Source organism: Marmota monax, unplaced genomic scaffold (genome assembly GCF_021218885.2).
Source record: "Marmota monax isolate L192 unplaced genomic scaffold, Marmota_monax_Labrador192_F-V1.1 WCK01_AAM20220418_F8-fsc00729, whole genome shotgun sequence".
In the NCBI taxonomy this organism is placed as follows: domain Eukaryota; kingdom Metazoa; phylum Chordata; class Mammalia; order Rodentia; family Sciuridae; genus Marmota; species Marmota monax.
In genome coordinates this window covers 67,946-176,625 of record NW_026693654.1, presented here as the reverse complement: position 1 = coordinate 176,625, position 108,680 = coordinate 67,946, and the positions used below count along the sequence as shown (strand labels likewise).

At 37.3% G+C, this 108,680-nt stretch overlaps 3 protein-coding genes and 1 pseudogene across 21 annotated transcripts; 3 read left to right on the top strand and 1 right to left on the bottom strand.

Moving 5' to 3' along the window:
* Positions 1 to 7,315: 7,315 nt before the first annotated feature.
* Positions 7,316 to 74,650, top strand: LOC124103256 (terminal uridylyltransferase 7). Of its 15 annotated transcripts, none has more exons than XR_009228265.1 (22): positions 7,316 to 7,466; positions 8,596 to 9,146; positions 14,829 to 15,010; positions 15,720 to 15,836; positions 16,337 to 16,514; positions 18,693 to 18,781; positions 20,372 to 20,423; positions 21,647 to 21,716; positions 22,529 to 22,655; positions 24,472 to 24,591; positions 29,446 to 29,595; positions 32,401 to 32,581; positions 33,957 to 35,062; positions 35,664 to 35,814; positions 37,145 to 37,231; positions 37,781 to 37,881; positions 39,942 to 39,999; positions 43,318 to 43,421; positions 44,322 to 44,411; positions 44,817 to 45,040; positions 49,079 to 49,146; positions 50,234 to 50,451. XR_009228265.1 is itself a non-coding variant. In XM_058584089.1 (21 exons), exons 2-21 carry the CDS (start codon positions 8,627 to 8,629, stop codon positions 74,633 to 74,635), a joined length of 3,576 nt encoding a protein of 1,191 aa, XP_058440072.1. In that variant the 5' UTR covers positions 7,316 to 7,466; positions 8,596 to 8,626; the 3' UTR covers positions 74,636 to 74,650. The 15 variants fall into 15 exon arrangements, 11 of the variants coding, with proteins under 11 accessions (XP_058440072.1, XP_058440074.1, XP_058440071.1 ...); XR_009228264.1 differs by adding an exon at positions 45,437 to 45,540 and having other exon boundaries at positions 49,079 to 50,451; XR_009228263.1 differs by having other exon boundaries at positions 44,817 to 45,540; positions 49,079 to 50,451.
* Positions 57,946 to 65,501, bottom strand: LOC124103258 (NBAS subunit of NRZ tethering complex). Its single transcript, XM_046459768.2, has 3 exons — positions 65,324 to 65,501; positions 59,101 to 59,286; positions 57,946 to 58,197 (listed from the first exon to the last, which is right to left on the bottom strand). The coding sequence occupies exons 1-3, from the start codon at positions 65,372 to 65,374 to the stop codon at positions 57,961 to 57,963; spliced, it is 474 nt and encodes a 157-aa protein (XP_046315724.2). The 5' UTR covers positions 65,375 to 65,501; the 3' UTR covers positions 57,946 to 57,960.
* On the top strand, positions 59,509 to 64,101 carry LOC131424758 (uncharacterized; annotated as a pseudogene).
* A 3,633-nt stretch (positions 74,651 to 78,283) lies between the features above and the next one.
* Positions 78,284 to 91,488, top strand: LOC124103254 (spermatogenesis-associated protein 31D3). 5 transcript variants are annotated; one of them, XM_058584098.1, is made up of 6 exons: positions 81,983 to 86,531; positions 88,889 to 88,942; positions 89,679 to 89,718; positions 89,826 to 89,961; positions 90,323 to 90,383; positions 90,649 to 91,488. In XM_058584098.1, the coding sequence occupies exons 4-6, from the start codon at positions 89,931 to 89,933 to the stop codon at positions 91,484 to 91,486; spliced, it is 930 nt and encodes a 309-aa protein (XP_058440081.1). In that variant the 5' UTR covers positions 81,983 to 86,531; positions 88,889 to 88,942; positions 89,679 to 89,718; positions 89,826 to 89,930; the 3' UTR covers positions 91,487 to 91,488. The 5 variants fall into 5 exon arrangements, with proteins under 5 accessions (XP_058440078.1, XP_046315714.1, XP_058440081.1 ...); XM_058584097.1 differs by having other exon boundaries at positions 89,803 to 89,961; XM_058584095.1 differs by lacking the exons at positions 81,983 to 86,531; positions 89,826 to 89,961 and adding an exon at positions 78,284 to 78,451.
* The last annotated feature ends 17,192 nt before the right edge of the window (positions 91,489 to 108,680 follow it).

Genomic DNA, 108,680 nt, shown 5'->3' with positions numbered 1-108,680 from the left:
AGATAAACAAATAAAATAAAGGCATGCTGTCCATCTAAAACTATAAAAAAAATTTAAAAAACTAAATGCATAAGGAAATTGGTAGGATAAACAACTGCACTCAGAAATAAAAAATAAATAAATAAAAGTAGAAATTAAAGCCAATCCCAAGTTTTGCTGGCAACCTCCGCAAAGGGATCTTCAAGAATGCCCAAAGAAAAGGATGGAAAGGGCCTCTTCTATTGACCATCAATATGCCTAGTGTAAGAAAATGGTGTGAAAGGTGACTTGGGGTACAGTTGACCATTGGGGAACTCAAAGTTGGTGGCATTATAATAAAGATAAGGGAGACAGGTCAGGCTCAAAAATATCCCGTGCTCCAACCCCTTGAATCCAACCTAGAAGAAAAAGATTAAGGTACAGTTTTTCTATATGCCAAATTGTCTGGTCCTCTCCTGGGATAAAATTTGTTGAGTAATTACATGCACATATAATATTCATAAAGATTATTTCAAAATATGAATTTAAGAGAGGGTCTGAAACTAGAAAAGAAATGTAAGAAAGTTATAGGTATGGAAATATATTTTAGTCTTAGAAGGTAAAAGAAATTTCTGGATGATGAAGTATTTTATCTGATAAAGTAATATTCTTGCGCTAATGACCAAGATGAAAGAGAGGACAAAACTAAGGATGTAAACAAGTGTAGAATGGCTAAATAAGTTGCAGAAGGTTTGTGAAGGTACATCTGAAAAAGTTTGTGTGATTAAATTGGCTGTAATTAGCATAGTCAAAGTTATTCAAATTTTAATGCAATGATATGAAGCAAAGTCTAGAACATTTATCTGCTCTTTTAAAGTCTTTTAAATGATTACTTCATAACTAGTTAAATAAGCAACTTCTATTTTAGGTTACTACAATATAGTTGACACCCTGAATACATGTTACCAGAGATAAGTATACATCTGAGAATTGTGTTTGCCTGAGCCTGGTCTAAGTGTTACGTAAGTTCATAAAATGAAAGTTTATGTAGGTTTACTAGCAAGGTAACTAATAAATGTTCTTTTATACTTTGTATCTGACATAGAAGGGCCACAATGCCATTTGAAGACCTGGCTTATATCTATTTGCTTTGACTAAGCCTATTCCTGATTATTAATAGTTTCCTAAATATATGAGACTTAAGGCTATTCTTTGATTTTTGCTAGTATGAAGACTCATGATTATTGTTACCATATACAATGTGGACTCTAAATTTTACTTTTAAGTTAAACTTAGTTAATATAGGGACATCTATGCAATTGTAATGCTAACCATTACTAGCTTCTTTGAATAGTAAATGAGTTTATGTTCTTCAAATATATAAGCCATCTAAATGTAAGCTTAGAAGAGCAATTTACCAGGTTGGTGTTCTCTAAACTAAAATTATCTGTAGCAATAATCACCCTCAGGTTTATATAGAAATAACAAATTTGGTTGGTATTTACTTATGTCAGTTAATGTTTTGTAACTGGATAAAAGTAACCCATTGTCAATAAATTACATATAAAATTTTGTGGTACTCTTTACACTGGGATGGAAATTTAAATGTACTTTTGGAAGATAATAAGGAGAGCCTGATTTGTTCAAAGGTTGACAATGTGGAACATGAAAACATTTTGTCACTTTTTCCACAAAAAGAAAGTTAAGAACTCTCTTAGCCTTTTTTCTTTGATTCATGTTTCAGATGTGATGTTGTATTATGCTAACTGCTATTCAGACAGACTCAGGAAACAATTCATGAGAACTTTGTAAAATGATACTTTTTTAAAAAAGAAAGGCAAAGATCAGATCAGCTTCAGGAATAAACACTTTGTCAAGAGTCCAGCCTCACCTAAGTTAAGGCTTGGCTCTTGTCCTTCTCCATGTTAGAAGAGTTCCAAAGTAAGCTAAAATTAAGCTTAAAGTTGTGTTCAAAAGACTTATTTTGTTGTTGTTGTAAAGATTACTATGATCTCAAAATAAACAAGGGATGTGATACTTAAGTAAAAGTTTGGGCAAACTGTAAAAGTGATTTAGGCTTGTAAAAGAGTTAAGAAAAAAACAAAACTTGTATGTAATTGAGTTGATAGATATATGGATCTTTCTAGAAGCTATAGGATACCAAAGATAGTCTAGTGTTCATTTTGTATTTTCCTTATAAAAGTATATAACTATTGCCTATTAATATTTTACAGAAGTTCTACTTCGAACAGAACAACCGTAATGAATTTAAGACAATAAGTTATCACCTAAAGAACAGACAGATTGCAATGCTGCTTTTCAGTACTAATACCTCAATTAAATGATAGGGTGACTGTAAAAGTATAACCCATATTTTCCACTTTTAATACTGGTGAAACTGGCCTGCTGGATGTTCAAAACCAAAAAGTTGGGAGACCCAAGTCAAGGAAGTAAAAGGGCCAAGGAAAAAGCAGCCAATTTTCTGGCCCTTGCTCTCTCAAATCAGCAAGGAGCCAGAGAATGACAGAACCCCTCTAAGGACCCTGCAACTTCAAGGAGTCACCCAGCCTCCTCATCAGGGGGATCAAGGAGATACTAGAGAACAGGAAGCCAGCCAATCAGTGCACATTCTGCAAAGAACAGGGTCATTGAAGAGGGAAATATCCTGATACAGTCAGCAAGACTTTGACCCATCCTAGCAGATAACACAATTGGTACAGGAAGGCTAAAAGAGGAAAGAGACTTCTCATACTATGTCCCCAAGAATGATTGCTAAGGAATCCTGAGATCACTGACTCTAAGAGAAGATATGAACAAAGTGAATTTTGACCAACTTGGTCTTAAACACCTGGCAGGAGAGTATGACTGAAGTATGACTATATGTGGACATTTAAAAAGAAAGACAGCCAGGCATGGTGCCACATGCCTGTAATCCTAGCAGCTTGGGAGGCTGAGACAGGAGGATCATAATTTCAAAGCTAGCCTCAGCAATTTGGCAAGGCCCTAGGCAACTTAGTGAGACCCTGCCTCAAAATAAAAAATAAAGGGCTGGAGATATGTCTCAATAGTTAAGAGCCTCTGGGTTTAATCCCTGGTTCCTAAATGCATAAATGGAAAGATAATTTTTTTAATGTAACTTAAGATGTACACTTCTGTCAACGCTACCAAAAGTAAGTAAAGCTGGAAGCTATAAAGGAAGGGTTCTTGTGTGGGAATGCCTAATAATAATGATCACGAAAGACTCAAAAGTCACAAGTATATCCTGAGTCAATTTGAGCCTGATCTCATAGACCTACAAATCTTCTTAACCTTCTACATAGATAAACTTGATCTGTTTTTCATTGACATGATTATGAGTTACTTGTTTATGGTTTTCAGAGACTGGCAGAAATACTAATTGTTTTTGTGTTAATTGCTCACCCAAACATAATACTTTGAAGTCTTTATTATTGTCCTAGCATGATCCTTGTCCTATGTAAACTTTGTCCAGTCACTTACCAACTGCCACCATGGACCTCTGGTCTGCCCTGATGCTGAATATATACACTTAACTGTCCCACCTGATAGAGAACAAGAACTTCAGGTCACTTCCCCCAAATTCACACAGAAAGTAGCTCAGAGATGTCACTGCCATAAAAAGGGAATTGTAGAAAGTAACAGTAAGGGCCAGGCAAGGTGGCACAGGCCTATAATCCCAGCATCTCAGGAGGCCAGACAGGAGGATCATGAGTTCAAAGAAGCTAGCATCAGCAATGGCGAGGTGCTAAGCATTTCAGTGAGATCCTATCACTAAATAAAATACAAAATAAGGAAATGTAACAGTGGTTCATTTTATGCTCTGCCACTGCAACTTTTTTTTTTTTTCCCATGATAGGTAAATATTTAATCTTTAAAAAAAAAAACAAAAAACTGTTAGCTTATTTTCCTAAGTGGTTGCACCATTTCATGATTGCAACTTATTTTTAAAAGGAACATGTTTCTTCCCCTTTCTCAGTCACTTCTCCTCCCTAATCTCTTCCCAACCCTAATCTTGGGAAGGCAGGGAGGGGCACAGGATGGGACAGGATTATCTTTCTTCCACTTCTGCAGTTATCTGTCCTTGAGCACACACCCACCACTGGAACAAAGTAATTCAGACTTGCCGATGGCACCAAAAAATACAAGAAATGACTCTCTCTCAAATTAACAAGTGAATTACACATGGAAAGTAGCCTTTGATTCAGTTCTTTAAAAATCCCTGTTCCCCTAGATGGGCAGAACCACAGCCTCTGGGACAGGAGTCCTGATATTTCTCCTTTGCTTGCAAAGCAATCAAAATGTTTTCCTTTTTCTCAAAACTGTGTCCTTTTTATTGAACTGGCATTGGGGATAATGATCATGCTTTTGGTAACAACAGTATCGCTACCTCCCAACCAGAGAACAACCTCTGTCCCCACATTTCTACTATAAATTGTTGAAAATATTTGTAGAACAAAAAGCTATCATTCTGAGAAACTCAATCCTCCTTTCAATGACATCAAAGAAAATTCCAAACTTTTCAACTAGATTTAAGGATTTCCACTGACCAATTTAAATTACTCTTACAGTATAAAAGGTCACAAGAAAGTAACTCTACTGCCAGTGTTTCAATTAGTATTATATCCTCAAGATGAATCTTAAAGTCAGCTAATTTATAATATGAGAAGTTACACTTTGGACAAAGCATTGAAGAAAATGCAAATATGAACTATTCTAAATCCTTAAAAAGATGTTTGCTATTTTGGTTCCCTAGAGTTCAGAAATCAAGATGGACTTACCTAAACCAATTCTTTCAAATAGGAAGTACTAACCTGACTGGTAATGCTATTTTCCCATAATAAATACAATCATGTATCGCCCACACTCCCTTCCTACTCTATGCTAAATGCTACTGCCTGCTGGTCAAAAAGATTATTAGTTTTATTCCCATGAATTTTCAAAACCAAAACATTTTTTTTGGGGGGGGGGGGTTGATTTGTTTTGTTTTTTGGTACTAGGGATTAAACTCAGGGGCATTCAATCAATGAGCTGTATCCCCAGCCCTATTTTGTATTTTATTTAGAGACAGGGTCTCATTGAATTGTTTACTGCCTCGCTTTTGCTGATGCTGGCTTTGAACTTGTCATCCTCCAGCCTCAGCCTCCTGAGCTGCTGGGATTACAAGTGTGTGCCACCATGCAGTCCCAAAACATCTAAATAAAGAATTACAGCAAAGTTGTAGGAATGTGCCTAAAATCACCATAGTATAGTCACCTAGTTAAGAACAGACATCTCAGGATAATCTGAGTTTGGATTCCAGTTGTGCTATTTACTTCATTCACCATTAAGTGCTAATTTCCCCATCTTTACTTATTATTTATACAGAGGAAAGCAAAAATAATCAGAGACCAGATCTCAATGGAAAGCAAGCTTTCTTTATTAAGCAACAGAATGGCACATTTTTTTCAGAAGAAAAAATGGCAAATGATTATAGGAGGGGTCTAATTTTTTTTTTACAGGATTTGAGTAAGTTTTGATTCATAAAAATGAGATTTGAAAGCCAAGGTGGCATAGGTCTGTAATCCCAGCAGCTTGGGAGGATGAGATAGGAGGATCACAGGTTCAAAGTCAGCTCAACAATTTAGCTAGACCTTAAGCAACTCAGTTAGATCATGTCTCTAAATAATACACAAAATAGGGCTGAAGATGTGGCTCAGTGATCGAATGCCCCCGAGTTCAATCCCTAGTATCCACCCCCCTCCAAAAAATAAGATTTGAATAATTTGTTGCTGGGAAAGGGTGAATGAATGTCCAGAGCTCAGAGATCATCCCCCAAACAAACTGTCCTCCTTTCTCCTTGACGGTTATATTTCATATCCTTCACACTCTACCCCAACTATATCCTCTGCCCTTTTTGACAGGTCTTGCTAAATTGTTGAGGCTGGCCTCCAATTTGATCCTCTTGCCTCAGCCTCCAATGTTTCTGGGATTACAGGCATGCCCCACCCCACTCAGCAGTTTCCCCATCTTTAAAGTGGGAATAATGATATTTTCTTAATGCAGTTGTTGTGAGGATGATTAAATGAGTTAATATTTGTAAAGCTCTCAAAGATGTCTGGCAATAACCAATATTTTACTGATTTAGACTCTTGCCTCAACAGAATCTCATGGGTTTAAATTTAAAAGCTCTAGAAAAATGGACAAATAAGCTGTCCTATTTTCCCAGCACTCCCTAATTCTATTAATTTTGATTTTTTTTTAAACACTCAGAACATCCCAGGTAGCAAGGAGGATAATACCAATTTTTTTTTTTTTTTGGGGGGGGGAGGCAACCCTTAGTTGTTTGCTAGTTCAAGGTGTACATTCTTCAGTTCAAAAATCTGAATTTGAACTAACCCTGAGGCAGAGGCCTGTGAATCACAGCCGTTCAGGAGGCCAAAGCAGGAGGATCGCTGGCTGGGCCATTTAGCAGAATTGGGTCAAAAAAAAAAAAATTGCTGGGTATGTAGCTCAACAGTGGTATGCGTCCCTGGGTTCAACCAGTATCAAAAAAAAAAAAATAGTTTGAATTTGACCCTCTCTGATCATCCTTTCCCATCACACATACTTTTCAAAACGACTTTTAATAGGTGTATAATTGTACAGAATAGTGGGTTTCACTGTGGAATATTCATACATAGATATAACTTGATCACTTTCACTCTCTAAAAATGACTTTTCTTAAAAGTAAACCATTCCCGGCTATCTTTCTTTTTAAATGTCCACATATGGTCGTGCTTTGGCCATACTCTCCTGCCAAGTTCGTCAAAATTCACTTTGTTCTTATCTTCTCTTAGGGTCACAACCTTAGGAAAGAGCAGAGCATTCCCCTGGGGCACATTAAACTGTGGGTGAACATTAGATGCTTAAACTGACCTTTCTACCAGGTCGGCAATTAAGACCTCACGGAAACGTTAAGTCACTCTGAATTATCAGGAAAACAGGAATAGAAAGAAGCTGGCTCAATTTCCCCCAGAAGCCACTGAGTAGCATCCAGGGGCAAAGCTGAGTCCCCCAGTGCCGACTCCCCTCAGATCGCAGGAGACTGGGCTCCCCTTGCTTCCCCCACCCTACCCCGAGCTTTTAGCGCCCACAATCAAGAGGGGAACCCGGGGAGCCCCGGGCACTGCTCACCGGAGAAGGCCCTGCCCGCGCGCCGGGGTAGAGGGCGAACCACCCGCGGGCACCGAGGGGCGTAACCGGGCTGGGCCTTGACAACCCATACCCGGGGGCAGAGCGCTGTGGCGACGGTGGGCGGCCCGGCAGCGGGGCGACGGCGGGCGGGGCGGAGGGCGGCCCTCCGGGCGCGGCGCGCGTTTCCGGCGTGCGCGGCGGAGCGCCGGGGCGGGGGCACAGCCGGCCCCCAATCGCGCACAATGAGACAGCGCTGAGCGCCGGAAGTGGGACCGAAGGAAAACTCGGAGAGGGAGCCCAGCCGGGACAGGAAGAGGCGGGGGACCGCGGCGGAGGTGGTGAGTGCTCTGGGGCGCCTTCTCCCTGTGTCCCTCCTAGACTCGCCCCCTGGCTGGGTCTCCCGTGGGTTCCTTAGTCTCCAAAGTAGAGGTCGGGCCTGGCCCCATAGGTACGTTGGCTCCATCCTGAGGCGGCCTCCTAGTCCAGTTTCGGTGTCTAGGGATCCTCCAGGCCGGCTAGAACTGAGGTCTCGGGTTCGAGTCCGCCTTTTCACTTTGTGTCAGACTCTGCGAGGGTGGGAGAAGGGATTTGGGTCGAGACACTCGGCCCCGGCCCCCTGGCGGCTGGGGGGACCCCGGAATCCCATCGAAGTGGCGGGTCACTTCCTGCTTCCTGGTCCCCACGGTGGCTTCGTGGCCGGGACTGCGGGTACGCCTCCTACTTTTTCATCTCGGACGGTCAGGGGTGGAAACTGAGGCAGACCGGGGTGGGGCAGTCAAGACAAGAATCGAAAAGGTGTGGCATTCTTTAGAGAATTGCTGTTAGTGACAAAACCAAACTTGTTTAGTATTGAAGAATGAGAAATAGGACGGTTCTCTGGAGTTGTCCTTTGGTCAGAAACCCAGTCCCTTTCATTAGTCCGGAGCCCAGCCCCTCTTGTAGCCCGAGAGATCAAAGCCGGTCTGTTCTGAAATGTGATGAAGCAACTAGAGTGGAGTTGAGAGGAAATGTAGTCTGTTTACATAAAGTTTTGGTTACTTTGTGTAACACTTTAAAGTAATTGCCAACTTAAAAAAATAGACTTTCAGGAGTTCTGTAGCAGTATTGGCTTGGGATGAGGTTTGCTTTTGAAGTTTTCTTTGAAGAGAGGCGCTTTTGTATATAAGTAAAGCTTACCAATGTGATATAACGTTTTACTATAATAGTTTTCCGGATAAGAGGAGCTTTTCTTATTCACAGATTTAGTCTTCACAAAAAATACTAGGTACGAATCCCATGATTGTAGGACTATGTCTCCTAACTTCTAGTGCAATGCACTGATTATTAGGAATGTGATAGAAATTTAATTAAAAGAAAAAAAGGAAAGGTTTCTTACACACTTTTGGGCATCAATATGATATGGCATTTTGTGTACTTGGTATCATATCTTGTTGTATTTAATTGTTTTCCCGAAATGCCTTCTTTCAGGTGCAAAGAAAGAAAATTGAAGTCAAAGACCATGGGAGATGCAGCAAAACCTTATATTGTGAAGCGCAGTAAAGATCGAGGACCTGTTGATGATGATGATTTCAGAAGGGGTCACCCCCAACAAGATTATTTAATAATGGATGATTATGCTAAAGGCCATAGCAGTGAAATGGAAAAAGGCCTTCCGAAAAAAAAGCTAACTCCTGGGAACTATGGGAATACCGCGAGAAAAGGATCATACGCTGTTTCCAGCAATCCATATGCATTTAAAAACCCAATTTACAGTCAGCCCACTTGGATGAATGACAACCACAAAGATCAGAATAAGAGGTGGCTATCTGATGAACTTACTGGTAATTCAGACAATTGGAGAGAGTTTAAACCTGGACCTAGAATTCCTATCATAAGCAGACCAAGGAAAGATGCCTTTCAAGAAAGTGAAGATGGTTACAGGTGGCAAGATGGAAGAGGCTGCAGAACTGTAAGAAGACTGTTTCATAAAGACCTAACAAGCCTAGAGGCCATGTCAGAAATGGAAGCAGGAAGTCCTGGTAATGTGTTCCAACTTGTAAGGTTATAGCCCAAAGTCAACAGTGTCTTATTCTTTTTCATCCAAATAAGTTTTATTTTCAGCAGTGAATTTCCAATTTTTCATAGTATATGTTTTCAGAAGTGTTAATTTATTTAATGTGATTATTTTAAGGTTTATAATCATGACATTTGGGCACCTCTAACACATTTCATATATTGGTCCTTTCAAAAGTTTACCTCACTGGGGGTGTAGCACATGCCTGCTAATTCCAGCAACTTGGTAGACTAAGGTAGGAGGATTGCAGGTTCAAGGTTACCTTTAGCAACTTGGCTCTCTCAAAATAGAAAAAATTTAAAAAAAGGGCTGAGGATGTAGCTCAGCGGTGAAACACCTCTAGGTTCAATCCCCCATACTAAAAAAAAATTTTACCTCAAGGCTTATTTTACTTTAGTGAACATATTTTCATACAGTAAAAAATATGTTTTTTATAGAAGGAGGGTATCATATCCCCCTAGGGACCATAGCATAATTTCTAAGTGGTATTATGTATTTTTAAAATTATGTTTATAATTTTGTATTTAGGGCTGGAATTGTGGCTCAGAGCTAGAGTGCTCGCCTAGCACGTGCGAGGCCCTGGGTTCGATCCTCACCACCACATAAAAATAAATGAAGATATTGTGTCCAACTACAACTAAAAAATTTTTAAAAAATTGTATTTAAATAATGAACATGTCCATTATATAAGTGACAGTATAAAAGTAAAACAAAAAAGATTCAATGTGAAAACACAATATAGACTGAATATATTGCCTGCCAAAAGAAGGATTTGTCTTTTGGGTGAAGTATCAATCTCCAGAGGAGAACAACCCATGGTTTTTGTTTTTCAAGAGCTGTCAGGTGCAGTTAGTTGCATGCATCTGTAGTCCCAGCCCTGAGGAGACGGAGGATCACTTGAACCTAAGAATTGGAGGCCAGTCTGGGAATTCAGCAAGTCACCATCTGGGGGGAACTAGGGGTATAGCTCAGTGGTAGAACACTTACCTAGCTTGTGCAAGGCCATGGAGGGGTAGGGGTGAGAGGGTAAGCATGGCAACAGAGATTGGGAAACATGAGTTTAGAAAGTCAGAATACAGAAAAAAGCTTTGCTGTTTGTTTTCAGTAAATAACAACCCATTTCTAAGTGCCTTCACATGCTTGATAATAATTACCCCAGAGTGATTATTTATACTTTTTTCTGAAAGGTTCAAGGTAGATAATGTCCATGTAGCAATGATTTCTATAATCAGGAAGGTTATTTTTATCTAATGGATATATTCACTGAGGTGAGGGGAAGTCATAAATTGGATGGGAAAAATGAAACATAGTATTTAAAAATGGGCTTTTATGTTTATTGGCTGAAAGTCTTTTGTAGTGACCATGTAGAATGAATTGTAAACTGTCCAAATCAAATTTTTTTTAAACTTTTTTTTTTTTTTAATTTAAATGTATTCAGGCAAATGTGGGTACTTTTCTAAGTCTCCAGATGCCTCTTTCTTCATGTTGTCTCAGTAGCCAGTTCATATATGTGTTACTTGCAAGGCACTTGAATTTGGGACTCATGCATATAGAATGCTTAAAAAGGAAAAGCTCTTTTTTTTTTTTAAATCATTAGACAGTCTTAGTACAAAGTGAAAATCTCAAGCACTTGTTAATATTAAATGGGGGAAAAGGAAAAAGGAAAGTTAAAATTAATGCTAACATCAAGGAGCAGAGACAGAATGCAAGATTATAAAAGAATTAAAATAATAGGTAGAGGTAATACCTTAGCGTTACATGTCGTTAAGCCTGAAAAGAACTTGAAGGAATTTTCTGATGGAGCACTGTTATGATACAACAAAGGTGGAATCACAGTTTTACAAATTAGGCAGTTGCAGTTTGGAGAGTTTAAATTTATCCACACTTGTTTATTCAAAGTGGTAGATGAGGAAGTAGAACAGTAGTGGGGACTCCGTCGCCCTGGCCATTAAGTAATTCTCACTAGACCCAGAATCCAAATAGGGAAACTGAACATTTATTGATAATTTCTGGGCTTCTAGTTTTTGTTTTTCTTTTTTATATTGTATATTTGTATTTATGTATTGCAGTGTCCATGTGGAATGTGGACATTAAATTTAATTATCAATGCTTGTCTTTTATAAAAGAAAAAGTTGAAAAGCATTTAAAAATGAAGGTTTACAGATCAAAAATTTGCAGCTAGACAATACAAGGTGCCATTTGGAGACCCAAAAAGTAGTTCATGTATTCTTATTTGGTGTTAGGAATAACTAAGGAAGTTGTTCAAATTGAATAACTGTTATTCAGTTTAATATCTAAACTTTGCTCTTCATTTAAAGGATCCTAAAAAGGATCTCATTAAAGGGATCAAAATGTCCTTAAATCAAAATGTGTCTTAATAGAAGGATCTTATTGAAACTGTGAGAAAATATAATGAAAATAATGTTACTTTTTTTTAATACCATCTTTTCTGTTTATCAGTTTACATTACTGTTTCTACCTCATCTCTTAAATGTCCTAGGTTGCAATTTAACATATTTGGGAAAATGCCATTAATTATTTTAGCTGGAAAACATCCACTCAGATACACATGTCCTTTGTGAATGGGCTAATGGACCATATTCAAATAAAATCTGGGAAAATTCAAATACTAAATATAGAGATCTCTTATTACAATAAATTTGGAATGAGCTAGATGGTCTTCCTCCATTATGGGAATTTTTTAGCAATACCCAGTTATACCTTCTAAGAATCCCTCCAATGAGATTTTGACAGTTTATACCTGCAGGCCTGTGAGATTTAGTTCAGGAGGTTATACTGCTATCAGTTTCTAGTCTGTTCTAGATGTGAGTCTGTATGTGCCTCAAAGAGATTTTGTAGTAATTTTTATTTTTTCTGTTTCAAGATGAAAGGCCGAATTTCAGGATCCATCCATATTTTAATCTGTATTTCAAATCCCTTTCCTTTGACTTTGTCCCGTATCCTTGAACAGATTATTAATTCTCTTGGACTGGCATTGTCCCCATCTGTACAATGGGGAAAATATTAATATCCGTGTCAGGATTACTGTAGGGATTAAACGAGAGCAGCACACAGAAAATGCTTGCTTTACATCTGCCACATAATAAAATAGTAATGGTAGCTACTGTTATCGTCATCTGGCAGAATTTCTGTAGCCATGCTACAGATAAAAGTAATTGGAGTTAATCATGGTCTTTGGTGAGAGATGTCAATCCTTAGAAAATGACAGCAAATAGTTATATGGGAAAGCTTTTGTCAACAAGAGAAAGGAAGTTAATGAAGGAACTTGGTTACATATCAATTACTGTTGTGAATATGAGACTTTTCTAAAAAGGTGTTGCACATGTTGAAACTCTTTTTTGAGTATTTGCCTAAGTAAGAAGTTTCTGTCATGTTCTGAACACTGAAGTCAAATGTATTTATTTAGAAAAAGATACTAATAAAATAAATAAAGATTAAACTAATAATAATTAAATGAGAATGAACACATTTTTAAGTTAAGGGATGGTCATCTCAAAAATTTATTAAGACAATAAGTACTACTGGCTTTAAAAGTTTGTGATAATTGGGGGAAGAAGTATTGAGGTAGCCTGATGATTTCCTAGTCAAATACTATTAATCTTTTGATGTTTTATTTGCTCAGTCTTTTTTTTTTTTTTTTTTTTTTAAGAATTAAGCCCAGGAGATCGCCAGCACCACCAAAAAAAGAAAAAGAATTGAACCCAGGGTCACTTTACCACTGAGCTGCATCCCCAACCCATTTATTGGTTGATTGATTGACAGGGTTTCACAGAGTTGCTAAGGCTGGCCTTGAACTTGGGATCCCCCTGTCTTAGCCTCCCAAATTGCTGGGATTTTAGGCATGAGCCATAGTGCCCTGCTGCTCAGTCCATTTTGATTTTTTTAAGTGCATTTTTCCCTAATATTGTTTAGTTTTTAAAAAACTTTCACTTATTATAGAAGCTTTTTGTCAAATTTCATTACATTCATCTCATGTGTATTGAGCATATTGCTTACTATTTGTGTGTTAGAGTTCTTAGCTATAGTTTTGTGTGTTTTTCCATGCTGTGGATTGAACCCATGGCCTCATGCATACTAGGCAGGTGCTGTACCACTGAGCTACATTCCCCAGCCTCAAAATAGCCTTTTTGAAAACTGGAGGTCCTATACTTCCATTGACACTGAATTTTTTTACAATTAGTTAATTCATTGTAATTTGCTCACTAGTAATGAGTTAATGAGTTCTGAAAAATTGAGAGGAATTTGCCTCATGCTGGGCAGTAGGTTTATATTTCCAAAAAGTAATTTGTATTAAACCATTGCACATGATTCCATCCACTTAACAGAATTTTAATTTGGAAAACAAATTTTAGTCATATTATTAATAACTTTATTTTTCTCAACTTATTGTTAGAAGTCACAGATGTACTTAAAACAGTGTTTATGGTTCAGTCTCACCACCATCTTCTCTTTCACAGGTTGAAAGTTGTAAACTTAAAAAAAAAGAACTGATTCATTTATTCTAGAAATTATAGAAGTAACAGCAGGAGTTTATAAGCAGATAAATTTTTGCTTAGAAAAAAGCCTTTATTTTAACTACCAATTGTTTTTTCCTTTGATATGCTAGGTGTGCAGGTGGCTCAAAAAATCTAAAATGAAAGTAAAAATAAAATGGGAAATGGTGCCCTCAGCAGATGAAATTTTATATTTCTTCCCATTTCTGGTAGACCCCAATTTTATGTCTTGAAAGGCTTAATTTACAACTAAATGATTTTTTTTTCACTGCTCATAAGGATTTCTGAATTCTTGAGAAGTATACAATAGTGTCCACTTCACACTATTAAGATTGGTCACTTAAAAAATAAAAGCAAACGTGGGAAGTTTTCATTACTACAGATGTAGTAACAAGTATAATAAAATATTAGGTATAATGTAGATTATATATGTTAGTATATTAGAAAATTCTAATATGGAATATATTAGAATTACATATATACTTGCCATCAGAGGATAATTTTTACTCTTGATTTAGAATGCTCAGCAGCATATCGGGAAGAAAGAAAATCAAATTGTATTATCAAAGCAGAATTCTTTCCTTTTTTTTTTGGTGCCAGGGATTGAACTGAGCGGCACTCAACCACTAAGCCACATCCCCAGCCCTATTTTGTATTTTATTTAGAGACAGGGTCTCACTGAGTTGCTTAGCACCTTGATAAGTTGCTGAGGCTGGCTTTGAACTCACAATCTTCCTGCATCAGCCTCCAGAGCCGAGCCATTGGGATTACAGGCGTGTGCCACTATGCCTGGATAAATTTTTTTTTTCCTTCTTGTTTCTTCTTTTTATTGTTAGTGCACTTAATTAATAGTAAGGTTTGTTTTGACATATTCATAAAAACATATGACAGTTTTCTTCATTCCAGCAGAATTCCTTTGAAGTTATGGTATTTCTGTGGATTGGTATATCACAGATGATGTGCTTAGTGATTATTCAAACATTTTGTCCATGGAGATCCACCTTTCCCTTTGCTCTGTGTTCAGATGTGATTTATTCTGTCATGCCATTTAATTAATAAATAGGTAAATTCTGCTTTTTATCCAGAAGAGGTATAATTCAATATTGCCAATAATATTTTTCCCCTAACTTAAGAAAACAAGAAGCAGCGGTCCAGACCCAGGAAACCAAGGAGGACTAGAAATGAGGAAAATGAACAGGATGGAGAGTTGGAAGGCCCTGTGATTGACGAGTCTGTGCTTTCGACAAAGGAGCTACTGGGCTTACAGCAGGCTGAGGAGCGTTTGAGGAGAGACTGCATTGACAGACTAAAAAGGGTAACAGCTATGAGCATGTATTTGCTAATAAAAATCCTTGTTCTGGTTTAAACTGTGTTAGTAATTGGAAATACCAGCTTTGATGAATTCGGAACCCTACTTTTTTAAAGTTAAAATAACAAGTGTTTATTTTTAACAGGCATATTATTCTGAAAATATACTAATGAACTTGCTATACCATGAAACCTCCTCCCTTAAATCTCTCCTTCCTCAGCCCCATCCTGTAAGAAATACTTTAGGATCAGGCTTCTCCTCTAATCACTTCCTAACTTCTCTAGGTAGTCTTCTTTTGTCCTGAGGAATCTTTTGGGATAATTATTGTACCCTGTTGTGGCACTTTGCATTGTCAAAAAGTTCCCCTTGTAATTCAGTGATTTTATTTCCTTCTGGGGGTTAAAACTTTTTTTCACATGTTCTGAAGTCCTAGGACCTGCCCATCATACAAATAAGCCTACCTCCCTTTTGAGGTATACTACTTGGATTATCAGTATTTAAGTATTACACATTGAAAAGTATATTCATTATGAGGCAATAGAATTCCAAATAGTTGCAATTGTACTTAATTAAAAATTACTATTAAGATAGTGATAAAGCAAGACAGTAACATAGTGTCGGTTTTTAAACTGAAGGGGAAATCATTTTTCTGGCTTATTTTTTTTCCCCTGGATGTTTGGAGATATACCTTTTGATTAATCTGTTTAAATTATAGCGACCACGAAACTGCCCTACAGCAAAATACACCTGCAAACTCTGTGATGTTTTAATTGAATCCATTGCATTTGCTCATAAGCATATCAAAGAGAAGAGGCACAAGAAAAACATTAAGGTAAGTTTTATGTGACCCAAACTGTTGTTTTTACCTATCAGTTGTCATTGTCATTTTTCTTCTCCTTAAAGCTATGAATATTAATAACTTTAATTAACTTCTTGAAATTGTTTTAACCAAAATACTTTTAATTAATCAGATGTGTTTTCTGGGCAGTCTTTTGAATTTCCTTAAGTATAAAATCAGGGTATAGGAAATCACAGTTAGGACCTATATGTGTCCTTATGACAGTAATAAAAAAAATAATCAGACTGTCATTACTGGTTTTAATGCTCTTTTCTTACACTTTCTCCTTGTTCCTGCTTACTCTCTATTGTCACTGATCCAAATTATATGCATAAAGTGTGTATATGTTTGTTACAATAAAGACAAACACAGCTAAGATGAAAAGGAGGGCTAAAAACAGATTCCTGAAAATTCTATAGGGTGTTGTCTCAGTGAAACATAAAAGGTAAAACCTATGTATGAGCCATTTTTAATTTGAACATTGATCCTAAAAGGAGAAGCAGGAGGAAGAGTTGCTCACTACGTTACCCCCGCCAACACCCTCCCAGATAAATGCAATTGGCATTGCCATTGACAAAGTGGTACAGGAGTTTGGCTTACACAATGAGAATTTGGAACAGAGGCTAGAAATCAAATGTATCATGGAAAATGTGTTCCAGCACAAGTTACCAGGTATTTTCTAGATTTCTTTTTTCTACTTAGCTACTTAAAAGTAACTCGTTCATATTTCAAGTAATTTTCACCTCATAAAATTCATTTGTTATGTACTGAAGCTTTTTTCCTTAGTGAGTATGTTTGTTGTTGTTGTGTTTGGTTGTTATTTCTCCTGGCTTCTCCAAAGGTAACAGACTTTAAACATTCATTGCCACTGTGAACCTGTTTTCATTATAAATATTATTCTCTTATAAAATTCAATATGGTTAATTGCCCTATATTGGGGCACTGTGGGACTCTTGTATGTATTTGTTTACCTTTCCATCTGAATTGACAGAATACTTTTTAATTAAAATAGCTGGGCACAATGGTGCAAATAATCCCAGCAGCTCAGTAGGCTGAGTCAGGAGGATCTAAAAGAGCTTTGAAAAACTAGTTTATAAATAATTTTATAATGGGTTTTGTGTGCTGTTCAGTTGATATTTTGAAATTATATCTATTTTTATTTTAATTTTTTGAGACAGAGGTCTCACTGTGTCACCCAAGCTCACCTTGAACTCCTGGACTCAAATGATCCTCTTGCCTCGGCCTCCTGAGTAGCTGGAACTACGGGCACACACCACTGACTTGCATTATTTTTCATGTAGACTTTAGTGCAAAATAGGGGAGGGAATACAATGTTTGGAGTAAACTGCTTATAAAAATTTAAGGCTGGGTATGGTAAATGCTTGACACTGCAGCTGCTAGTCTTGATAGGAACAACCCTTGCCAATGAAAGGTCATTGGCCTTCCTATTTAGATAAATGATTGGAATAGCTTAATCATCCTCAATTTTGCCATAAATAAGAATTATCTGTGGAGTCATGGACAATTACTTTTAGAAAATTTCACAAGTGATTCTGATTCACAGGGCTAGACTCATTATTTATGTATATATCACCTTATAATTCTTTAAACTATTTGTTCCTGGAGATCATGCAAGTATTTATAACATGTATACATGGATACATATACATATAATTTTTACAAGAATAGGAGGGAAGTTCAACTCATTTCAATACATAGGTATTTCCCAAATAGTAAATTTTAATTTCACTGATTTTTGCTATGAAATTCCATGTAAAATTAAACTTTTTTATAGAAAACTCCTATTTATCAATTTTTGCAGAACTGGGGGATTAAACCTAGGGGATTAAACCATGTGCTAGGCAAGTGCTCTACCACTGATCTACATTCCCAGCTCTATCTATCTATCTATCTATTTATTTATTTTGAGGCAGGATATTATTAAGTTGCTCACACTGGCCTCCTTATCCTCCTGTGTCAACCTCCTGAGTCACTGGGATTGTAGACATGGACTATCACACCTGATTTGTTAATAGAAAACTCTTGAAGCCAGGTATGATGGTTCACAACTGTAGTCCCAGCACTTAGGAGGCTAAGGCAGGAGTTTGAGTCCAAACTGGACAACATAGTAAGTCCCCATCTGAAGAAAAAAATATGCATCTTAAACCCCAAAGAAATCATTTGAATTGGCAAACTTGAAGGAAGAAAATGTCCTCTTGATAAGAATGGGTAATATTTTGGCAAAAATAGTAAAATATTGAAAATAAATTCCATAAATACATATGGAAGATACACATGTTAACACTTATATCCTCCTCTGAAAAGGAAATGTATACTGCCTAGCATATTAAGATATCGGTTATATTGTAATTATTTTGCAAGTTTTTCTCAAGGGATTGCATTATATCAAATACTTTTTGTTTGTGAGTAATTTGTATTATAAAATAAGTAACAAAAAATATTTGCATTAGCTCTTGACTATACTATAAAGTTTATAAGTGTAAAATAGACATCCCTTTTCAGCTTTCTTATTTTGAAAATTATTGCCAATAGTTTTCTACACAAAATGCAAGAGTGATAAAATAAAAATTTTTATTTAAAGTGTTTTGCAACTGACTTGAGATCAATAGTCATTAAACCAAACCAGTCATTGCTGTCTTCCCTGTTACATAAAATTAAGGGATGAGCAAATAGCCACCTATTCCTGTCCTTTGTTGGTGACATACATTACAGTTTTGCTTTTGTATGTAGTTTTAATTGATGGTTCATTTCTGAAATAGCAGTGTTTTGTTACAACTTTTTGAGAAATTTTACTCTATTTATGCCTTCTATGTATTTATTTATTTGTAGATTGTTCTCTAAGATTATATGGGTCTTCCTGTAGCAGATTGGGTTTCAAAAATTCGGATGTAAACATTGACATTCAATTTCCAGCCATTGTAAGTACAAAATGAAATGTTGAAATTTTCAGTGGTATGGAAATTCTTTCTTTCAAATTGTCTTTATTTCAAATTGAACTGTGTGTGAATATATTTTAGATACGTAAAGATACTTTAATGGTGACACCTATTTTCTTAAAAGTTCCATTTTTATGTCTTGCCTGTTTTCAGCTTCAGGTTCAGAGAATTCTTATGCTCCATAGATTTTCAATCTTGTTTATTTTACACTACAGATCTTTCATACTTACTTGTAACACTGGTTTTCTAACCATGTGAATCTTATGGGGATATTTAGGTTTCTGTTAGCTTGGAAAGCTTAAATTCTTGGTAAAATCAACTTTCCATTAATAGGAAAAGAATTCAGGTTTTAAACAGTGTAGATTTTTAAACATTTATGATCTGAAAGCTTAATGAGCCTCCGAATTTCCTATTTTTATATATCAATTTTGTTAAAATATTGTTTTTTTTTTTTTGAACAACCACACCCAGCCTCGATTTCTGGGTTAAATGTAATTCAAAAAGACATTGACAGTCAGAATTTTAAAACTGGAAGGAACTTAAGTAGATTATCTGCTTACCCACTTCGTCATTCTCATAGGTCAGTTTGCAGAAGGTGTATCCTACTTTGGTTACTCATTAAAAGTATAGACTCTGAGATTCCACCCCCAGATATTCTATTTTATAGCCTCTTGTTCCTTGCTCTGAGTAATGTAGTTACTTAGTCAGCTAACCAGTGGATTTTGCTCTTCTTTTAATCTTAAATTCTGATCAGTGAAATTACTAACCATAGCAGTTATTTTGTTCTGACATCATTCATTCATTCATTTAACAAATATTCACTAAATACCTGTTGTATGGCAGGTACTATACTCGATTCTAAAGGAAAAAACAAATGCAGTTTCTCTTTCACAGAACACATATCTAGTTAAGGAGATAAGTAGTTACTTATATTATTAATTATAATGAGAGTTGTGCAGAAAAATAGGGTTCAATAACAGAAAACAGGAACTGTGAAGAGATGCCACAGTCATGGAGGCCTCATTGAAGAGGGAACATTTAAGCTGAACTCTGATTAGGATGGAAGGTAGGCTGAAGCCCCATATGCAGGATCTCATAGGCCATGGTAAGAATTTTACTTTGATCTACAGTCAGTGAAAAGTCATTGATACGTTTTAAGAATCCAGTTCATGATTTTTAATGGTTTTGATTCCACTGTGGAACAAGATTTAGAGTTGGAACCAGTAAGCTATCTGTTGTAATAGTCTTACAGAGTGAGAGGAAATGTCATTAGTAGTGTAACAACTTCCAGCTACCACTTTGAGATTTTCTAAAAAGCTAATTACCTCAAGAATTAATTAACCACAAATTAAATGTATAGTAGGTCTCTTGCCCACACTCATCCTCATTTGGTTTTCATCTGTCTTTCTGTCTTTGACGTACATAGACACTGCATAATGATTAGTTCTTTATTCTGGTACCAATGTTCATTTCTAATTTGGGAAACAATATTGGGAACTTTAGACTGTGTATTTTATCGTGAAGCAAAATTATTTAGGGATTATTTCATGTATTCATTCATTTATTTCCTAGATGTCTCAGCCAGATGTCCTCTTAATTGTTCAAGAATGTTTAAAGAACAGTGGTAAGGTCAAATGCTTTGTACACTTTGCTCTTAATATTTTCTTTTCTCTATAAATTTTATATAACTTATTACTCAAACTCTGAAAATAGAAACTCATGCTTTTAAAGTTTTTTTTTCTTTTGCTTTTTTGTTACATTATAATTCTACATAATAGTGGAATTCATTACGCCTTATTTGTACAGGCACATAACATAATTTGATTAATTTCATTCCCCAGTAACTTTCCTTTCCCTCCCTTCCTCTCTCCCTCTTAAAATTATTGATAAGTGTAATATCCAAAGCAAAAAAATTAAAGCAAATGGCCATGATTTATTAACTAGCTAGCATTCTAGTAGTAGTTCTATGTCTCAAAGCTTTTAGCTTGCTGATGACATCACTATAAAGATTAAATGAGGGCTTGGGCTGTAGCTCAGTGGCAGAGCACTTCCTACCATGTGTGAGGCACTGAGTTTGATCCTTAGCAGTACATAAAAATAATATACATAAAGGTGTTCTGTCCATCTACAACTACAAGAAAAATTTTTTAAAGCTTAAATGAGTCTTAGAGTGTGACGAAGAAATGCAAAATATGCATAATTTAGTCTTGAGAGTAAAATTAAAGAATAATATACTGTATCCAGTGGTTCAAATTAATGTTTTATAAAGGTGCAGTAAGTGTGGCCCAATCCTGATTAATGAATTCATAAATAGTTGTTCCCATGTAAGTTTATCCGTTGCCTTTTCCAATATACTATCCAACTTAGAGCTTTATGACTTTTTTTGCTTTCATAACCTCACTAATTTTCCCTTGAAGTAGTCATCCCCTGTCCTTTTTGTTTTGATTGAATAAAGCATTTAAATATTTTTTTATTTTAGTCAATACATATTTTGACACTGAAGATTTCAGTAGCCTTTGTATCAATGTTGTTTTTAAATCATATGTCTATATTTCTAATTAGGTTACCCTCATAATATTTAAATATTGTGATCCACTGGCGTAGTTACTTTTAATTAAACATAAGCTTTATAAAATAATGATTTTAAATTAATGTGATTACTTGATTCTTGAATATAACATTTTTTTTCTTTTTTCAAATCCCTTCAGAATTTTATTTAGTAGTTGTCTTTCAAAATGGCTGAATAGATAAGCCACACATGGTACTTGGGTCCTTGTACTTTATCTCATTTTGCTTGTAACAAAGCTTTAATTAACCTACTTAACATGTGTTTTCTTCTTTCCTCAGACTCCTTTATTGATGTTGACGCAGATTTCCATGCAAGGGTACCGGTGGTAGTATGCAGAGAAAAGCAAAGGTCTCTGTTTCTTTAAGCTGATCATTAGGTATCAGCTTGCCAAAAGCACAAGGACTTTGCTAAATCTTAATTCCAACTTTGAAGTTATAAGCTATACCTTATATGGTTATCTCATGTTTCTTACTAGCATTCTGTCTATACTTTGGCATTTGATGCAAGAGAGGGAAAGAAATCTTATTTTAAAAAGAGTAAAATTACCTAGAGGGAAAAATTATAAGGAAGCATTTGACCCATTTTAACTAAGTAAAAAAACAACCTTATCAAATGGTTACTTGCTTTAATCACTTTTTACTTGCCATCCTTTTTACCAGCATTTGTGGCAGTGCTGAATAGCTGTTAATGTGACCTCCCCTGTATAGGTCTCCCTCCATCTGGAAACATAACTATCACTACCATGAATGGGTGGCTTATAAGCAATAATGACTCTTCACCAACAGATTCCTTAACTCTTGTAAAAACACCATTTGAAAAAATGAGACAAGTCATGCTCCCATTTGAAATATTTCATAATATTTTCCTTATTTGCATGTTCCCCCCCAAAATAATTTTAGCATATTAAAACAGAGTTCTTCTGAAAATATAGTTTGTTCAATAAGTAACTGTCGTGTCTTTTTTTTTTTTTTTTTTTTTTTAATTCAGTATTTTTAAATGACCTATGAAGATGTAGGGAGTTTTAGGGGTTTTTTTTTCCATTTTTTAAAAAAGTTATTATCAGTGTAAATTAGCTACTGGTGTAAAAATGTACTGATACCTATGTAACACACCTTTTTCTCTTTCTTTTTCATTCCCAACTTCACCGGCACACCCACCAGTGGTCTTCTTTGTAAAGTGAGTGCAGGAAATGAAAATGCTTGTCTGACAACAAAGCACTTAACTGCACTCGGAAAACTAGAACCAAAGCTGGTTCCTTTGGTGATTGCATTTAGGTACTGGGCAAAGGTAAGTTAGACTTCATTAAATGCATGTGTGTATTCTGTGAACTTAACTGCGCTTTAATTTTTACTGGGTTCATTTAACCTTAAATGTTTAGAAAAATACCTATAGACATCAAAAGAGAAAGTATCTGAATATTGGAATAGAAACACTATACAGAAGGAAAATTTAAGGTTTCTGTTTCATTACAACAGTATTGCTTAAAAGATCAAAATGACTTATAATGCTTATTAGAAGTCAGATTTGGGTCAAATCCCAAAGGATGTAGTCAAAGAATTTACAATCTTAACTAGTTTCCCAGGGTAATACTTAGGCACTGTAAAGTTTTAGAAAATAATTCTCATAACCATTTTCAAGAAGAAATCCAAGGATTACATAAAGAAATGAAAAATACTATATCTGGTCTTGCCTATATCTACAATGTTTTAAATACATTCTCCCAGTTGATATGCTGTAATAATCATTAGAGCACTTAATATTCCCCCATAGTATAAGGTCAGATCATAATGATAAAATTGATATTCTATAAGGTGCCTTATATAAAGAAAAGCAAAAATCTTACTGATTGAGGTATAACAGTGATAAGAGATAGTTCCAATTTCTTGGATCCAGGATCAACACAGGATACCCCACTCTTGCTGGATGAATTAATAATTACAATATGCTCCTCTTTGAAAACTCTCTTCTGCTTCATCACTATGTAGGCCATGCTCTTTTAGGTGTTATTTTAATTAGTACTGATGGGTTTGCCAACATTCTCTCCCCAAATTGCCTTTGTGACCAAAGCATGCATTTGCAGGACTGTAAAAGTTGAGAGGACCCTTAAGCTAAGCAAAATCAGTTGGAACTGAACGATCATTTGTATTTCATTAACATGTGTCTTAACTAAGTGAGTGGATTTATTGTAGATGTCAAAAAAATGAAACAGTAAATAGTATTTTAGGGCCTTCCATGAGTAAGTTAACAAGATTAAATATTTGAAATTGAAACTCTTTCAAAACCACAGTATGTGGTTACTGCAAAGGAATAGGAAGTTGTCTATTTGTATCACTTTGCTGGGGGGGAGGGATTGTTGTTGCTTTGTTTTTTGGTTTGTTTGTGGAGTTGGTGATCAAATCTTGAGCCTTATACATGCTGGACAAGTGCTTTACCACTGAGCTATACCCCTGCCCTTTATTGTGCTGCTTTATTCAGAATAATCACTATATATCATATAATATATGTGTATTAGTCAGGGTTCCCTAGAGGAACAGAATCAGCAGGAAGTATAATTACAAAAAGAGAATTTCTCAGGCGACCAAAAGCTAGATAGTCCACAGTGGTCATCTACAGGCAGAGAGCTGGAAGAACCAGCAACTGCTCAGTCCAAGGAGCTGAAGCCCCAGAACAAGTGCTATCCCAAGCTGAGACTGAAGGCTTCTGGAGAATCACTGACAGAATCCACTTTGGAAGAGTGAAAAAGTGAGAGCCCCATATCATCAATCACGGCTGCAGTCAAGAACTCGATCATGAAAAATCAAGCTTGTATCTGCTGTTGCTGTCATGTTCTTCCATCTTTTATTTCATCCAAACCATCATTTTATTGTATGGTGCTGCCCTCACTTAGGGAGGGTCTCCATTTTATTTGGCTGTTCCACATGCCAGTTATTCCTAGACACACTGTCATCAACACACCTTCTGGTTTCTCTTAATCCAATCAAGTTGACAATTCTAATTAACCATTACAATATGGGAATGGGTTGCAGGTTTTAGGCCAAGTTATTTAAATCACAAATTGATGCAAAAAAAAAAAAATGCAAATTCTCTTTTCTCTCACTTATAGCTTTGCAGTATAGATCGCCCTGAGGAAGGAGGCCTGCCACCTTACGTGTTTGCCCTTATGGCCATTTATTTTCTTCAACAGAGGAAAGAACCTCTTCTGCCAGTTTATCTAGGCTCATGGGTATGAAACTTTTTTGCTTATATATCCGATTGATTGATTATAGATCTACAATTCCTTATGCATAATTTCAAAATTTAAAAAGCTAACCAGAAGTAAAATAGATTTGTTTGTTTTACTGGTATTCACATCTTTCATTGCTGAAATGTTAATATGATTACAAGATGCCGATCTATACCTTGCTAGGGGTATTACTACATTTTTAGCCTATAAATCTTAGTTTTTGAAACACCTGTGGACCTGAAGATTTCAAACAAGAGACTTTGAATCTATGTTAAGTTTATCTTTTGACACATTCTTTGGGTACAGCACTCTAATTCGATACTTAAACTTATATATCATCTTCAGACAGTATATGAAGCATTTGTCTCTCTGAAATGGACTTCAATTCATGTACGTATACATGAATGAATGAATGAATGAATGAATGAATATGAATTTTTGCTATGTTGCCTAGGCTAACCTCAAAATCCTAGGCTCAAATGACCCTCTTGGCTTAGCTTCCTGAGTAACTGAGTCTACATGCATATACTACCATGACCAGTGTAGCTTACTTTCTATTTCTGGTTTTTTGCTTCTCTTTATATCCCATGACCTGTAAAACAATAAAAGCATCAAGATTACTAACTATACAAGATGCAGAGCTTATAGTCAACTCTTCAATAATATTTTGGTTTTATCTTTAAGGTGAATTAGACTTTAATAATGTAATCTGGAGGGGCTGGAGTGGTGGCTCAGTGGTAGAGTGCTTGCCTAGCATGTGTAAGGCACTAGATTCAATTCTCAGTGCCGCATATAAATAAATAAAATAAAAAGCTCCACTGACAACTAAAAAATATTTTTAAAAAACAATAATAATGTAATCTGGATAAATTAAAGTTGAGGAGGCTGAGGCAGGAGAATGATGAGTTAAAGACTACCCTAGACAACTTAGCAAGACCTGAAAAAAATTAAAGTTGAGTTTATTTGAACCACTATGGAAATTTGTCTAGAGGTTTCTCAAAAGACTAGTAATGGAACCACAGTGTGACTAGCTATACCACTCTTTAGTACTTATCCTAGAGAATTGAAGTCATTATACTATAGTAATACATGCACACTCATGTCTATAGCAGCACAATTTATATTTGCCCAAACTACTGAACCAGCCTAAGTGTCCATCAGCAGATGAATAGATAAAGAAAATGTGGTATTTATACACAATGGCATTTTATTCCACCATAAGGATAAATAAAATTTGTCATTTGCTGGATATGAATGGAACGTGAGAACATTATATTAAGCAAAATAAACCAAACTCAGAAGGTCAAGGGTTGTATGTGATCTCTCATGTGTGGAAGCTAGAGAGGAAAAAGGAAAAGAAAAGTGGGGGTAAGGAAGTCGTATGAAAATCAAAGGGAAATCAGAGTAGAGGAAAGGGACCAGGGGGTGGGAAGGGGAAATACTAAAGAATGACATTAGCCAAATTACGTTGTTATATTATATGCGTGTGCAAATACATAACAACAAATCCCAGTTATATACAACTATAATGCACCAATAAAAAAATGTAGAAAAAAACCATAAAAAACAATTGAGTTGATTTGTTTAATAAGTCTAATAAGAAGCCACTGAAAGGTCAAAATTATGCTATTGCTTCTGGAACCATTTTTAATCTCTACATGTTTATCTTGGTATATTCTTATGTGTGTAGGTATTTTATAGAAAGCCTTATTTACTGAAAAGCTTACTTTTACACATTGAATATTTTCACTGCTTTTTGTCTTACTTAATAGCACACAGTCTTCTCTTGAAGAAGATGTTCAGTTGGCCATGGTATCACATGCCTGTAATCCTAGCAACTCAGGAGGATAAGGCAGGAAAATCACAAGTTGGAGGCCAGCCTGGGCAATTTAAATCCTTTCTCATAATTTAAAAAATAAATAAATAAAAGGGCTAAGGATCTTGCTCAGTGGTAAAGTGTCCCTGGGTTCAATCCCTAGTACTCCCCCCCCCCACACACACACACAAAGTATGTTCTAGAGTGGTAGTTCTTATCTGTAGGCATATTTGTGTGTGTGTGTGTGTGTGTGTGTGTGTGATTTTAGACATTTTTTTCTTTATATTTAATAAACAGAATTAAGTGGAGACTTTGTCTAGCAGGCTTCAGTAATAAAAAACTGAAGTAGAATAAACTACTTGCAAACTTTATCCTGACACAAGGGATTAAAGTATGCTCTATATCTTAGTTGTCTAATGGTAACTCTTTGTAGCTATGACACTGAGAAGAAAGGATTCAGGGCTACCAAGAGGGTATCTCCGCCAGATTACTCTCCTTCCAAAAAGAACAAGAGAACAAAGTCATCCACACCCTAGAAGGAATTTGGTAAACTGTTTGAAGTTTTCCTTTCATCTTGTCCCAAGAGAGAGTGGAGTTTAGGATGGGACCAAAACAGTTGGACCCAAAAGGGCCTGGAAATAAATTGGATATTTGGCTTTGCACATAAATGTCTTACTGAGTAAGAGCTGCCTTTTCATGTGTACTGATCCTCTCTAAATAATCATTTGTCAGTGATGTGAGGATGTAGGACAAAAGCTGTTTCTCTTCCTTAAGAGTAGTATGAATACTTTATTCCAAGGCCAATGTATAATTTCCTTTGCAGTGAAACTGGAAACTCTCTGAAGCAACTCTGAATTTATTTTGATTGTATCATTTAACTTTTTTCCCAAGACTTAATGACAAAAACAGATACATGATGATCAAACACTGGGTTGACTCTATGGATCAAATAATCTACTTAATGAACCAAAAAATCTACTTAATGAACCAAAATGATCTGCAGGTTATAAACTATACAGGCATTGGTTTAGTGGCTGCTGCCAGAAGCTTAATCAAGAAAAGTAAATAAAGCAAATGAGGGGGAAAGGAATTAATATTATTCTTACCAGATATTTCACCTACATCACTTCTGCAGAAACTCCTTCAAGGTCCTCACAATTAAAGTACTTATGTACACTAGTCATTGTACCAGGCCTTGAAGAGAATATAAAAATGAACAAGACTAAATTCTCTTATCAGGAAATTTAGTATATTGTGCCCCTGTGCTCTGATTTATCTTTCTTGAGGTTTTTAGCCTCTCTGCCCAGTTGTACTCAGATCTCTTCCACCTTGGCTAGGATAATCTCCAAATCTTTTACTCCCAGTCAGATTTCCCATTGTATTGTTATTAGATCTTGATACAATTGAAGTTAATCATAATGGGCATTGAATTAAGAGTGAAAAGCAGGAAGATACTAGAAAAAAAATTAGTAGAGCAGAGTCTAAATAAGATGTGGAAGTTGAGCCATATAATTGACTGATAGCAGGAAGAGTATTCCAGGCAGAGGGAAGAGCAGATGTTAGTTCCAAATCAGAAGGATAGACTATGGTTCTGAGAAACAGCCAAGAGCCAGATTACATAGACCCTGGAAGGACTGAATTTTCTCTGAAATAAGAAGGAAACCACAATGAGCAGAAGAGTGTGACACGATGTCTTATGTTTCAGAGGGATCACTCTTTGGGGTAGAAATAAATTTGGAAAACCTTATCCTTACCTCATCTCACAATTTATTATGTTCACTAACCTGTTTATTATGTAATGAGTCCATTATATAATTAAAAAAAGACCTGTTCAACTCTGTTAATATTTCTCAGAACTTTGGAGCCCAGACCATTTTCTTTTGCATTCATTAATACCACATTAAACTGTATTTTGAAACCTTTGGGCTTAACTAGAATTTAAAATATTGGAAATAGTTTCCAGCCAGGCACAATGGCCTATGCCTGTAATCCTACCTACTAGGTAGGCAAAGACTTGTGGATTGCAAGTTCAGGCCAGGCTAGGCAACTTAGGGATACTGTATCTCAAAAGAAAAACAAAAAGATCGATAATACCGTTCAGTGGTAGAAATCCCCTGGGTTCAATTCCTAGTACTATGAAAAAAGAAAAATTCTAATTAGGAGAATTTAGTTTTTATAATTATATCTCTACAATACTGATAATGACAGTTTCTTGGATTTATTGAGTATTTCTACATGCGGCATATATATCAGAGCTGTCCCATGAAGGAAGTTCTAGTGCTATCCCATTTTACTAGAAATTGAGACCTAAAGAGAGTAGGTGCCTGGAGGATCCAAGATTTGGGACCACTGAGTTTTACTCCAAAACTCATGGCTTTAGTCACTATGCCCTGTTGCCTTCTCAGAAATTTTGTTGTTGTAACTTTTCGGTTTGGTTTTGTTTTGTTTTACAGTGCTGGGGATTGAACCAAAGGCTTTGCTATGGAAGTGCTTTACCACCAAAGTACATCCTCAATTCAGAATATTTACTAAAGAATTATAAAGGGTTGAAGGTGTAGTTAGTGGTAGAGCAAAAATTTGCCATTTCTTTTGCAAATCAGAATCATCAGAATCTTCTTTTTTACTTTGATTGCAGATTTTGTTGTTGTTGGGTTTTGTTTTGTTTCATTTTTTGGTGCTGGACATTGAATCCAGGGTTGCTTAAACACTAAGCAACATCTCCAGCCCTTTTTAATTTTTATTTTGAGACAAGGTCTCACTAAGTTGCCTAGGACCTTGCTAAGTTGCTGAGGCTGGCTTACAATCCTCCTGCCTCAGCCTCCCTAAATGGCTGGGATTACAGGCATGTACCACAGAACCCAGCTAAAAATATTTTTAAATTTATGTTTATCTTAAAAATATTCCACAAACAATATCTTTTATATTTTCAGTGAACTTGGAATATATTAACTTTTTTCATTTCTTCAAACATATTAAATGCTCAAATCAATACAAAAATGGTTTCTACCTTATAATAATAGATGTCTACTTTTTCCTAGATTGAAGGATTCTCATTAAACAAACTTACGAACTTCAACCTTAAAGACGTTGAGAAAGATTTTGTGGTCTGGGAATACACTGATAATGTTGGGGATACAAACACAGCAAAAGAAGAGTCACCAAAAGAAAGGCCAATTAAAAGGGGGCAGGTCTGTTCTCTTATTTCTAATTTTACTGTTGATTTTTATTTTAGTTATCAATTGTGGTGTTTATGAGTTAGTCAGTTTTCCTGTTTTTCCTTAACTGTCTTAAGTATTTCATGGTTATTTCATTTCCTAATCTGTTTAGTCCATTGAATAATCAACATGAAAGATTTTTAAAAATTATGAAAAGATTTTTAAAAGTAATGTGGAAAGATTTTAAAAAATTGATCATTAAATTTATTTATATGGTTTATTCTTTGTACAGAGGCCTTGGAAAAATACTGAGAATTCAAAGAAAAATCCCTGTGTATCTTCAAAAGAGTTAGGTCTTAAATTGTATTTAAGGTTTAAATCTATGGAATGTTAACTTCAAAGGACTGAAATAACAGTAAATAAGCATATGATTTAATGTACTGGTCCCATACTATTGGAAATGCATAAAAAAATCTATGTGTAAAGAATTACCATTAGAGTTTCCAACAAAAAAAAAAATTTGTGCACAGATTATACAGGTCGCACTATTCTGTCCCAAATTGGTGAATGGTCCTAGATCCCAATGACAGTAATATTCATGAAATAATTCTGATGCCAAAAATCTAATCCCATCTCTATACAAATAAGTCATATCATTCCTCCAGTCTGTAGTTTACTTGTTCCTAAAATGAAGAGATAGTGGTGAATCATAGAGTTTCCGGTTGTGTTTCCTAGAATTCTTAAGCATTGGAGCAGGAAGGAGGAGATGCCACCCCAGCCTTGCTGGCACCAGAACAGCACCACTTTTGTCTGTTTTCTACTGGGGGTTCCAGTGTGGATAAGAGCACAGGCTGTGGAGCCAGATATACAAATATTCTCAGTTCTCCCACTTATATGTCCTTGGCAAGTTACTTAATTTTTCCATGCCCCAGTTTCCTCCCTGTAAATGAGGATAATATTAGTACCCTCTCATAGGGTCATTGATTTATAGAATGCTTAACTCAGTGCCAAGCATGTGGTAAGCACTCAGGAAATGTTACCTACACTATTCTTACTTTATTCAAAAAAGGAATGTTCCCTACTTCTAAACAATTTTATTGACGATAATCTAGATATTTTAAAGTTCCATGTTAAAGTGTTTTCAAGTCATTTCAGTGAGATGCTTAAAAATCCTTTGTAAAGCTGAAAAAGGCTGTGGATGAGAGGTGAAATTTAATAAAGCTTTCAATTTCTGGGGGTTTCCTTTGTGTCCTCAATTCTAGTATTTGGGACCCAGACAACTTCCAGTATCTATCAGTTCTGCCTTATAAGTCTACCTACCAGATGACTTTATCTTACTCTAAGACCCTTTGTGGTTGAGATTTATCCATGAATAAACTACTATACCACTTGTTTTAAAGTCTGATTTAGTAAAGTGTGATTGGAGACAAATTTGTATACTTAAGGAAAGAATTTTTTCAGTGTGAATTATAAGACTAATGTGAAGAAAAAGCTATTTCTGTAAGTCCATTTAATGCTTTTCTTTTATATTTTTATGTTCTTTGGAGAGGTTAGTCATGCTGCCACATCTGAAATTAAGTGAGCTCTAGACTTTGTAGAAGTTGCATATGCTGTGGTGAGAAAAACAATGTATTGGGGTCAGAACAAGTTCTCACGCCACTTACAAGCAGTGCAACCTTCTGACAAGTCACGAAAACTTTTGGGGCTTCAGTTCCTTTTAACATGTGGACTTCTTCACTAGATTACCTTTAAGAGCATCTTACTGTTGTGACATTGTTTCAGTGATATATGAATTTCTTGTACTTAAAGACTACCTGAGTGAAAAAATACAGAAAGCAACCAAGTCTGCCAGATGCTTTCCCTTGTTTCTGATTTAATCCTCATAACTATCCTGTGTTATAGGTGGTATCATCCCTACTCTGCAGATAATGATAGCGACCATTTTTTGAACACTGTGTGCCAGGCACTGTGCTAAGCACTTTACAGACACTATCTCACTCAGTCCTCCCAAGAACCCAATGAGGTGGGTACTATTATCCCCATTTGTCAGATGAGGAAACCAAGTCTTAGGTTATAGACATTGACCAGGATCATACACGGCTAGTACTTGGCAGAGTTTGGATTTCAAACTAAGGTTGTTCCAATTCCAAAGCCAGTTCACTTAACCATTGTGCAATACTGCTAGTCTGAGAGTGAAAACACTAAATTACAGAGCAATCAAGAGCTATGAAATGGCAGAATCACTGTTTGGGCCCTTTTTTTCCCCCCCTATTCTGAGTTCTGTGTATTTCCCAAAAGATTATAGGAAGTATGTTATTTGAACTTGTCAAGTCAGTGACTGTAGAACTAGTATCAATTTCTATTATAGTTATTTGACTTTAATTGCCACTGGCAGATTTAGTGTACTTATGTAGCATATCAGGGCAATGAGAGTATTGGTTTTCTTTTTCTCTGTCTTTAGCTACTATACATTTCCATGTATCCATATAAAGGTGCCCTCCAGCAGCAGTAACAGGTGAAGGTCCATGCTGAGAGTATTAGCAAACTGTGCAAGGTCCTATCCACCTGTTATTAAAATTTCAAAATTCGGTGCTGTCTGGTTAAATAAAATTGGTCCTGTCTGTTCCATGGTACTGACTAGATTTTAACCTACCCAAATGTCAGGGATGCAGTGAAGTTTTGCTATTTTCCCACATACAAAGTGATTTGTCTAGATGTCAAATTTCTATCTTTGCTCAGATTTTCCAGGTTTTTTAATTTGATGCTCAAATGATCTTTAATTTTTCAGATTAAGCCAACACCCGAAGTAACCAATATATTTCTCTTTGATATTAATAGGTATCATTAATATTTGATACAAAACACCAGCCTTCAGTACCAGTTGGGCAGCTCTGGGTGGAACTGCTGCGATTCTATGCTTTAGAATTTAATTTGGCTGATTTAGTGATCAGTATCCGTGTCAAAGAATCAATATCTCGAGAATCAAAGGATTGGCCCAAAAAGCGCATTGCCATTGAAGGTATCTCAAAATGTTTATTCTTTTTTTATTTTATTATTTTTTTTAAGGTACCAGTCTAACAGCATGCTTTTATTTCAGTCTCTTTTCATCTCCTACTTGTAAGGTAGGCCTGACCTCAAAGGTGAACTAAATAATTAGGATCTTGCATGTGTTACAGTGAGTCATCTAAAAGGATCAAAAGGTTTATCCTGAGTTTTTGAAGAACTATAATGAAATATCTTAATTTTTAAGCAACTTGAATAATGGTTAGCTGAGTTCTTGCTTTCTTTGTGAATTGCTTAACAACTTAAATGCTTAATGTTTTTTTCCCAGTGATCTGAGTTTCCCTTTCCTGCTGTTCTCACTTCTGGATTTTTAAATTCAGTCCTTTCATGGGTTATTGTTAATATTGTTTAGTTTTGCAGAGATGAGAAAAATACTTTTTCTTGTGAAGACTGACATTCTTAGTTGGATAACTCTCCAGTAAAGGGAACAGATAATTATTTTTTAAAGTAGTAATCAGTAACTTACTCATTAAAAACACATTTTTAGTGAAGGCTTCTTTAACTGAAGTCACTATATGAAAGACACACTGATGTGCCCTGTAGATGTCATTAAATGGACTATCTCTTCTCAGCTTTGCAAAGTCAGGAGGTTGAAACCCCTCTAGAAATCTTAATTCTCCTCCTTTAATAATTTACAGAATTTCCTAAATGGAATTCTCTTATTTTTGCTTGATTTTTTTTTCAAGCTTTATGTTGCATAAGAGGGTTTTTTGCAATTTGCATAAATTCTGTGTGCAGTCATGGGGATCTCACATTTTTAAACCCTCCCCTGCAGTTTCTCTGGCTCAGCTCTTCTGGCCAATTGCCTAACCTGCTGGAGTTCTAGGGGAGGAGAAAAGATTGAGAGAAGTGGTGTCTCCTCCTGGTGCCTCCCTCTCGCCCCTGAAATTCAGTCCAGCCAATTCAGTGATGGGGCTTCCCAGGGCAGAAGAGTGGAGGTAAGCTCGACAAACCACAGGGCTTGGCTGAGTGGGGAGGCAGAGCACTCAGCAGCAAAGCCTATAGGGAAGACCTGACTTCCTGAGGGCACGATAAACACACGAATGACATCTTTCCTACCACCGCAGTCACGGCAGAATAGGGAAGGGGTACTGGTTCTGTACAGGATGGGTTCTCTTAGCAGAACAGATGTTTCAGAAAACATTGCTTTTTGTTCTTATACTGTATCTTCTTATTCTCTACCTGCATTTTTTCTTTTTTTAAGCATATAAGATATAAACTTCACTGTTGTTTATTTGTTATCTATTTTTATTTGCAACGGGCTAATTTTTAGAGCACAAAATAGAAATATATTAAGTGGTATATTTGTTTTTTCATTGTTATTGTTACAGATCCCTACTCTGTTAAAAGAAATGTGGCAAGGACCCTAAATAATCAACCTGTGTTTGAATATATACTTCACTGTTTAAGAACGACATATAAATATTTTGCTCTTCCACACAAACTTGCAAAATCCAGCCTTCCAAAGCCTCTGAGCACAGTTACGTGTATTTCAGAACATTTTAAAGAAGTAATAAATCATGATCCAGATGTGCAAACAAAAGACGATAAGCTCAACAATTCAGTTTTGGCTCAAGGCCCTGGTGCTACTACCATTTCAACTGAAAATGCTTGCAAGGCACAGCCACTTTCTCTTAAAGAGACTGCTGAAAGCTGTGGAAGCCCACCAGCTGAGGAAATTGGAAATGTACACATCAGGAAATGCACACATTTAGGAAACTCTGGCTGTATCCAGGCAGAAGTCAATTGTGATAATTATGAGGATATTAAAGTACACCATCAAGAAACAGGAAGTAAAGATGAGAAAGAGAAAATCAGAAAGAAGGGAAAGCATCCTTTGACTGCTGATGACCCCAGTATAAGCAGTAATGAGTGTGGAGAACTTACAATTGGCAGCAGCCCATGTAATTATGAGACAGATAGCATTTTGAATTTAGAAGGCCTCCAAAATCCTACAGCCAAAGTGTGTGATGGATTTGCTACTTTTGATGACAAGATTGATCTTGATGAAGAAAGTGTAGAAGGTACTGATGAGCTAGAAGACTCTTTAAACCACTTTGTCCCTTTAGTCCAGTGTCAAACATCTGAAATCATTCACTTTGATGAAGAAGAGGAGGAAGATGAAGAGGAGGAGGAAGAACCCAGGCTCACCATTAACCAAAGGGAAGATGAGGATGGCATTGCTAATGAAGATGAGCTGGACAATACCTATACTGGATCAGGTGATGAAGATGCTCTTTCTGAAGAGGATGATGAATTAGTTCAGCCGGCTAAATATGAAGACTTGAAAGAATGTGAAAAAAATGTAGATGGCGCCCTACTTACGGAACTTAATAAAATAAATCTTAAAGAAGAAAATATATGTGAGGAAAATTCACCAGTGGACCAGTCTGATTTCTTCTATGAATTTAGTAAACTTATCTTCACCAAAGGCAAGGTAATCAGGAGACTTTAAACAATTAAACACCAGGAGACTTTAAACAATTTTAATACATGTAATTTCAATTTTCATACACAAGAACATAATTCTCCATGTTTTGGGTGTGGTTAAGAAGTTTTGCCTTTGTCCTAATACAGCCACTTGATTCACTTCCTTCCACTTTACATTCCTTCCAATCAGATTTGTAGGAATCTGCGTAGGAGGAATGGAAAGCTGATAGTAACTATCCTTTTCTCCTGATGACATCATAAGGATGCTTCTCTCTCAGATCTTTTAATGGCTTCATTTCTTTGGAAAGTGAAGAGTAGGCTTTGTACTTCAAAAATAAAAAAGATCCAGGCATGTAATCTCAGCCACTCAAGGGGCTGAGGCAGGAGGGATCGTAAGTTCAAAGCCAGCCTCAGCAACTTAGCAAGGACCTAACCAGCTTAACGAGACTATGTCTCAAAATGAAAAGTAAAAAGGGCCGGGGATGTTACTCAGTGGTTAAGTGCTCCTAGGTTCAATCTGCAAGCCAAAAAAAAAAAAAAAAATTCTAAATCCCATTATTTGGCAAATAAAGTTTTCAGTGTTATTTTGCTTTGCCATATTCCTACAGTCTCCCACAGTTGTGTGCAGCTTGTGCAAACGAGAGGGTCATCTAAAGAAGGACTGTCCTGAAGACTTCAAAAGAATCCAGCTGGAACCTTTGCCACCACTAACACCCAAGTTTTCAAATATCTTAGATCAAGTTTGTTTCCAGTGTTACAGTAAGTTATTCACATTTCTTTTCATTTGTCAGAAAAGTAAATTGACTTGTTGTTGTTGTTGTTGTAGTTGTTACTGGAAATTGAACCCAGGGGTGCTTTACCACTGAGCCATATTCCTGGTCCTTTTTATTTTTTCTATTGAGACCCTTGCTAAATTAAGGGTCACTCTTAAGTTGTTGAGGCTGGCTTTGAATTTGAGATCCTCTTGCTTCAGTGTGACATGCAGGTCCCATTTGGGACACACAATAAGTAATCATTAAAGAAAGAAGGAAGGAATATCTTTTTAAGTTGTTTGTTTTTTCTGTTTTATTTGTGCTGCAGATTGAACCCAGGGCCTTCCACGTGCTTAACTCATGCTTTATCACTGAACTACTTAATCTTAAGACTTTTTAAGTCTTAAGATTAAAATACTATATTAGCTTTTCCAACTAATAGATTACATTCCTTGAAATGTTTTCCTAGATGCATTTTTCATGACCAGAAGTATTCTCTCACAAAGGAATAACTGTACATATTGCCCCCTCCCTTGGGGAGCAGTAAATCTTCTTTAGAGATTTGCAAGGCATGATAAAAGCAGTGTTTAAAAGCAATGTTGTAGCAAAGAAACTTGATTTTATATCTTTAATCCAACAGCTCCAAAATTTGAGCACAGAATTATTCTTAGTTAACATTAATTCATAGTGCACACAACATGACAGCCCTTTAAGGAAGAGTAGAGTTTGGGGGAGCATTGGTATAGAGAGGTTTCAAGTCCTACAATGAGAAAATTTTGCAATAGAGACATTTTACTGCTTAGAATGGAGAACTTAATGCTTCATATTGCTACATCTTGAGGTGTCCATCTATGCTGAAAAATAATTTTTTAAAAACTTTTGAGGTATTATCAAAAGCCTTCTCAAATTCCTAGACTCAAGTGATCCTCCCACCTCAGCTTTCTGAGTAACAGGCACTACGGTGTGCACCATCATGCCTGGCTGCCAGGGATTTAAAAATGAAAACAAAAACTTTTTGGTGGTTTAAATCTATAAAAGAAAACTAGGTTCTCTTTAGGAAAAAATATGGACATGCTCACAAATTTTTGGATTCACTCTTTGAGGTCTCTGTAAAACCCAGGTACAGAGCCTGTCTAAATTAGTTTTCATTTTAAGAGTAGTTCTTTCTAATAGACTCTTCTGTTAAAGAAACAAAAGATTATTTTACATTACAAATGTTATCTGGGCAAAGGCACAAAAATTAGGGTGTTTTCTTTAAACCTTTGAAGTCTTACTTTCAGCTTTTTCAAAAAAAAGTCATCAGTCTTTTTCTCAATGTGTCTATTTATTTTAAACAGAGGATTTTTCTCCAACTGTTTTAGAAGATCAGGCTCGTGAACATATCCGGCAAAACTTAGAAAGTTTCATAAAACAGGACTTTCCAGGTAAATGATATATATTTTTTAATCCTTAAAAAAGGTAATGTGACCTTCCTTTCAAAAGAGTACATGTATTACGAGCATACTAATTTTGAGAATAACATCTTGCAGTGATTGTGGGTTCGGAGTTTCAGTTGCTTTGTGATATACCTAGGATGGTCTTTGGTGCACCAAATCCTGGTTTACGAACAGAAAAGAAAGTACAGTGCAGAATTTATTCTAATAGATACCACAAGTGAATTTCACTTAATATTACATTTGTAATCAGAGTTCACACCTCTAAAATATGCATTTATTTAGAAAGGAGTGATACATTATTAAATGTGTTGAAATGATCTCCATTTTGTTTGAAATGTCACCTAGTAATCTTTCATGATATATACAGCTTGTATATTAAAGTAAACTTGGAAAAAATAAATAAATAGTTAATAAAAAAATTATTATGAGATAGGATAGTTAACACCTGGGTATATTTGATTCATGAGAGGGTCATTTTGGTCAAAATATTAAATGTACTCAGGTAATTAGTTATTACTTTTCATATATCCCTAACAGGAACTAAATTGAGCTTGTTTGGCTCCTCCAAAAATGGATTTGGTTTTAAGCAGAGTGACCTTGACGTCTGCATGACAATTAACGGACATGAAACTGCTGAGGTACAGTGACCACATAAAACTTGCATTTGCTCTGGCAGTGTGATTTGAACTATCTTGACTGATGGTACAGCTTGGTACTTTCCAAATTTATCAAGGCATGCCATATGGAGTGTGCCATTTGGCACACCCTCTAGCCAAATACATTAAGCTTAGAGGTGAATATGAAGAATAGATTGCCTTGTACATTCAACTTTTAGTATGAAGTAGATTTGAAAGTGACCACTGGGAATTCTGCAAAGCCAAACCAGCTTTCCTGGTGTTCCATTAGCCTGGCTACTAGACTGACCTGGATATGCATATCCATACGTTATCTATAAGGTTTTTATTTTGTTTTTGTTTTAAATCAGGCAGGCAGTGTGGTATAAATGATGAGTGCTACCTTTATAGTACAAAGACCTGGATTTGAGACAACTTGGTTTTTTCAGTACCTAAACATGTGGTCTTTGGTCGATAGCTATAAAATGGAAATAATAACTTCTGTCTCTTGCTTTAGGAGATCATAGTGCATATCAGCTTGGTTTTTATATGTCAGGAGATAGCAAATTTTGGCCTATGGGCTGAATTCAGCTCACAGCCTGTTTTTGTAAATAAAGTTGTATTAGAACAGAGCCACACCCATTCATTTATGTATTGTCTATTTAGTTGGTTTGTGTGTGTGTGTGTGTGTGGTGCTGGGAATCGAACCCAGTGGCTCAGTGCCTCACGCATGCTAAGTAAGCTCTCTACCGTTGAGCCATAACCCCCAGCCCTATGTTTTGTGTATGTCTGATTCTCTACATGACTGGGAGTTTAGTACTTATAACACATGCTTATGTGGCTCGCAAAGCAGAACAAATTTGTCAGCCCCTGATGTATACAGGAAGGCACTTATATAAAAATTATATAAATTCTGAGATGTGCTGAGTTCCTATTCGTTTTTGTTTGTTTGTTTTGTTTATTTCTGTTTTTATTATTTTTATTTTTGATTAGTGGTGCTGAGGGACTTGAACATGCTAAATAAGGGCTCTTACCTCTTACCTACACCCCATGTCCCTATTTTTTAAATTTGTAACAGTAGTCCAAAGGCTCTATATCCAGAAGAGTGCTGCTACTGTTCTCAAGTGCTTTCTTTGCCTTGAAGATATAACAGATTTGGAAAAATGGACAAAAATGATCTGCCCAGAATTTGGTGAATAAAATGAATAAGCAAGATTAGGTCTTCCGTATGGCACAACCCTATTATACAACCTCAAGATTAATTAATTAATTAATTTTTTTTTAAGAGAGAGAATTTATTAATATTTATTTTTTTTTAGTTTTCGGTGGACACAACATCTTTAGTTTATTTGTATGTGGTGCTGAGGATTGAACCCAGCACCCCGCGCATGCCAGGCGAGCGCGCTACCGCTTGAGCCACATCCCCAGCCCGAGATTAATTTTTTTTAACCTAGTATATAAACTAATTTTGAAGGCATTTCTAAAGTGAAATTCCAAATATGTTCTGGAATGTGTACAGTCATCAAAAGGGCTTACATTGATAGGGACTGTGAATGTGTTTTTAAGTATGAATTATTAGAAATATCATTCTTATTTGCTATATTACCTTAATTTTCTGCATTATAATTTTGGCTCTTCCAGTGGGGAAATAATGTGAGCTTAATCACTATCCACAGCAAGTCATCAACTCTTAAACTATAATTAAGATTTTACCTGTAATTAATAAGATGAGGCATAGAAGCCCCTTCTTATATACTCTGGCACATAGGGTACTTCTGAGAGAGGTAATTACATAGCAAAAAAATGAAAGTCCTCATCCATGGTTCAGAGACGTTTCAAGAAGCTCTCAGTCCATGGCTTCCTGACTGATTTTAACCTTTTTTGCACCTTCAAAAGCAATTAGAACATAGGATGTGTGGCAGTTTTTGCATATTTAGAATATTTCCTATGGATACTGACTGATTCTCAACTAAAAGTGAAAAACATATAATGAGTTTCATTATATCTGAAGACAGTGGATACTATAAACAGTATAGTAACCTGTCTTCCAATTTTGATTAATTTTTGTGTCATCTTTGTTGCAGGGGTTGGACTGTGTAAGAACTATTGAAGAATTGGCAAGAGTCCTTAGAAAACATTCAGGTACCTCTAAATATTTGTTTCTAAAAATACTATAACTTTTTTAGTGTTTCGTGTACTTAGAATTTATTTTTATTATTTTTTAGTTGTAGGTGGACACAATATCTTTATTTCATTTTTATGTGGTGCTGAGGTGTGAACCTAGTGCCTCACGTGTGCTAGACAAGCACTCTATCACTGAGCCATAACCTCAGCCCCATGTACTTATAATATATTAATGCCTACAAAGCAATATAGTGACTCATTTTATAAAATACTTACAGTACTAGTGTCCTTAAAAAATATCATGATTAAGTATGAAAGACTGAGGAGTTGGTGACAATTTGTGTGCATATTGTTCCCTAGCTGAATTTTGTGTCTGTGTGTATGTGTGTGTGTGTGTGTGTTTCCCCCAAGACAAAGTATATACCAGACAGGAAATTTTGGAAATCATTTTACTTATTGATATCATATAAATCAAAGTATAGAAATTATTAAAACCTCATAAGTGTAGTGAAGAGCATCTTGGCCTAGGCAGTTGCATTCACAGCTGTTCTGTTCATCAAGCTATTATAACCTTGAGCCAGGGTTCACTTTGCTTGGTCTGTTTTATCAATAAATTAAGAAAAGTGAGAAATCATTTACAACTGTAAAATATATGGATTTTTAAATTGTTTGCAGAGCTAAAATGCCATTAACATATTCTTTTGCTAGTGGGGCATCTATCAATGCTGTGTAAACCTGAGAGTCCAAGAGTGATACCAAGAATTAAGCAAAATTGTAAGGAATTGTTTGAAAGAAGTTGAGGACTAAACCTTAATTTCAGTGGGTAGAAAATAAAAGACTGAACATGGGAGCTTTGGGGTTGATAAAATAGAACCAGTTTGATTTACTATGAATAAATGCTAGGACAAGGTTCTATGTATTATAGTGTCCAATGGTGTCTAATTCCTGAATGGGAAGGAGTTGGAGAAAATGGTTTATCTAATTTAGAGGTGATAAAGAAAAGTATTTGGTAGATATTCTGAAATCAGACTCTTCTGAGGGGTGTTTTGTTTTTGTATTAAAGGGAATTGAATTAAAGGGCAAGTCTACCACTGAGCTATATTCTCAGCCCTTTTCATTTTTTATTTATTTTTTTTTTAATTTTTTTATTAGTTGCTCAAAACATTACAATGATCTTGACATATTATACATTTGATTCAAATGAGGTACATAATCTCATTTTTTATTTTGAGAAATGTTCTCACTAAGTTGCTACAGCTGGTTTACAACTTGCCATCCTCCTTCCTTGGCCTCCCAAGTACCTGGGCCTGGCTCTTTGGGTTTTTTTTGTTTCTGTTTTTAAAATTTTTTGTTTTGTGATGCTGGGGATTAAACTCAGGGCCTTCTGCATCTAAAGCAGGTACTCTTTTTTTTTTCTTTTTGTGGTACTGGGGATTTATCCCAATTGATCCCACAGCCTTGTTAGCAGCCCCTCCCCCACCACCCGGCTTTAAATCCTGGTTTCCCATTTTCAGGCTGTGTGATCCCAATACCTCACTCAGCCTCATTATAAACACCCAGTTCCTCGTCTGTACAGCACCGTATATTCTGAGTATTCAGTAAATCCAAGCTTCCTTACTTCTCTTCCCCGTTAATATAAGTTAGTTTCCCACACAGATCTATCTTTCTTTCTTTTAATATTTTTAGTTGTAGATGGACACAATACCTTTATTTTGTTTATTTAATTTTATGTGGTGCTGGGGATCGAACCCAGGGCCTCACACATGCTAGGCAAGCTCTACCACTGAACTACAACCTCAGCCCCTTACACAGACTTTTCATCCTGAAATTACTTTTACCATTTACATGCTTTTTACCTGAGTTCTTTTTTTTTTTTAATTTTTTTTTTTTTTAGTTGTAGTTGGACACAATTGCTTTATTTTATTTATTTATTTTATGTGGTGCTGAGAATCAAACCCAGGGCGTCACATGTGCTAGGCAAGTGCTCTGCCGCTAAGCCGCAATCCCCAGCATCACAAAACCCCAGCCCCTTTACCTAAGTTCTGTAATGTGATAACTGTATATCTGCCCTTTAAACATCACCACTTAGCACTCTCAGGAAATTCATACTCCTACATATCAGAATAGACTCATTTTTCTGTTTACTTCCTTCCTTCTATTGGTTCCACCACTGCTTCCTGCCCTTCCTTCTGAATCCTCTTTCTAGATTTTCAACATTGGTATCTTTAGAATCACCAAAATGGGTGAAGTGATTATTAGTCTGACGTAGTCTATTCAGGAGAGGTTTGGAATCATTTGTGCCTCGTTTGAATCCTAGGTTCACCATTTACCAATTGTATGTTCCTAAGTGGATTTCTGTGGGTCTCTGTTTCCTCATCCGTAAGATGATGGTGCTCAATCTAAGTAAAGTTTATGAAAGACTCTTTGCATGCCCCTGGTAACACATTTTGTACTCAGAAAATAGTAATTCTTACTGTTAACAGCCCTTCTCCTTAACATTTCTCCTCCCCATCCTGTCATAGAGACTCAAGCATGACTTGTTTTCTCTCTGTATTTCCATTGTACCTTGATAGTTCAGGCCCAGATGTTTTTAAGTGGCTGTCTTGCATTCCATTGTCTCCAGTGCATCCATTGCTGAGGCATTGTTTAAGATTGTCAGTGATTTTTCCTCACACCAGTTTGTTGACTTCTCTTTATCTCTAAATATCATTCTTAACATGGTATATAGGGCTCTGGGTTCTTCCCAATTTCTTCCTCATCTCTCTTTATTCATGTTCCTTTACCTCAATTCATTCTACTGCCTGCATAATTCCTTGTAAGATCTCGAGCCATTCTGTTTCAGACGTCTACCCTTTCTGAGTATAGTTTTTCTTGCCTGGTAAATCCCCTCAACCTACACACTATCGTTTGCACATTCTTTTCCTTCAAAGGCTAGATCAGGTAATTTCCTTCTCTTACTAAAATTGATTGCTTCCTATTACCTTCATAACTTCTAGCTCCATGACGAGTAGCTTGTTTCAAAGGATTCAGGTGATTGCCCATAAGGTTTCTTCCAAATTAGATACAGTCATGAAGAGAATAGACAAAACACGTACTGCAGATACTGTAGTTGTTTCCTCTGTTTTGGTGTTTATCAAACTAATAATCTCACATACATGCATGCATACACGCGTGCGCGCACACACACACAAAAGGTCCATTAAGTTCTAGTTCAATACAGTGAAACAAGCCTAAGTTATGTTACATCATTTATGTTTATGTTGAAATATTAGCTTACAAACCATTTTTTATTCCCAGCTACTGTATTTAATCATACTATCTTATTTCCCAATCTAGGTCTGAGAAACATCTTACCTATTACAACAGCAAAGGTGCCAATTGTGAAGTTCTTCCATTCAAGAAGTGGTCTGGAAGTAGATATCAGTTTGTATAACACATTGGTAAGATTTTTTCAGGGCTTTTTCTTTAAAAAGATTAAAGAGAATAACTGCCCCTTTTTAAAAACCTCAAGTTAAATGAGCCATTTATTTCATGTTTCTTATTCTTTGGAGAGATTTTTATGAGTACTTGCTATGTGCTTGATGATGTTCTGAGGATAGGGATAGAGAATTTAGTTAATATGAATATTTACTTGAGCTGGAGAAGTAGGTCAATGATAGAGCACTTGCCAGTATGCATGAGACCCTGGCTTCCATCCCCAGTGCCACAAAAATTTTTAAAAACAAAGTATGCTATTCAACAGTTGGGGGAAAAAATAAAAATAAAAAAATTATATATGTATAATTATTATTATGTATTATATATGTGTATATATATATATACATATATATACACACACACACACACACACACATATTACTATTCTCTTCACTTAAAATGAGATCAGAGTGGCAAGCTTTTTTGTTTGGCTTGAATTTTGTGGTAATTTTGTGGTGGTGGTGTTTTTGGAGAGAACTATGTAACCATGGTGTCAGTCTTGCTTCAGGATTTTACAAAATTTTTCTGGTCCCTGAGATAATTTAATTGAAATAATGCCATGGAGCAAAGAGAAACTTTATATTTACTTAAAGGAAACTAATTGTTTATTTTAATAGCTCCTTATTTTCTAGAACTTCAAAGTAAGGACATATTAACATAATGGAAGTCATGAGAACATGTTACTACAATTCTTTGTTTTTATCTAGTAAATTAACAAAGTGTGTCTTTGAAAAGAAAAGGTAATCTCAATCTCAATATGTTCTTCCTAAAATTAATTGCAAGTGACCATTTCCAGAATATTTCAGCTTAAAATATTTTTTCATCTAATTGATAGCCTTATAGTGTAATTTCCCTTTTAACAGGCCCTTCATAACACAAGGCTTTTATCTGCTTACTCAACCATTGATCCCAGAGTGAAATATCTGTGCTATACCATGAAAGTATTTACAAAGGTGAGTAAGCTTCTTGTTGTGATTTGTCAGGAAATTGCATTGCATCTTCAAATCTTGTTGAAAACAAAATCTGTATTTTTTAATGAAAAATAACCATGTCAGATGCTTCCTGTAACTTTGGGAAGCCCTATACAGGCAACTAAATTTTTGTTGTCTTAAATTTTACATAATAATCTGATCTTGCTTCTGGTTAATAGTTCACTGCTTCATTGGGTTCAGTTTGGTTTGAATTGGGTTGGTTCATTTCATTGGGATATTTTAGATTTTGACAGTGTGATTTTTAGAAAAGGTAGAGGGTGGGATCTCACAAAAATCAAAGGGAAATCCATAGAGGAAAAGGACCGAGGGGTGAGAGGGAGGGAGGGGAAAGTGCTGGGGAGTGATATTGGGCAAATTATGTTACAGGTGAACCATTTGATAGAATCACTGGCAGGCAGTAAAGACAGGAAAGCAAGTCTTTCTGTGGAAGCAAGTGAGTGGGAACTAGTAGAAATATTATTAGGAAAAGGCGCACAAGTCAATAAAATGTGGCTGGTAGAGAAGAGGAAACGTGGCACAACACATCAAGGGAACACGGATTTGGCAGAAAAACCTAGCAACTGCTATCAACACTCTCACCCTACATGACAGTAAGTGCTCCTCACAACTCTCTGCTGAGAGTCCCAACCTGACACTCTCAGTGCCTTCCCACAGTGCCCTGAATTTCAGCGAATGTTCCAACTTGAACATAAAGCCTCATTATTTTTAAAATGATTGATCTCTCTGGTGTAAATCTATTTGACAACTATTTGGTGAAACTTTCAGAGATTACACTGCCTTCTTAGGCTTCAAACGAGAGTGAGAAGTCAGGTATAGACTACCTAAAGTCATTCGTCAGAGCTACCTTTCATTAATGTACACCTTCAGCAGTAATCTTTTTAAAATTATCATTCTGTAGCATGGTCATAGATACCAAAGAACGCAGTGTACTTCCTTTGTGAATTGACATTGAATAAGTGATTATTCTTTTCAATGATTTGGTCTAGTTCACTTAGGACCAAGACAGGAGGCATCAAGCTGAGAACCATCGAGTTTCCCACCCAGCTCATTGAAGCAGAAATCCTTCAAGGACTTACTCTCTGAAAAACAGGTTAGGGAGTAGCCTCTGCATCACGTTGCCCTGTATAGAAGGAAATTCTGAAATCCTTCACACTGAAGTTTTTAAACCGTGGGTAATAACACTTTGCTGCAAAATGTCTATAATACAATCCATTTTACCTGCCTTTTGCTGCCTACTGAAGGACATGACTGTTAGAGGCATACTTGCTATATACTGCCATTCTTTACCAAGGATGTGAAGGAGAGACTGGCCATACTCGCATAGGTCTGAGTAATACCAAGTTCCCTACACAAAGATGCCCAAGCCCAACTGAAGAAGGGAGGTACTCAGTACTACTCGACCTCCATCCAGCTTTACCATTAACAGGATGAATGCTGAGATCCTTTCTTAATGGTCAGAACTTAGAACTTTGACAAGGAGAAAGGAATGACCGGGATGTACAAATCACCAATGTTTCTGTAACCTAACAGGCAGAATGTAAGATATATCACTTCTCTAAAAAAATGAAAACTGAGACAAGACTGGCAACCCAGCTGCAAGTAGTGCTGTAGTGACGGGGCTGGGCTTGTCAAAAAAGGGAACACAGATCATAGAACTACAGAAACAGAGCTAAAAGGCCTTCCAATTAAATATGATAGAAGGAACTCTACATTTATCTCTACTCCTTTCCAAACTCCATTTAAAAGACAGTAAGTGAAACAGCAAAAGGAACTGGGGGTGTACACACAAGGAACAGAGAGAAAGGAGACAACAGTGGATAAGAGATGCACAGAAAATCTGGAGATGCAAATTAGGTGGCTATAGACATAAAGTAGAGAAGTAACAACTGCAAGAAGAATGGGAAGCCAGCACATATGCGGAAAAAGGAATGCCAAGGGCTGGAAGCAGCAGGTATTTCTGAAAACATAAGCACACGCGTGCACACCAGTTATAGTCCTTTTATCTCATACAGGCAGTCCACTCTTCCACACCTGGAAGAACAGAGGGACTTCATACTGTAGACAACTGGATTAGGCACACCCCAGTACTAAAAAGTACAAGACATGTAGATGGAAAGGGCGGAAAAGGGGTACTATTCTGAGTTAACAAAAGATAAAACACTTGTTAGCATTTTAGGGTCTCACCCATTTAAATATCCTTTCCTGACCACGTTAAGGTAAGGTTCACCTAGAAACAAGCCTGCTCTCTACGAATACAAGGCTTTAAATCAGCTGTTTAGGGCTTTAACTATAAATTACTCATCAAGAATAAAAACAGAAAAACATTCCTAAGAATAAAGGCGTAAACAATAAAATATGAAGAACCAGAAACTGAGGTGAGATCAAAGACAGCAGAAGAACGTGTATCCATGCATCTGTGAAACAAGATGGGGATTTTTTTTTTTAAATGAACAAGTTCTTAGAATTTAAATTAAAAAGGTAAAAACAAATTTTAAAATTCAAAAAACTGAATTATAAAATTAAAACTAAAGAAATATCCCAGATCAAAGGTGAGAAACAGAATGAAAAGGGCAGTAAAAGGTCTTAAATGAGAGCTACAGTTACAAAATTCACAGATCTAACTTTTGAAAAACAGGAATTTGAGGAGAAAAGTACAAATAAACTCGTTAAGGAAAAAAAATATATTTCCCACAGGACTGAAAGTTGTGAGCTTCCAGAATGGAGTAGACTAGTCAATGAACAACACAACAAATTCAGACTTGCAAGAAAATATTTTTAAGGTATTTCAGAACACTAAGGACGAGGATAAGATAGTAAACCCTGTAGAAAGGAAGAAAACCACACGTAAAGCACTATGATTCAGAATAGCACGGGGCTTCTCAATAACCTGGAGGAGACAAGAGCAGTACCTTCAGACCTTGCAGGAAAAAGATCGTGCACCTATAATTGCACACACACACAGTCTGGCCTTCTATCTACTGGAAGGGTGTGATCATGGTATTAGAAAGATTGAAGGACAAAGAATAGGCGATTATCCAATCCAGGGAAAACAAACTTGAATCAAAAGGAAACAAAACCACCTAACTCTGTGTAAACAATATTGCGTAATTGTGGGTTTTTTTGAGAGAAGAGAGAATTTTTTTAATATTTATTTTTCAGTTTTTCAGTGGACATAACATCTTTTATTTTTATGTGGTGGAGGATCGAACCCAGTACCACACGCATGCCAGGCGAGCGTGTTACCACTTGAGCCACATCCCCAGCCCAATTGCATAACTGTAATGACAAAACAAATAGGAGGAATACAAACAGAAAAAGGAAAGCATTTCCATAAAAGCATACCAAGAATGATCTAAAATTGCAATATTAACAAGCCTAATATTAAGATAATAAAAATCATGAAAGTTGTCTGTTTTTATGAAGGCAGGTATTTAAAGATGAAGAAAGGAGGCCATGAATAGTTGTCTACTATCAGTCTTAAATTGCCTGGTTTCAACTGTGTTCATACATTACATCATTTTTAAAAATTAAGAGGGGATCATGTCCCTCTGGACTCCTGTATTTTACAACAGCACCTCACTTCTTTTTTTTCAATAACAACTTTCTATAGGGAAAAGACCAACTGACTTGCAGAAAGTTCTTATTTTCTTCATGGCTATTTAAATTGTCTTTCTAATTCCTGTTTCAACTATAGAAGTTTGGCCGAAAAGTGATAGATCCAGAGTGAACAATTCTAGCACAATTACTCCTCAGGGCACTGAAATACCAGGTCCTTCATGCTGCATCACATCAGAAAACAGACATGCGATGTCAGGCTATTGGACTATAAGTGATGCCAGCCTGGCTAAGGTGGCTAGGAAAATGGCAGTCAGACCTTGCCTTTATAAATGTAAATTTCACCTTTAAAAATAAAAGAAAAATAGTCGCTGGGATAATGCTTTACTATATTGCTTTACCATTAATTTTTCATCTGATTTTAGTACTATTAATGACTGCATGATAATTATTTCACGGTGAATTGCAAAACAGGTGTCTACTTTCATAAAAAATATTTTCTAGAAAGGACAAGAGACAGACAAGGAAAGAAAAAATGGATAAGGAGCTTTCCTGTTTAAGTATCTCATCTTGCAAATAAGAAAATTAATGACAAGAGGTTAAATGACTGAAGTTACAAAGGCTTAGAACAGGCCTGCTGACTTTCCCTTCCTGCTCTTTCAAGTGTTGTAAGCAACGTGAATTCTTTTCCAGATGTAAAAATTGTATTATATGCTAGATTTTTAAAAAGGATTAAAGGAATGACTGTTACCTGACTTCCAATTTGCATCCAACTCAATAATCAAAAAGCACATACATAAGATTCCATTTAAACATAAAAGTACTTAAAAATTATACACATTCATCCATCACTAGTACATGTCCCCTGAGGACTAACACAGGTAAGCACCAAGAACAATTCACAGAATAAATACACTTTTAGCAGATAAATATGACAATTAAAACACAACTGAAAACAAAATCAATCAGTACCAATCCACTAATGAAAAGATTTTGGGTGTGGGGGATACCAGGGATTGAACCCAGGGGCACTCAACCACTGAGCCACATCTCTGTTTTTTATTTTGCTGCAGCCTCCTGAGCCACTAGGATTAAAGGCATGTGCCACCACATCACACCCAGCTAAAAAGAATTTTTTGTGGTAATGACATTTTTATTTTTTAACAGATAATTATCAAGTTTAACAAAATTATATAGTAGTTTAAAATATACTAGAACTTCCCATATAATGGTAGAAGAACATGAGTTTAGCTCTACACAACAGGATTGCAGATGATTTTATTTTTCTCTTTGTATTTCTTTCACATTCCAAAAATTCTCTATGATGAATATTTGGGGAAGCAATGTTTTCATTTTAAATGTTAGAATAAAAGGACAGTAAGATTGGCCTATGGACTCTTACCCATATCCTCTTTGTGGCAGACATTCTAAGATGTCATAGCAAAGAGAGAGTTGATCATTTCGTTCACAGTTATAGATGCACTCTAGTGATATTGCCATCAGCTGATCCTGATCAGGAATAATTTTTTGCTTCAGCTAGAAAAAATAAAGCATTTTGTACTAAATGTCAATAGATTCACAGTCTGTTTCTCCCTAGCCCAGTACCACTGCCAATAGAATATTAAATAGTGCAATTAATCAGCCACAGAAACAAATCTTGATTTTTGTTCAGCTTAAAGACTTTGGGGTCTTTAATAATTCTAAATGAAATCACATTTTAATTACAGAATCAGCTAGAAAAGATAATTTGTAACCCATAAGCTTTGCATCTGCTGAAAACAGACTTGTCAATTTATGACCCTTTCAAGGTAAAGCAGAGAGGAAAAGCACAGTGAACTGAAAAGGCAATTTATTAAAAATAACATTTCTAACCCTGGAGCCAAATTCTTTGGGTTCCAATTACAAACATAAAATTCCTTAACTAATATTTTAAAATGCTAGACCCTATTTTTTTTCAGTATGTATTATACATTATTCATTTAACTACACAGTACTGACATTCTGTTCAGAAGTCCAACTGTAATGTAGTTGTATACAAACCACATAACATAATCTATTTCTGATGCAGAAAAATGACCACTTCAGGCCACTTTCTATACAGCATACACCATTTCTCCCTGCAAACCACAGATTTCCATTCTTGCAGTATTTTCTGATACACAAAAATAACCGATTTGTTCCTTGTTTTACTCCTCTATTGTGGTGAGCCGCTTCTGCCGTTTCTGCAGATTATGGTCGCCATTACAAGATGACGCTGGCTCCGCTGTGGTCTGTGACAAACAACTCCTTATCTGGGAGAGTTGGCACATGATTTTTCACCACCCTGTGAGAAAGCTCCACGCGGCATCTTTGCATTGGGGCTTGGGATGCTTTATTAAGGCTGGGAGGGGCATCAGAGAGAGAGAAGAAGAAATATCAAGGGCCTGAATAAACTGTTGAAAGAAGATTCCCGAGTTGCGTCTTCCTTGCGGGCAAGGGGTCGCGACACTCTATAAAACAAATATTAACAACACCTTCCTAAGGGGGGGTAGTGAAGGCTAAATCAACTATTAAATGTGGAAGACATTATTATCAACACAGAAACTAAAATGAAAGCTTCAGAGAATTAGGTAAATAAATACATGCAGAGCACTTACACTTTACCACCACAGAAACCAAATGAAAGCCTGAAACTACTTTCTTAAGAGTTGTTTTCAACAAAAAGTAAGTTTAGGATAATTTCTGTAATAATGATCTCTTGCATTTCAGCATTTTAGTAGAAACTCCCCAATATACACAAAACAGATGGGAAAGTGATGGGAAGAGCTGCCAAACAAAGGCATTTTCTTAGAAAACTTAAGTCAATATTTGTTTCTATTGGGGATTAAACCCAGGGCCTCCCTCCTACATGCTAATAACATTCTACCACTGAGCTGCACCCTCAGGCCCTGGTCTTCAGCTTTCCCTGCTCTCCCACTCCCACTGCAGAAGATGGAACTTTCTTTGACAGCTGCCAAAGAGGCCTTCTGTTGTTCAGCCTGAGTTTTCAATAGTTTAACTACTCCCAATTTTTCATTACCTCTCTATAGGGGGCACTATGAACTGAAGTATGTCCCCCACTTCCCCCTAATGTTGACACCCTAACCCTCAATGTGGTGCACACCTTTCTTCCTCTTTCTTGCAAGCCAAAGGACATGTAACCACAGGACAATGGTAGCCACCTATAAGCCATGAGCATAGGGCTCAGAATGAAATCTACCTTACAAGTACCTCAATTTTGAACTTTAAGTCTCCAGAGCTATAGGAAATAAATTTCTATTGCTTAATTAAAAAAAAGAAAAAGAAAAACTCAAATTAATGGATGCAAATAAAAAAAAAACATTCAAGGTTACCAGGGAAACAAAGTTTTCTAAAGCAGCTGAGTCAAAAGATTTACATACATGTCCACAGGTATTAAGAAAACACTTATCGTCATTAAGTTGGCACTAACATCTGACAAAGGATTGCCCACAGCCGAAAAGTGATTAACTGGTAACGAAAGGACAAGAGAACAATAAAAATGGGTATTATTATAAATTAACAAAAATAACTTTTCTTGGTTTCTTATTTTGTGCCAGCTTCCAGTTGTAAGTGCTTGCATGCATTAATTTATAAATCCTCATAACAACCCTCTAAGATTATTGCAAGTCTTATTTCCATTGTACATTAAGGGAAAACCAAAGTGCCGAGAGATCAAATGATTTGCTCATGCTTGTAAAGCTAGGAAGTGGCAAAGTCATGATTCAAATCCAGACCATTGGCTCGAGAGCCAAAACTAAGCAACACAAGCTCTCACAATCCTGCAGGGGACTTTGACCTGCATGCAGGGAGACTGAGGAGACTGGGGGGAATATGGTAATAACTTGCATATGGTAAGAGCACACCCCAGGAAGATGAAACACTCAAACTAGATTTAGTCAAGGAACAATTTGGGAAACCATCTGAAAACAAGCCCAAATCCTTGATGTTTTATTTGATCTTCAGGCTTCCTGCCATGGACACATTTTTAAGTTCAATGTTCTAGAGTTTGTACTTAATCATATATACTCAAAAGTTTATGCTAAAAAATCCTTTAGTAGTCTTTCAATGTGAAGGGTCAAGAATGAACTTCTCACTTTTTATCCAAAAACCTTCATGGTTACCTGCCAGCCCATCTTTCTAGTGCCAAGAACCACTTACCCTACAGAAAGTTTTGTTTTACCCAAATTAAATTCCAGGAGGCACTAGGCATCTGTGGGAATTGACTCCAGAACCCTTGCTGATACCAGAATCTGCAGATTCTCAAATCCCTTATGTAAAATGACATAGCATTTACATATGATTTTCACATATCCACCTGTATATTTACTTGATCTCTAGATTACCTATAATACCTAAAACAATGTAAATGCTAGGTGAATAGTTGCTATATTGTAGTTGGAGAATAATGACAAGAAAAAGGTCTATGTGTGTTAAGTACAGATTTTTTTTTTTTAATGTTTTGATCCACGGTTGGTTGATTCCCATGGTAGGTTAATTCTAAGCACACAGAGATTTGAGCAATGGATGCAGAGCCCATGGACACAGAAGGCTGACTATACTTGCTGTAATCTAAATTCTATATAAGCTTGATTATGTCTACTTGTCTCAGTCCACTTCTACCTGGAATGTCTTCTCAAGAACATATGTTTACATGATAATAGAATGAATCAGATATTATTACCCTATGTGCATATATGATTACATGACCTGCATAACTCTACATCATGTGCCTCACAAGAATGAGAAGTTACAGTCCATTTATGTATGATTTGTCAAAATACATTCTACTGTCATGTATAAATTATTAGAATAATAAGTGAAAAGAATATAGGTTTACCAACTGTCCTATACCTACCTAGCAATTTAGTTTTATTTCCATTTGACTGACTTAAAGTGGACTTTCCCAAGTGTCCATGGTCCCTGCATAGGTTCAATACATGCTAGTTCATTTAAAAAAATATTACTCTTATACAAAGATCTCCTTTTCTCTATATATTCTTATGGTACTTATTCTTCTCTTACAACATTCAGCATATGTTCCTTAATACAATCTATTGTGTACATTAATCAGTGCTCAAATTTATAAGACACTTTTCCTTATGCCTGTCAGACTCCCTACATGAAGTCTTACAGTAGACAAGCTAAGACACACTTGTTCTTATCTTCATCCTCCTTTTCTCAACTTCTCAGTGGTCACTATTAAACCATCTTTTGCCCTTTCTTAAACTAAAAGAATATAGTCCATGCAGGACATTCTAACTTGACACAATGAGCCTTCCAAACATGGGCATCTCAAGTCTGCATTGCAAAGCAAGGTAAAATGCAAGAGAATCAATTTCAAAAACTAAAAACTTAAAATTATACATTATAGACATATAGAAAAGAACACGGATGATAAGATAGAATACCTGGAAAACACCAGAGAGTCAAGCAATATAAGAAGTCAGTGAGGAATAATACAAACTTCACACGCAGCATCAAGAGCTTTCATATTCACACATGAAAAAAAAAAAAACAAGAAATGAGGGAAGAGAAAACTTCACTTTGTAAGAGGGACAGAAAATTAAAGACTTAGGAATAGATTTAACAAAAAAAATATGCAAAACATCAAAAATTTTAACCACTCCTGAAACATTTAAAAAAGGCAAACAAATAGAATAAAATATTCTACTTTTGAAGAGGGTGACTGAACATTAATAGTTATGTTAATTTATATATTCAATATAATCACAAGGAAATACAAATAAGCTGTCAGGAAATTAGACAAGCTGATACCAAAGTTTAAAAGGAAAAAAAAAATATCCAAGAATAACTTAAAAATTAGTTGGGGAAAAAAAACTACAAAGGAATACTATCCTCAGACATTAGACCATACTCCAGCCAGGCACTGAGGCACATGCCTGTACTCCCATTGGCTCAGGAGGCTGAGGCAGGAAGATCTCGCGTTCAAAGCCAGACTCAGCAAACGCATGGCACTAAGCAACTCAGTGAGACCGTGTTTCTAAATAAGATACAAAATAGGGCTGAGGGTACGGCTCAGTTGCTGAGTGCCCCCGAGTTCAATCCCAGGTACCAAAAATAAATAAATAGTCCCAATTCTCTGTAATTAAAACAACACTCTACTAGGACATGGACAGACCATCAGACTCTCTTCCTAGAATTCTTGCTAGTCCTACATCAGACCTGCCCTGCCTATTCTCCATGTCTTTTCACTTTATGTTCTACATTGCAGATAATTTCTTAAATTGTGTTCCAAATTTCAATTCTTTCTTAAATTGTCTTCAATTCCTTTGAATTCCTCCATTTAAATTTTTGCTTTTATTATAATTTCAATTCTATAAGTTCTAAATGGCTTATTTTCAAATCTCAGCTCATTTTTTTCAGTTTCTCCATTCCTTCTCATGTCTTTGTTTCCTCATATCTTAAGGATTGAAAATATGTATTTCATAGCCTATATCTGATCATCTATTATCAGAGTGGAAGGAGAGCAAGGTTCTGCCCACTCAATCTTGCCTATAGATATTTTCCTTGGGTTTTGTAAAACTGAATTGTAAACTCATCTTCAAGATTTATCTGTAATATTCTTACACATCTGTTCAAATGTGAGTCCCTCAAAGAAGTTTTGCTTTTGCTATCACCAAGAGAACCAGGTCCAGTTTTATCACAGATAACAACAGATTTGACTTAACACTGCTCTGTTAGAGGGCTGCCCATCCCCACCCCACTAATGAAAAGTACATGCCAGCACAGTCACGCCTCTTGGCGGTCTTCACGTGCCAATGGGTAGGAAGTTTTCTATTCTGCACTTTCACTGACAATGCCGCAGTTAGGAGTAGAACAGAAAATCACACCCCCACCCACGCAACCACTAACTTCTCCTGAGTTTCTCTGACTTCCTTCTGCTTCACTTTTGGCCAGCAGGAATTCCCCTTACTTTCTCTGAAGCTCAGCACCACAGGTAAAAATATTTTTAATAATTTAATGACTAATTTTAAATACTTTAGAGTAAAAGAATTTTCAGAACATTTAGTCAATGATGCTGTCAGAAACAACATTATTTCTATCTTTATGTTTTATTCTACAGTAAATATTAAATTAGAAAATATAATTTTAAAACTAAAATTGCCCACTGAATTATGTAATTAGAAACAAACTTAAAAGATGGTACTTTAACAAAGCTAAGAAGTAAATTCCCATTGGTTAAAAGAAAGGACATTTGAAACAGTGGTTCCCAGCCCTGGCTTTCCATCCAAATCACTGGATAAATTACTAAAAGTATACCCAAGACACCCCCCCCCCAATTCTACTCCATTGTATCTGGAAAAGGCATAGAAACTCTTTTTTAATGTGTACATGGTTCTGATGTACAGACACATTCAAAAGTCACCAGTTTGGAAGACAGAAAACACTGAGAAGGCAGGAGATTGTGTCCCCATGACATTAATGCCCAGAACTGCCCCCCTCAAGTTTCACTTTCCAATGACAGATTCAGTCACAGAGCAATGGCTTACAATCAGAAGAGTGTTTTAGGAGTTATAAAGTAGAATAAACTTTGAGGTACACGAGGTGATTTAGAAGGACCTCGTCAGGCAGGTGCAGAGGAGTTTCAAGACCTTCCTTATCATTGTTGTGACCTTGGCTCTTAAGTATTAGCTTCCCTCTTCCCATGAAAGAATTGCTCTTCTCTGACCTTTAGTGTCAGGCTTGGCCATCAGACTTTCTTCTGCCAGGGGAAAGTGAGGAAGCAACTTGAGCCCCTTTTTTCAGCTAAAGTTTTAAAAGCCACTGGGAGTCTACTATTGTTTTCCTGGGCCACAGGATAGAAAATAATTTTTCTGCCTCATTTGCCAAGTAAATAACACATGGAACACAGCAGAAGCCCAACTGTAGCAGATATGACACTTGTGAGAAAAATCATATTTGCTGTTGCACGGTATTAACACAGAGATCATTTGTTAATGCAGCATACTTGATCTAAGCTGTCTGATACAGAAGCCATTGCTGCTGTTAAATTATTAAAATACTCTGTGCATCATTCATGGCAGATCTAAGGTACCTTCTTTTCATAAAAAATTAAGTGAAATACAAACAATACTCCCAGTACAATCTTAGTCAAGTAAATAAATATAGACAAGTGATCTAAAGCACCCCCAATGAAACCAAGTTTCAATCCTTCATTCCTACATTTGTTCTGCCAAAGTGAATGGAGCTCTTGTTCACTACTAGGCAGCATGCTATTTCCTGGTAATAAAGAGATGAATGACATACAGAGAAGGAATAAAGGAAAGAAAGACAAACATGAACAAATAATCCCAACACAGTATGATAAGGGCTATAATAGAAGCAAATACAAAGACCTGTCAGAGCACAGAGAAGTCAAGGAAGATTTCACAGTAGAGAGAATCTAGAAGAGCAGGACTTGAAGGATAGGCAGTTATTTGTGAAGTGAATGAAAAGGGGGAATCACCATTCTAAACAAAGGAAATATGACATAAAATAGAGAAAGCCAAGAGTGAGCCTGACAGGGTGAAGAGTCGAGAAGTTCACTGTGAACGGTCTCATTCTCCTGGAGAGAAACAAGGCTGGAGAGTCAGGCTGGAGAGGCAGGCTTCTGGAAGCACAGGCCCTGAAGCTTCTCTGCTTTGATGTTCACATGTTTCAACAAAGGCAAATGACTGTATGGTTTATTCAAAAGGTTCATGCTAAATTGCCAAGTAGAAACAAAAAGCTGACTACAAACAAAGGATTTACAAGATTCTGTGAGGAAGAAGTATCACAAATAAGATTACTGGAAAGAATTTAAAGTTGCTTCTTTCTTCCTCATAAAACATTCATATTCAATCTATCCTGCTTCTCACATGGTATTCTGCTGCCATAAGCAACCCACCTCAGCTCACAGTAAACCACTGCACATTTAAAACCAGAATACTAAGTGCAGACTGCTTATGAGAAGATGGAAAATTTTAAGTAACCAATGAACAGACATTTCTGACAGACCTTTTAGAAACCAAAAGCATACAATGTAGCATGTTTTTCCTTTAAATTTTCATTATACTGCTCTATGACCATAAATCTTAGTGGACTTAGGAACAAAGCATAGGGCAAGAAAATAGTCTCAATGCGAATTTTAAATTCGAAGAAGTCTGAAATGCTTTCTGCTTGAACCCAAATATAATGTTTTGAAAATTACTACAAAGTCAGGACTCAAGTGACCATGCCATCTTGCTTGAGTGCCCCTCAACAGAAAAGGAGGCACTATCGCTAGAAATAGCATATTTGATCTGTGGCTAAATTAAGACACTGTCAAATGCAAAGGTATGCTGTACTTAATAAAATGACTTTACCATCAGTCAATGTGAACCCTTTAGAAATTCAAAGTTATACAGTACTCTTTAAGTAGATATAACAGTAATTAAGAATAATTACAAGATACCTTATAAGAGCATAAATATTTTCATAAACTATTTGAATGTACTCAAGGGCAGAAACCATCTCCTATTAGTGGTATCATACAGTGTAAAAGTTAAGAACAGTTGTGGCATTACAATACTGTATTTGAATGCAAGTTCTTCTACCTACTGTGTAACCTGGGCTAGTACCTAATCACTTTAGATCACAACTTTCCTTTCCTCTATATTAAGATAGTAAAAGTATCTATTTCATAGGATTATTAATCAAATATTTTAACACTTGAGACATGATAGGTATTGAATTCCTATCAACGATTCATCTTCTTGGTATTAACAATTTCCAACATATAGCAGATAGTTCACAAACTTTAAAACAAATAAAAATAAACAATTTTCTGAACTTTTGGAAAAAATTTTCACACTACACTACTGAAACACTTTTAAAGAAAGGCAGCCATTTCTGTATAAAAGGAATTATCTGCAAAGTCTTTTATAAAAATTTATTTTTAAAAACCTATTTCTATAAATTTAAAAAATGCAGGGAATTTTAAGTTAGAGTTTCTACTTACATCTGGTTTGGAATGCTGAAATATCTTCAGGGGAAATTTTAAATCCCCTTTAGCTAAAGTTACTAAATATTCTTTTAGTAGCTCATTAGCTACACCAGGAGACTGTTTCTCACAACGATGGAGAAACGGAACCATCCATTGGTAGGCACTTGTCACATATTTGTCCTCAGAACACTGAAAGAACATTAAAAAAAAAAAATTAGCATTAAATAGTGCATTATCCCACACGAGTCCTAAAGTTTACCAGTAGTCAGATGATGTTAAACAGAGGCTGTGCATACTTTCTAAAACAGACACTGCAGGTCACCACTTACATATGTACCAACAGGCATCAAAGAATGAGTCACCTTCTACCTGGGAATAGTGGGGGTACAGCAACAATACCACTGTGGCCCATCTGCTCATGCCACTACATAGTCATGAGGTCCTCCAGAGCAAAGAGGATACCCAGAAGAGGGAAGAGGAAGAATATGTGAACAGGCAGAGGAGGAGACTTTAGACCAAGAGGAAAAGGCACAAGAACAGAAGGAGGGAGAAGAGCAAAGAGGTCTGGAAAGGAGCTACATCTAGAAAAGTCCAGAATCCCTCCATTCCTTTCCTCTTTTCATTTTGCTCCTTTATATCCACCTTCACAAAACTTCAAATGACACTGATAGTTTTACTCATTATCCATAAAATTATGCAATCACTTTTTTAAAATTACCCCAAAAGATCTACCTAAGTCTCATAAGGGGAGTCCCACGTACAAAACAAACCAAGTTTCACTGGGTTGCTTAAAGGGAAAAGAAAGCAAAAAAAAAAAAAAGTGGGGGGGTCGGAGTGAAAAAAGGAGGATGGAAAAGAGGGGACAGATGATAGAGGAATGGAGAAAGAGAAAAGGCAAGCCAGGCATAACAGTCAACACAGCTTTACATCACTTCAGTAACATACCCATGACGTTTGATTTTGGGAGAAAAAAAGATCAGGAAACCTTTATGTACTCAGTTTTCAAGTTTGAAGAACATTTCATTTTTGGTTCAAGATTTATATTAGTCAAAGTACAGAGAATGCTTAAAAAAATGTTAAAATAAAACTTACACCATTCATCAGTAATCTTAGTTTTTCAATGTCTTTCATTTGCTGGAGTTCTTTCAAGGTTAGGGTTAAGTCACACCCAGCTTCATAAACCAGTGTTTCCAGAGTAACCAAATTATCACACAGAACTAGCAAACCAGGAATATGCCGCTCCATTCCAAGTCGAATAAGTGACAATGCACAGTCAACCTAAAATTGAGAACAACTGTAAGTTCCCAAGCTTAGACATTCTAAAGTAAAAACTTAGTACAGAATCTAATTCTTATGACCATTTTTAAAAATTCCATTAAAAATATTTTTTTTTACCATAAAAACAGAGTTCTTAAAAGACTTAACCAGCAAGAAATACTGAGGATAAAGATATTAAAGGAGTGGGGAGGGGCGGGGGTTGTGGCTCAGTGGTAGAGTGTCTGCCTGGCATGTGCGAGGCACTGGGTTCGTTTCCCAGTACCACATAAAAAATAAAGCACTCATGTTCATCTAAAAATATTTTTTAAAGATATTAAAGGAAAGATAACCATCTTAAATTTCTCACAACATATTAACAAGGAGAGGGAAAAAAATTAACAGATAGTAAGAAAGCCAAATTACTCTTACTTTACTACACAGCTCTGTTTCCAAGAAGAGCAACTATCCCCACAGCTTCCAGTTCAGACACTTTCCTTCCACAGTGCCTCCCATACAGAAGGCATTCAATAAATATATGCTGATTAACTAACTCTGGTACAAACATTTGACTCAATTCACTTAAGCTTCATCAGATAAAAAGCAAGGAATGATTTTCCTTTAGAGGCACAACAGAATGCCATTTGACCCATTCCTTGATAAAATTTATGGATTAACATTCTCTGACTCATGGAAAAACATCTGTCATGGCCTATGCCCATGATCTTTCACACTACCCTGAGTTTCTGGTTCCTAAATTATTTTTTGAGGGCTTACTGTGAGTTAACATCATTAGAAGCACTAAGAACACAAAGCTGAGTAAGTCGAGGCCTCTACCTTCAATGGTTCCTCAGTCTAGGAAGGAAAAACAACCAGCCAGTCAATGCTGGAAGGAGTGAGGCAAGTGCTGTGACTGACTGGGATCCAAAGAGCACTGAGCCCATCCTGAGGGTGTGCAGCTTCCCAGATGAGGAACTTGTAAATGGGCGCTGCAGAACCAATGGGGTTTAGTGAGGTGAAGCACAAGAGGGAGGGAGAGTAGCACGGGAGGCAGGGAGGCAGAGCGCACTGTCATCTAGCTCCACCAGACAGAATGGCGTGACCTGAAGGGCAGGAAGGCTGGAGTCCTAAAGAGGAAGGTGCCACATCAGAGGATAGTGTGACACTAAGGAATCTGCAGTTTATCCTGAAACAAAATATGACCCAAGGTTTTCCACTGAGGCCTGTCAAACAGATTTACACTTTGGAATAGTATTTACTGAATGACGAATTAATCAGGATGATGAACTGAAATTGCCTGGACTGAAAACAGGGAGACTAGTCATGAGAACTGCAGCTGCCAGCATGGGAGGAATCCTGACAGATATCCTGATTCACATACCCATTCACTAGCTACTTCACTCATTCATGTGGGATAAGTATTAGTTGAACACTTTCTATGTACTGGGCAAAAAAATAACAAGGAGCCAAACCATGACAGTGTAATTGAAGTCATTCAAGAGGAGAAAAACAATATTAGGAAACAAACTATGAAGTTTGGTCAGACCAGATGAGAAGCATGAGTAAGGAAGAGGAGTCAACAATAATGGCTTGGGTTTTTCCTTTAAGTCAAAGGGTGGGCACAAGGGATCATCAAAACTGAGAACCTTGAACTGAATGTGTTGCTGCTCAGGAGCTTGTGGATTATCTCAATGCAGAGACCCAACACAGATCCAAAAACAAGTAAACCAAACCCGCAGCTGAAGTAAATGTACATGGCTGGAGATTCTACTTGGGAACTGTCAGAACATAAATCAGAGTGGTGTGAGGTGAGAAGATCTGAATGGGCCACACTTGTAGACAAGAATTAGTGACAAGAGAAGCAATCTGAGAAATAGTGATAATGGACAAGCCAAAGAACGTGAGCCACAGGAGCAGACAAATTGCTAAGACGAGCACAAGAAAACAGTGGAATATTGTCACATACACCTAAGAAGAGATTTCAGGAAAGTAGTAAATGGTGTTAAAGGACAAGATGTTCAATGAGAAACAGAGGGAACTGGATATTAAGAGTTGGACTGTTAGCCTGAGTAGTATTGTAGAAGGATTCAGACTGGAAAGAGAAGAAAGCAAAAATTGAGAAAGTGATTATGAAGAGCAGAGTGACTATTTCTAGGCTGAGATGTGATGGAAACAAGAAGCTAAAACAAGAAGCCAGGAAGAATATGGATTTAACTTATTTTTCTAGTTATAAAAGAGGTAGGATTTGAACTTTCTGCCCTAAAAGTGGGTAGGGGTAGTAAGACCCATTGAAGAAGGAGAAATTAAAGACAAGGACAGGAGCAGAGTGAAGAAGTGGCGGTAAGAACGACCCCGGGTGGACCACAGCTGCACACAGCTACATCCATGCGTCTAACGCCTACATCCGCTGCCGTCACCATCCTGCGCAAGAGAAAGGCTGCAGGGGATGCTAAAGGAGATAAAGCCAAGATCTGCAAGTTGTCTGCTAAACCTGCTCCTCCAAAGCCAGGGCCTAAGCCTAAAAAGGACCCTCAAAAGGAGGGAGAGAGAAGGGAGAAGCTGAGACCAGCAAGGACGGGAATAACCCTGCAGAAAATGGAGATGCCAAAACAGACCAGGCACAGAGAGCCGAAGGAGCTGGAGACGCCAAGGGAAGTGTGTGCATTTTTGGTAACTGTGGCCTTCTGGGGACTGTACATGTTGAAATGCCATTTTTTTTTAAATCAAGTTTTATAAAAATGCAGAATTTTGTTTTACTTTTTTTTTTTTTAAGCTATGTTGTTGGCACACAGAACACTTCATTGTTGTTTTGGGGGGAAGAAGCACATGTCACTAGTAGATTGTCTCCAAAGCTGGATTGCTGTGGGGGAAAACACCTTTCTCTTCTAGTTTTGAGACAACTTCTTTGCAGTTCCAATATACCTCCTGCCCCACCTCACTTCCTATACACACACCGTCCCCACTATCAACATGGCCTCATCCCATCTAAGGCCACAGATAACATTCGATTCACATTTTGTGTTGTACATTCTATGGATTTGGACAATTGTATAATGACATTTATCCACCTTTATAGTATCATTAAGAGTACTTTCACTGCCCTAAAAATTCTGTGCTCTGCCTACTCCTCTAACCAGTGGCAACCGCTTATCTTTTTGTTGTTTCTATAATTCAACATTTTACAGAATGCAACACAGTGGAATTATATTCTAGGTAGCCATTTCAGATTGGCTTCTTTAACTTAGTAATATGCATTTAAGGTTCCTCTGTCTTTCATGGTTTGAGAACTCATTTATTTTTAGTGTTTAGTAATATTCCATTCTCTGGAACTATCGTAGTTCATCCATTCACTACAGAAGGGGTTATCAATTGTAACAAATGTACCACTAAAATGCAAGGTGTTAGCAATAAGGAAAATTTGGTGGGAGGAGTAAGGGTGTGTAGAACTCCACAGTAGCACACTAGTTTTCTATAAAGCTAAAATAGATTAAGCAGGAATTCAAGAACGCTACCATGTGGAAAACTGGACCTTCTCAGATACACAAAGTAGAAATGTAAACAAGGATCTACATCTTTCTTCCCTCGTGCTATTGCTCACCAGAACCTCTAGAATCAACCTTTCTGTCAAACTAAAGACTGATGGTGGGAGAGGAGGTCCAAAGCCAGGATGTGGGGAGAAAGGAAATGTCATCTACTGACCAAACCCTGAATGAGACTTTTAAAGTGCCTTTTACCATTCTTTGTTCTGAATTACCAGTCTGCTCTCTTAAGATGAAATCAACTATGGCTTACATTGACAGAGCACTCAATTACTAGCAGAACTAGGGTGAGGGGAGGGGCACAAGTGGTAGTGTTCCTTTGAAGTACTGGAGATTGAACCCAGAGGCAGCCTACCACTGAGCTACATCCGCAGACCCCTTTTTGTAATTTTGAAGCAGTGTTTCACAATCTTCCAGCCTCAGCTTCCAAAATAACTGATTACAGATACTACACTACCAAGTTCAGCCAATTGACAGAGTTTTCAATGTTCTCAAGTATATTTCTTTGTTCTCATGAACTCTGACTAGAACTAATGAAAAGAGAAAATTGAGGTGGTACAAAAAAGGTACAAAATCACAAAGTCTGTTAGTGGAAGAGTCAATATTCCTATTCAGCAACTTAAGCTCAGTATAATCCTCATCTCTCTGAATCATGCCTCCTCTCTGATGTAGTTATGGATCTCAGTAAAGGTCCATAAGCCTAAGAGAAATTGAGTCTAGTTTTAAGGAAAATAGTAGAAACAGCTTTGAACAGGGTTCCTGAAAGGCAAGATCACAATCAACCATATTACCTCACTGTAAAATGGGACTGGTCAAGCACTCTATGTAGAAAAAATTAATATTAATATTTACTGACATTAATATTAATGTCAGTAAATTAATACGTAGACAAACAGGAACAGAATGTTTTGCAGCTTATATTATAAAAGATTTAGAACTTTTCTTGCACATATTTGCTCTGTAAGAATCCAAAATAATGGTACAGAATAGAGGACACAGAAACCAATCCACAAAACTACAACTATCTTACATTTGATAAAGGGGCTAAAAGCATGCAATGGAGGAAGGATAGCATCTTCAACAAACGGTGCTGGGAAAACTGGAAATCCATATGCAACAAAATGAAACTGAATCCCTTTCTCTCGCCATGCACAAAAGTGAATTCAAAATGGATCAAGGAGCTTGATATCAAATCAGAGACGCGCCGTCTGATAGAAGAAAAAGTTGGCTACGATCTACAGTCGGTGGGGTCGGGCTCCAAATTCCTCAATAGGACACCCATAGCACAAAAGTTAATAACTAGAATCAACAAATGGGACTTACTCAAACTAAAAAGTTTTTTCTCAGCAAAAGAAACAATAAGAGAGGTAAATAGGGAGCCTACACCCTGGGAACAAATCTTTACTCCTCACACTTCAGATAGAGCCCTAATATCCAGAGTATACAAAGAACTCCAAAAATTAGACAATAAGAGAACAAACAACCCAATCAACAAATGGGCCAAGGACCTGAACAGACACTTCTCAGAGGAGGACATACAGTCAATCAACAAGTACATGAAAAAATGCTCACCATCTCTAGCAGTCAGAGAAATGCAAATCAAAACCACCCTAAGATACCATCTCACTCCAGTAAGATTGGCAGCCATTAGGAAGTCAAACAACAACAAGTGCTGGCGAGGATGTGGGGAAAAGGGTACACTTGTACATTGCTGGTGGGACTGCAGATTGGTGCAGCCAATTTGGAAAGCAGTATGGAGATTTCTTGGAAAGCTGGGAATGGAGCCACCATTTGACCCAGCTATTCCCCTTCTTGGTCTATTCCCTAAAGACCTAAAAAGAGCATGCTACAGGGACACTGCTACATCGATGTTCACAGCAGCACAGTTCACAATAGCAAGACTGTGGAACCAACCTAGATGCCCTTCAATAGACGAATGGATAAAAAAAATGTGGCATTTATACACAATGGAGTATTACTCTGCATTAAAAAATGACAAAATCATAGAATTTACAGGGAAATGGATGGCATTAGAGCAGATTATGCTAAGTGAAGCTAGCCAATCCCTAAAAAACAAATGCCAAATGTCTTCTTTGATATAAGGAGAGTAACTAAGATCAGAGTAGGGACGAAGAGCAGGAGAAGAAGATTAACATTTAACAGGGATGAGAGGTGGGAGGGAAAGGGAGAGAGAAGGGAAATTGCATGGTAATGGAAGGAGACCCTCAGGGTTATACAGTGGAGGGGGTAGAGAGAGAGGAGGGGAGGGGAGGGGAGAGGTGGGGAGGGGGGAGGGGGGAGGATGGGAAAGGCAGAAAAAAAAAAAAAGAATCCAAAATAAAAGCCACAAAAACTTTTGAGGCAAAGAATAAATGAACAAAAGTAATAAGAATCACTCATTCCATCCCTTGCAAATGACCTCCATGATTCCTGACCCTGCTATCCACATCCATTGCATACGCTGAGCCCTAAGGACCCAGCAACACTGCAGTATTACTGGGCAGCAGCAGTCCTCCCCTCACCTGCCTGGCGTGGTGTTCTATCTCTTCTGCTCTGCTCTGATACCAGTCCATAGCCTTCTCAACTGTAAGCTGGGCCGTCCTGAACCTCAGTAACTCAGGCTGTGCGGCATACAAAAATTCACTTTCATCTTGGAGACTCGGCTCAACAACCACTCTGCAAATCACAAAATGAACAATTAACAACTCATTGGAATGCTCGAAAAATATATAATTTTATGAACGAAAGGGGGAAATAGGTGACAAAGGGATTATGTGTGTGTCATTATGTGTTTTCTCTTATGTATTTGCATACTTACAGGAAGAGACACTTTGGGAGAATTTATTTTCCTACAGTTTTTCCCAATTTTAAAAATCATAAAACAATTGTGCCACAAATCACATAAGTATTAATAAAATCACCCTGGAAAGCAAACTGGTTAAATCAAAATCACGTGTGCTGGCCAGCCAGGCCTGGGTTAGCAAATTTCCCCCAGATTACTTCAATTTGAGTTGAAATTACAAAATCTTGTTTTCATAAACATAAAATAACGCCTCATTTAGGTTGGGAATATACCTCTACTAGGCCCTGGCATGGTAGCAATGCACTGGTGTGTGCCCAGTACAGGACTACTCCATAACATTCCCCACCAAATGAACAATAGTGAAAAATGAACAATACCTTAAAGGAACACACACAGGTATAACATCATGAGGACCACAAATTATAAGGAGTTTTTATGAGGATGATCAAAGACAATTGCCTTCCATGGTTAAGGGACAAGACAAAAGTAACTAGACTCCCCAGATGGACCAGGAAAACACTGTGTTCCTTTAGGGACATTCATTCATCTAAAGTGAGGTGGTAACACATGTGGTTGGTTATTGTGATTATAAGGAAGTGAGCTTATATTGGCACCATCTGTCCTTATAGGACACATCATTTAAAGTTTACACATCAAAATAATCAAACAAAATAGGTGAAGCACAGCATAACATTAAAGTGTTTTGCTAAATCTGTGTATGGCATTCTGCTCAGCAATGCGCAAAACAGACCAGAAGTTGGGAGGTTTTTTTCCTCCTGTTCCAAATAGTCAACAAGCCATCTGACAAAATTACTATTGAGAACTGTTCCACATAATTTTGGTCAACGTTGCCACCTCTTTTCTCTTTTCCTACTATACTTCTATAGATAACATTAAAAATTCCTGAGGAATCCTTAAGATTTCTCAGAGCTATATCAACATTTGTACGTAGAACATATATCACTGATATCTGTCTTCTCATTTTTAAAGGTACTTCTTTATTGTAAGCACACTGTATTACTAACAAACTGGAGAAAATATTTTTCCCCAATACCTGGAAAATAATAAAATAAAAAATTAAAAAAATAAAATAAAATATCAAATAATATAATCCATAAAAAAATTAAGGAAATGAGCTTATAAGTGTGCTACAGAACATGCAACACAATTCCTCACTGAAAGCTGTGAAACCCTGGGCAAGTTACTTAGCTAAAACTACCTTAGGATTCCTTTGATTCTAAAATGTGGGGCTAATACTACTGCAAAATGTTGTAAAAATTCAAAGTAATCAAAGTAAATAGTCTACACTGCCTGGCATAAACCAAATAGTTATTTGGTTTATTTATAGTTACTATTTTTGGGGGGGTTTCCATCAGGTGTGGCACATGATTAGACACAAAGCACCTAAGTACCTGGGCATCTTAGGCACATACCCAAGATAAGCCACTGTGCTTGTAACTGGCACCACACTAAGTCTCACGTGTGGAATGATCCTTTACTTAACTAGCCTCCTATTTTCATTAGTATTCTTCCAGGGATTTTTCCCCCACACAAAGCCACATCACTCTTCCAAGCAGTTTTTTTAAATCTGCCCCTTTTCAACAGGGAAAAATAGCCACCAGCAACTGAGTGTTCCTTTGATGCTTTTTTTCAGTCCTTACCCATTTCCCTCTCAACACCATCTGAGAGGATTTAACTGCTCTCTCCTTCAGGAATCAGCTTCCCTTTCATTCCAAGCAGCCATACAATCAGAATTCCTTTCATCTTTTCGGCTGCTCCTTTTTGGTCACCTTTGCTAGAATATCCTCTTTACCCAACATTAAATATTTGCACTTCCAAATGCTTAACCCAACACTATTCTTACTCTGTACTCTCTCCAGGTCTCCCTGCAACTCTACAAATATAAATGACCACAGACGATTCAACTACCATATTTTACCTGTAACCCAGACGTCACTTAGAAGCTTTAAGATCTTCCTGCTGCTTGTTTCTAAATATTTTTCTGGCATTTCAAATGCAACAAAACTGAAAACTAAATCTGTGACATCCTCAGGTAATAGTTTTTTTACAACAGAAATCTGATAAAAAATAAGAACATTTCTTATTTTCAGTTCTTGAAGAGGGCCTTGCCTTTAGCCTTTCAGCACTCCCTCCTCACTGCCAAACATATCTCCACTGAGATAATTCCTGCTTATTCTCCAAATTCTTCAAGTCCCCACAGGGATTCTCTCTGACCTCCACCAAGGTTAAGGCTTCCCCTTGCATGCCCACAATGCCCCACCATGTCTTTCACAGTACTCTGCACTTCCACCTGGGGCACACCTTCGTGAAGACAGGGACTACACAGTCCTTTTCTTCCTTCAGAATCCCTGGGCCTAACCAAAGACAGATGCTAATAAACAGAACAAATGACCTGTACTACTCAAGATCTGTATCATCTTCCAAATCATCTTTTCATGGCTTCACATGTTTATAGTTTCTGGAGTTTCTTCCACTTAAGTGCTGTCTAAGAAGAAATACCTTCATTCTTGGCATCTACTTGTTAGAATCACAAGATACAGGCTAAGGAAAACAGAAGAACCCAATGAATGGGTCCAGTCCTGGGCTTCCAGTGCTGCTCCATAAAAAGCATCATCTCAGAGGAGCTGGGAGGCTGGGTAGGGGAGGGGAAAGTCTTATTTAATTGGAGAGAATTTGTGCAGTACCATCATCTCACTTTCCTCACCATGGACACCAACCTTCCACCTTTTTAAATTTCTCTACCTTTCAATTTTTCATTACAATTAGTAAATAAAGAATTCTAGTTAAATATGGTCAATAAATAAAATGTTCCCATTTTATCCAAAAAAATTCCACTGATAATAAATTCTTGGGTGGGGGCATGAATACACAAGAAACTGTTGTTCTGTTTTTTCCTGAACTTAACACCCACTGTACTCTCTCCACTCTTGATTGCTTGTATGTAGTCACTGCTCCTTTTTTTTCCAATTTCTAAAAGATCAAATACTAAAATATAAAATATTTTGCAATGAGGGCTGGGGTTGCGGCTCAGTAGTAGAGCGCTTGCCTAGCAAGTGTAAGGCACCGAGTTCAATCCTCAGCACAACATGAAGATAGTTTGTCCACCTATAAAAAAATATTTTAAAAAATATTTTGCAGTGATATTTCAATTACATTACAACATATCATCCCCCTAAGACCTGATTCTTGAATCCACCCCTTATCCCCTACTTTCACCCCCCAACTGGGCACAATGTCATCCAGGACCTTGCTTTTGCATATATTAAAGTCCAGTTTGGAATCCAGTGGCATTTTCTTCTCATTTCACTCCCTATTTTAATAAAGGAAACCTTAGGATGGCTTCCTAAAACAAGGTATATGAGTGACAAATTTCATGAACTATACATAAATCATCAAATATGAAAGCAGTTAACTGGATATTGAAATCTATATAAGATACATTCTTCAAAAGTTTCAAAAGGATTCCAATTGTCTTAAAGCTTCTTGTATTTTTCTGGATGTTTGAGGTCCTTCTGAGCCCCAATTCCTTCCATGTAGTCTCTTTAGAACAATGTATCCCTGATATTCTTGAAGGTTATAATGCTGTACTTCAATGTAATAAGCATTTCAGTCTGAATATTCACAACCTTCAACTCTAAGTATAGAACTGAATTATTTCTTATAATTTTATTTACTTTATTATCTATGTGTTTTTAAAAGCCTGTAACTTTAACAGAGGTTTGTTTTTAATGCATCCTTCTCTTATTAGAATGAAAATACAGAGCTAGAATATATCTACAAAATCTCCTGGATTTAATTTTCCAATTCTTTAAATTTTGTATACCAACAACCATATGTTTAATGTCCCAAGTTCTCTTTAAGCCTTTGTTCCCATTTTATACAACTATTTATCTAATAAATATAATCTTATCTCCCAGGGAATATTATAATTTTTGAAGTTTCCTTCTGTCAACATGGTGCATTTCTTTCAGTTCTACTTTCTGTGTGTTTTCCTCACCAGTTAATTTGTTGTACCTGCCTGACTCTATCCTTAGATGTCCAGGAAGCTCTGTGAGTGTGGCAAGAACTGCTTATTTGCTATATCCTTATAGTGCCCTAACCTTTGGGGACAATGCCTTAGTATTTAGAGCCCTATTCCAGAGGCTACTCCACTTCTCTAGAAAGGAATTCTCCAAACTTCTTGGGGATTATTCCTGCATCTGAGAGGAGGGAGTAGGAAGGAAACTTAGAGTTCCAGCATTCAGGAGATACATAAATTCCTGGATTTTGAAACCCATATCTTCATTCCCACCTATACTGTACCTAGTATCCAGGAATCTGGAGGCTTTCCAGCTAACTAGAGGTCCCCTGGTCTCATGTACGGAAAATATGGAAGGAGAGACAATGAAGAACTATTTGCCCAATTTTGGGGAGTGGGGAATAAAGGAATTCAAATGTTTCTCATATGGACTTTCACTCCCATATCATATCTCCCATCCCCTTCTGCAATACTTATATCTCCACATCCTGAGGTTTTCCCCCCCAAGATCAATCTTATAAAAATGAAAATTGAAACTAAATGAAAAACAAAGGTACATGTATGTATATGTGTGTGTATATATATATATACATACACTTTAACTGAGAAAAAATATTTACCTGAAAAATTAAAAGAACAGCTAAAATGAAGAGTTGTAATAAAAGCATTTCACAATCCCTTTGTAACATTTAATATCTTCTCATTGAAAAGTTTCAACATAACCAAATCAACAGTTTGTTGTTTTGTTTTGTTTTTCCCTTTAACTTTACTCAAATGCTCCAGATCAGGGAGCACCATCAAGAAGTGATCATACATCACTTTTTCACAGGGCCATCTATTCACCCATCCCACAAAGAAATGCAGATGCCTGGTGTGGGCTCATACTAACCTGCACTCCAATTCTTTGCACCAGTCTTTAGCTCCGTGTTTATGTTCATGCCAAGGAACAATCATTAAGGAGTCACCACTGAAACTTTTAAAAATAAATAAGTAAATAAGAAAGCACATATACACACAGTATTTAAAATACACACCATCTAGCTTCATAAGGAATATGACTAGCTTCTCAAGAAATACAAAACCAAAAAGTGTCTCTGTAAACTTAACCATCAAGATTTCCGTTTATAGTATTTTTTTTTTAGAGTTAAAAAATTGTCTCTAATTTATTTTCTAGTTTTCGGCGGATACAATATCTTTGTATGTGGTGCTGAGGATCGAACCCGGGCCGCACGCATGCCAGGTGAGCGCGCTACCGCTTAAGCCACATCCCCAGCCCCCCATTTATAGTATTTTAAGTGGCATATGATACACATTGTATGCAATATATACGTGGGAAATACCATACTACTGCTTCCTCTTTGATTTTAAGTTTCAAAAAGAAAAGGAAAAATTATGAACAAAAAATGGCAAATAATTAAAAGAATGGTATAGATATATGTCCATTCATACATTCTAAAATTCTTGAAGAGCTTGTACTGCATACTCTTCACATCAACATAAAAGGTTCCCTACCCCAAAAGCCTGCAATATAGATCAGTGCTATCCCAACTGAACTCCCAGTGATCATAGAAATGGTCTGTGTGTCATCCAACACAGTATATCTATTAAGCACTTGAAATACAGCTCCAGATACTAAAAAACAGAATTAAGTAATTCTATTTAATTTTAATTAATTTAAACTTAAGTAGCCACACATGGTTACTGGCTATGATACTGAATAGCACAGACAGGCAGCAGCAAGAGTGGAGAAATTATTCTGCAGGTTGAAAAACATCACTAGAAGATGACATAAAAGAAAATCTAAGAGACAAAGAAATTCTGACCGTTTGGGATGACAAATTTAATTTAAAAGGAAATGGGAAATAAACAGTAGGGTAGTGGAGCAATTTGATACAAATCGGAAAAAAAAATTATCCTTCAACAAGTCTTTAGCATAAGAGTTTCCAAAGAAAGGTGTTTTCACCATTATTGCTAAGGTCCCTTTTACTTTTAACACCCACAAATCAGTAAAAACTACTGAATTCTTCTGAGGAAAGACAGAACTTTTAAAAAACAAACTTCAACTACCTTACCTTCATAGCTCAATAAAACATTTTCTCTTATTTGAGTAACAATAGTGGCATTTTCCTAAAATTTATCATAGCCTCAGAAAAAGAATTGCACTTTCTCCTATTATTAGGTGATGGCATAAGCTTTGCACAAGAAACACTTCATAAACATCTGAAAATTATGTTCATGAAGAAATTGATCTTCAAGTGAAAAGTAATAGGAAATAACTGGAGAGTTGTGAAGTGGGTGAGTCTGGGAAGGTGCAGTGAGCACTCGTTAATAGCATCACTCTTGCTTTATTACTGGAGCAAATTATCCAAAGTCCAGATCCTCAGTAGACGTGTAAGATAAGTTTATTATATGGTGTAAGAAAAACACAGCTTTTCAGCAAGGCCATGCTTTCTAGCAAATATGTACCAGACATACTCTAAAAGCTTGAGTTCATATTTCTGAATCAGATGATTTAGATGAATAACCTAATGATAGAATTTCATCAGCCACTACATAAAAAATTTTTACTTTCATGTCATCAATAATTAGTACTTTATCACAAACCACTAAAATGAAAAATAAAAAGGGTCACGTTTGAACATAATGATGACGACAATGCTCACTCTTCCAACATAATGTTAAAGCAATGAATTGAGAGTGAGGGGGGAAATGAACCTAGCAAGCTATTATGCCTTTTCTAATTAAAGCAGACACGGTTCCTTAAGCTAACAAAATGTTTTCTAAAGGAATTTCACAAAACTATCACACACTGACATTTGTATTTTCTATATAAAGTACATATGAGATACAACATCTATTATTACTAAAATGATTAGTAATAGTAGGGGACCCTCAGGAAAATAATATTTATTTGAAATTTGGAATCTAGAAAAAACTTTCACTATCTTCACTGAACAAAAATGGATAAAATAACTACATTTACAAAAATAAGTTCTGCTCAGAGACCAACTGTGAAAGGTAGACCTGGTGAGTACTTTGCTGCACTTTCAAGGACCGGCACCAACTATCCTGTGTCTAATGTCCTAATAGAACTGCTACTATTATTTTGTCTGTGGTGAAAATCCACAACAATACTTATCCTTATCTTCATCCAGTCCTGCCAACCTAATGTGGATGACATTAGCTTCCTCATACTACAATGAAACATTGTCCATCCTCGTGAAACTAACGAATGACAGTCTGTTTCAAACACACCAGATAGCTAGAATCCAAAGCTTACACTTTTCAGTAGCATATTATCCTGCCTCTAAAAAGGATGTAAGGGCTATAATCTAGCTCTCAAGTACATTTGTACCACTCCCTATTTTATACATAGTAGGAACCACTCAAATTTAAGCACAGCAGCCTTTGCCCAATTTTATATAACCATGTGTATATCTCTTTACATGTGTAATTAAGATACATTTAATCTAAGATATGTAAGCCACACTTTTATGAAACTAACTTCTACCCCATTCCTCTTAATCTTAGATCTGATCATCAATGTTATCATAAAAATGAAAACATTCTGCTGTTTTCTAACAAATGGTTCCATGAAACCAATTATTTTAAGAGTCTAAAGTGCTTGCTTAAAAAGTATCAAAACTTCTTTATTTTCCTTCAAATCACAGCATTTAAGAAATAATCAAGAGCCAGGCATGATGTGGCATGTCTGTATAACCCAGTGATTCAGGAGGCTGAGGCAGGAAAATTGCAAATTCAATACCAGCTGGGAAACTTAGCAAGATCCTGTCTCAAAGATTAAAAAGGGATGGGAGGGGGGCGGGGGGGGCTGGGGTTGTGGCTCAGCAGTAGAGCACTCGCCTAGCACAAGTGAGGCCCTGAGGTTGATCCTCAGTACCACATAAAAATAAATAAGAGTGACAAAAAAGGGGGGGATGGGGAATAGAACCCCTGAGGGGTTCAATCCCCAGTACCCCCCACTGCGGAGACAGAAAAAAAATCCTTAAAGAGCAAATTTTTGTTTTTGTTGTCAATTGTTATATTCTTAGTATCTAAAATAGTGCCTGCTCTTCAACAGACTCTAAAAACAATACATGTTGATTGACTTAAATAATCGACAACAAAATTTTTAAACTGATCATGAGCATCAATCAAGACTGGAATATGACAATGAAAGGGAACAGTTTGTTCTTAAGAACCAGATATGCCAAGGAGGTGTGCTTCTATAGCAGGGAATCTACAGATTTAGGAGTGAGCATAAGGATGCTTTCCTAAGACATTATCTATATTTTGCTATATTCATTCATTAATTTTTTTCAATAACATTTATTATTTTCTCTTAGTTTAGTAGATGCTAGGAGTGTAGTTATAAACATGATAAAGTTGCACTGTCCTTGTCCTTATGGAGCTTATATTCTGTCAAATATAAAACAACAGTTATACAATAGATGTAAATACAGTTGTAGTAAGTACTAAGACAATTAGGGTCTGTTTTAAAAATTTGTAGTTGGGCATTTTGACTTAGTCTGGGATTTAGGAATGATTTCCTTGAAGAAGTCACATTTGAATTACCTTATCATTATAATAAATGTGATTGAGCAATTCATTTTATATAAATGCTTATAGAAATACCTATGTGCAAATTATTTAATGTTTAATAATAAGCATGGTAACATTTATGTTCTACTTTATTCTTGATATTCCATTTGTATAGTTTGGGTAAACTTTTGATTTTCTTTATATTAATATTGACTTTCATAGTTCCTAGATGAACCTTGCTATATAGTCTCATACTTTATAAACTCAATCTAGTTTTTACATTTGATAGCTAATAAAAGCCTCCAAGTATAAGACATTTGAAAAGTATTTGTGAAATGCATCAAATTTGTCTTGTATGCCATTCTGTCATTGACACTTCCTTAAGTAAGCAAACCAAAGCATTTCTAATATCTGTCTTTCCAGATAGATTGTGAGCTTCTCAAGGATTAAGGCCCTATCTCCAGAACCTTGCAGATGTGAGACACATAGTAAGTGAGTGCTAAATAAATACTGAGCAAATCAATTATGAATAATCTGTGCTTATAAGGAGGAAGCAACTTGGTGACTGACCTTCGTGTTCTTTTAAGCATCTTTTTTAGATAGTTAAGGGCAGTGGGAACATTTACTATCACAAGGCTTAGTATTGAAAACCAGTTCCTTAATGTGTGTACTCTTAGGCAAGGTACTAAAACTTCTCTAAAGCTAATTTTCCTCATCCTTAAAGTAAAATGAGATAACATGTGGATAAAGTACTTTGCATGGTTTCTGACATTTAGTAAGTGTTCCACAAATGGTGGCTAGTACAATTACAAGAAACATGCGTTTTAACTTTTTATCTATGGTTTTCTCTCAAGTTTAAAGTATACTCATTGAGTGGCAAAAAATAGTAGAATATGTGAAACTTGATAAGAGACTTGACCCATTCCATGACTATGCCAACCCAGAAAGTAGAAACCTTATAACTAGTAGGCTGTTTGTTTAATGAAACTGAATTTCATGAACAGTCATTGATAATTAAGTAGATAATCATGGCTCTTATCATTGAAATATCATTGAAATAAATTTACTTATTTTAGAAGTTGTTTTTTTTTAAATCAAATCGTTTTTATGAATACATTTTTATAGATTTAAAGGTAAGGAGTAATTTCCCAATGTATCTTTTATATGGATTAAGATATTTGATGTATGAGGTTTGCTTTACTTGAATGCATGTATATGTATAGACATATTTAATGGACATTTCCAGGTGAGGATGGAAAGACTATTTCTAATTTTTTTAGCTCCTGTAAGTAAACTTATACTAAATAAATACTGTCACTCTTCTTTTACTCTTTACATTAATATTGGCATTTTCTGAGTATCATTAAAGTAAAAAATATAAGAAAACCCATTAATTAAAGAAACACTTATCCAAAGGTTTCAAATTTGATTTTAAAATTTCTTTTAATTCCAAATACAAAGTTATGGTTTGCTGGCAAAAATAAAGTAATGTAAATAGCCCCTGAAACAAAACAGCCAAAAAAATGCTAGCAAACAAAAAACCTTTAAGATCTTCTACTCTACCTTTGAAACCTATGTATTTAGACTTTCTCCAAAAGCAAAATATCTACAAAGTAGTATAAATCCTAAGAATTGGCTGTAGTCAGGGGTTTCACAGAACAGAATTTGGAATAAATTTTTAAGAATATAAGATTTTTAATTTTTGCCATTATTATTTTGCAGTACTTAGCATTGAACCCAGACTTGTGCATGGTAGGCAAGCATTCTGCTGCTGAGCTATGTACCCCCAACCCCAGTATGTAAGATGTTTGATTAAAAATATTATAGGAATATATGGCTTCTGAAAAACTCTGCCCAAGAAATATTTTGATCGATTTGTAGGGTTTACATGCTTCTTATAGGACTTAAAAAGGAAGGAATTCCACATATATTGGGGGTTTCTAGGGGCCCATTTAGAGGAGTTTGCTTGTAAAATTAAAGAAGTTTTATGTAAAGTACCCCAACAACCTGTACTGTAAAAATATAATTTAGTGAATGGGCCTTTCATAATAACAGCATTAAATTTGTCTTTTTTCAAATGACTTTAATTTTTTCTTTTTCCCATTTACTTCTAGGATATCACTGGGAATTAGGAATCAGGCAATTTTCTTTCTAATAACTGCAACAAGCCCAGGGTTACAAAGCAAATAATTGATTATTTGGTATCTGCATGTGGGTCTCCTTATTTTATTTTTCCATATGCTGGGTTATTTTCACTGGGTTATTTAACTGTCTCATTAATTTGAGCTGAAATTAATCTAAGTTAAAATTTTAGAGATCTTAGTCTATAATTGTTAAGATAATTTCCTCAGTATTGCAGTGTATACTGAAAGTGGACTTCGAAGTAAAATTGCCCAGGTAAACATAAATATTTCTCTTAACTTGTCAGTTTGCATTTTTGGACTGTTTCCTTTGTTTATGTATTGCAGTTCTGCGTTTGAATTTGAGATTAGCAAAATTAGACAGTGATGTTTAAAATCTATCCTCCCTGTTCTTTTGGTTTTTAACCTATTAGCAGTGGCCATGTTTTTCTGCTTCAAACAGTTCAGCTTGGGTGTTCCAGAGAAAGCTAATAAAAGCCTTATTCTGTTTGTTTAAAACATTTCAGATTATTAACTCCTTTTAAAAGTAACTTGAAAAAATTTTTGGAATAGAGGTTTCAGAAAATCTATTTAATAAACTGAATTTTAGAATTACATTTTTATTGACTTTTTTTTTTTTTTTTTTGAAGTTGATTTTAATCACTAATGCCCCTGGGGAACCACAACTAGAATTTTAAAACATACCTTGAAACACTGAAGTATTCCTGAAATCTTAACTCCTCACTGGCCATCTATGAGGGAGGTTTGATCTGTGAGAACTCAAGTAGTTCAAGTTGTAGGTGTGTGTGTGTGTGTGTGTGTGTGTGTGTACATGTGTGTTATAAAGTCCTGTTGTGATTGGACGGGAAATAAACATAATTTATTTTCTTGAACTGTAATTGGCTAAAGTCCTTTTCTTTCCATGATATTTTCTAGTAACTGAATCTAGAGCCTCTCCTTGTTTTTATCACCTGACCACTGTGTTTAAACTATGTACTGGTACTAAAAGTACTCAGATTGGCGCAGAGTGTTTGACCAGAGCCCACAGTGGAGAGTTTGGCGTTCTGGTAACAAAGCAGTGGCGAGGTGTCTGGTCTGAACAGCTTCAACATGTAATTAGTATCACCGTAATTGGGGAAGAATGAAAGGATGACAGGCTTTTCTTCATTTTAATTTAAAGTCGTAGACCCTTTTTCTGCAGTGTCTGAGTTCTTTGGGCTTAGTTTTTTACAGTAGGAAATGGTGCTTTGCTGCTGGGACTGCAGGACTGTCAATTTAGGCTAACCCCAAGGACAGGCGCCAGTGTTCTGAAAAACATCGCTCTGGAGATGAGGCATACACCCTTGAGTTTATTTTATGATCCAGAGTGGAACCAGCACATTTCACTTTCTCCTCAGACTCACCTCTGAGGGGATAACGAATAGAAAGGTGGACCACCATAGCTCTTAATAGTGTTGCTGAGGGAGAGTACTCTCTGCTCCCGCGCCCTTCTGGCGTCCCGTGTCCGAGAGCAGCCACCGCAGCTGCGGGCACTACTTTCTGTCTGCGGTGGTTCCGCCGACGCTTTCCGCGGCTTCCTCCCCCACGCCTGCACAGGCGGAAGGAGACGCGCGGCGCACTTTCCGCCTCGCCAGTGGAGGGGAGGCGGAGTAGTACTGGCCGCGGCGCTGTGGCAGCGGAGGCTGGGGCTGCCTCCGGGCCTCCGACGGTGGTGTGGAGATTTGTCAGTTTTTTTGTGGAGCTGTCGCCCGAGGTCGCGAGCCTGGGAATCCAGAGGAGTGTTGGGAACTGAGAGGGACCGAGGTCGCCGTGTCCTTATGGGCAGAACGTCTGGGTCATCCCTGAGTCCTAGCTTTCTCGTTCGCAGGACCGTCGCCGTCTCTCGGTCCGCTTTCCTCAGCATGGGCGGCCGGTAGGAGCGAGTTTCGCTGGTTCCCTCTCTGTGGAAGAGGCAGCAGCCGCTCAGGCAGCTCCGGCTATGGCGGTGGAGTCGCGGCCAGAGCTGGTGGGGAAGCGGTTCTTGTGTGTGGCGATCGGCGAGGAGGTGCGTCCGGAGCGCGGGGAGAGCGGACGCTGCCGGCGGAGCTGGAGAGCCGGGGTCATTCGAGCCGTGTCCCACAGGGACAGCCGCAATCCGGACCTAGCGGTAAGAGAGCTAGTGCCCCCATTCCCCGGCGTGCGCCCGGGCCCCTCGCAGCTTCTCCTTGTTGGTACCTCCGGCACCTTGCTCAGCCTGGCCAACTGGCGGTCACGCCCCTCTTTCCAGCCCTCGTCGGGTTTACCCACATCCCCAGCCCAATCTCCACCTCCAGCGAGTGGTTTTCCCTGCAGAGGCGATATCAGAGCGGGGCTCCCTGGCGTCCCGAGCCCGTCCTGCTTCCTATCAGGGATAGGTGGTCCATAGCTTTCCCCCTGCGGCGCCCGGACGGCCGCGCGGACCTCGAGGAAAGGCGGGGCTGCGAGCTGGACCCCGCGCGCTGCGGGCCGGTGGGGGTGGGGGCGGGCCGCTTGCGGTGGGAGGCGGGAGGCGGCGAGCGTTGGTGCCCTCTGGATGCAGAAATCCTATGGTGCCGGGCTAGAAACTTATTCGGTAAGGTTGCAGAAGGGGCGGGAAAAGGGGAAAGATATCTCTGGTTTTCCAGTCCTTGGATTCGCGCTCGCGTGTGTGCCTGTTAGAGGTAAAGCCCATGGCAGTGGCGGTGTTCTGATTTGTCCCTTACTTAGATGCTTGGCTTTCCAACAGGAAACGAAGAAGATGAGGATATTTTGCTATGGAGGGTAGTAGGAATTAATCTTTCCTTCCTTTTGAATTTTTTTTTTTTTTTTGGTTGGGAGCTGATAGTGATTTAGAGTCAAGATGTTTTCTGCGTTTTATGTGACTTTAAATGAGAAATATTGTAAATTGTTAAAGGTTCTACAAAACCTTAGAGTATTTATTTATTTTACTCCCCCTTACACCGGATACTTTTTGTTTGAGTAGTATAGATTTATGTGCATAATTTGAGACGGAATGTGCTCTGTTGTGGTAACTGCATTCTCACTAGGGAAAAGTAAGGGGCTGAGTAGAGACAGTACAATGACTGATTTCCCAAGGTTGTTTTAGGAATACGTAATCCGTGAGATTTGTTTCTAGTGCCTTGGGGCATTTACTTTTTCACTGAAAATTTCAAATGTAGGTATTTTTCCCCCTCAATGTGTGTATCTAGGCTTTTAGTTCGCAATCCATTGTAATATTTGTACACTCAACCTGTTTTAATATTTTTGTTGTAATTTCTGAGTGTTTTTGTAAAATCCTGGTTTTTTTTTTTTTTAAATCACTGTAGTCAATGATATGGTTTCATGTGACATGTATTAAGCTTAACATACTGCAAAATAGGTGTGTTTGGCTAATAGGTATTTCGAAAATGAAATAAGAATAGAGGTAATTTTCGAGATTTTTCTTGTTCAACTGGAGAAAAAATATCTTCCTAGTTTTTTTTTTATTATTTTAATGATTCCATAAGTTGTGACAGTTTAATTCAATAATTATTTGTTTGTGTAAAAGGAATGTACTGAATTCATTTCTCTTTCAACTTTGATATGAAAATTGTCTTGGCTTTTGTGTGGAATCTGTTTGAATAACATTTTTAATTATCACAAAACAAACATGGAGTGAGATTTGTTTTCTACTGTATTGTGTGTAATGTGAAAATCAGGAAAGTTTTAAAGTAATATATAGTTTTGGTGACAGTCAAGTTGTGAAACTTGAATATATTAAAAGACTTAGTTGGAAATTTATATTAGATAGAGGTGGTTACATATATCATTTTTGTAAATAACAAGGTTTTGAGTATTTAAAATTAAAGTTATTTAGGAATGATAGGGCCTGACTGGAAAGAACCGGAAGGAGTTTCATGAGGTGATAGAATTGTTTTGTATCCTGATTATTGGTTACACCCATGTGTATGTATTTGTCAAAATTCACAGAATTGTACACTTAATATCTCTGAATTTAATTTCACTATGTAAATTTTTTAAAAAAATGCATGTTGACCCATAACTTTAAATCTTTGACAGGATTTCCTTCAACAATCTTTACTTGAAAAATGAATATTAGTAACTATAAAATCATTTTTTAAATTCTAGAACCTATAGTTTTAGATTTACATGCAATCTTTTTTACTTGCATATTTCTTACTTGAAACAGTCTAGCACCAACATAATATAATCTCCCTTTTAGACTTGTTTCAGCATAGTAAATTTTAAAAAGCTTGATCAATTAAATAAAAATGCTGATAAGTAGGCTGTTTTGTGGTTTTGTAAAGTTATAAATATATGTGTTCAAAGCTCTGTAAATAGTTGTAGCTGTACATATGTGTGGCACATGAACAGCACATGATATGAGGGAGAATAACTTATGAAAACTGGAAGTAATTTTCAGTGTTTCAAAGTTAAGTCTACTTTTGGTTTTATGTGTGAGAAATTGCCGTATATATTATTTTCCTGTCATTTCACACAATCTTGGTGCTGTAAAATATATAAATTTATTATTTTACAGTTCTGGGCTCACAAATCTAATATAGTTCTCTCACTGAAATAAAATTAAGGTGTGACAAGACTATGTTCATTGGAGACTTTGGCAGGTATTCATTTCTTTTTCTTTTCCAGTTTTTGTTTTGTATTTTTAAATTTTTAATGTTTTTGGTACCAGGGATTGAAACCAGGGGTGCTAATCCACTGAACCACATCCCTAACCCTTTTTATTTTGAGACAGGGTCTTGCTAAGTTGCTTACAGTTTTGCTAAGTTGCTGAGACTGGCTTTGAAAGTGTAATTCTCCTGCCTCAGCCTCCCAACCCACTGGGATTACAGGCCTAACTCACCACAACCAGCCTCCTTTTTTAGTTTTTAGAAGCTACCCACATTCCTTGCCTTATCATCCCCTTCTTGCATCTTAAACCAGTCAGGTTATATTTCTCTGACCATATTTCCTTAGTGATCTGTCTCCTGTTTCCTCAAGTGCCTTTGAGCCTACTTAGATACCATCTGAAACTTAATTCTCCTTTAATTTGGTCTGAACCCTTTGGGATAGTTTTTACTAGATTATGTTTGGACAATTTCAAATACTTTGTTGGTGACTTTGTAAAATGGCTTGACAAGGTTCTGTGTTGTCTTTTTTGGAACTATGTCAACCAAGAAAAGATCTCTTATGTATCCTCCTTTACTGCAGAGAGCCAATCATAGATGTTGAAATAGATATAATGTATCAGGAGCCTTTGATTTCTTTTTTTAGCACCATTACTCAGGAAGGTCTTGTCTTGGCATACATTGTTGCACGTTAGCCCTGCCCTACCCTTTAAGGAACTTTTCTAGGACAGTTGCAGTATCACAGAAGGAAACTGACAGTTGAGAAGCCCTATTGTGTAATATTAATCCTTTCTTCCCTTCTTTCCTCCCTCCTCCCTCCCTCCCCTTCTCCTTCCTCCTCTCTCCCCCTCCCTCCTCCCCCTCCCCCTCTCTCGCCCTCCCCCACTCCCCTCCCCTGTCTCCCCCTCCCCTGTCTCCCCCTCCCCTGTCTCCCTCTCCCCTGTCTCCCTCTCCCCTGTCTCCCCCTCCCCCTTTCCCTCCCCCTCCCCCTTTTCTTCCCCCTTCCTCCCTCCCTCCCTGTCTCCCCCCTCCCCAGGAAATTTACCACTTTTTATTTTGAGACAGGGTCTTGTCCAGGCTGGCCTCAAATTTGTGATCCTCTTCCCTCAGCCTCCTGAGTGACTGGGATTACTGGCATGTGCCAGTTAATATTAATCCTTGAATAACAATATCATGCTATAGCTATTCTCCATTTCCATATCCTGATATCAGTCACATATTTGTTTACTAATTTGTTATATATCAGTTTACCACCCATATATCTATATTTCCTTGATGTTAAAGGTGGTTAGAGATCCCTCTTTTAAAACTATCCCTGTCTAAAGAGTATTTAAGAAATGTGTCAGGGTTTTTCAACACACAAAAATCATACTGTTTTGCAAAGAAATAAATTTCCTTTTATTTTGGAGAATTTTCTTGTACTCACTTGAAGAGAAATAACTAACCTGGGAATGCAGATTTTAAATTGTTCTGAACTGTGTAACTGCAGGTAAAGATTATTTTGCAAAATTTATGTGTCTTAAATATAAGTGAAACTTCCATGTTTAGGAAATTCAAAATGGTTTCTGATTATTTGTCTATAAGTAAGCCCTTTTCCATTTTAAATTCTATGTATTTCTGCCCAGCTTTCTTACTGAGTTTGTATCATTTGGTTTTCTTATGTTTTGTTTGGATAATTCTTTCTAATTAGAATTATCTGTTACTTAGATCTTGGGCATACAAAACAGATAATGCTAATTTCTGGTGTATTTACAAAATGTTTAATATATGAATGGATGATTTTTATTTCATTGGTCAATATGAGGCTCCCCTCAAACATGTTTTAAAACTTCCTTTTAAAACTTCCCTTTTAAAACTTTGCTGCAGCCCTTCCCTGGCAGTGCATCCTTCTGGTCTGTTCAGACAGAACTTCGATCGACAGTACCCCCCATGCCATCCTGCCTTATACTGCTGAGGAGGGAAGTCGAGAGCTATTCCAACCAGTTTCGGTTTAAGGCCTCCAACTGGAAGCTTAGTGAGCAACACAGAAAAAGAAAGGGGTCAGAAACATCCAACCCTTGCTCTTTCTCTTGGCACATAGCTCAAGAAAAATGGAAACGAGGACAGTCTGGCACAGGCAGTGGCCGTCCATGCCCATCAACAGTTTTGACCACCTCAGTGAAGATAATTCTTTCATTTTTCATTACAAATCTTTTTTCCTCCCGTGTGTGTGTGAGTGTGTGTGTATGCATGCGCGCGCGTGTGTGTATGTGGTGTCTGTGTACTTGTTGTATTGTCATATATATGTATATATATGTGTGTGTGTGTGCATCTATCTATATATAGTGTACTTTGACATATTATACATACATGGGGTATGACTTCCCATTCTTGTGGTTATACACAATGTGGAGTTACATTGGTTGTGTATTCATATTTAAACATAGACAAGTTATGTCTGATTCATTCTATGGTCTTTCCTATTCCCATTCCCCCTCCCTTCCCTTCATTCCTCTTTGTTTAATCCAATGAACTTCTATTCTTCCTACCAACACTGCACCCCTTGTTGTGTGCTGGCATCCACATATCAGAGAGAACATTCAGCTTTTGTATTTTGGGAATTGGCTTATGTCACTTAGCATGATAGTTTTCAGTTCCATCCATTTGCTGGAAAATGTCATTAGTTTTCTTCATGACTGAGTAATATTCCATTGTGTATGTATACCACATTTTTTTTTACAGTTGTATATGGACAGCATGCCTTCATTTATTTATTTCGTTTTTGTGTGGTGCTAAGGATGGAACCCAGTGCTTCACACATGCAAGACAAGTACTCTGCCACTCAGCCACATCCTCACCCCTACCACATTTTCTTTATCCATTCATTTGTTGAAGGGTACCTAGGTTGGTTCCATAGCTTAGCTATTGTGAAATGAGCTTCTATAAACATTGATGTGGCTGTGTCACTGTAGTATTCTGATTTTAAGTCCTTTTGGTGGAATGAGTGGGTCAAATGGTGGTTCCATTCCAAGTTTTCTGAGGAATCTCCATACTGCTTTCCAGAGTGGTTGCAACAATTTGCAGTACCTTTCCCCCCACATCCTCCCCAACATTTATTGTTACTTGATTGTTGATAATTGCCATCTGACTGGAGTGAGATAAAAATCTTAATGTAGTCTTAATTTGCATTTATTTAAATACTAGAGATGTTGAAAAATTTTTCATATATTTGTTGACTGGTCATAATTCTTCTTCTGTGAAGTGTCTGTTCAAGTCCTTTGCCCATTTATTGATGGGTTACTTGTGGTTTTGGTGTTAAGTTTTTGAGTTCTTTATATATCCTGGAGATTAGTGTGTGTGTGTGTGTGTGTGTGTGTGTGTGTATGTTGCGGTGACAAAGATTTTCTCTCATTCCATAGGCTCTCTCTTCACATTCTTATTTCCTTTGCTGTGAAAAAGTTTTTAGTTTGATACCATCCTATTTATTGATACTTGATTTTACTTCTTGCGCTTTAGGAATCTTGTTGAGGAAGTTGGTTCCTAACCTGAATGATGGAGATTTGGGCCTGCTTTTTCTTCTAGTAAGTTCAGGGTCTCAGGTCTAATGCCTAGGTCCTTGATCCACTTCAGGTTAAGTTTTGTGCAGGGTGAGAGATAGGGGTTTAATTTCATTTGATATGCACGAACTTTCAGTTTTCCCAGCACCCATTTGTTGGAGAGGCTATCTTTTCTCCAATGTATGCTTATGGTGCCTTTGTCTAGTATGAGATAACTGTTTTTATGTGGGTTTGTCTCTATGTCTTCTATTCTGTACCATTGGTCTTCATGTCTGTTTCGGTGCCAGTACCATGGCATTTTTGTTACTATGACTCTGCAGTATCATGTAAAATCTGGTGTTGTGATGCCTCCTGCATCACTTTTCTCACTAAGGATTGCTTTGGCTATTCTGGGCTTCTTGTTTTTCCAAATAAATTTCATAACTGCTTTTTCCATTTCTATGAAGAACATCATTGGAATTTTAATGGGAATTACATTAAATCTGTTTAGTGCTTTTGAGAGCATGACCATTTTGATAATACTAATTTGCCTATCCATGAACATGGGGGATTTTGCATTTTCTAAGGTCTTCTTCAATTTCTTTCTGGAGTGTTCTGTAGTTTTTATTGTATAGGTCTTTCACCTCTACTGTTAGATTGATTCCTAAGTACTTCTTCTTTTTTTTTTCTTTTTGAGGCTATTATGAATGGGATAGCTTTCCTAATTTATTTTTTAGCTAATTTATCATTGGTCTATAGGAACACAATTGATTTATGGGTGTTGATTTTATATCCTGCTACTTTGTTGAATTTGTTTATGAGTTCTAAAAGTTTTTGGTACAGTTTTTTTTTTCCTAAATAGAGAATCATGAGTCATGTCATTGGCAAATAGGGATAGTCTGAACTCTTCTTTTCCTATTCATGTCCCTTTAATTTTTCTTTAGCCTAGGATAGAATGATCTTATGTTGACATCATAAAGGCTATTTATGATAAGTCTGAAACCAACATCTTTGTGAATGGAGGAAAATTGAAAGTATTTCCTTTAAGATTTGGGACAAGGGTGACTGCTTTTACCACTCTAGTCCAATGTAGTGCTAGGAATTATAGTCAGAGCAATTAGGCAAGAGAAGGGAAAAAAGGATAAAAATAAGAGAGGAAGAAGTCAAATTATCAGATATGTTTATATGTTTGCAGATATGAACCCCTACGTATAAGATCCATAAATATTTACCAGAAGACTGCTAGAATTAATAAATTCAACTAAATAACAGGTGAAAAAATCAACATACAAAAGTCAATAATTTTCTTCTATATCAACAATGAATCTGCTGAGAAATCTTATCCAAAATAGCTAAAAAAAAAAAAACCCAAACAAACAAACAAACAAAAAATAAACCAAAAAATCTCAAAACCCAATGACCTTAGGAATAAATCTAGCCAAGGAGGTGAAAGACCTCTACAATGCCATAATTCTTCTTTATGGCTGAGTAAAATTATATTGTGTATATATACCACATTTTCTTTACCCATTTGTTGAAGTACACCTAGGTTGGTTCCACCAACAATGGATGATTATATATTTTTCCCTCACATCCTTGCCAACATTTATTTTTTAAAAGATATACTTTTATCCTGCTGGTAGGGTTGTAAATTAGTACAACCTTTATGAAAATCAGTATGGAGGTTCCTCTGAAGACTAGGCATGGGAACACCTTATGATCCAGCTATACCACTCCTTGGCATTTATCCTAAGAAATATACTATAGCAGCACAATTCACAATAGTCAAACTATTGACCCAGCCTAGGTGTCCAACATGGATGAATGGATCTGTGAATCTGTGAAAGGAATCTGTGGCGTACATACACAAAGGAGTTTTAAATCATGTCATTTTCAGGAAAATGGATGGAACTTGAGAATATTATGTTAACTAAAATAAGTCAAACTCAGAAAGTCAAGCGTTGTGTGCTTTTTTCTCTCATGTAGAAACTATAGAGGAAAGAGGAAAAGAATGGTTGAGGAGAACCTCATGAAAATTGAAGGAAGATCAGAAGAGTAGAGGAAAGAGGCCAGTGGAAGGGAGAAAGTGAGGAAAAGGGGAAATCTTGGGGAATGATATTGGCCAAGTTATATTGTTATATTGTGTGCATGTATGAATCTGTAACAATGAATCCTACCATTATGTGAAACTATAATGTAACAATGAAATATGGAAAAATAAAATTAAATATATCTTCTTCTGAAAAAAAAAAAAAGAATACATAGCCAAAAATGCCATTTTAAAGAGAACAGGTGCTGGGCACTATGGCACATGCTTGTGATCCCCAGCAGCTTGGGAGGCTGAGACAGGAGGATCATGAGTTCTAAGTCAGCCTCAGCAATGGGGAGGTGCTAAGAAACTCAATGAGATCCTATCTCAAATACAAAATAAGGCTGGGGATGGGGCTTAGTGGTCGAGTGGCCCTGAGTTCAATCCCCAGTACCCACCCCCTGCCGAGAGAGAGAGAGAGAGAGAGAGAGAGAGAGAAAGGGAGAGAGAGAAAAGATTTTCTTTATCTTCCCAAAGGATTGTGATTTTGTTTCAGAAAACTGGGGAGACAGGCAGGGAAGCCTTGGTACAGAGCATGATGTGTTCTAGCTGTTAACACCCACAGTCTCTGATCTACTCCACAAATCTCTTGGGAATTAACAAATGCTAAGGGGTTCTGGACCTTTCTTCTGCCTTTGTACAGCTTTCCAGCTGTGTAGGACTTATCTCTACAGTCTCAACATGAGCTCCTTAAGGATAAGAGCAGAGCCTGTGACTTACAGCTGTCCATGTCTCCTAGTCTTCACTAGTAAATGTTTGTTAAATGGAAACCTGACTGAGGCTGCATATCAAAAGGATGGGGGATCTTCAAGGCAGGGTACCTGCTCCTGCCTAACTGAATAGAGACTGCTTGGCTTGGAGGCTGCCTTATCCTGTCAAAGAGATCAATAATGCTGCTGGGTTATGGGCATCAGATAAGAGGTTTCAGGGTTTAAAAAAGACATGACAAGTTAGGGGACAGTTAGGAGGATAGCTGTCATGATGATAAAGGGTTTTAAAAAGCAGGTGTAAGAAGAAGGCTGGGGCAATATTGGGGCTATTTAAATATCAAAAGTTTTGCTTGAATCATGTATGATAGGCAGTTGATTTTCCATTAGTAGTAGGGTGCTTATATAGCACAGATCTTAATAGCTTTTTTCATGGCAAGACACTCTTATTTTCTTAGGAAAATATCAAAATTATGTGTCCCACAAGGGTAATGCTCTTCAAGACTAGAATCTGCCCTAAGGTTCTGACATTTTAGGTGGCTTCCTGCCACCAAGGACTGAGGGTTCAATTCCTTAGCACACCATAACCTCTTCCTGGTTTGAGAAAGTCATATAAGCATTATGAAATTGATATGGAGGCAGGGAATATTTGAATTTTAGGTAGCTAAAAGCAAGTTAGATCAAAATAATGAATGAAGAATTGAAAAAAAAATGAGAAGATGGTTGATTATCAGATTTGAAAACACTGGATCAATTTGTCAGGGGGCGGGAAATAGAGCACATCCAATAGTCTTTGTTATGTTTAATCTTCACTACTTCAGAAAAAAACAAGCGTTATAAACTTATCTCCAAGATCACTTGAAGTTTCAATTTTATTTAGATTTTTTTTAATGTTTATTTTTGTTTCACAGTGTTGACTAACAAATTATTAGTTTTAATGAGAGTGAGCCACTGTGATTGAAGACACTACAGGCTGATTGAAACAAAAATTTGCTATTGAAACTTATAAAACTACATAAGTATGAAAGAACATTAAGTTTTACATGTGAGTTAGAGTAAAGCAAAAGCTTTCTGTAGATAAGATAGATTTAAGGATGTAGGTGACCCAAGAGTGTAAATGTCTTGGTACAAGCAAAAATTCCAGGCAGTGTATGTCAGATTTTCAAGGCAGTGGAATTGGTGGGGTGTAAGTCAAGGGATCCAAACAGTAAAAAGGGACTCATGTAAAACATCTTGGTTACACATGAAACAAACAGGAATGCTCCCTGAGATAATGAAGGCATGATATGAGGAAAGAGTCGAGTGGGAAATGGAACAACAGACCTGAGCAGAAGGATCTGCTGGCTGGTGGGCAGGTGGAGGAGGGGCACAACCTCCTCAAGTCTTCTCTCCCCACCCTCAGAATCCTTTCCCTTTGTGACTCTTCAATGGTGTGTGATGCAAGCCTGGAGATATAGAGAAGCCCAGGCACCTTCAGAACTCATTTGCCTTAGGCACCCGAGCAATTCAGAAGATGAAGAATGTTTTCTCTTTGCTGAATAGCCATACTGAACCATGGTTGATCTTGGTTCAATTCTTTGGGATATTGATCCCCAAAGTACCATTTTCAGTGGGTTGGTGTTGCTTTTTCTATACCTGTCCTTTCAGGTATTGAAACGATTTTCACCAACACTCGAGAAAAATAAAGCCATCCAGAAGAAGGTAAGGAAGCAGAGTGAACTCCCAAGGGAGTTTCTTGATTTTGTCAAATGTGAAATGTTTTGTGAAATGTCAAATGTGATTTGTTATTTCCATTCTCACATTACTAAATGTTTGGTTGGCTCAAAGGAGATGTGACTTAGGAAGTCTGAGGACAAGATAGAACTTCACTCTTTAGGGAAAGAAGTCAGAGGTTCGGGAAGGACTAAGGTTTCCATCTGAAGCTCACAGACTATCTTTTGGGGTGTGATGGAGGGTTCCAGATTGGTTTGGATAGAGAGTGTGGCTTCTCTGAAGGAGACAGGTCTCTTCTGACTAGATTCTGAGTCTCATTCCCATGTCAGATGTGCTTCACCCAGCCTTCATATTGGGCTGATCAGGACAGCAGTGCTGACCTCAGAGTAGAGCCTGTAGCCTGAGCTCTGCCCCAGGACACAGGGTTCCCCGGGGGAGCCCAGACGTAATTGTTGGCCTCAGATTCTATGCCCTCCTTCCGCAGAGGGTTTAAGACCATCAAATGTGGAATCTCACAGAAAAAAATGTCCTTTGAAATTATCAAAGAAGTAAAAAATTGAAAATATTTCATTGCCCTTCAAGATTAATAAAAGGAAGGAATACAATTTCTACTAATTAAAAATGAAGAGTTGTCCAATTCTTGCCTAATGAATGTCTAAGCTTGTTAACAAAAGGAGTAAAAGAAATGAGCCCCAGCCCCTCATTCTTTTCTTTTTGTTTTCAGTGTCAGGGAACAAAGAGAAGGAGAAATGGAGTATCTAAAGGTAAGGTTCTGCCTGTTCAACCTGAGCTCTATAAGGGTGAACTTTCCTATCTCCCTACAGCTCCATGATCTTGGAGGATGTCAGTTTCTAGGTGCAGTCTCTCTCAGGAAGCAGGGTCTCAGAGGAGAGGCTCAGGAGAAGGCAGTGAGACCTGAGAGATTCTTCAGAGTCCCTTCCCTGCCCACCCTTCCTTGGGTGTGAATGAAGTAGTGATGGACCTGGGCCTTGGACATTTACTGCCAAGTAGGTGGCCCTGTGAGATGTCCAAAGACCCCTGATTGTCTTGGAGTCAGAATTTCTGTCTGGTGACATGGTGTAAACTACTTTAATTCTTGGCTGATTAGATTCATCCTGAGTTAGCTACTGATCCTTGTGCTTCAGGTGGTGGTTTTGAGCAGCATGTAGGATGGTACAGGTGAAAGTACTTTCTAAATGGAACCACATATACCTGTGAACCTTCTTACTATTATCCCTGACACTTATGACCTTATCTGCAGATTTTTAGGGCTTTCTGACTTTAATATCCTGTTTCCTGTAAAAACTCCTGAATGATAACGTGTGTTTTTACCTTTACTATATATAACCAACTGTCCTGGTTTTCCAGGTCGGAGAACTTGCCGGAGAGAAGTAGAGGAGGGGAGGAAGCTGCTTTCTATTCTGAAAAGGTGATTAGTCATTTCCCTTTACTGATTCCTTTCCTAGCATGCTTTATTCAGTCCCCCAGGAATTCTTCGCAACATGCCCTAATCACAGGAGGGATAGCCATAGCCATGGGTATGTGAATAAAGAACTTGGGAGGGGAGGGTATTGTGAGGTCATAGATGTGTGGAATGTAGAGCAGGTAGCGGGCTCCCCACCACCCATAGAACTGCAGATCTTGCTTACCTTGTAGTGGTTCTGGTTACAGCTTTGGCTTTCTTTCTCTTACAGTCCCATGAGCCAGAATAATGATTTCCTCCGCTTTCGGCAACTGTTATGTCCAGACCCGCTCTGTAGGGTGTGTAATAGAACAGCAGCTGAGGTCAGTCAACTGATCTGTAAGGCGTCCTTGGAAGATGCTCTTAATTCTGTGTCCCGTGTGTCTTCCGTGACGTCTGTGAGAGAGTCATCAGTTTTTCTGTCCGATGTTGTCTCTGCAATCCCTCCGGGAGCTTCAGTTTCAACTCCTTTAACTGAGCCAACTCTATTTCCTTCCTCTATTCGTTCACCTGACCAAATTACCCCTTTAAAGGACCTACCTGGACCCTCATTACTGGGTGACTCTCTGCCACCAGAGCCTTCTCCCTTGAGTTCAAAATTGCCAGTGGATCATATCCCACCTCAAACATCTGTTCCAACTCCTCCCCCACCTGTTCCAACCCTTCCCCCACCAACTGACAGTCAAGAAGCAAAACCTGTTCTCCAACCAGAAGCCCCTTTGTCTCTGGTGGATAGCCCTGATGGGTTGTCTACTAATGTCCCAACAACCACATGCACTGACAGTGCAAGCCTTCCAGTGTCAGAGTTCTCTGGAAACCAGTCTCATGCTGAAAACTTGTCTCCATCTAAATTGGAGCACTCTGATGATGACAAAAACCTCCTCGACCTCCATCCTCCTGAGGCCTCTTTTGAGAGTGATACTACAGCCATCCTTGTAGAGCCCAGAAACCTCTCATTTCTATGCCCTGATGTCTTGGCCCTTCTGGAGAGACACATAAAAAAGAAGGGCGATTTCCTGATGCAGAACAAAAAGAAAAAGGAAAAAAAAATCTTTTCCAAAAGAACTTAAGCCAGACGACCAATTGAATTCTTCAGGGAAAAGGTTAGAGTCAGTTGCTGAGCAACAGGACTCACCTGTCTCCCTTCCTTCACAGAGCAGTGAAGGCAAATCAGAGGGATTGCAGGTAGACCACCAGTCCTCAGATCCTAAGACCTTTGAGGATAACTTACCTAAAAAATGTACCCAATTCTTCTGGGGTCTCCCATCTTTGCGTAGTGAGTCCTTGAAATCTATAGTACCTGAATCAGGTGACTGTTCAGCCTATGTCTGCTTCAATTCAATGCCTAGTTCCTTTGAAGCCCCTGAATCTCTAGTTCTACCCCCTCCCCCAACTCTGTCCTTGCCTGAGATCCAATCTCAACCCTTGACCCAAGCACTGTGCCAATCTCCTGTCCCACCCCAGGACCAGCTTCAGTGCCAATCTCCTGTCCCACCCCAGGACCAGCTTCAATTTTCAGTCCCTACCTTGTCACCACCCATTTCATCTCAGGTTAGTGATGGTGGAGTGAGGATTCATAGATTCCAGGATGAGGTACACTCTCTCATGCCATCCAAAATTCATGACTTGGAATATAATGTATTACAGAAAGGACAGGAAAGTTTGTGGGGTTTACCCTCTGTGGTTCAAAAATCCAAGGAAGAGTTTTGTCCTGCAGCTCCCAGTGTTTTATCTGATAGACGGTCCTCCAAGGCTTATGCTCCAACAACCATCATTCCGGGAGATTTTCCCCTCAAAAAAGAGCTTCGGAAGAAGCTAGAGCACCACCTTCAGAAAAGGCTTATTCAACACCGGTGGGGTCTGCCCCGCAGAGTCCATGAGTCTCTGTCATCAAGGATGAGTCCTGAAACAAAAATTTCCGAGATATCTGAGTCAAAGTCCACTTATGGACTTTCATGGATCTCTTTGTTTAAGGGTCAAAGTAGCAAAGATTTACAATTGAGCCATCCCAGAAGTTTCCATGAGAAGAGCTCAGAATTACTTCCACTAGGGGAGAGAATGAAGAAAGTAAATAGTCTAGAGATTGGCACAAAAGATGATCCATTGAGTGACTCAGAGGGGGCTCCAGATAATGATCTGGACTCTGAGTTTAAGACAAACCTAAAAAACGAATTGAATAGTCTTTTTGGAAAAAAATCAAAGATCTCAGAGGAGAGCTCAGTTCAGAAACAACTGACAGAAGCCCTAGAAATACATTTGAGCAAGAAATTTGAGGAAATCAATGTGTGTCAGATGCCTGGCACTGTGAATAGATCATTGCATTCTATGGAGCCAGTATTGATTAGTCCTGAGAAATCCCCTAGCCAAACAAAACACAGAGATTTGGTACCACTGGTGTGTAAGGACAAGGGCCTCAATACCTCCCAGGATATATCCTTCCTTGGTTCCAACAAACAAAAGATCTTGGAAGACCATATTAAACTGTTCCATAAGAGGATGATGTGTGGGCTTCCCCAAAAGGTCCAGGAATCCATAGACATCTTCAAAATGAAAGGAACCCCATCCTGGTCCTCAGTTCGCTCCAACATTTCCTCCTCATCCAGTCTTACTTCTGGCAAGGATTCCAAAATTGGGATCTCCAAGCCCCTTAAAGAAAGCATTAGTACTTTTCACATCAACAAGGTGGGAACAATAATTTCAGGCCCTACTCTAGATCATCCTCTTTCTGCCACTTCACCTGTGAGCAAGGAAAATAAGAGGGCCCTAACACATTCACCCTCTCACACCAACCCTGAGCTTACAGAGAATGTCAAGGCAATTGAGGGTGATAGACGGGCTTCGTTGCCCTTCCCACACAGTGACAAAGATAAAGACAGTCAGAAACAGACTGTAATAGCCAATAAATGCAGCCCAAAGTTGCCCACAAAGCAGGCTGGGGCCAGACCCAAATCATGGAATAAAGGAGTGAGTCCCAGCAATAGTATAGAAAAGATTCAGAGAAAAATTATTAAGAATTTAGAATATTTTCCCATGTCTAACAAGTCCAGGGAGATATTCAAGGCAAAGGAGCTCTGTGCTATTCGATCACAGTCTACGAACAGCCTGACGACCACAGAGTCAGAAAGCTCCTCAGTGACAGATATGAATATGAATAAAGTTGAATCAACCCTAACCATTGAAAGGCCCCCAGAAGGAATATCAGTTCTCAAAGATTCCAAATCATTAGATCTTAAAAATCAGTTGCTTAATGAGTTGAAGATGAAAATTGAGAGCAGGGAGCGGGGCCTGGTTCCAGCCTTTTCTACTGAGTTGTCTCTGGCCTCAGATAAGTTGACTTCCAAGACCCTGGCTTCCAAGACCTTAGCTCCCAAAACCTTGACTTGCAAGACCTTGACTTCCTTCACTCATTTTCATAGTGCCTCTAGTGGGGACATGGCAGCTCCCCAGGTTCTACAAGCCCACTGTGACAACAGAGGGATCAACACAGAGCAGGGGCAAGAACCCGGGATCCCTACACATGTCTTATGCAAGTGTCAGGATAAGAATATAGCATTAGCATCAAAAAGGGTGTGCCCTCTGGTACCCCAAACAGGCGAGTTTGGTGGAGGGGATGCAGGGTTGGTGACACGCCAACCTAGAGGGAAGCTCCCCCACCCTCAAGACAGAACACTAAAGGAGGCACTTGGGAGCAAGTCCTCAGCCCCATCACTGAAGGGACAGCCTTCTCCTGAAAACAATTTTAAAAGCCAGTTCAAACACTTTTTTCAAAGGCTTTATCTTGGTATGAAAGGCAGAGGGCAAGAAGGTTCTCTGAAAAATGGCAGCTCTTCATCATCTGTGCAAGGCAGAAACCCAGCTAAGAAGAGAGCTGCCTTTACTGGGAATACTGAAGCTCAGAAAATCATGACAGACATTGGGAAGATCCTAGAGGAGAAACTAGCAGGTCGGCATGGAGTAGAGGCCACCGCCCCGCAAAAGCCTCTTTCCACCCCCATGAGGCCTGGGAAAATTCAGCACAAGACTGGATTGCCGGTTCAGGCAGAACCCATCCAGAAACATGCCTTCAATGTCAATACTCCCTGTGCTAAGGTGCCAAGTGCCAAATCTTGCAGCCAAGAAGTTGGCTTTGCTGGTCAGAGGTATCCTACAGGGAATAATAAATGGGTCATGGACAGGGGCAGACAGCCCCAGAAAAGTGTGACAGTACAGGAAAAGATATGTCAGAAGCATCACCCATCCATGCCGCACAAGGAACCCTTGCCCCATCTGAATACTACATGCAAATATAGAGTTGGTCAGGTGGCTCCAGCTGCTGCTCCTCTTCCTAAAGGCACTGTGTTGGGAGAGTTGTCCCTATTGTTCAAACAGAAAATGCTTCTCCAGAATTTTCAGAAAGAAAATTTTCTTCCCCCCAAATAATTTATCCCTTTTTGAGAATACTGATTTTCCCCAATAAGTTTTCTAACAATATGGTGTCTTGTGTTGGGGGTTTGGTTTTTTGGCAACCTACTCCTTGTGTTTAGGGAAGGGGAGAAAGTAGTTCAGCTTTTATTGATTGCCTCTCTGGACTTCTAAAAAGGTGACCAAATCTCCTGGACCTCTCATTAAGGAAGGGATATCATGTTTTCAAAAAACACCTTTCCTCTTCCTGCTGAAACCTGAGGAGGTGGCACTGCTTCCTACCCCTTAGCTTAACCTTAATGGCATTATATATGGCATCCCACACCTTCCCCCTGCAGTGAGGAAGATAGGTCTTCTATATCTAAAGAGAGAGTCAAGGGGCTAGGTGTTTTGGCTCAGCGGTAAAGCGCTCACCTCTAGGCGCTGGGTTTAATCCTCAGCACCACATAAAAATAAAGGTGTTGTGTCCAATTACAATGAGGACAGGGAGAGAGAAGGACAGGAACAATTTTGAGAATGGTTAATGGAGTGGCTTAGTCATTTTTTACAAACATGTCAGTTATCAGGAGTTCATACAGAAGGGTGAAACTTGCTTGAGAATGTTTAGGGGGTACTGCTGCAGTGGATTCTGGGTGATTGGGGTAGGGTTTAGGAGCAGGGTAGGTGCTGCTTAAGAAGTTTTTATAAGGCATATCTTATAAATAACCATACTTTGAACTTGCCATTGTAGTTCCTTAAATGGTTCCTTACTGGAAAATCACTTAAGAGTTTCCCCTTGCTGGTTACTTTTTCATGCTGCCTGGACTTGGTATTTTTGCAAAGCAAAAGGTTAGCCAGCTGTTGTTGATAGGAATTTTAACCAGGCAGTTACCTTACTCTCAGGTAAGATAAAGCTGAGAATAAAGATGCTTTAAAGAAAGAGGAAGCTGGGGTTGTGGTTCCGTGGCAGAGTGCTTGCCTCACATGTGTGAAGCACTGGATTTAAGTCTCAGCACCATCAACTAAAAATTTTTTAAAAAGAGAGAAAGTAACACCAAAACAAAACAAAAAAATGAGGGAAAAAATGACCTTTCTGGTGGAAGAAAGGATTATGCTTCATCACCTCCACATTGTGAACAACTACTCTTTCCCAGTGTGATCCTGCCAGCACTTCCCTGAGGCTCATCAGGTGCTACAGTGGTTACTGATGTCATACTGGCAGAAGTGTACATGAGGTTGTGTGGCTGTTGTCAAACATGGCATACCTCTTTTTGGGTGGGGCTAAGGGGGTAACCTTGGTGTCAACATGCAAGATCTTGCCCTTAGTGTGTACAGTTCACTTTCCAGGATGGAGACGTCATTTTTGACTTTCATGGGCTTCTTAGAGACATGGTAGATCTCCCTCCATCACCTGCAGCTCACAGTCCAGAGTTGAGTCCTGGACCATGCACCAGAGTCAGATATTTGAGGGTTTATCACAGACCTGCACAAAATGCTCCTTTTAACCAAGATTCAGCACACATTTAGTGTTAAAATAGGGGTCTGTTGGGAAGGCAACTGCACTTGCACAGATTGGGACTCAAAAATGGGTTGAGTTTCCCAGAGGCTTTTTTTTTAATTAGTGCATTTTAATTATACAAAATAATGGGTTTCATTGTCTCAGAGTACTCTTGAATTTTCTTTCTCAGAGACATTTATGAATACTGGATGTAAAAATAGAAATGAAAAAGATATATGTACCAAAGCCCCTGCATTCTACCATACTTCTTTTACTCCAGAGTTATGCCTTTGATTTGCAGTATCTAAAGCTTAGTGTTTCAGACAGTAGACTCTGCAGAGGCTCTGGGAAGAACAAAAAGTGGCAGGGGTTCCATGGGCAAGGGACTTGCAGGGGTAAGGAATCAGTCACCAACATCCATCTGGAGAGACCTGCCAATAATTTACCTCTTAGTTCCTTTTAACCCATATTAGGGTCCTTCTATTCCAGTTCACTTGCAGCCATGTCCAGGAACACCTCTGCCGCTGGAGTAATATAGCCTGACTTTCTTCCCTCTGACCTCACCCTCTATCCTTCCATTATAGGCCCTCAATTTGTCAGCTTTCCAACTCCCAGTCTTTATTTTTTGCACTTACTCATTTATCTACTAATTTATTTCTTCCCTCTTCAAGGTAGGCCTCAAGATCTCTCAGGCAACCTACATTTAGCACTGCTCCAAATGGGCCTAATTCAACCCCATTTAATCCTTACTCTCTGGCCAAACCCTTTCTCTCTACCTTTTCCAGGAATGTCTTCCTATAAGTGACTGATTGCTGTTGGATTTAAATCTTATAAATCTACTAGAACCACCCTAAATTCATGATACACACTAGCACTAAATAGAGATAATTCACTCATTCATTCCCCCAAGTTATTATTCTATGCTTAGTTTCAGTTAACAAGCCTTATGGAGCTTAGGTCACTGATTCCTTATCCATTCTTCTATACTACTCACATTTTTTTTTTCAAACCTTCTGCACTTTCTTCAAAATGAGGCCATCTCCACTTACCAGATGTATTGGACTCATAAATCACAAAGGAACTGAAGCCATTCATATGGGATCTTGGCATGAAAAACACTTCACTATCAATTCCTCTTTTCCTCCTTTTTTCCTGTTGTATAGAATGTTTTCCTTCCAAGGTCCCAACCTCAAAGGAATTACACTCCCAGAATGTCTTTACTGAGAGCTCAAATCTAGTTTTGACAGATTGTCCCAACCTTGTCAACCATTCTTTTTGGTCTTTCCCTCTCCTTATGAGGCAGTCAACATTTTCTCTTTTAAAAAGATTATTACAAAAATGTTTAAACATATAGGGATGGATTAAACAATAAAACTCCCCATGCACCCTATACTCAACTTTCATAATTATCATTTGACATGTGCGGTGTCCCCCATCTTTTATATTAAGATTAAAAGTCCATCTCTCAGGTGATATGCTATGTAGGCTGTGTCAATCATATTCCCATGATATTTATCATACAAGAGACACATGCAGAACACAGGTATATAGCATTGGCGATTAAAAACAGTGAGCATAATTTGACAATCTGTTCTGCTCTGCCTTTTAACACTGAGGAGTCATTCAATTCCTTTCCCAACTTCATTCAAGAAGTAACCTTACAAAATTCAGTGCACAATATTGTCTTCTTGTAACTACACAGAAAATACAAATGAAAAAAAGAATAGAAGTAGTAAACTGTACATGTGTATGTCAGTCAAATTTGCATATTTGTGATGCAAATACCTAACCGAAAAAATGTAGAGGATAAAAAACTTATTTTGGCCATAGTTCAAGAGGTTTAGTACATGGTCCGCTAAGTTCATGACTCTGGGTATAAGGTGAAGCAGAACATCATGGCAGAAGGGTATGGTGGAGGAAGTGGAGGAGCACTGATCCATTGATCCATTCACCCATTCATGGCAGCCAGGAAGGAAGGAAGTAGGGAGGGAGGGGGAAAGCAGGGGAGTAGGGAAGGAGGGTGGGCTGCTGCAGCAAAGGCAAATCCTTGTGGGGCACATCTCCAGTACATACTTCCTTCAGTCATGCATCTCCTGCCTATAGTTAACACTCAGTCCATTCAAACTAAAATGTTCCAATTAGGTTACAGCTATCATCATCGAATCATTTCACTTCTAAATATTCCTTCAATAACATAGGAACTTTTGGGGGACAACTAATATCTAAACCATGACAGTGTAGATAAAAACCTGAGATTGTAAACATATAAATTGCTTACAAGTATTTAGAAGAAAATAAATTTTTCCTTTCACATGATTAAAATGAATTATGTTTCTAGTTAACTGTATTATACAGTCAAACCGTTGGGGGACCATCCTTCCCTAAATGCCATTAGAAATAAAGGATTTTATGAAAAAAATAGTTGAACTCATTAATCTTTGGGGAACTATAATTTAAAACCACCAAGATATTACTTCACACACTAGGATGGCTAGAATAAAAAATCAGATAATAAGTGTTTAAGAGAATATGGAGATACTGGAAGACTCATACACTCCTATGGGACTATAAAATTGTGTGGCTGTTTTCCATTTCCTCAAAATGTTAAAAACAGAATTGCCATATGACCCAGCAATTCCACTCTTAGGTATATACATAAGACAAATGAAAACAAATCCATACAGAAACTTGTACACTAATGCTCATAGCAGTATTATTCATAATATTCAAAATGTGAAAACAACCAACATAACCAACCAATGAATGGACAATTGGTGTATGAGCATACAGTAGAATCTAATTTATCCATAAAAGGAATAAAATAATAAAGTAGGCTAAAAAATTAATGAACCTTCAAATCTTTGTTAAATGAAAGAAATAGATTACAAATCACCACATATGATATCAGTCTTATGAAATATCTAGAAAAGGGAAAATATACAAAGATAGAACATAGAGCAGTAGTTGTTTAGGGCTGGGAGAATGAAGGGTAAGAGGAATGCTAACTAAAGTGTACAGAGTTTATTTTGGAAATCACAAAAATATTTTAAAATTCACTTGTGATAGATGCACAACTCTGTAAATACATTACAATCATTGATTATACACTTGAATTTTATGTATGTGAATGTGTTGATTAGCTTTCCATTACTATGACAAAAAACCTGAGAAAATAAGCATAAAGGAGAAAAGAATTACTTTGGCTATGGTTTTAGATGTTTCAGTCCATGGTCACTTGGCCCCATTTCTATGGGCCTTTGGTAAGGCAGAACATCATGATGCAGAGCATGTGGCACAGCAGAGCTGCTTGCCTCATAGTGGCCAGAAAGTAGAGAGATGAGGGAAGGGGTCAGGGACAAGATATACCCTGCCAGCGCATGCCTCCAGTGCTTTCCTTCCTCCCACTATGCCCCACCTTCTACAATTTCCAACACCTCCCAATGGTGTATTCAATTATGAACCCATCAATGGATTAATCGACTGATGAGGCCAGAGCCCTTATGACCTAAACACTTCCCAAAAGTTCTACCTCTGATTATTGCTGGCTTAGGGCGACATTACAGATCCATAATATAACAGAATACATCTTTAAAAAAAAAAACTGCTTAAAAAGTAAAGTATTTAAAAAGAAAAATTGCTTGAGTATGATAAGGAGAGGATGTTACAAAGGGAGTCAATGCATTTTTTGAAAATGAGAATCCTGTGAAGAAGAGGTAAGTAACTTAGTAAGCAGAAAATACATCTGAAAACCAATTACCACAAAATCCCAGAAGACATGTGACCTGGTGGTACCAAATTGGAAAGAAAATAGGAGTTATATGATGTAAACATAGTTTCTTAAAATTTTGGCTCTTTGGTTTTACGTTGTGTATCATTAAAAAATATATATGTTTTGTTCTCTTCCCTGGTATTTTGTAAAACTCTACTGAAATATTAGTTGCTTTACATGTGAGAAAGAATCCTAGGTCCATGGTAGAACCTGAGACAAGTATTTTAAAGTGGGTACTGAGCATTACTGAGGGTCGGGTGCAGTGGGAACAGTTGAGGGAATTTAAAATCTCAAAGGTTAAATATGAGAACAACATAGTTGGTAGTCCATTTGAAAAATATCGCTATGAAAGTAATTAAACTTGCAGAAAAGTTGCACAAATGGGAAAATAGTGTACCTGCTATACAGATTTACCTATTGTTAATATTTTGATCCATTAGCAATCTCTCATTTTATGTATGACATATATCCACAAAAAATACACATTTATTCCAGAATATTTGAGAATATAGGTCATATAGTTAGTTTTTCTTAATATTTCATCACATATTAAGAATTATCCCCTTTGGTAAATTTAACTGGCATAAAATTTTAAGCTGATATCTCATCCATATTTCATTTGTTTGTGTCAGTTTATCCAGTAGTATCTAGCTTTATTTTTATTTTAAATCTATATTACAAAATCATGTGTATAAGCATGCATTGCATTTAGTTGCTGTGTGTCTTTAGTCTCCTTTAATCTGGAAAAGTTTCTTAGCCTTTATTTTTATACACCATTTCTGAAGAATACATTCTATGTGCCTTTTTTTTATTAACCCCTTCACATCTGGAAATATTTGGTGAAGGTTATCTTGCTCAGATATTAAAGGATGTTTTTACATTTCTCAGTCCTGGGACTTCAGGGCTGCAGCACTAGATTTGTATAGACAAACAACAATCCCAAAGGCTCTATGGAGGCATTTTCCTGAAGAGCACAGATCTCCTGTGGTCAAGGGAGGGTAGATAAGAGGAGGCAGTCTTGAAGCAGACAATGGAGAAGCTGTGGATACAGAAGACAAGCAGAGAAAGGGGCTGTCATTACTGGAAAGCCCTCATCAAACAGGAAAGGAAAGGAGAGGGTGTCATGGGACCAAGGCAGATACATCAGACTCAGTGGGGAAACAGGCAAGAAATGGAAGGAAGTGACACATGGTTTATTTTCAGCTGTTTATAATCTAAAGAACAGAGCTTTGGGAGTTATAAATGTTAAGCATCTAACACAGGAAGATAACACAAACATATAAATAACATCAGCATAAGCGACATCTTGTTTTAAAAATATAGAAGAGGTCTGGGGCATTGCTCAGTGATAGAGCACTTGCCTAGCATGTTTGAGGTCCTGGATTTGATCCCCAGCACAAAACAAAATAAAAAACCAAACCCCAAAACAAAAAAAAATATATAAAAGAACCAATCGGCCTGTTAGTGAGAAGAAAATGGATGGAAAAACTTATCATAAAGCCTTTTATGGAGGAAGTAACTATAGGTGTGCTTCAAAACAAAGACTTTGCTAAGTATAATTTCAGTTATGCTCACAAGAGGTAATATAATGATAAAAAGAAGCCTACTTCCTAAATCAGGATGGTTTTGGTGTGCAGGTTGTTGTCCAGCACAATTGTTCTGTGAAATTGAGGCAGATTTTAAAATGTTGAGGAAAGGACAGAGGGGATTTGGTACAACAGTGAAGGAGTAGCAGGGTGGACATTGTGTGGATAGAAGGAGCTGTAGTGAGAGCTTTTAAAAGCAGAATAGCTTACTAGGGATTTGGGCAGAAAGAATTACTAAACAGTGTTTAAGTTGTTGCTATGGGTATGCCATACCTGTGTCTTCCTCCTATCTTGCCTTCTATTTCTTAGTTCGGATGACTGTGGACTAAAACACTTTTTATGTTTTTTTTTTGGTAAACATGGATCTCTTAGAATATATATGCTGCTGAGTATATGTTTAGCTTCATACATTTCAAAAAAAGGAAAAAAAAAAGCATTGTGTTTTGGAGGAAGCTATAGTTGAAGACACAGTAGATTTTGTGGGCATGTGAGGTTTTCAAAGGTTATATGTTTTTCAGAGAGAGATCATCAAGCAGAAAAAGGGTCTCTTGTAATATCTAGGTAGCAGGTGCAATAAATATAAAATGTTGTTGAGGTAAATATATGGTATAGTGAAAGATGTGGTTGGAAAGTACGGGCAGAGGGATCCAAAGGGCACCTGAGGGTAGACAGATCAATTGTGCTTAGTAATGGGGTGGTCGAGGAATATGGGCTCTTCTCCCATAGGTTTTGGCCACCTCTCCCCAAAGCCTCTAGTGTTGTGTTGAAGTTCTGGGATGTAGGCCTGGACCTGGGGTCTAGAAAGGGCACATACTCTCAGTCCCCAGTTTCTGGTGGTGGACTACTTCTTTGTCCAGGGAGACTTGCTAAGCTCTAGCTTGTCCTTTTATTTTCCTTTCTTTTATCTTTATGGTGCTGGGGATCAAGCCTAGGGGCTAGTTTACTTTCTGAAAATTCCTATTCTTGTGTTGGCTGGCTCTCATCCTTCTGTCCTTATGCTACCTGTGGAGGAATCTATGTTTCTCCATGTTTTGGAAACAGATATTAATAAGGTAAGCAAAGCACAACTGCACAGAGATTTTAGATGTTTTTTAACTTTTAAAAAGTTTATTCTAATTTGTTATATATGACAGCAGAATGCATTACAGATTCATATTTCACATATAGAGCACAATTTTTCATATCTCTGGTTGTACACAAAGTAGAGTCACACCATTTGTGTCTTCATACATGTACTTGGGGGTAATGATGTCCATCTCATTCCACCGTCTTTTTTTCTTTTTAATATGTACATTTAATGCTATAAGTTTCCCTTTAAGCACTGCATTTTCTGCATGCCACGTATTTTTAATGCTGTATTAAATTTTTTTTATTGTAATTGAACACAATACCTTTATTTTTATTTGTTTTTATTTTTATGTGGTACTGAGGATGGAACCCAGAGCCTCGCATGTGCTAGGCGAGCGCTCTACCACTGAGCCACAGCCTCAGCCCCTAATGCTGTATTTTTATTTTATTTAATTTAAAATATTTATCTTGATAATTCTTTTTTTAACATTTTTTTATTTGCTTTAATTAGTTACACATGACAGTACAATGATCTTGACATATCATACATTTGAATCAGATGGGATATAATTTCTCATTTTTCTGAGTGTACAGGTTGCAGAATTACATTGGTCATGCAGTCACGTATATACCCACAGCAATAATAATGTCTATTTCATTCTACTGTCCTTCCTTTCCCCCCTTCCCCTGCCCTCCCCTCCCATCACTTCTCTCTACCCAATCTAATGTGACCCACTTCTTTTTTTTCCTCACTTGATAATTCTTTTTTGATCCATGTGCTAAAAGTATGTTGTTTAGTCTCCAAATATTTTGGGATTTCACAGCTCTTTTTCTGTTTTTGATTTCTGTTTTTATTCCATTGAGGTCTGAGAGCAGACATTGTATTGTTTCTATTTTTTTTTTCAGTTATGGGGAATTTCTATTATTTTATAGTTGTTAAGGTGTGTTTTATGGATCAGAATATGATCTATCTTGGTAAATATTCCATGGGAACTTTGAGAGAAATGTATATTCATTCCATTGCTGGGTAAATTATTTCAATGTTAGTTGGATCAAGTTAAATGATGGTGTTGCTCAAGTCAAAGATATTCTTGATGATTTTCCTACCTGCTAAATCTGTCAATTAATGAAAGGGAGGTGTTGAAGTCTTCAACATTACTAGTGAATTCAGCTGTTTCTCATTGCAGTTTTTGTCTTATATATTTTGATACTCTTTTAAAATATATACATCTTAAAGATTATTGTGTCTTCTGGGAGAATTGACCCTTCCCTTTGTTATTATGGAATTCCCTTTTCATCCCTGATAATTTTTCTTATTTTGAAGGCTGATTTGTCTGAAACTAATAAGACTACGTCTGTTTTCTGTTAGATTAGTGTTAGAATAATACATTTTATACATCCCTTTATTTTTAGTTTATTTGTATCATTATATTTAATGTATCTTGTAGGTGACATTTAAAAAATTTTTTAAAACTTTTTTGAAATGGGGTCTTACTATGTTGCTCAGGCTGACCTCCAACTCCTGGACTCAAGTGATCTTCCTGCCTCCATCTCTTGAGTAGTTTGGACTGAAGGTGTATGTCATCATATCCAGCTAGCAATCTTGTTTATTTTATTTTTATTTTATTCGATCCATTCTCATAGTCTGTCTTTTAATTAGTGAATTTATTTAAATCACTTTAAAAGTGATTTTTAAAATGAAGTTATATATTTGGATTATAGCCATTATACCTTCAACAGTTTATTATTCATTGTATCTAGTCTTTATTTTTCTTCCCATTTTTTGAATTGATTTTAAACAAGACATTATATATATATATATATATATATATATATATATATATATATATATTGACATTCTATTTCATTTTCAGTTTCATGTATATTTACAATTATAGCATGAGGTTTTTATATACCTAGTGAAATGGTTTCTATAGTCAAGCTAATTAACAGCCATCATCTCATACAGTTACCTTTGTGTCTGGGTATGTGTGGTAAGAGCACCTAAAATATACTTTCTTAGCAAGTTCTCAACATAAATCCAATATTATTAACTATATTACCCATGATGTACATTAGATCTCTAGACCTATTCATTTTATGTAAATCCAGCTTTGTATCCTTTGACCTACCTCTTACCATTCTACCAACATTCATTTTACTCTTTGTTTCAATGTACACATTTTTTCCTCCAGATTTTACATATGAGATCACACAGTATTTTTCTTTCTGTGTTTGACTTGTTTCAGTTGTTTTAGCATAATATCCTCCAGTTTCATCTGTGTCATTTAAAACAACAAAATCTTCCTTTTTAAAGCATGCCTAATGTATGTGCGCATGTGTGCGTGCACACACACATCACAATATTCATCTCTTAGGGCTGCTTATGTTATTTACATATCTTAACTCTTGTGAATAATGCTGCAGAAAACATGGTTTCACAAATATCTCTACCAGATAAACATAAAGTCCATTTTGTTTGACATAAGTTTAGCCACCATATCTCCCTATTGGTTTCCACTACATAGAATATCTTTCAAGCTCTTCATTTTCAGTTTATGTGTGTCCTTAAGGCTAAATGAGCTTCTTTTATATAGCATCAGATGGATCTTAATTTTTAAAATTAATTCAGCTACTCTACATCTCACTATGGACAAATTTAATCTATTTATATTGAAAATAATTATTGATATGTAAGGACTTACTATTGCCATTTTGTTTTTTGTCTTGTAGTTCTTTTGATCCTGTTCTTATGGGCTGACAATTTTTTTAAACAAACATTTTATCTGACTCAGCTATCTCTTAGTTTATTTCTTTTAAAAAATTAGTGGTCACCCAAGAGTTTGTAATGTACATTTACAACAAGTTTATGCTACTTTCACATAATGCTCTACTGCTTCACAAGTAGTATAGGTACCCAACACTAAAGACTACCCATTTCCTTCCTCTTGTGACTATAACATTTCTGTCATTCATCTTTTCACTATTCCATATATCATAATTACTCAGTGTGGTAGGGGTGTTATTGTTATTTTTATGCCAATTACAAATAAAAGAATAGCCACATTTGTTTCTGGATATTCTAGGAATACATTGCCTAACTTTACCCAGTTTCTAAAGACTTTGTTTGAAGGCCCTTATACCTTAATTAATTAATTAGGTTGTCCTGGGGATTGCAGGAACCCACAGCCTTCCTTGTGACAGGCAAGCACTACTATAGAGCAATATCCCCTGCCCCCATTTACCCATTTTAAAAACAAACATTAGAATGGCAGATAGAGGGATGTTCCATTTCCAATTGCTCCACGGCAATGGGAATAGTTTCTCAGTGAGGTGGGTGACAGGGGGAATTCACTGAAATTCAGGATCAGGCAGTCAGAGTTTCTTAGAAACTCAGAAATTTGGGTGCATTGGACAAGGAATAAGAAAGAGTATGTTAGAGCCAAACCTATTGCAGCAGCAGCAGCAGCAGCAGCAGCAGCAGCAGCAGTGCTGGTTTACCTCAGAGGGGAGGGATAATACAAACAGAGAGAAACACAACTGACAGATTTGGCACAGAAAAACCTGTACATCCGAAAAGCAAATAGAACTTAACTGATGCAGACGTTGCACAGTGAACTGTGTTTAAAAAGTGTTTTGTATTTCTCAACTGGAAAATGGAGAGCCATCCTGAGGAGGTTACACTTCATCTTGTTGCTTTTGGAACTCATAGCAAACACTGCTATACTGCCCTGGCAAGCACATAACATGTGGCCTATGGTGTTCCTAGCACAATATGTTTGAAAAAGGCACAAAGAAGACTGTAGTCAGGGAGATTCAAGTCAGAAAAAATAAAGGGGAGCCAACTTGTTTTTCTTTGGGGTCTGACAGCTCATACAACCAGCTGAAGAGGGCCAGAAAGCTGAAGAGAGTGGCGTGAACACACTCAGTGACTAAATGAGGGAGCGTTGTGATTATGAGTAGCAGAGTGTGTGGAGGACTGGTTCCCATGCTCTGCAAGTAGAATTCTTGGGACGCTCCTGGGATCCAGACTCCCAATCAAGATTGGCATCTGCCAGAACCTAGAGGTGTGTTGATCTAATCCCTTCAGAGCAGATACCACCTAATGAAGCCCGTAAAAACCCATAAGACCTAGGCTCCAGTCATTGGAACTCCGCACACAGAACTCTTCAGTAGCCCTGTCCTGGGAGTGCATCCATCTGGGCTGTCCAGACAAAATTTCAAAGAGTACTTTTCATTCCATCCTACCTTATATAGGTGAGAAGGAAATGTTGAAAGTCAGATTTAGGCCACTCCAACTAGCAGATTGGTGAGCAACACAAAAAGGAGAAGAGGTTAACAACCCCAGCCCTTGCTCTGCCTGCTACTCTCTCTCTCTCTCTCTTTGTCAGTACACAGCCCAAGAAGAAACAGAAAAAAGGGTAGTTGAGCATAGGTAGTGACCATCCATTCATTTTTCTTTAACTGTTTTATTCATCTCAATGGAGAAAATCTTTTAATTTTTCAGTATGAATCTTTTCCATTTTTTGTTCTTGCTGTGCTGATTGGCTTGTAGATATCTATATATATGTGTGTGTGTATATTACATATATGTATGTTATATATATATATATATATATATATATATATATATATATATACACACACACACACACACACACATTCACACACACACATATATTTCTCATATTTAGCATTTTTAAGATGTAGTCGTTTTTCTTTTTTGAGGGTTAGGGCTTTTGATCTATCTATATATTTTTTGTTTTGTTTTTGTTTCTTTTTCTCTCCATTCTTGTCCTGCTAACACGAAATTTTCTTGTTCTCTCTCTACTTTTTCTTCTCCTCCTTCCTTATAACCATCACTGGATACATCTTATCTGCATTCTCTGTTCACAATTTGAACATTCTAAACTCTCTTTATTCTATCATATTTTCTTTTCTCTTAATGAACTGTATTTTTAACATCTTTTAGAACTATATGGTTTGTATAACTCCTGCCCCCAACATTTATGTTGTTGTGATTCTTACTACTATGGATGACAGAGTTGACACCTGCTGTTTATATTAATTCCAGATATAGTTCATGGTTATTTACTGTTTTGGCTGTTGACAATTGTTGAACCCATCATTCTTGTTTCTGTGGTAGTGTTGTAGATATCATAGTAGGCACCAGGTATTTATTTATTTTTTCAGATTTCAGTTTCTTTTTTTAAAATTTTTCTTTAGTTGTACACAGCACCTTTATCTATCTATTTATTTATTTATGTGATGCTGAGGATCGAACCTAGTGCTTCACATGCAAGGCAAGTGCTCTACCGCTGAGCCACAACCTCAGCCCCTTTCCCGCTAAGCCACAACCTCAGCTCCTCACAAGGCATTTATTTTAATGCTGTATATTGTTTGCTTCTCTGTGTGCTATTACTTGTTTCCCTTTTTTCTGTGAGGTTCAGCTAATACACAGGGACACTGAAAGTTCACAGGGAAGAGATTTTGATACTGAATTAAACTCAGCCAAAAGAAAGCACACTTTGCTCCACACATAAATTAACCAAACTCAAACTACAGCTATACTTTTCTACGAAGAAGAGAAGAGACTAAAACCCAAAGCTCCAAATAGAAATCTCTATGGGTGGGTTTTCAGTCTCACTATGGACATCCACTTCTACAACAAATAACAACAACAATGACACAGAATTACCACAAAGCCTGAGAATACCACACCTGTGGGGGGGGGGTCTCAATCTAGATTACTCTAGGACAATTTGGCAAGGGAAAGCTGTGGTCCAATCATAAGCATGAAAGATATATACATCCCAACAAATGCATAAACTCTGACACAGGAATACAAGAAATGTGAAAAAACAAGGGATAGTTAACTGGCAACTTACCCCAAAGATATTGAAATGGATGAAATATCAGATTAAGATGTCAAAAGAATGATTATAAAAATAATGAATTCCAAG

Coding starts and splice junctions, on each gene's coding strand:
- LOC124103256 (XM_058584088.1), top strand. CDS start 8,627: ATGGGAGATGCAGCAAAACCTTATATTGTGAAGCGCAGTAAAGATCGA. Junction 35,815..37,144: donor AGTTTGTTTCCAGTGTTACA/GTAAGTTATTCA, acceptor TATTTTAAACAG/AGGATTTTTCTCCAACTGTT. Junction 44,412..44,816: donor CCATGAAAGTATTTACAAAG/GTGAGTAAGCTT, acceptor ATTATGTTACAG/GTGAACCATTTGATAGAATC.
- LOC124103258 (XM_046459768.2), bottom strand. CDS start 65,374: ATGGACTGGTATCAGAGCAGAGCAGAAGAGATAGAACACCACGCCAGG. Junction 59,287..65,323: donor TAGAACACCACGCCAGGCAG/GTGAGGGGAGGA, acceptor TCTCAATTTTAG/GTTGACTGTGCATTGTCACT. Junction 58,198..59,100: donor TAAGATTACTGATGAATGGT/GTAAGTTTTATT, acceptor ATGTTCTTTCAG/TGTTCTGAGGACAAATATGT.
- LOC124103254 (XM_058584095.1), top strand. CDS start 78,284: ATGGCGGTGGAGTCGCGGCCAGAGCTGGTGGGGAAGCGGTTCTTGTGT. Junction 89,719..90,322: donor GAGAAATGGAGTATCTAAAG/GTAAGGTTCTGC, acceptor CTGGTTTTCCAG/GTCGGAGAACTTGCCGGAGA. Junction 90,384..90,648: donor CTGCTTTCTATTCTGAAAAG/GTGATTAGTCAT, acceptor TTTCTCTTACAG/TCCCATGAGCCAGAATAATG.